The 119490-nt window shown below is 36.8% G+C and overlaps 2 protein-coding genes across 5 annotated transcripts in view; one reads left to right on the forward strand and one right to left on the reverse strand.

Moving 5' to 3' along the window:
• ERICH6B (glutamate rich 6B) overlaps positions 1–16868 on the forward strand; it is an 83372-nt gene extending 66504 nt beyond the window's left edge. The window contains exons 9-13 of one of the 3 annotated variants that reach the window (XM_056807354.1): positions 512–663; positions 6382–6491; positions 6705–6860; positions 13778–14003; positions 14994–16868. In XM_056807354.1, coding sequence (XP_056663332.1) covers positions 512–663; positions 6382–6491; positions 6705–6860; positions 13778–14003; positions 14994–15224 — 875 coding nt within the window. In that variant the 3' untranslated portion in view covers positions 15225–16868. Of the gene's footprint in view, positions 1–511; positions 664–6381; positions 6492–6696; positions 6861–13777; positions 14004–14993 lie in introns of those variants that run through there. The other 2 variants (XR_008913982.1, XM_056807355.1) reach the window with 2 other exon arrangements.
• Positions 16869–21958: 5090 nt separating this feature from the next.
• COG3 (component of oligomeric golgi complex 3) lies at positions 21959–89630 on the reverse strand. 2 transcript variants are annotated; one of them, XM_003341839.4, is made up of 23 exons: positions 89293–89630; positions 79152–79298; positions 76500–76561; positions 73413–73578; positions 72177–72251; positions 70456–70548; positions 69569–69694; positions 69170–69250; positions 69007–69050; positions 68236–68362; positions 67627–67718; positions 64886–65025; positions 58717–58877; positions 53249–53354; positions 50821–50945; positions 48880–48969; positions 45576–45696; positions 41198–41286; positions 40950–41084; positions 35114–35189; positions 26545–26672; positions 25649–25747; positions 21959–23820 (listed from the first exon to the last, which is right to left on the reverse strand). In XM_003341839.4, the coding sequence occupies exons 1-23, from the start codon at positions 89461–89463 to the stop codon at positions 23791–23793; spliced, it is 2484 nt and encodes an 827-aa protein (XP_003341887.2). In that variant the 5' UTR covers positions 89464–89630; the 3' UTR covers positions 21959–23790. The 2 variants fall into 2 exon arrangements, with proteins under 2 accessions (XP_003341887.2, XP_056663330.1); XM_056807352.1 differs by lacking the exons at positions 76500–76561; positions 89293–89630 and having other exon boundaries at positions 79152–79276.
• Between the last annotated feature and the right edge of the window lie 29860 nt (positions 89631–119490).

Consider the following 119490-nt stretch of genomic DNA (forward strand, 5'->3'; position numbering starts at 1 on the left):
TAGAGAATTTTCAAAGCCTAAGAGTGAATCTTATATTTGGATAGTATCAAAAAAAAAAAAAAGAAAACCTCCACAAAATATTAAAGTTATAACAATTGTTCTGTTGGGGTATTTTTTGCCTTGAAAACAAGTGCCAAGTAATTGCAGCAAATAAATTCAAAACGACCCAAAAAAACAAATAAGGCACTTTCGAAAAGGCAGATAACTCTCTGTAAGCTTCAAACTATCAGAGATTAGGATCTCAGATAGGTACATCTGAAGAAATATAGTACATAGACAAGTTTTCAGGAGTCAGGGGACATGTGATCAATTTTTACCTTAGGATAAGCAAGCCACTTGATCTAAGCCTCAGTTTCCTCAGCTACAAGATGATGAGATGGAACTAGATGACCTCTGAAGTCCATTCTAGATCCAAATCAATAAGCCTATAAAGTTCTGGCTGAGAGATTCTACTCCTTTTTCTAAATCCGTGAAAGCTTCATTAAGTCTTGTTCTTCCTCTATCTTTACAGAAACCACCATAACAATCAACTCAGACATAGCAAATTGGAAATACATGGCCAAGTACCTTATAATACCCACTCCATCAGAGACATCTTCTTCTATTCCCTCTATCGAGGACCTCTTGATAATAGATGAAGGGTGGCTAGAAGAGATTGCTAAGGTAGGCAATAATATTGGAATGACTTCATTGTTTTGCACAGGTTAATCTCCTAAGGCAGAACTCTGTGTCCATACTTTTCAGGGGTGGTAAAAACCAGCCCAAGTTTAGGGTTGAATTTGGATGAATTATCAATACAAGGATATACAAAGATGATTTACTGGTACAACAAAGCACAGTATAGGGCTGTATGGGCAACTGCGGTAAAAAATATTTATAGCAGCTCTTTTTTTGTGGTAGCAAAGAATTGGAAATTGAGAAGATATCCATTAGTTGGGGAATGGCTAAACAAGTAATGGTATATGATTGTAATGGAATACTATTGTGCTATAAGAAATGATGAGCAGAAGGATTTCAGAAAAACCTAGAAAGACTTACATGAAGTGATGCAAAGTGAAGTGAGCAGAACCAGAAGAATATTGTACATAGTTACAATACTGTATGTTGAACAACTGTGAATGACTTAGCTTTTCTCAGTGATACAGCGATTCAAGACAATCCTCAAGGATTCATGATGAAAAATGCCACTTGCCTCAAGAATTAGAACTGATGAAATCTGAATACAAAGCAAAACATACTATATTTCATTTTCTTTCTTCATGTTGTTATTTGTTTGTTTTTTGTTGTTGTTGTTTCTGTTGGAATTCTCTCACACAAAATGACTAAGATAGAAAAATGTTTCACACAACTGCACATATAAAATCTATATCAAATTGCTTACCATTTCAGGGAAGGCAGGGAGGGAAAGGGGAAAAAATTGGAACTCAAAATCTTTTTCAAACCCCAGAGCAGTATATAACGAAAGTCATCTGGAATAATCTGCTTTCCTTAATGACACCTGGGAAAGGTCAGAAGTCAATTCTCCTTCTCTCCTATCTCTCCCATATTTGCCATCCTTTGTTTTCCCCCAAAGTAAACTGGAATGAGTTTGGTTTCTTTTCTGTCAAGGAAACAGCCCCAAATGGCAAGTCAACCCTGAAGGAAATAAACACTTGATATAAAACAGACATTCAATTTGAAAATTAGCTTTTGGTATCAATACTTAACTTGGAATTCAGTTCAAGTCAGCAAATGTTTATCAAATGAATGAAGAAAGCATGTATTAAGCATTTACTACATACAAAAGAGCTGTGCTGTATGCTGCTGATAATAAAAAAGTAAACCAGCCCCTGCCCTCAAGCAGCTCACATTCTCTTTTTTCCCTCCAGTAATATTTTGGTTTTTTCCCAATTACATGTAGAAACAATTTTAACATGTTTTTCTGATGTTTTATGATCCAAACTCCTTACTGCCCTCCTTTGCCCTTCCCTCCCTAAGAGAGTAAGCACTCTGAAACAGGTTATACATGTACTATCATGCAATACATATTTCCATATTCATCATATTGTGAAAGAAGACACGTCATACATATAAGGAAAACTCCTGAAGGAAATAAAATGAAAAAATAGTATGCCTCAATCTGCATTCAGATTCTATCAGTTCCTTCTCTGGCCATGTATAGCATTTTTCATCATGAGCCCCTTGGTGTTGTCCTGAATCATTGCATTGCTGATAATAGTTCATTCAAAATTGATCATTGTACAATATTGATGTTACTACATACAATGTTCTCCCGATTCTGCTTACTTCACGTTGCATCAGTTCACAGAAGCCCCTCTAGGTTTTTCTGAAATAGTCTTATTCATCATTTCTTATGACATAATAGCGTTCCAGAACACAATATTCCACAACTGTGTTCATCCATTCCCCAACTAATGGATATCTCTTCAACTTCTAATTATTTGCCACCAAAAAGAGAGCTGCTATAAATATTTTTGCACAAATAGGTCACTTTCTCCTTTCTTGGATCTCTAGGATACAAACCTAGACGTGATATTGCTGGATCAAAGTTTTATAGTCCTTTATAGCACAATTTTATAGTCTTTTGGGCATGGTTCCAAATTGCTCTCCAAAATGGCTGGATCACTTTACAACTCTACTAACAGGCAATTTTCCTACATCCCCTACAACATTTATCATCTTCCCTTTTTTGTCATATTAACCAATCTCATAGAAGAGTGAAGGAAATGCCTCCTCTTAATGTCATTTCCATTATATCCCTTTCTAATATTGAACTGTCTGACAACTCCAATGACTTTGGTAGTAAGAACTTTATTTTATGAGTCTTCAATAGCTAAGGCTGCTGAGCATGTCAGAGAATACAATAACTGCAGGGGCAGGGGGCAGGATGAACTTCAATTGGCTGCACAGGTAAGGCTAGGAGTGGGGAGGAGGTGGGGTACTATAATTTCTAGGGTTCTTGGTCTCAAAGTCCTGGGATTATCTTCACTGAGGTCTGAGGGGAAATGTAGTCAAGGTGCTAGGATGAGCTAAGCTATCTCATCTTCCCTTCAGACAATTTTGCTATTAGTTAGGCTAACTTACTGCCCTCCTTTGGAACATGGTTGGCAATTGGTGCTAGTGTTGCAGAGAGATAGAAAGTCCCTTCTCCACAGTGGCTTTCCACAAGATTATGGTTTCTGGGACTAGATGGGTCATCAAGGGGGTAATGCTATTCCAGAGATTCAGTTCATTTATTGGGGGTCATTGGTAGGTGCTTGGTATCATTGGTGCCAAGATGGTGGACCTCTTCTCCAGAAAGGATACTCACCAGGATGATGGCTGTCTTGACTAGGCAAGGTTCCTACAAGAATATGAGGCATTTCCCCCACTGTGGCTTTCCTGAAATGTTGCACAATACACCAGGTAGAATCAAGCATTTCCTACCCATTGTGGCTTTACATACATTTCTGTACAATTACTAATGGTCAGTATCCCAATGATGTCAAGAATTGTCCTTCAGGCCTGTTTTTTCCCTAGTCCCATTTTCAGCTATTATAGAAAGAAAAGTCTCAGGAGCTCACATTCTAATAGGAGACAACACTGATGGGAAATTTTAGCTGTAAGTCAGATGGAAGGGTTCCATGATCCTTAGGGTGCAATGGCAAACTAGATAGTTAATGCCTCTTTTTAAATGTAATTTCTGCTGATAAAATCTTATCATAGTCTAATGTGGAATTACCTAACATTGGACTAAAATATTTCTATCCAATTATCAAGTGCCCACTATGTACGAAGGATTATCTTAGATGCTGGAGATACAAAGGGGAAAAATTAAATACTACCTACCCTTAAGCTACTTATTTGGGTTGGAGGCAGGAAAAGTATTTCATGTAAACAGATAACTAAATGCAAAATATATTCAACATTATCCAGTGATTTCATGAGGAAAGAAGTAATACTAACAACGAGGGAAGGGTTGGAGTGAAGAGAACCAACAATCAAAAGCTCAATAAGCATTTATAATGTGCCTACTCCAGGGGTGTCGTATTGCCTCCAGGATCAAATGATATAAAATTCTTTGTTTGGTGTTCAAAGTTCTTCATTACCTATCCCCCTCCTACCCTTTGAGCTTTTATACAACTTACTCCCTGGCATGTATAAAAAGGAGGTAAAAACAAAACAAAACAAACAAACAAAAACTTTTTTTTTAAGAGACCCAATAAGTTAAGAAAGAGGTATAAGAAAAGTATAAGAAAAGAGGTCATTGGTAACTCTTAAAAATTGTTATTATCACCTGGGTAGCTAGAAGAATTATACTTAGAGGGAACAGTGATAAACTGTATAGAATGAAATGCCAAGACATAAATATGTATATACATATATATGCATAAATACATTTATATGTTTATATAATATATGTATTACATATACACACACACACACACACACACACACACAACTAGAGCTTAAAAAAGAGGTTAATGCTAAAAGAAATGGGAAAAGAAACAAAATGGGGTAAGTTTATATGTCACAAAGAAGCACATGGCAGAAGGAGGGGAGAACATCAATGCACTGGAAGGGTAAAGAAGTTGGAGATAGGAAATACTCAATTCTTACGCGCATTAAAATTGATTCAAAGAGGGAAGAACAATAGAATACATTGGGGCAGAGAATTGATTTGCTCCCTATAGGGAAGTAGAAGGGTAACAAATGGACTGGTGGGGAGGGAAGCAGTACAAGGGAGGGGGGGTAGTTTAAAAGGATTATAAAGAAAATAAGAGGAGAATAAGAAGGGGGGATAGAAAGGGAAGTAAAATAAGGATGTGAACTATGGGGATTGATTAAAAACAAAACATTGGTGAAGAAGGAAATAGTGAAAGAAGAAAAGGCAGGATTAGGAGTGGAAATAAAAATGCTGGGAAATACACAGCTGGTAATCATAACTCCGAATGTGAATGGAATGAATTCACCCATAAAATGCAAGCAAATAGCAGAGTGGATTAGAAACCAAAACCCTACCATACGCTGTCTACAAGAAACACACATGAGGAATGTAGACACACATAGGGTAAAAGTAAGGGGATGGAGCCAAATCTATTGGGCATCAACAGATAAAAAGAAGGCAGGAGTCACAATCATGATATCTGATAGAACCAAAGTAAAAATAGATCTAATCAAAAGAGATAGGGAAGGTAATTACATCCTGATAAAAGATGAAGATGAAGAGTGTATTCCAGACATAAGGGATGACCAGTGTAAGGTGAGAGAAGGACAGTGTTGGACAACCAGCATGAAGGTGAGTATGACCAGACTACTGAGTATGTAAAGGGCAGCTGATTCCAGAAAGGTCTCCTAGTCGAGGTGTCCTGGAGCTGTGTCTTGAATAAAATTAAATATTCTAAGCCACTCAAAGAGAAGCAGGGAATGCCATATACAGGGAATAGCTAGCAGGATGGACTGACTAAAACCCAGAGTGCATGATGGAGAATATTATGAAATCAGTCTGGAAAGGTAAATGGGAACCCGTTTGTCAAATGTTTTAAATGCCAGAATGAAAATGTTGCATTTTCTTCTAGAGACAATAAAGATTCTCTGAAGATCTTTGAGAAAGAGAACAACAAACTTGTGCTTTAAGAATAGAAGTGGGCATCTCTATAGAGGGTTGTTTAAAGATAAGAAAACCCAAAGCTAGAGAGACTAACCATGACCAAGATAGACGATAATCTAAAAGAAAATGATAAAGGGTATCTACTAGAGAAAATGATGGGGTAGTCATTGTTCATTTGAGGGCAGGCTGGATCTGATCAATAAGAAGCTTTTGGAGAAAAATCTAGCCCTGGCTTTAAAGAGCCTCCTTCATCACAGAAAACCAAACATTTCTCTTTTTCCCACCCACCACCCCTCATCTCACCAACAAAAAAAGGTGGAATATTTCATACAAAGTGATCACCTCTGCTGAGCTGAGACATAAATCCACAGGGCACACAGTCTTATGGTATCACCCTTTATTTCTAAATCATGTATCCATTTTTACTTTATCTTGGTATTTGGCATAAGATGTTGGTTTATGCCTAGTTTCTGCCATACTTATTTTCCAATTTTCCTAGCAGTTTTTGTCAAAGAGTGAATTCTTCTTTCAAAAGCTTAGAACTTTGGGTTGAAGTTACACAATAAGTGTCTGAGACAGGATTTGAACCCAATTCTTCCCGATTCCTAATCTAGTGCATAGGTCACCCTGAACATTCATAGCAGAGCCAGCTGTTGTGTGCGGTGGGTGTTTAGTGATCATTTAGAGAATGAAAACTGGGTCATAGCTTAAACACCTTGAGGCCAGCCTTGAAGCACTTCGGTTCAGCCTAGTGTCCTCATCTCCTAACTGATTTCTCCTTTTCTCTCCAGGTTCACCGAGGGATAGGTCTCCCAACATTTTACAAAGATATTGAGGGTAAAGAGAAACCTGAGTCTCAGCCATTCTCCATTTTCTTTCCAGATGGGTCAGGTCAGATTTTGTATCTGCTTGGGCAGAGGGATGCTTAAATTTGACATATACTGGCGAGTAGAGTTATTACCTGGGGCTGAACGCTAGCCCGGGACAGTGAGCCTTGTTTTACTACATTTGTGTTTTTTGCTGAACCCTCGCTTCCTCATAGGAATATTTGGGGAGTAGGCTTATTTTCTAAGTAGATCCCAAATTACCTGATTGTGCCTTAACAGCTTCTCAGTTACCCATCAGGGAACATAGCACTGATTATCTTTAGCAAGGAAAAGTCTGATGTCTACACCTACATAATTTTCAAAGACCAAAGAGTAATGACCATGCAGGCCCTCATTAACAGCTTGGGACACGCCACCTTCCACAAAAACAACGAGGAAATCTGGTAAGCATGGGTGCTATGACTCTATGGGGCCTACAGAGAGGCACCAGCCTCTCTAGATAGGTTCTTTTACCTTACTGCCTTTCCTTTTTTTATGGACAAAACAGGAATCCTAAATCTCACAGCCTGGGGGTCATCTTGGGGAGTCAAACTTTAGAAGAATTGGTTTAGAAAATCAATTTCTGGCAAAACCTCTAATTGGCTCCAAGAACTGGGCTGATTGAGTTAGGGAAGGAAGGACTTCCTTCCTAGAACCATAGAATGATAAGATCTGGAAATTTCTGCTCTCACAGAGGGGAAGAGGACACACATACAATACAAATAATAATAACACTGAACCAACTTTGTATCCTGCAGCTTCATATCACAGTGTTAGAGCTAAAAGGGGAGCCCATTTCGCCTAACCCTACTCATTTTATAGGGGAGGATCTTGTCATGGGCAAGGTTGCAAGGAACCTTATCCCAGTTAAAATGTAAAAAAATCTAATGTATCCCTGTTAAAAAAAAAAAAAGAGGAAGCCTTTCAATCTTCCTGTTAAAAAAAAGAGGAAGCCTTTCAATCTTCCTGTTAAAAAAAAGAGGAAGCCTTTCAATCTTCTTGTTAAAAAAAAGAGGAAGCCTTTCAATCTTCCTGTTAAAAAAAAGAGGAAGTCTTTCAATCTTCCTGTTAAAAAAAAAAGAGGAAGACTTTCAATCTTCCTGTTAAAAAAAGAAAAGAGGAAGACATTCAATCTTCCTATCCTGTGGGATTGCTAGCTAAACAGATGCTACAGACTCCCTGCTCTGGTTTCTGATGGGACTTAATTTTTTAGAGGATGAGATGGCTTCTCATGAATGAATGAAAAAAGAAATGGTTGGATGAAAGGTAGTATGACAGTGTTGGACTTAAGAGTAAGGAAGATTTTGGTTCAGATGCTACTTCAGACACTTACTAGCTATGTGATCCTAGGGAAGTTGCCTTCTCTAAAAAATGTGATAATGATAGCATCAACCTCAAAGGGTCATTTTATTGTTGTTCACTTATTTTCAGTCATGTCTGACTCTTTGTGACTCCATTTGGGCATATTCTTGGCAGAGATACTGGAATGGTTTGCCATTTCCTTCTCCAGTTCATTTTTTATTAAACCTTACCTTCCAACTTAGGATCGATACTATGTATTGGATCTAAGGCAGAAGAATGGAAAGGGCTAGACAATGAGAGTGAAGTAATCTCTTCAGGGTCACATAGGTAGGAAGTATATGAGGTCACATTTGAAGCCAGGATCTCTCATCTCTAGACTGGGCTACCTATCCACTAAGTCACCTAACTGCCTGCCCCCCAACTCATTGCACAGATGAAGAAACTGAGGCAAACAAGGTGAAGTGACTTGCCCACGGTCACACAACTAGTAAGTGCTTAGTAAATGACTAGTCTGTGGCCATATTTGAACTTGGGTTTCTTCACTTCAGAGCTATAGTATATCAATATATTTATAAATAAGTAGATCAAATGACATAATAGATATAAAATCAATTTGAAAACTTTAACATTTATAGAAATGATTCACATTCATGAATGGCAAAATCTCTTGTGGTAGTTTATTACTAAATAATAAAAAAATTAAAATTAAAAATTTTTTAATTTTTTAAAATTAAAATTTTTTAAATTTTAAAAAATATGAATAATAAAAGACTTGTCTACCTATGGTTCAACAGTTACAATATTGGGGTATATTTTCTTCTGTGGTCTAGTAACTGGCCACACATCACCATAAACTGTTTCTACTTGGATCCTTGGCCATATTGCCTTTTGAACTATTTTCCTAAATCCAGAACAAACTAACCCACTCAGAACTCATCAAGAGTTCATCCTAGTTGAGAAAAGTACTGGCGACTTCCCAGATTTCATGACAGGAATATTAGCTAATTGGAATCTACAAGTTCCTCCTTCCCCCATGTTTAAATCTTAGCAAGAACCCCATTAAGCTAAGAGCTGGCTATTGTAAATCATGGTGGCACCTTCAACACCAGTGCGGCCCCTTACCCTTACTGTATTCATCAGCTTCCTCAAAATATTTCACCTTTCCAGACCTCTGTGAATTACTCAATAGTGCCCTAGCTGCCCATCTCTGCTTGGCTGGCCTCTGCTCTCCACTGTAGCATAAAAGATCTCTTCCCAAAGGCATATTCATTTTAAGAAGCCTAAAAGGTCCACATTTAACTGCAATTAAAGGAATAAAGCTTTAAGGACAGAATTGGATCATAGAAAACCAGCTGAGGGGAAACCCGGGTGCCTAGGTGCCCTACCACCATTTTTGAAACCACATTGTAAACAACTTCATGATCCCAAGTCAAGTCTGGTCCTTCATCCCTATAGGGAACACCCATGTCTCTCATTTCCCTGTACCTGCCAGAAGATACAAGACCCCACAGAACCTGGACCATTTCCCATTGGTGGCTAGTCCAAAGTACTAGTGGTCATTGATATTTTTAAAAATTCATCTTGTATGACAAAAAAGGGGCAGCTGTTGGCATGGTGGATTGAGAACCAGACCTAGAGATGGGAAGTCTTGGGTTGAAATATGGTGTCAGCTGGGTGAGGCAAGTCACTTAACTCCCAATTCCCTCATCTTTACCACTCTTCTACCCTGGACTAATTTCTAAGATGGAAGGAGAGGATTAAAAAAAAGCCTGCATATTATACAATAATTTTAAAATACAAATCCCCTTTAAGTCCTAGGCACTGAACAAATTTTTTCAATAAGTACACTCCATTCATTTGTAATAACAGTAATAACAATAGCATGACTACCTCATTATAACAGTGCACTGAAATGGCTTTTTTAAGCAGCCAGGTGACAGTTTGTTTTCACCACTCTCCTTTGGCTGTGGTTGAGTTTATTAAGCAGCAATAAAGTATATTGAAATAAATGTGGCATGAAATAATATGAATATCCTTTTCCACTTTTTTAAATTAATCCCTCCCTACATTGAGCCCCCCCCCCATTTTTAATGAAATATAAAACAATTATAACTACATAGTCTGGAAAAACAAATTCCAACCATGACTCTATTCAAAAATATCCAAAAATCTCATTTTCACTTTAAGTTTATCAACTCTTTAAAAAGAAGTAAATGGTTTATTTCATTTGCATTGACCAAAGTTCTAAACATGTTATTGTCATACAGGTTGTTCTCCTAGTTCTGCTCATACCCCTTCCCATGCCCTACTGACAAGATTTTGATCTCAGCCTTCTCCTAAACCATAGTTCCTGCCCTTGACACTTGCTTACAGGTCAGAGTTCTGATGCAGAGTTAGGAAGATGCTCCATTGGGGATCTTCCATAGATTTATCAACCCTCCTTGACCAGGTGATCTTAGATCTTTGTTGAAGTTGTAAAGGGAAACTGAGCTCTCTAGTCTCCTTCTATTCTCATCATGGCTGGTCTCAGGCAAATAGTCCTCAAACTATTAACAAATATGAAAGGAAGTTCCAAATAATAAGAAATAAAATGTTATTATTTCTCATTAAAATTTGCATTTAAAATAATATTTTAAAATAAAATAAATTTTAAAGAGATATTCCTAATAATAAGATATTTAAGTATTTTATTATTTCATTTTTATTCACAATAATTTTTAAAATAAGATAAATTTTAAAGGATACTCCTAATAAGATATTTAAATATTGTACAATTATTTATTGTTTTTAAAGTATTTTATTTAAAATAACTTTAAAAATAAAATAAATATTTAAAAGGATGATCCTAATAATAAGAGCAAGTCAAATAAAATAAACCCAAAAGGGGACACTTAGGTAGCCCAGTAGACTAAGAGCTAGGCCTAGAGGTAGTAAATTTTGGGTTCAAATCTGATCTCAGATGCTTCCTCTCCATATAACCCTAGTCACTTAACCCCCACTGCCTAGCTCTTACCACTCTTTCACCTTGAAACCAATACCCAATTGATTCTAAGACAGAAGAAAAGAGTATTTAAAAAATAACCCCAAGGCTTCACATCATACCCAACAAACTCACAAAGAGGACAAAATCTGGGAAGTATCGGTGTTGGATAAGTAGTGAAAAGTCAAACACATCAACACTGCTGGTGGATTTATGGATTTCTTTGACCATTCTGTAAAAGCAGTTCAGAATTACACAGACTGACTCAGAGATGTCAGTGTTAGACCTACATCCCCAAAAAAGGTTTTTACAAAAAGAAAGGCTCCATGTACACCAAAATATTTATAGCAGCCCTTTTTGTGGCAGCAAAAAAATAATAATAAAATAAAATAAAAACAAAAACAAACAAAAATTGATGCCCACAGATCAGGAAATAGTTAAACAAATTCTATAGTAAATGAATGTAGCAGAATGAATACCGAGTAAGAAATTACAAAGGCAACTTGAACTTCAAAAAGCCAAGAAAATATACACAATGACTACAATGTAAAGAAAAAACACAGCTCTGAGGGGTTTTACTGCCTGCAACCTCCACCTCTACCTGGAATGCATCATCTCCACCTCTTAGCCTCCCTGGCTTCAAATCTCCACTAAAGCCCCACATTCTGTTCTGAATTGATTATGCCAATCATAGGGTGGCATACCCTTCAGAGAATATCAAATACCAAGGAAAGAGGGGCTGTGCCAGCTTCCATATTAATAGATTTTAGATTAATAGATTTTATTAGGGTTAATTAGGTCCACTGGAGAGCTTATATTTATGAGAGACCAATCCTTGGTAATAGGTGAACAAAAAAAACATGGTGGACCCCTGCTCCAACTGCAGACCAGACCAGATATTATATAGAAACAGAAAAAAAGCCATAGTGCAAAGGATGGGCCAGAGTCATATGCCATGGGAAACATGGCATAGCTGGAGCTTTTATTTTATTTAATTTATTATTATTTTTTTTTTTGCTATTTACATTTACCCAAGGTAATTTTAATTCTCTGTGGAATTATATGTCATGTTCTTCCTCTGGCTACTACCAGATAGCATTCACACCTCAGAAATCCACCACACTGCAAATCAGGGATTAATTTATAGTTTTGTTGAGTGTCTAGGGTTTTAAAAAGTGATTGAGAAACTTAATAATGAAGATGATGCTTAATAGTTTGCATTTTTTGTTTTTTTGGAGAGCTAGTTATTGGTCAACAGTTGGATAAAGTTAAATAAAGTGCCAGGCCAAAAGTCAAGAAGACTCAACTTTCTGAGTTCAAATCTGGCCTCGGACGCTTACCAGCTATGTGGCCCAAGTTTGCCTCAGTTTCTCATCTATAAAATAAGGTGGAAAAGGAAATAGCAAACCACACCCATATCTTTGCCAAGACTGATGTGACGACAACAACAAACGTTGTTAAATGTTTACCAGCACACTCTTGAGCCCATTAAAGTGTTAGCTCCTTGAGAGTGGGTATTGGTTGATGATTGGGTCAATACTGAGTAGAGGTTCCATGGCAGAAGAGCAGCAAGGCCTAGGCAACTGGAGAGTCACACAGCTAGGAAGAATCTGAGGTCACATTTGAACCCAGGACCTCCCATCTCTTTGCCTGGCTCTCAATCCATTGAGCCACCCAGCTGCTCCTCCCTCTGGTCCTTTGCAAACACTAGGGTCCACAGGTGTGGAACACTGTAGGTAATACCAAACTTTTCCATTATGTTGTTCACTTTTGATCTACTTCTTTTTTATTCTTTTTTTTAATCCTTTGTTCTAAAGTATGGCTCTCTGGCGAGGGGTTGAATAAAGAAGGAAACTGGGGCAATAGAACAACAAAAGATAAAAATAAAAATCTGTTTAAAAAAAGAATAGCACCAATCTCCTTGATTCAAACAAATCTTCCTGAGGCATTGTAATCCTCTAACAAAGAAGGAAACTGAGACAATAGAACAAAAGATAAAAATAAAAATCTATTTAACAAAGAAGGAAACTGAGGCAATAAAACAAAAGATAAAAATTAAAATCTATTTAAAAAAAGAATAGCACCAATGTCCTTGATTCAAACAATTTTTCCTGAGGCATTGTAATCCTCTAACAAAGAAGGAAACTGAGGCAATAAAACAAAAGATAAAAATTAAAATCTATTAAAAAAAAGAATAGCACCAATGTCCTTGATTCAAACAAATCTTCCTGAGGCATTGTAATCCTCTAACAAAGAAGGAAACTGAGGCAATAAAACAAAAGATAAAAATTAAAATCTATTAAAAAAAAGAATAGCACCAATGTCCTTGATTTAAACAAATCTTCCTGAGGCATTGTAATCCTCTAACAAAGAAGGAAACTGAGGCAATAAAACAAAAGATAAAAATAAAAATCTATTAAAAAAAAGAATAGCACCAATGTCCTTGATTCAAACAAATCTTCCTGAGGCATTGTAATCCTCTAACAAAGAAGGAAACTGAGGCAATAAAACAAAAGATAAAAATTAAAATCTATTAAAAAAAAGAATAGCACCAATGTCCTTGATTTAAACAAATCTTCCTGAGGCATTGTAATCCTCTAACAAAGAAGGAAACTGAGGCAATAAAACAAAAGATAAAAATAAAAATCTATTAAAAAAAAGAATAGCACCAATGTCCTTGATTCAAACAAATCTTCCTGAGGCATTGTAATCCTCTACATTAGGACAACTTTAAAGCATATGTCCTCTTAGAAGGAATGGGTAAGGTGCCTGAATGTTAAAATAGGTGTGTCATTTGTTTTTGGTACTATTGTCGTCAGCTTCATCTTGTGACATGTCTTAGTAAGAGAGAAAAATGGGTCTCACCTATCTGATTTTTTTCCCCTCGAGAAATCAAAACAACTTTAATAGGCAAACTCCAAAGTTTTACACTGTGGATATTTCTTTAGAGGTGGGATGGGGAATTAGATGACAATTATAATCATATCTTTAAAAGAACTTGAATGTGCTGGCTGCCTGACTATGGGCTTCTTGGTCTAGGGTATGTCTGAGTTTCAATCTTGGCTTCTACTTTTATGGAAAAAGAAAGCAGAAGACTTGGAACTGGTGGGATGATTCACAGCACGTTCATGCACCCCCTTACAAATCTATTAATCTCAACCTTAATCCAAGTTGTAAGGTCAACATCAAAACTCAGGATAACTTGCTTCTCACCTTCAGTTCCCACACCAACAAAATCCGCCTAAATGTGGGCACCAAGGCCAAGGTAAGGCTTCTTCTCTCATCTCTCTGCATCACTCCTCTAGGGTTGCCGACCATCCCACATCCTTTGGCAATAATCCAATGCTCATTCCTGGGAGGTACCAGTTATTCCAATAGCTATTCTGAGATGGTCACAGGAGTGGGAAGGAGGGGAAGTAACTGACCATCATCAAAACTAATCTGTGTGTTGCTATAATCATTTTCCCCTTAAACACAGGAATCCTTACTCCAAGGCCCCTGAATTCCCATGGAGTCCACAGATAGTTTTCATGGGAACTTGAGTGGGGGAAAATATTTTTATTTGTATTAACCTCTGGCTGAAATTTAGTATTTCCTTCAGCTGTGAAAGTGGGCAACAATAATAATTATTCTCAGAAGGGTTCCGTTGGCTTCAACAGACTGCCAGAAGGGTCTATGTCACAGACAAGAAAACAAACAAGCAATCTTTTCCCCTAGCTGTCTTATTCTATAAGGAGACAAAAAGTATTTTTACATAAACTCTACCCCTCTTCTCTTACTTGTAACTGTGGATGAGAGTCCAGGTAGAATATACTTTCACTTTCTCTAGGGCCCTTAAAGACCAAGGCAGAATGGGAGATAAGCAAAAGCAGAAAACAGATTTCTGGTGCCTGTTCCCTGTGGAAATCTGGTTGTGAGACGGCAGGGGGCAGAAGTACCTGAAAGGTCTGATATCCCTCATGGAGAGCAAACTCCAGAGGATGCGGCACCAGGCAGAGGGGGCCAGGGGATGGAGGAAGGACTTGGGGGGCAGAGAGCAGAAGAGATGCTAAGGAGTCAGAAACTTTCTTCCTTCTCATTCCCTCAGGAAAAGCATGACACTGATATTTTCTCCCCATCCCTCCCTACCCCACACGCTGGGGACGGCTCCTACCTTATCTATCCCAGGCCAGAGAACCCCCCTAGAAAAGGAAACCCTGAGGGTCTCGGGCAGAGTTGAACCTAAAAGAGCTTTCTGGGACTCCACTCCCTGCAGGTCAAAGACCAGCAATGCGGGATCAAACTGAAAAGCAAGGAAATCCTGGAAACCTCCAGAATCCAGAAAGAAGTCCAAATGATAAACGAGCTCCTGAAGAAAATGAAAAAGATTCTGAATAGATTGACTAAAACTGATCTGGAGTACTTCATAAAAGGCAGCCCATTCATGTCCGAGCTGGAACAACATATTCGCAAGGGAAGGCTCAGCAAAATACTTTTAAACCGTTAACTTCTGTGATAGAGCAGGCTTTCTCCATGATGCCACCATGCCAAAGGCACTCATTGGTGCTCAGGAATTTGGGGACCATTTAAGGCCCGGTCATAGACTCTTAAAGATAGAGTGTTTGGTAAAGGCATTTGGGGGATTAATTTATTTCTTTTAAATGTTGAAGGACTTCCATCTACTCTAACACACAAATCTTAACACTCTGCCCTCTTTGCATAAGATCCAAAGTTAATCATAATGAGAATCTGGGCAGCAAGCTGGTAAAGTGTTTAGAACTCCAGGGCTGGAAGTTGGGAAGACTCAATTTCAAATCTAGCCTCAAGCCTGTGCAAGTCATTTAATCCTGTTTGCCTCAGTTACCTCATCTGTAAAATGAGCTAGAAAAGGAAATGGCAAACCATTCCAGTATCTTTGCCAAGAAAAACCTAAATGGGGTCATGACTGAATATAATTAAATAAGGAAATACTAGTAGCTAGCTTTTCTATAACATCTTAGTTTGCCAAATTCTTTACAAGTATTATTTCCTTTTATTCTCACAACAGTCTTGTGGTGTATAGGTCGTTATTATAATAAGACCCATTTTATGAAGTATGAAACTGAAGCTAAACGGTTAAGTGATTTGCCCAGTCACACTATCAAAGGCAGCATTTGAACTCCAGCAAGACAAATTCCCTTCTTCAGGATCTAGTTTTGGTCAGCTTTGACGCGGTGATTACCTCTCTGCATTAGCCCTTACTCACCCAGTTTCTGAGGCCTTTTTTTTAGGTGTTTTTGAGTATGAACAGCCTTTCCTGGGACCAGCTCTGATCAGCATCCTTTGTGATAAGATCTATTTATGAGAATCCCTTGATTGGGAAAATAGCAAACAACAATCACCAGCTCTCAGAGGGCTACCTAAGGGCTGTGTAGTTTCTGAAAGGATGTTTTTTGGAAGCATGCATTACAGAAAGCCCCCTGAGCTCTTTGTGAAGTAGCAAAGAACTGGAAACAATGTAAATTGAAAGATCACAGAGGAGCCAGAAGGGACCTCTCATCCAACCTCTTTGTTTTACCAATTAGGAAACTCAAGCCCAGAATGGTGAGGTGACTTGTGGGCAGTAAAAGCATCAGAAGATTAGGCTTGGAAATCCCAGACCCAGAGCTACTGTTTGCTCCTTTAAATCATGCTACTTTTCCCTAGAGGCCCATTGACTGGGGAATGGCTAAACAAATGATGGTATGTGAATATAATAGAACATTCTTGTATAATAAGAAATATGGATCGAGAAGCATTGAATTATTTCTAAGACCTGCTGCAATATGAAGGAAGCAGAACCAGGAAGCCAACGTGCACAATGACCACAATGATATAAGTAGAAAGATCAAGAATCCCAAACTAAATTCTGTGTAATAATGGCCAACCTTGTCCAGAAGGGATGAGAAAATGGACCTCTCTCTCCTTTCCTTACAAAGGCACAGGAGTAGTTAATATTGCCTACTTGGAAATGTCAATTCGTTTTGTTGAAGAGCTTTGGGTTCTTATTTTTTACTAGAAGGGATGGTCTTTTGAAGAGGGGTGTATTTAGAAATTAAGTGCTGTAAAAACAAAAGATGTATACATTGAGATTTTCCCAAGAGTTCTAGGGAAAATAAAAGCGGGGGGGGGGGGGGGGGAGAAGCAGAGAATTCCAAGGACTATAGAGAAGTTTATGGATTTTGATATTTTCCTTCCCAAGTTACTAAGACCAGAAGTTAATGGAGTAATAGATCTAGGAACTTTTATGAAGCCCCTGATTGTTTAGCATTCTGATGGTAATCAAGGAGGACAACATGGACATCAAAGTTATAATACTATCGGTGTTCACATGTAGCAAATCCTTTCACATTAACCTGTAATTCTCTAGACCCAGGAACTCAAGCAGAGAACCTGGGAATCATAGCATGAGTTGCTTTAGATAGAAGTTTTTCCATGCTTCTCTGACATATTTATCCTTTCTTACAACACAGTAATAATTCATTGGAATCTCTGGGTCAAAGAGGATGGACATTTTCATCACATTGTTTTCTTAAATCCAAACTGCTTCCCAGAATGACTGTACTAATTCACAGATTCTCCAAAAGTACATTAATGTATATCTTTCCATAATCTCTTCAATATTAACCATTCACACCTTTTGTGATTTGTAAATTTGCTGAGTGTGATATAAAAGCCTCAGAGTCATTTTGATTAGGGATTTAGGGCATCCTTTCAAATGATTGTGTGAACTGTTTGCAATTCTACTTTTAAGATTTCTTTCATATCCTTTGGCTACTTCTATTAAAAATGGCTTTTGGTGTATAGATATGTAGTTGAGGCAGAACCATAATGGTTAAAGCCCTCCTCTTCTCCCTGCTTGGGTTGCATAGTCAAGGTCGTGGGTTGAACTGTGTACGACCTGCCCAGCTGCATGTTCAAGGTTGGAGTAGCAGTAAAGGGAGGACTGATAAGATTTGTGAGAAAGAAACTGCAAGGTTGGAATAGTCAGCAAAGGGAGGATTGATAAGGTTTGTGAGAAATTGTGAGAGACTGTGGGAAAGTTGCTTGTTTGGAATCCTCTCGGTTCTTCCTTGTGCCTAGCAGGTAACGTCATGAATTCCTATGAATCTGCCCAATTATTGGTTCCTGCTGTTTCTGGGCGGTAACATCATATCTTCCTGTGTGTCTTAACCTATATAAGCTTTGTTTGAACCCAATAAATCTTTGTCGCTATGCATTTCATAGCGTCCATTCGTTACTCTTCATTTCGTTACCCCATGTAAGGTCACACAGGGCTGGCCAACCTTGGCGCTGAGCCTTACATAGATACATGCATACATATATGTATCTATATATAGTTATCTGCATATGTTGGACATCAAAACCCATAGGTAATTTATACAAAGCTCTTTTCTCCCCATTCCTCTTCTTAAAGGCATTAATTTTATTTTGCAGAAGATCTCTAGTTCCACAAAATCATTTAATTTTTTGCAATTGCCTCTATTCCTTATTTAATTGAAAATTTAAGATCATGTCTTGTTAGATTTTATCTCAATAAATCAAACCAGTGCTAAGCACATAAGTATGATATCAATGCTAAATAATGTTGTTATTATAGATATCCTTCCACATCACAGGAGTTGGAGATGTGAATGCCCCTACCCCACTCCATATGTAAAATCTACTTAAATTACTATAAATGTGCTCAGCATCCACAAACCAGTACTTAGAACCATAGTTCTTTTGCTACACATTTAATTTTTTTAACTTTATTTAATTAGATGATTTAGAATATTTTTCCATGGTTACAAGACTCGTGTTCTTTCCCTCCCCTCCCCCCGCCCCCTTTCCGTATCTGACACATGATTCCACTGGGTTTAACATGTGTCATTGATCAAGACTCATTTCCATATTATTAATATTTGCACTGAGGTGATTGTGTAGAGTCTACTTTCCCAGTCTTAGCCCCATCAACCCATGTGATCAGTCAGTTGTTTTTCTTCTTTCTGCTCCCACAATTCTTTCTCTGGATGTGGATAGTGTTCTTTCTCATATGTCCCTCAATAGTTCTGGATCATTGCATTGCTACTAGTAGAGAAGTCCATTACATTCAATTGTACCACAGTGTATCAGTCTCTGTGTATAATGTTTTCCTAGTTCTACTCCTCTCATTCTGCATCAATTCCTGGAGGTCGTTCCAGTTCACATAGAATCCCTCCAGTTCATTATTCCTTTGAGCACAATAGTACTCCGTCACCAACATATACCACAATTTGTTCAGCCATTCCCCAACAAAATGAGGCATCCCCTCATTTTCCAGTTACAAATTTAAGAAAAAAATATTGTGTAGCTGTTTTCATGTTACTAAACAGTGAAATACATGCATTACAGGTAATATTATGTTTGTGCACTTATGAGTTATAGAACTTAAGATATCTCCATATCTAGCTTTTGTGTATTATCTGCTGGCTTTCCCATTCTTTTCAAACTTTTTTCTTATTTTAACTTTAAAAAAGAAATTGTGTATATGGTATTAACAGATAAAATATGTTCACATTATATAATACTTGCTGGCCTTCACATGTTGTCTGAAGCTTTAACAAAACTCCCCCAAAAAAATTTCCATTTATGTCAACCCCATGATATTTTGAAACCATGATGGGGAAAGAAAAGATATCTGTATTAAGGCATTGGTCTAAGCCTAATTTCTGCCAGAATGCTTTCTAGTTTTTCTAAACATTCTTATCATAAAGGCAGTTCTTTCTTATGCCCTTTATGTTTGGGAGTCTACTGAAATGCTGGATTGAGTGCCATTATTTGTTTCTTCCTTGTCCAGTCTGTTCCATTTATCTACTATATTTCTTAACCCACACTAAATGGTTTTGATGACTTCTACTTTATAATAATATATTAAAGTTGAATAACTATAATTATGTATAACTTGTATACTAGAGATGCTAATTCCTTTTCATTTCCCCCCTTTTTCATTATTTCCCTTAATATTTTAGATATCCTGTTGCTCCAAATGAATTTTGTTATTTTATCTAGCTCTATAAAGTGATCCTGGGAACCAAGATGGCAGAGTAAGACAGAAGCTCACCTGAGCTCTCCCAAATTACCCTCCAAACAACATTAAAATAATGCCTCAAAACTAAATGTAATGGGATAGAACCAACAAAATGATGGAATGAAGCAACTTTCTATCCCAAGGCAACTTAGGTGTATAGGAGAGGTCTGTCACACTAAGGGGACAGTGGAGTATAGTTTAGGGCAGGCAGCCTAAGCAAGCTACCAACAAGGTCCCACGATCAAGCAATGTGCCAGACTGGGAGGTTTGGGGGGGGGGGGGGCAGAGTGGAGAGGAGGGGAGAGCACTGAATCAGCAGCAGCAAGCAACTACTGAAGCCCTCTGCCCACAGAGAGTAAGGGGACTGGACAACTGCCAGAAAGAGACTATAGGGGACACTGTGCTGGCACAAGGGGCAGGACTCCTACATTATCCAAATGAGGATCTGGGTCACAGACCCAGGATTGCAGCAGTCCCAGGGTGAGAAAAAGCATTAGCATACTAGAATGCACTGCTGCAAGGAGCAAGGACTCTCATCACAGTTCCATTGAAGAAGAGTGCCTGTGGTCACTCACAGATCAGAACTGAGGCCAGAAGAGCAGTGACTATATCTCTCCTTAGATCATACTACTATGGCAAAACTGAAAACTTGCAGATCCCCAGAATTAATACTGAAAAGAGCAACATGAATGTCCCCTCTCCACTCAGAAGCAAAGCCCAACTTTAACATAAAGCTAAAAACCAGACTAGAAAAAAAGAGAAAAAAACAAGAACCTGTCCATAGAAAGTTACCATTGTAACAGGAATGATGAAAACCCAAATTCATAAGAGGACAACAATATCAAATGGTTACATGTGAAGTCTCCAAGAAAATGTAAAATGGTGCAAGGCCCAAAAAGAACTCCTGAAAGAGCTCAAAAATTTTTTTGAAAAGTAAATAAGAGGTAGAAGAAAAAAATTGGAAAAGTCATGCAAGAGAAACATGAAAAAAAGAGCCAAGAGGTTGCTTAAAGGAAGCATAAAAAAATAAGAAAAGATGCACAAAAAATTCACTGAAGAAAACAACTTCTTAAAAAGTAGAGTTGGTCAAATGGAAAGAGGCACAAAAGTTCACTGAAGAAAATAAAAATTAGAATTGGACAAGTGGAAACTATTGACTCCATGAGATATCAATAAACAATCAAAACAATCAAAAGAATGAAAAAGTAGTTCTGAAAAGCATTCCTCAGGGAATTTAAATGATATAATTATTGAATCTATAAATTACCTTTGGCAATATCTTCTGCACTGACATATTATGAACACTGAATATTCCTCTAGCTATTTAAGCTGTTCATTATTTCTTTAAAGAATATTTTGGAATTACATATAAGTACTATGTACATTTTAATAGACTGACTTCCCAAATACTTCCTGTATTTTATAGTTGTTTTGAAGATGTTATTTCCCATTCCCATTTTACAGATGAGGGAAATGAGCCTCAAAGAGGTTGTGAGGCCTCCAAGGACACAGAGCTAGTAGGCAACAGGGCCAGGACTTTAACTCCAAAGCTGCCTTTCCAGCCACTACAGCATACTGCCCAGAGGTATGTAGCCTACTGAGAATGGAAAATGAGTTCTGTGAGGATTGTTTCTATCAAATTTTTACCTTTCATTTCTTTACTTTGAGCTCCAGTATCTTTATTCAAGTTCCCTTCGTGTCACCTTCATATACATATGGCACACTGGTACAAAAGCTAAGACACACGACTCCTCCACAGCTGCATCTCTATTCGTCTCAAGTTCCAAAACTAGAACTCATCAGACACCATCCAGGGCTCTCATCCCTGAACAGCAAGTTCAGATTCTTTCTGCTTCCAACTAAGCCCATACACCTTTCTATCCACTAAGCCCCTGCTGATGTTTGTGAAACAATTACAGAAGATGTAGTTTCACAGACTTATAATATCAAGAGAATAAAATAAAACTTTGCTTTTATTGCTACTATTAAAAAAAAAAGCTGAATTTCAATGCAATTAGCTATACTACCACTACTTGAAAAGATGACTGTCCTGCTAACAAAGAAAAAAGTAAACTGCATTAATTAAGGCTGCAGATATCTCTAGTACTGCTATCTTTCCATTACAATCATCTTGTCAGAAGAATTTGAAGACACAAATAAAGGAGCTGGACAAATTAGGAAGCAAAATCTTTATTTTTTAGAAAATCCACATTTATTAAAAACTGCAAGTGACTAGCCAGATAATATAAAGCATTTTAAATTAATCATTTAAAAGTATATACACTATCTGTATAAGTAAACACTTGAAACTGTACAGATTTAAACAAATATTCATTTAGCAAATGTGATCACTACTATTCAAGCACTTTGTGAGGTGTTTTGAGTATTTCAGAAATGAAAACTTCAAAACACAAAAATGAGTGCTGCTAAACATTTTGACCCTTTCTTCTGTACAAGTAATTAAAATCAGTCATAGTACACTATACAGCAATCATGCCCTCATTTCTCTTGGAAAAGGCTATTCAAAAAAAAAAACACAAATATACATATATTGTACAAAATAGATATTTTACAGTCTATGTTCTTAACATATATTTATAACAAGTGGAAGAAAAAAATACATCTTCCCCATAGTACATTTCAGAGAACAAGCCTGAGCAACTCTCAACCTCCCTTCTTAAAAGTCAGTTAATCAAGCAAACCCTACAACAAATGTAAACTGACTTGAAAAACAGATGACCTGCTGTAGATAACCAACATCAGGATGTGTAACATCTCTACACAATGAGCAGGAGCCACTAAAGGCGTGCAAAATGCCGTGCTTAAATCACTGTACAAAGAGGAACAGCGATCAGCCGCACATCAGAGTCTACTCACATGCCAGAGACCTGTTCAATGCTTCGTCTCTGGACAAAAGCTTCTTTTTGTATCTTCCTCCAAACAGGCCGGATCTGCTATCCAACTCTGGTTACAAACACAAACTAAATCACCAGCTATGCTCTTGTAAGAATTCGTAGATATGCATCTTTTCTTTTATGATCCCTGATATACAGCAGTGAGTTTTAAAGTGTTCATCATCCATCTCCATCTTCCTTATCTCCTTTAACAAGATTTATTCCATTGAAAGAGAGCTGCAGATTCAAGTCATGTGACTCTAGAGCCCATGAAAGCCTTCCCTCCTCAAGGGGCTGCTCAGCCTGAAGTTGGTGTGTGCTGGGATGCGGAACCCTGAGCGCTCCCAGAGAAGAGCCTCCCCAAGCACAAGACGCTTTAATTGGTACTTGCTGCTCACAAACACCTGCAATTGTACCCTACAGATTTTCATTAGAGATACTTCCCATGCCCATTATGAGATAGCAGCAGTCGTCTCTTCTCTCTCAGCTCTCCACTAAGGCAATCCAAAGAGCAGAGATCCCAGAGTCTAGTTGCAGGACCTGATTGATTAAACTATTTTACATTAAACATAGAAAGAGAAGTCCCTGAATTCTAAGGAAAGCCGACTGTGCTCCCAGAAACATCCCATCTTTGCTACAAAGTGGCATAAGAAACATGACATTAACACAGCGTATGAACAGCATTTCTGGGAGCTTGTTCAACAACGTCTAACACTTTAGACAACCACACTCCAAGAAGCTTCCTAATTAACTCCATACTACTCCTAACTAGTAACTACTTTCATTGCACATATTTTCTCCAGGAATCACTTCATTGCATGTCCACAGATTAACTTCTAATAGTTACATGTCTCAGAGCCATTTTAATAACATTAGGCCATGTCCAATGTTCACAAGTCAGTCTTTGGCATGTTAGGTATTTTTTTATCCTTTGCTTAGATTAATTCTGTAATGCTAAGAATCATAGAGGACTTTTAAGTCGTCTGTGGACCCTGAGGGATCTCCCCACAAAACCTCTCGATATCCTGCAGGCCGCATGGGTGACTCCTTAGCCCTGCTCCGGCCTCCTGGAATACCTTCTACATCTGTTTTCAATAGTCTCAGAGACTTGGTTATTTGGACACCGACAGCAGTAAATTCACCTGAAAAGCAAAGTGAGAGGACATATGAGCTGCTATACAATGGTGGTGATTCTTTAGGATGCAGAAATGGTACAAAAGAAAATCTTGTCAAGACTGAGGAAGAATACTGGCATTCACAGTGACCACAGAAGCAGTGGCAATGTGCAATACCACAGACAATTATGCAGTGTGGAGACTTGGCCCCTGGTTCAAAAAGCTTAATGAAAAGGTACAGAAAAAAAAAATGCATAGACATAACTGACAGAATCCAAGAATACAGAACTAATTATCTTGTTTCATACAACAAACAGGTTCTTGAAAAACTGGATGTAAATTGAATTTTACAAACACACAAAAAATTTATTTTTTTAAACCTGCTATGAATTATTCTATAAAAGCAAAGAATTCTTTTATTATTGAGTTGTTTTCAATCATGTCTGATTCTTCATGACCCCATTTGGAGATCTCTTGACAAACAAATTTAGTTTCCCATTTTCTTCTCCAGTTCATTTTACAATGAGGAAACTGAGGCAAATAGGGTTAAGTGACTAGCCTAGGGTCCCACAGCTAGTAACTGTCTGAGGCCAGGTTTGGAACTCATTAAACAAGTCCAAAACTTCTTCAGTGAACCACCTTACTGCTCAAATCACATTCTAACAGATTAGCATCTTTCATATAAAGTTCTCATTTAAAATAAGGCACAGATGTTCAGCTAGATGGGGACTGAGGAATATGGGAAATGAGAAAGATGGTAGCAAAGTCAATTTTAAAAGATTATAGATCAGGGGAAACTGACATTTCCAAAAAAAAAAGGGAAGGAAAGCTCAGACAGCTCAGGGAGACATTGAATAAATGTGGCCTGCTATTGCTCTCAAATGGCTCCTTCCCCAACAACCTCCCTTGTTCCTCCAGTTACTACAGCGTTTTTTAGCCACACAGATCATTCGATATTTAACATCTATTTTCTGGTAGCTTTACCTTTGGCATATTTCACAGAGAGCACTGAGGTTAATTCAGTGGATCAAATGTTGGACCAGAAATCAAAAAGACCCCATGGCAAGTCACTTAGCCTCTGTCTGTCTCAATTTTCTCATCAATAAAATGGGACAATAATACCTTTTTTGTGTGAAGTTCCATGAAATGGGTTTCACAAAATTCTCTGCAAAAATTAAAGCACTACAAAATGCTGAGCTATTGTTATTGTTATTCCTAATTATGTTATGCTACTAATTAGAGCTCCAAAGATTGAAAACTTCACATAAAGAGATAGAATAAGAGATCAAGAGACCCATACACATAAACACAGAGCGTGCGTGCGTGCGTGTGTGGAGAGAGAGAGAGAAAGAGAGAGAGAGAAAGAGAGAGAATGACAGAGAGACAGAGGCAGAGATGGAGAGACATATAGGCATGGATATAGCTATATACATATGTAACTACTAGAATTTATAATAGTGACAAAAGGAAACACATTCTAAAGTAACTGGTTTGCTTTCAGTCTAATCACTGAAATCAGAGGCTTCTAGCATCCATGATTCAAGAGAGTTAGTTCAGCTCCTTGGCTCATTCTAGCTGGCATTTCCAAAGACAGATGGGTTTCATCCAGAACACAGTTGTCATTTTAATTGGATCCCTGCCCCATTTAAAACTTATCCAGATCTCAAATAAGCAAATAAGCAAAGATCATCCAAAATTTTAATTTTCTCTTCATCAGAATAGAGAAAATGACCAAATATAACAAAAATAAAACCTAGATTATTCAAAACAAATAAAAACATGATCAACTCAAGTGAAATAAAATCTACTCTAAAATAGTATTCTGACGACCACGTATCATCATCTCAAAGCTTACCTGTTCCATGGAAGGGCAAGCTATGATCTGGATATCTTCACTGCTGAATTCTTCTTTTAACAAAGCATGGAGTTTCTGGAATACTTGCTGAATATTATTCTTAGAAAGAAGGAAATATCATATTAAATGAGGCACCAAAAAATACAAGCAATTGTCTTAAACATGAAGCAATTAGAATGTCAAATCTAAATGAAATTTGCCATTACATGTAGGGATAGCATATCTTCCCTCACAGGATCATTACACAAGATATCTAATGTGCACTCAACATTTCAGGTGATATGTTAGCACAAGCCTAGACAAGGTTGTCAAGTTACGTTTATTGCAAAAACTAAATTACGGCAAGCCCTGCAATCTCAGAAAATATTATAGAGTTCAGTAGCAATTCCTTACCTAAAATGCAATATCCAGACATATAAAATATTTTGGAAGTCAACCAAAGTCTTAGAGAAAGATATGAGCCTGGTACTGAACTAGGAGAAATGAGTTTTAGTTTTGTGCTGACATATAATCCTTCTGTGGTCACAGCAAGCAATCTGATGATACTATTCACCAGTAAAACAAGGAGATAACTCATACTATTGTATTGTCATCTCTTTTCTTGTTTAGTTTTTTTTTTTAATTTCCATTTTCAAAGTCCACAGATAAGAACCTAAAAAATGGGTGAGAAAAGGAAGGATGTGTGGTCAATTGGCCTAGAGAATGTGGCTTGATAGAAGTTGGCTAAACAAATGTTCCGAGCATCACAGTCTTTTAGTAATCAACTTTACTAAGGTACCAATCATATTAATGTTTTATAGTACTTTAAAGTGGGAAAATGATACATATTTAAAATGATACATATTGATACTACCAAGAAACTAGACTATATTCATGCAAAACATGGTAATACTTACCCTCACCGGTTTAAACAGGATGAATTCTGTATCTTTATTGGATAAGTACAGTGACATACTTCTCAACGTCAATGGTAGCTTTGTTTTTATTGTTTTGTAGGCACCAGACACTAGGTCATTGACTTTGACTAGAAAGAAGTTAACTTTTGATTATTAATCCAAAGAAAAAATTAAAACATAAGCATTTCACTTCAAAAGGAAAAAACACCAAAAGAAGAGTCTTGCATGGCTCAGATCTGCTTCTCTTGATTATTTTCTCTTGTAATTTTCAATCAGAAGTCTCACATCACTCTAACTACAACTTTGATAAAACAAACAAGGAAGCAAAATAAGACCAAAGGTGGCAAAATTGCTGGCTGACCAAAAAGGAGACACAGAATCAAAGTACTTCTTTTGCATGTTCAAAACTTGTTAATTGTTTTATTCTGCCTTCTTAAACTATGGATTCCAGTTATGCTTTTTAGGTCTCACTGGACTATATTTATAATTTTTTTACAATTTTTAAAGAAGTGCCATATACACAGTCAGCAGCAGCAATAGAGGAATGAATAAGGCTAATGGCAAAAAAATTCTCAGAGCTTGTATATCTCACAATTCTATAATTAGGTTAAGCTCCTCTCTAATGATAGGGTCAGAACTTTTTTTTTAAATTGATGCCAAGGTATGCTTTGTTGGCACTGTTTTATCCAAAAAAATGTCCTTAAAAAGAAATGTAACTTGCTAGAATGAGAAGAGATCTAGCTAAGCCTCTGTAATGACATCACACTGATACTGTCACAAAGTTCACTATGTTTTTATTCTAAGGCAAGATCACCTCTGCTTTGATAGTAGAATCTTATCACAGTGAAAAGAACATTAATTCAATAATGCATCAAGCCTTTGGATACAGTTATACTAACTATGGCTATTTACCAGTTTCTAACTGATTTTAAAGAGAAAGTGTTTACTACACTTACGTTACATGTACTTTCATAGAATTCAGCTCACAAATCAAACAGCTAAAAAACTAATTTGACTAAACACCATGGTTAAAAGCAGCAATTCATTCAAAGATTGCTAGACTTGTTTTATGAAGGTCAACACTGAATTATGTATAAATAACACAGATTCTTGATTATGAGAAGTCAGTGCAATCAGTTTAACACTATAGCCATGGATATCTTAGAACCCCTAGTTCTCCCAGCAAAGAAACCCATTGTTGCTAAACTTCTGGCCAACAACTTAACTAAATAGCCAAAGACTCCAATTGTTTTTGTTTCTGTTTTTTAACATTTAACTTAAGAACTACTTCAGCTTTTCAACAGAATATGCCAACTAAAATATTTGAAACATTACAAATGATACCAGTTACATAAATAGCTCCATTACAATAAGAAAAAGACCTACATCTTGGCACAAAGCTCTTGATTCCAGATAAAACCAATCAATTTAAGGCCTTTTTGGCTTCTTCTTGTTGTTATTTCAGTTGTGTTTGATTATTCCTAACATCATTTAGGGTTTTCCTGGCAGAGATACTGGAGTGCTTTGCCATCTCCTTCTCCAGGTCATTTTAGCAATGAGCAAACAGAGTTAAGTAACTCTTCCAGGTCACCAAGCTAATAAGTGTCTGATTTAGGCTCAGGAAGATAAGTCCTTCTCAGACTCAGCATTCTATCACTGCACCACCTAGCTGCCCTAGTTCCTATTGGCAACATCATCTAATTTGTCCCCTCTTTTAAAAAATATTGATAATTCTCTAAAGTCACAGTTACCTTAAAATATATTCATTTATCTACTAATCCAAACATTCTAGAAGGCAATTCAGAACTATGGCCAAAGGGCTATAAAGCTTATCCAGTAAAACCACTACTAGGTCTACATCCCAAAGTGATTTTTTTAAAAGGGGAGAGCACCTACTTATTAAAAAAAAGTATAGCTGCTCTTCTTGTGATGGCAAAAAATTAGAAATTGAAGGGATGTCCATCCATTGGGAAATGACTGAACAAATTGTGGTATATGATAGCTATGGAATACTATTGTAAGGTAAGAAATAATGAACAAGATGATTTCAGAAAAGTCTTGAAAGACCTACATGAACCTGATGCAGAGTAAAATAAGTAGAACCACAAAAACATCATACACAGCAATATTGTATGATGATTGACTATGAAACACTTAGCTACTCTCAGCAATACAATGATCCAGGACAATTCTGAAGGACTTATGACAAAAAATGCTACCCACCTCCAGAGAAAGAACTGTCAGAGTTGAAATGCAGATCAAAGCAGACTATTTTTCACTTTAGTTTGTGTTTTTATTTTGGAGTTTGTGGTTTAAATGAGTATTCTCTTACAATAATGGCCAATATGGAAAAGCATTACATGATAATCTATAATCCCTCCCCCCAAAAAATATATACATTCACTTGCTTCAACGATGCAAAGCTAAACATGGGGATGCATATCTTCAAAGACAAAAAGAAATTCTTATGGCTCCAATCTCTTTTCCCCAGGCTTACTTTTTTTTTTAAACCTTTACCTTCCCATCTTGGAATCAATACTGTGTATTGGTTCCAAGGCAGAAGAGTGGTAAGGGCTAGGCAATGGGGGTTAAGTGACTTGTCCCCAGGCTTACTTTTAAATAAAACTAAGGCAGACAAGTATATCACCTTTTGGACATGGACAATCAACTCTGAGATAAAGATTTGTAACCAGCTGTGTGAATTAAAAAAAAAATACTCTGATAATTATATTTAATATAATTGGTTTCCTTTTAATTTCATGGGTTTAAAAACAGTAATCTTAGAAGGAGTCCTGACACAAAGGTCCATGACACACAAAAAAGATTTAAGAACCTCTGTGCTAATGCATGAGGAAATCAAATGGAAAGCATCCTCAAGAGATTGAACCAATGTGAAAGCACTTCATATATGATAAAACTAGGATAAACCAGTTTGGTTAAGTTGTTTCCAGCAACTGACAGGAGCCTTATTTCTACTGCCACAATTCCCATCTGAATTCCAGGACACCCTATCTGGGATGTTCCTTTGCTTCTCTAGTCCCCAAGTCAATGACTCAGCCAAGTCACAAGAGGATCCTGCTCTGACAACATGAAATTTATTTGTATCCAAAAGTCATTAAAGGGAAAGAATCAATAGAAGTAAAGATCAGTTTAAAATAAAAATATAGGATTTTAATCAAAAGAATGGGGCAAGTTCATATTATATGATTTAGAACTCAAAAGCACTTTAGAGATCATATAATCTAGTCCTTTTATACTTTACAAATGAGGAAACTGGGTCCCAGAGAGGTTTAAGTGCCCATGATCACAAAAAGTCAATGGCAGAATCAGAATTCACAGGTCCTTTGACTCCAAATCTAAGGTTTAGATATGGTTTGGAATAGGGTTTGGATATCATGAAGATCTGAGTTCAAAAATAGCCTCAGGTATTTATTCAGATGCTGGGCAGGTCTCAACTTCTGTTTGCCTGAGTTCCTCATCTGTAAAATGGGGACACACTGGAGAAAAAAATGGCAAATTCCTCCAGTAGCTTTGCCAAGAAAACCCATGGACCAAAGTCAATTAGATCATATAAAAGTCAGACACTAGTGAACAACTGAATAACAATAACCACTAGCTCACAATATCTGAATACTTCATATACATCTAAGTTCCCTTCAAACTCTTAATGGTCTATATCACCCAAATTGCTTCAACTCTACTCCCTAAATTGGTGGCAAATCGGTTAGACAAGTAGAACAACCTATAATAGTAAACAAACACATATATTCTCTTCTTTATTCAGTAACCAAAACTAACCAACAAAAATAATTGGTACTAGTCCATTCTCCCATAAATGAATCATGCAAGCCTAAAATACTTAAGTCTTACTGCCTCTGAGCAGAACAATCACAATTTTTCCCTAACTAAACTCTAATTCATTCTAAACACTGTGGCCAAAATAATCATCCCTAAAACTTTCTCACTGACTACCAAATAAAGTCTAGCATCCTTAACTTAGTATTTCAATACCTTCAAAATCTGTTTGAAATTACCTTTCATGTCTTATCATTCATTTTTCTTTTTCATTCTATTCTCTGAGTCATTCTCTCTGCATTTCCTAAACATGGCCTGTGTTTTCCTTCCTTTAAATTCTTTGCTCACACTTCTTCTCTAGGCTTAGAATAATTCTCTAACATGTGGTCTTCCTTGAGTCCTCCAGTTAAAAGTCCCCTCCTTTCAATTACCATAGTATTTCATTTGTTCCTTTCATAATATTCACATTTTTTTCAGTCATGTCCAATTCTTGATGACTCCTTTTGGGGTTTTCTTCGCAAAGATCCTGGAGTGGTTTGCCATTTCCTTCCCCAGCTCCTTTTCCAGAGAAGGAAACTGAGGCAAATAGGGTTTACTGACTTGCCCAGAGTCACATAGCTAATGAGTGTCTGAGGATGGATTTGAAGTCAGGAAGAAGTCTTCCTGAATCTAGGCCCAGTACTCTATCCACTGCACCATTTAGTTGCCATATTTGCATTAAATTTGTTACTTCACATCTTAGTCCTATGAAGTCCCCTTTACTTCTACAATAATAGGATTGACATGATGAAAAAGGGGTAGAGGGGACTAAAAGTAAACATTAGCTCAGCTATTAGTAGTCTATACTTGAAATGCTCATCCAATGACCAACGTATAGAGACTAATAATAATGGCTAACCTTTATATAGTGCCTTTAGGTTGACAAAGAAGTTAACAAATATTATTTCATCTGATCCTCACAAAAAACCTAGGAGACAGGTGCTAACATTCCCATTTTAGAGAAAAGGAAACTGAGGCAGACAGGTGAAGTGAGTGCCTACAGTCACACAGCTAGTGTCTGAGGCTATATTGGAACACAGATCTTTCTGATTCCAGTTCCCACACTATTCATTTCACCCCCTCTCTGTCTCCAGGTCTAGAGGAACTATAATATCAATCATAACAGTTTTGCCATGAAGGAAATCAGAAGACAGAAATTATAGTTAAATAGAAGAATAGCAAATAATAAAGAAATTGGCAGAGGTGGTTCTATTGTACATCCAAAGGCAACAACTTTTCCTGATTTATTTGGTCAAAATAAGAGCTAGCATTTATATAGCATTTTAAGGTTGCCAAACACTTTATATGTCTTGTGACATCTGATCATCTGACACTGCCATGCTCATAACTTCACTAAAAGCCTACCACAAAAATAACTGCAGCTTATGGGCCAACATCTGTTACAGAGTATGAAAAAAAGAAATCCCAGGAAGAAATTCATAGAGAAATTCTATGAATAAGTTAACAATATCTTGCAAGTTAGATCAGTGCATGCTGTGATAATTATTTATTTCCATACAATGATGAGTATAAAGAGAACTGATGGAAAACACCTGAAAATGTGGTTTAGAAGAAAAGAAAGGCTAAAGACCTGGAGACTACAGAGTAGCCTTAAACCAATATATTTAAAATACTCTCTCAATCAGTCACTAAGTATTTATTAAGCAGCATGCTAAGCACTACAGACACAAGGGGCAAAAACAGCCCTTGCTCTAAAGTTTACTTTCCATTGAGGGTGACAGAAGACACATAAATAGGTATATACAAAATACATCCAGAGGAGGCAGAAGTCAGCCTTTGAGGAGAGGTGGTAGAAGCTGGGTAGAGGTGTACAGGAGTATGTTGAGAGAGGTCTTCCTGCAGAAGATAGTGTTTGAGCTGAATCTTGAAGGAAGGAAAGCATTTAGGAGCAAGAGGTAGGCTGGTATGGCTCAGTCATAGAATGAAGGGAAAAGAGTCATGTCTAAGAAGATGGGGAAAAAAGGCAAGGGCCAGGTTGTAGAAAGAAATGCCAAACAGAGGATTTTATATGGAAGATAATACTAAACTTGATTAAGGAGGAAGACATGCAGACCTATAGTTATTCCTTAACTAAATATTTTTCCATCATTTCTGGTCTGTAAGCTTACCTTTCCCTACTTCTGAGTACATGAAGGTTTTTTAAAGCAGATATTACAAATAATAGCTTGCTGTACCTTGTTCACTATTATTATACCTAGACTGTAACAAAAAGAGATTGTCGCACTACCCTTCAGTCTTGGGAAGTCCATCAGCTCCTCTGCCTGTAAGGCTCTACTCCAACAGAACAGCAATCAAAGAAAGAAATATATGATTAAGCTTGCAGGCAACACCCAAGAAGGAAAAGTTTAACTGAAAGCAGCATCAGGAGTTGGAGTAGACAGGAAGAATACTGGAGAGATAATAACTGGATAATATAGATCAATGTCAAGGAATAGAGACATGGCCAAAGTCCTAAAGAAGAGGACTTGCCTAGTGAGCTTAGACTCTACAGAGCCTTAGAATCTGGATGGATATACCCAAGAAGTCTATTAGTGGTCCCCCAGAGGATACTGATGATTGGCATTCAACCACTGAAGTCTAAGTATAAAAAAAAAAGTAAAGCTATAATAAACCACTTTAGGAAAAGGCAAAAAAACCCAGGCCTAAAGGGTAACATTATGGTTTACAGCAGTTGGTACCCACTACTCATCCAAATCTCTCCCAGTTTACTACTACATTCAAAAAAGCAAAGCCTGAACAAGGTATGCATGGAACAAAGGCATCAGCAAAAAGCCACCAGAAAAGAAAGATCAAAATAAAATAGAAAATCCAAAGAAGACTGTAGCTGAAACCCAAATGGCAAATATTTATGATGACTTTGCATTCAATGGCCCATAAGTAATATTTCTAAATTCCAGAAGCAGAGATATCTATTTTTTTCCTTTGTATCTCCAATGCCCAACACAGGGCCTTACACATAGTAGTCAAGTCAGAAAGCATTTATTAAGCTTGTGCAAGGAACTTAAATATTTTAATTAAATTGATCTGAAATGAGGGTACTGATGATGAGTCTCTGGGGCATCCTGCAATTCATGCTGTTCTCTCCCACCAGCAAAAAGAAACTCTGTTCCTTCTGCTAAGAGGCAAAAAGATGGGATGGGGGAAAAAAAAACCAAGGCTTCTATTTCAAACTATTAGGTAGATAAGCTTTTTAAGAATTGTACTGTTGAGTTTCAGACCCTGCCACCTCCATCCAACTTCCCCTCTAATTGCCCCTTAATCCCACTTAGTCAGTTTAACCACTGAAGTTCCAAGTGGCATGTCCATAATGCTTCCTTCCAAACTGACAGCCCATTTTTAATTGGCCTTCCTCTTCTACAAGTCTATCCCAGCCTATTTCTGTCTCTATGGCCATTCTGTCTTTAGGACCCATTCACTGGGTCCTCTAGAACAATATCCCCTATTCTCTAAATTCCCTAAAAGCTCAAACTTGTCAAGCAACCTGACTTATACGACTTTCTTTTTTCATGTATAGTTTAGTCTGAAGAGGGCACGCTGAGGTCTCTACCAACTCTAAAATTCTGTAATAGCTCATGATAAATGAAACTTCAATCTCTCCTGAAGATACCATATTCATGGTAACCATCTCTTCTAGCAGTCAACCTCTTCACAATTCAGAGGGGCAGAAGGAGAGATGAACATACTTTTTATTTCTTACTCTCCCTTCTAAACCACTCTCTCCATAACAATTCTTTTTTATTGTCTATTCAGTTCATTTATTCCAGCCTCTCCCTATCTATTTTTTTTTTGTCATCTATCAAGTTCTATATTTCCCAATTCTTTTGATGACTTTAGTAAAAGGTTTATAGTTTTCTGTTCTATTTCACCTCCTGTCATCATTATCAGGTCCATCCAATATTCCCTGTGATAACATCTCTCAAAATCCAACTACTTATTCTTATTCATTCTGCTTTACCATCTCTCATAATTGTTTCCTCTCCTTTCTACTCCCACCATCCATTATAACATCCCACCTGGATTACCAAGATAGCCTCCTAGAAATGCTTCTCTACTGCATACCAAGTATAATGAGAGCTCCTTTGCTTGGCATCCAAGCCCTTCCATAATCTCGCCCACCCTGTCTTTCCAGCCTTATCACAAATTCACCTCCCCATCTCCAGTTGATGAATTCCTTCTATCTGAAGTGTATAATTCAGCTGGAAGTACCTTTTTAAAGGAATTATCTTTTTTTAAAAAACTGCTAAAGTGATAAAAAGCATGTCGAATATTTAAGGTACTCCCAAAATAATGCAACAGTGCTTAGGAGGTGGTACAGCATTTTTTTAAACGTAATTTTTTAGAAAATAAATGTTAAATATTTATGTATTTTAAAATGATGTCAGTTATATGAACTGATGATATACATTTTAGATATAGTATTTAACTAAATTAGAACCATCCTATCCAATAGTCTATAATTTTTTTCACCCAAACTATTTTCCATTTTTATTTTACTTTTGTAGTAAAGTTGTCATTCTTTATTTCTTGGGATGCTTGCTAAAATTAAAAGACTATTCTCAAATAACTTGCATTAGGGGAAAACAGAATCATAAATATATTATTTCATAGAGTAGTGCCTTAGAGCAGGCAGGAAAACTACATGCATAGAAGTGCCATATAAATGCAAATTAATCCACAGACTCCAAGGAAAATCCAAGTGGTAAAATCTGAATACCTGGTTGTGCCCAGGGCTGCTGAGACAGAGTATACTTGGGACCTCCCTGATTGGCCATTGTTTTTAATGCTGAAACCTAGTGAAGGAGACAAAAAAGAAGAAAGTTTTTATTTCACTGATAACCAATTAAACCAGTATTGTTCTCAAAGGATGGATAATACAAGACAACACCATTAAAACATAACAAGAAACAAATATGTAGCTCTAAAAAATGGTATCTTGTTTTCTATCCCTTTATAGCTTAATAAAATTCTTAGCAAAACTTCTTTTGTGATATTTTGAGGGAATTTTTTTTAACACACAGTTGTTACATGGTGTTATTTTAACAATGCCAAAGTCCTAAAGAAATTTATCTGAATCATAAACAATTCAGGAAAAGAGCAAAATGAAGTAAAATAGAGACATAAAAAGAGCAACAGAATAAAGAGGAGAGGCAGCATGTTCTGTCAAGTTGTCATTATTCCCTGTCATCAGAAAGCTTCATCCCAAGAAGCCAGAGGGCAGTAAGGATGCTTCTGCGCACAGAAGCAAATTTCCCTAGCAAGACTTGCAAGACATTCGAGCAGCCTAAAAAAGGATATTTGATTAGATTCAGTCAGAGGTTTAAAATGGATAAGCATTAACATCTGTGATAATTTTTATTGTATTAAGCCAATATATGCTAATAAATGTTTCTTTAATGGCACAGAGAAAGTAAACAAAGAAAGTATAGTTGGCTTCTGGGAAAACCTTACCCTTAACAATGAACGACAGTTAAACTTTAGATAACAGGCAAAAATAAAGCTAACCCTAAACCACTGAATGCCTGAGAACCATTGCCATGATCTCAAAGTGTCAAATATAAAGTTTATAAATATCAATTCTAAAAGAGTACATTTGAAGAAAGGTAGTTCTTCAACTATAGTTTTTACCAATCAGTTCCTTCTTCTATTTGATAAGTTTCAGAAGGAAGGCTTACTAGAAAAATATTTTTACAAAACCATCTCATTAATTCAGATTGTATTCATTTAGAATCTGTCATCTGGAACAAGATGAAATTTATTTAGGGAAAAAAGCTTATAAAACAAATAATATTTCAGAGGATCGAATATATCAGAAACAAGTCAGTAGAGACAAGCTAGATAGTTGATTAAAAATGAATCCTGTTAAAGGCAAGATTATTCAATCTACTAAGCAGCTCCAACGGAAGGAACTCTTCCTTAACTTGGTGACTCAAACTCTGAAATGGTTTGGTCTTTTTTTTTTAATCCAACCATTTCAAACATTTCACTAATTCATACTAGCCTTCCCTACAAAAGTTCTAAATTACTGAAATTTCACTACAATTCAATGGGCATGTATTAATAAGCACTGCCAAGCACTGGGAACACAAAAAAAAAGTTTTTAAAAACTGTTCCTATCAGCTCTCTTGTGAATCTAATGGGGAGACAACATGCAAATAAGCAGATGCAAACAAAATACACACAAGAGAAATTATAGGCAATCTCAGAGGTAAAGCACTAAGTTTAAGGAGGACAAGGAAAAGCTTCTTACAGAAGATGGGACTTTGGCTGAGACTTGAAGAAAGCCCAGAAAGTCAGAAAGTAAAGATGAAGAGGAAGAAATCTCCAGGTACGGAGAGCAGCCAGTGAAAATTATGCCCAGAGTCAATGGATGGGAATATTGAAGTCCAGAAAGTGCAAAGAGGGTCATTAAACTAAAAATATTCAGGGGTGAGTGAGGCATAAGAAGACTGGAAAGGTAAGAATGAAGAGCTTTAATAGTTACACAGAAACTTTTATATTTGATCCTGAAGACAATATGAAGCCAATGAAGTTGACTGAATGAGTAACATGGTTACACTTGGGCTTTAGAAAGATCAATTTAATAGATAGATAGTAGTACAGAATAGTAGAGAATGGACTTGTGTGAGGAAAAGACTTGAGGTAGGGAAACCAACCAGCAGGTTACTACCAACAGTTCGATAATGAGGTAATGGGGGCCTGAACCAGGAGAGAGTCAACCAGAAGAGAGAAGAAGGTATATATAAGAAATGCTAGGAAGGTAGAGAAGACAACTCTTGGCAATAAACTAGATACAGGGAGGGTACGAGTGAGAAAGTCAGGATTACATCTATTACAAGTCCAGTGATTAGGACAAAAATTTCCCAGGCTTGGCTTATTTCAAACTATAAAAAGAAAAAAAATGTCTGTATGATAACAAATTTTAGGCAATTCTTGGAGTCTATTTACAAGAGAAGTGAATTACCATAATACCCAGTATAGCATTATCCAGTAAGTACTCAAACTTCTTGGGAGTCAGGATGAGGGAAAATTCCAAAGGCATAAAATAATTAATTCTGATAGCCCTTATTTTATTTTTCCAAGAAAACTAGCAAGAGTATTCATTAAATAAAATGAAAAACAAGAGTTAAATCAGAGATTCTCTTCTTCAGTCAAATGGGTCACTATGTAGTACAGAATAAGCATTAGTTTCTCCATCTGTGAAAAGCATACCTGCCATCTGATAGTGAATGTAAGGGCTAAGAATCACAACAAAGGTTCCTAAGCCACACTATGTCTCTAACATTCCAGTACTATACTATATACATTAAACTATGCTGGTTCACACTAAGCAAACTTCTACTTAACAGAAAATCAATCTGAACTTAAGGTGGCAAGAATACTTATGTCCAGTATTATCTGATATTTTTAATGCACACTCAAATAAGTAATGAAAGTTTCTTCTTCCTTCTTTTACTTACCAGAACCTAGCTCAGGACTCTAATACTCTTGAAATCAATTATAACAAAAGTAAAACACGGTTCTTATAAAATATCAGTTGTGTCAGAAGAGACACAAGACTTTCATTCTTGCAAATAAAATTTTTAAAAAGCTTTTTGGTTCACATTTATGGGAAGTTCTTTGAAAGATGGATAACTTTGCTGACATTTGGAAACAAATGCTCTCACTATCGGGAAAATGTGAAAGTTGATTTTAAATCTTTCACTATTTTCCTCTGCCATACATTACTTTCACATGCCATGTAGAAATAAAATATGTAGGGAAAAAAGTACAAAGAAGTATAACCTTAAGGGATCAGAAATATCACACAAACTTGAATGGTGAGTTATATATATCATAACTATATTTTATTAAGTAAATTTGCTTCTCTTTGTCAACAGCAAATATTTTTAATCTACATAACCAAATACAACATAGAATAAAGCAGTAACACTTTGTAATAAAAATTATAGTATTGCCTAAATATTATAAGAGTGTTTAGGGGACAGGGCTAAGGGAAAATTATCTGGGGCAAAAGCAGCAACAAATAGGTATGGTCAAATGAAAAAGTGTCCAAATGCTAAAAAAAAACATGCCTCCATGTTTTCATGATCCCAATCTACAGTGGGTGAAAGAGACATTGAAATAGGATTATGTAAGCACTGCTGAGGTTCAATTGAGGTACAAGGTAGTCCACAGAGAAATAGATTTTAAAAAACTACCTAATTAAAGATTCCCTACACAACTCTGGTTTACTCTAAAATTTTTAGGTATCCATTTCCTTCCAAAATATCTATAATGCCTAAAGCTTCATTCAATTGTTTATGCTAAAGCTTCTTTCTCAACTAAATGAATCAATGAATTTTGACTTTTAAATCTATTCATTTCTAAAATGCATCATCCTTGAATCTTAGATTTCAGTAATATCAACAAATACTTGTTCCAGAAGATTTATGTTATTCCATAAGACACCTAATGATTTTTTCCTCTATAAAGCCAAAATTAAAACTAAAGCTAAAATTCTGGAATGAATGCTACTCAATAACACTGGCTACCAGTTAGGATTAACAAGAGGTACTATCAAAACTGTGTCAAATATTGTTCTATGTTAACTCAATATGAAATATCTCCAGTGAAAATTATATTTCACACATGTCAGAGTTTTAAAATACTGCTGATATCACTTTATCATTAAGTGACACAAAACAATAGTTGGAAACTCTTAATTTTTCCCCCAGAAAAAAAAAAGGATTTCCTCTCACTTGGTAACCCAAAATCTAAGTGTTGAAATCAACTACTAACTGGGTAAAGTGCCACCAAAGGTCAGCAACTCATTTGATTGTGACTCCTCTGACACTTCTGTCTCTCATCTACTGCCTTGATTTTTAAAACTGGCTATGGGTTCATAGATGTTGTATAAATATGGTACCAGTCACATACAGTCATCCACAGGCTTATATGATGCATCTGTTCTCTAGCTGTTTCACGTGTTAATATCTTAGCTCTCCAATCAGTTTGAAAATTCTTTGGCAACAGGACCTTGTCTCACTTCATCCATTACCCCCATATTACCTAGTATGATTCTATGTATAATACACTACATTCATATGGTGCTGTAAGGTTTATACAGCACTTCTGAAACATCCTTTCATTTGATCCTGAAGACAACCTACTCTGTATTTAATAATTACTTAATAAATGTCTACGGAATAGAGGTTAACACAAAAGCTCCAAATGGGATTTTAAAAAACTACCTAAGTATAAAACACATCAAACTAGCTATAATCTAACAGTGTACTGTCTGACAACATGTTAATTTTAAATACATATACTTAATGTATTGGTGGAGTTGTTAGTATATAGCAGTGATGGCAAACCTATGGCTGGCACCTCTCTCACACTAGAAAGGCAGAGGGACTCAGGCAGAGCTGCTCCCTTCACCCTACATGCACCTGATGATACTTTTTCACATCACCCATCCTTCTGCCCAACAGCCCAATGGGAGTGCTTTCTCCCTCCCCTATGTATGTGTGTTTGGGGATGGGGGGACTGGCACTGTCTCTACAAGATTTGCCATCACTGATATTTAGAATATTTGCATTTTGGTATAAGGTCTTCAACTCTCAATTATCCAAACCAAATGGAAAAGAATAATGGCAATGTCTATCAGTGCCCCAAAGTAGGATGAGAAGAGCTAAGCTGAATTGTTGCTTGTCAAGAATGTTATATAGAGAATTCCTAGTCAGGTATGGGTTAGATTAAATGGCTTCCAAAGTCCTTTCCTATCCACTTTTGTGAATCTGCAATGTATAAGAGAATTTACAAACAGACTACCTCATTAAAGGTTTTAAGAAGCTCTATCCTTAAAGTAAAAGCTGATATCTTGCTCCAAATCACTTTACTATAGAATTATGTAGTAAAAAGAAAAAAAGTCAAATTACACAGGATTTGGTTCTACAATATCCCTGATGAATGATGGTCCAACCTCCATCTTAAGACCTCCTTTCAGTGACAGGAAATGTACTACCTCCTTCCTGAGGTAACCCATTCCACTTTGGGGCAAGTTTTTCTTTACATGGATTTTAAGTATGTCTCTCTGCAACTACCACCTAGAGCTCTTACTTTGGTCCTCTGAAGCTAAGCAGAACAAAGCTAATCCTTTTTCCCCATAGCAGCCCTTCAAATACTCCTGTCTCCCCTAAGTCTTCTCTTCTCCATGCTAAACATTCCCAATTCCCTCAATCAATCTTCATGAAAAATAGTCAACAATAATAGATTCCAATGAGTCCAAAACTACAATATGGATAATTATTGCATGCATAATCATGAAACCGATTATAATTAGCACAACTAATTAATATTTGCACTTTCCTTTAAAATCCTGAAATATCCAAAACTTTTCAAGACTAAATGCTCTGATAATAGTATACTATTATCTAGAAGATGGACATCAAAAACTTCTGGTTCATGATATCTGACTGCTAAAGATGTCACAAAAGGATGATTAAATAAAAGGGGATATGTGGGAAACTAAGGATTATTTTTCAATGACAAAAAGGCAGCAATATTTATACCTTTGACATGAATTCCTCCAGCTGCTCTATAAACAGCTTGGTCTGCTGCTGAATAAACTGCTCACAAGCTGACTTCAGATGTCGGTCTACATCTTTTTTAGAGTCAAGATAGTGTTCTCTTATCTCAGGAGTACCCTTAAAAAGAAGACAACAATTTCCTTCTATTTTTATGTACCTAGAAATCACACACATTTAAATGAATGTAGTTCCTCCCCTCCCCAACCCCCCAAAGTAAACAGACTCCTCACCTCCAACAAGAACTCTATTAAGGCATTGTTGCTATTCAGTCTAAAAAATCTTGGAACGGTCATAGGGTTCAGGATTTTAAATGCTGCATCTGTGAAACAAAATTACCCATGCTATAAACATTTAAGTTTTAGCTAACAGTTCCTAAACAAAGATCTGTTTTGCTGTTTTGATGGACAACAAATACTACTTATTCCTTAATATCAACCACAAAGTTTTTTAAAAAGCCAAGTTCAATTAACTCCTCTCAAAAAATAAGGAAAACATGGACATGAATAATGATTGTCTTTGTGTATTTTTTGTCAGAATTTTAAAATGACTTCCAATTGCAATTTCATAATTTCCAAATGAAGAAAATGGGATAAATGCAGTGTATCTCATTAAAAATTTCATTAACGACACATAAACTACATAGCCGCCATACTATGACCTTTAGAAGAATTAATCTGTAAAGCAAGAATTGGTTTTTGTATAATGGTGAAGAAAAAACTACTTACCCAACTTCACAGCTACAGACTCTGGCTGGCACAAAAATTTATTCATTTGAAATTGGAGAGAATAAAATTATATGTCAGCCAGGGAAAAACACCATAAGGACATATTTAACCCTTAACCTCCAGGCTAACTAGAATCTACTCAAAATACTAAGGTCTCATTGATGTTCAAATGCAATAAGCTGTGAGAGTTAGTTATGAGAAGCCAGAAGCTTAAACAGCAAGATAGCAGCATATAAAGAGCTAGAAAGAAAAGACTATTTCTTAACAGCTTTGCTTCTGAAAAAAGCAAAGTTTCACACACTTCCAGCTGTGTTTTTTTTTTTTCAGGCACACAATAGTATACAGCACTGTGCCTTTGACTCTTCCCTTAATAAAAAAAAACTCACACTCTGTCTCTCTGTCTCTCTCTGTCTCTCTCTCTGTCTCTGTCTCTGTCTCTCTCCTGGAAAAAAGCACTCACAACAAAATATTAGTAAGTGGCTCCTTGGTGCTATTTTTTCCTTTTTATATCTTTCAATAATTTCCTGAAAGAATTCTTTCCATAGTAAATGAAGTCCTACCAACTTATGCTTTGAATGGATAGATTTTGTGAAAACTAAGCTCCAAGTCAAATTCTGACAAATTTAGGCCTATGTAATGTTTGTTATTCCTCAACATTAATTACAGTTAATAATTTATCATGCAAAGAACTAGAATAAAATAGCAATAATTTATAGGCTAAAAAGGAGAGATTAAACAGAATAATTAATGTTAATCTTATGCTTTATAATCCCATCTAGTTAAAAACCTTCACAGTAAAAGCATTGCTAAAACACCTAATATTGAAAAGAAATTTTATCATGTAAAATGATCAGTTGTTAGGTTATAGGGTGCAATCTGGCTATCTGAGAGAAATCTATATATAGTAGGTAAGGAGAATCCAGTACAACAGACTATAAGGCACTGTTCTAGATGCTGGGAATCCAAAGACAAAATAAAAAGCAGTCCCTCCCCTAAAAAAGTTTCTTTCTACTGAGATGATACAATACAAAGAGATACTTGAGAAGGGAGAAGTGGAAAGTGAGCACCAACAACCTAGGGCAGTGATGACAAACCTTTTAGAGAACATGTGTTCCACCCCTCTAAACCCCCTCCCCAATACCAAGTGCAATGCCCTGCCCCACTCTTACCCATGCCAACTCTGGCACTCATGCCTTGGATTCATCATCACTGTCCTAGGGTCTAAGGAAAGAATTCTGATTCCAAAAGACAGAGGGGAAAAGGGAATGCACACCAGGAATAAGAGATATCCTGTGCAAAAACACAGAGTGATGACTTTAAAAAACACCAGGGGAATGAAGGGATATAAAGTATAATCAACAGAAAGGCTGATTGAAGTCAGATTAAGAAGGGCTTTAAATGATGAGCTAATGAGTTTGTGTAATATGCTCTAGACAAGAGGAGCCAGTGAAGTTTCTTCTGGCACAGACAAACCTGGGCATGGTTAGGACATGGTTAGATCTGTATTTTAGGAAGATTATTTTGACAGCAGTCTGGAGGATGGACTGGAGAGAGTGGAAACAAAAAAGTTTGAGTAAGAGGCTATTGCAATGGTCTATTCAAACATAATTAAGGCCTGTCCTAGAGTGGTGAGTGTTCATGTGAGCAGAGAGACACACTGAGAAATATACAAGAGCAAGAGACAAACAGAGATGGAGAGATTTTAAGGTTGGAAAATCAACAAAACTTGCCAAGTGCTTAGATATTGAAGGTAAGACAGAAGGCAAAGGCAAGGATGCCTCCAAAGCTACAAACTTAGGTGAACGGAAGAACAATATGCTTAAGAGAAGTAGGCAAACTTAAGGAAAAGGATGTGGTTTGGGAGAGTTCCTTTCCAGACACACTGAGTCCAAAGGATATGAATGTGAGTGTGCTTCTCCCATACACATTAAGGATACTTGAACCAAAGGGCACCCACTGTATTAGAAAGCAAGCCATTTTGGAACAAAAGGAAGCATAATACAACCCTTAGTAAATAGTATTCTGTAATAACAAAGATTTAGCTAAACAACAGATCAAATCATATACCACAAATATTAAGTAGAAAATCCATATTGGGATTTCACTCCTTAACCCCAACCTCCCTCTTTTCCCATCAGTCCTACCTTCTCTTAACTAAAATGAAAGCTAGCCAATGTTAACTTCTTCAAAATTTATTTAGATTTCTAATGAGTGTAAGACACTAGCTATGAACTATGAATATAAAAAGAAAAACAAAATAGTCCTTGTTCTCAAGGAGTTTTTATGCTCCAATAGAGACACACAGAACTTTCAGACTTCTGTTCATTCCATCAAAAATGTCAAACTTGGGAAGCCTTGTATCAGATCAGAATATAATCTGTAAATGTTTAACAAAATAAAAACACAATGAAACATTGATAATGTTAATTTGTGGTTTTCTAAGTCAATGTGAAGTCTATAAGGATCCATTTCTATTTGAGTTTTGAAACTCTAAATATCCTATACTCTAAGCCAGTAATTCTACATACTTTTCATAAAACCCCACTTGCATGCCTTCATTCATAACCAATTCCTCACACTTCTGCTCATTTAAAATTTTTACTTTTTGACATCTTATCCCATCCTTCAACACCTACTTCCTTTGCCTTCTCATCCTGAATTGCCCTCTCAAATCTTTGAGTTACAAGTAATCTCTTTCCTCTGATCTCTCATAGCACTTTTTCACAGGCCCATCATATTTATGTAATTATTGTATATATATTATACCAGTATTGCATACTCATGCATGTGCTGTACCTCTCTGCTAGATTTCAGCTGAGGAAAGGAATCTTATCAAAATTATCTTTGTGGATCTGCCCTCAGGCCTAGAGCAATGTATGGGAGTTGAATGAATGAATTATTGAATGTATGAATGAACAACTAATTCTCTGAGAAAAGAATTAGAGATATCCACAAAATGTCGTGCAATGTCTCTCTTGTTCTCTTTTTTTTTAAACCCTTACTTTCCATCTTGAAATCAATACTGTGTATTGGTTCCAAGGCAGAAGAGTGTTTGTAAGGGCTAGGCAATGGGAGTTAAGTGACTTGCCCAGGGTCACACAGCTGGGAAGTGTCTGAGGCCAAATTTAAAGGACCTCCCATATCTAGGCCTGGCTCTCAATCCACTGAACTACCCAGCTGCCCCCTCATGCAATGTCTCTTAAGACTTCAAGTCCCCAAATACTGCCGCTTTTTAAACAGAAGCTGGATGACCCTTTTCAGGAATGCTGTAGAAGATATTCTTAGACATATCAAATTAAGAGTTCTTGGGTTTTTCCAATTAAGCTTCCTTAACACTCTTCACTCCGTACCTTAAAATTCTATATCTTTACATAGTAGTGCTCCTTCTTTCTCATCTCAGAGGAAGGACTAGTCTTCTTCCTTCCTTAAACTATTATACCCTTAAACTTTATACCCTTAAACTTCCTTAAACTATTATACCCATGCTGAGGGATAGCTTCCTAAATTTCTACTAAAATGATTAGCTGATTAACTCAATCAAAGCACTAATCAATTCAGTGAAATGAAAATCAATTAAACAATCTCTGTTATTATACAGAAAAATGAAATGAAAGTGTCATATCCCACCCATCCCCTTCATTTTTCTATAGGATGTGCTGACATTAAATAAACAGACATGTTCTAATGTGGTTCCCTTTGAAGCAGATTTTATAGAATATGAGAAACAATTAAGAGTATCTGCAACCCAATAAGAACAAGCAAGTAAAATGTTCAGCAAGCATGCGAAAACATTGCAGATGAACATAAAATAAACCTATACCCTAAGCTGACATATCTGGACAGGTTAAATCTGCCCAATTATGCAGCCAGGACAATGAAGTACCTCTAGTTTTCTTAAGGTCCAGGGAAATTTCCTTAATGGTGAATTCAGTGTGGAATGGAGCAATTTGTTCACGAAGAATCAAAAGATGCTTAATTAAGAAAAGCTGTCCATCAACCTGGGTCTAAATTGAAATGGGGAAAATGCATAGTAACATAAATATTATTGTGTCAGGTTAAGTAGAAACACAAAAGCAGAGATAATATGTAGGTGACTATGGTGAAAGTAACATATTTCAATAAATAGTATTCCCACCTAGATGTGGAATCCTTAGTCTAAACCACATAGTTTTGTAGTACCTCTCTGGGTCCCCAAACTCTTTCCCTGTTGAAAATTATATGGGAAAATTTCGCCCTCAAACTCTTTATTGAAATCTACATTTAAGACCTTTTTATCCAATAGAGCAGGAAAAGAAATCTGGTAAAAACAAGGCAATTACTTTCCTGCCCAGAAAAAGTATGAAAAAATAAATCTGAAGAGAGCCATCAGCTTTGTTTTAGTCATACTATAAATGCAGCTGAGACTTAGCATGCATACATATATATATGTATGTATACAGGTGAGTATATATAATATATATTTATATTCCTCCCACCAAGCATAGATCTGAAAACAGAGGAGATAAACAGGGAGACAGGACATCCTGTCAATTTCTCTCAAGTCAGACCTCTGCAATGTGTTTTTCTTTATTTTGTTTGAATTGTCTATTTCCACACAGATACAGCTCTGGAACTAGGAAGAGAAACACTCTAACAATAAAGAGTGTTTAACACTTTAGATTATCTATCCATGGCTCTGAACTTTTCCACATAACTAAAATCTTCCTTGAAAGTTCTTTCCATTCTTTCCTTCATCTATTTATGGAGTTTTATAATTCAATTTTTTTCTTTCAAAACACATAACAGATTCTGCAGCAAAACATAATTGCTGTCTGCTTTTTGTGTAAAGGGAGTCTATGTACTATTGGTGCTAATCAAATTGGAATGTGAAATTTGAGGGGTAATCTCTTGTGAAACAACAGAAAAAGTTTATTATCCATTCTTTATAAAGCAATTTTTTAGCTTTTAGCACTTAGAATCATCAAAAAAACTTACCCACTTTTACTCCCCCATTCCACACACACTTTCAGTACAAAACAAAGTAGTTGTGTGTTTTCTTTTATGCAATGTCAGGTAAACAGGAACTCAGCCCAACAACAACAAGCATTCATTTGTTAAGTTTGCTACATGCAAGATACTGTACTAGGCACCAGCGTAAAAATTAAATTAGCTTCTAGTAATAAAAGTATTATATTTTATGAGGTTTATTAAAGATTATTAGAAATCAAGGATACAAAAATAATAAACCACGTGCCTAGAGCTGATTAGCCCATTCATAGCTTACTCACTACATCTTGCAATGTCCGAGTAGAGGAAGAGGCTCCTGGGAGGCAGAGAGCCCGTTAAATACTAATTGTGATCTTGTCCAGGTGGAGACTCAGGTGTGATTATAGGGAATTCTGGGGATTGAAGTCTGGGGTTCAAATCTCCATTTTTACACCAGGAAAAGTAATTTTTTTTTAATTTTTAAAAGTAATCCTTAAGATGAAACTAATGAAATTTAAAAGTATATTTTACAAAGCTGATGTGGTCCAATGTATAGTGGCATATTTGCTTTCTTAGACTCTGAGAGTTACTTCAGGAGGCAAAAAAAATATACAAGGGCAAGACTACTTTTATAAGACATCTTTTGAAAGGCTGAAATACCAAAAAGCATATGACATATTTCAGCCATGATAATAAATTAAAAAGTAAGTGCTTATCAAACTGATTGTCTGCTCATCCACTTAAGCCCCTCATAGAGCTGTATGGCGATGAGTGTCTAAAGATAATCACAAGCTTAAAATGTGGAAAAAAGAAAATCCAGGGTCCTTCTTCTGTCTCCAGCAATAGGGAAGTAAAATGGGAGACCAGTATCATTTGTACCCCACTAATATGGGTAGAAAATATATATCAGTGGTTCCAATGTAGATGTAAATTGATTAAATCTTAGCTGTGTCTAAAAACTTATCCTCTCTGGTACACCTATCAAAATCTCAACCCCCTGGCTCCCTAAGATATAAAATTGGAAAAAGAATATGCATGGAAAATGATAGAGCTGGTCCAAAATGTCTAATGTTTTGGGAGAGGAGCAATACTACTTTTTGCTGACATGAAACCTTGAAAATGTCAGGCCTGGAATTAAGGTAGAATGAGACACTCATGAGGCATGAAAAGGGGTTGTGAAAGGAGCCACAATCACAGAGAGAGAAGAATCCTATAGTTCTCTCCACACTTGAAATAACTGCCATCTACAGGGATGGGACACAGTGGCAATCAAGTATCTCTTTCTTCCTGGAAATGTCCAAGGTAAAAAAAAAAAAGAGGGGGGGAGAAATGGTAGTAGAAAAACTGTCTGGTTGAAACCTTAGTAGGAAGGACAACTCCAATATTGTTTGGAGAATAATCTTTTTTTCTAACCCTTACTTTCTATATCAGTAAAAAATCTTAAGATAAAAAAAGGCAAGAACTAGGCAAATGGGGTTAAGTGACTTGCCCTGGGTCACATGGCTAGAAGTGTCTGAGGTCAGACTGGAACAAAGGTCCTCCTGACTCCAGTCGTAGAGCTCTATCCATGTGCCACCTAGCTGCTCATGAGAACAATCCTTAACTAACCCTATTAGAAAACCCAGAATAAACCCTAAAAAAGTTTAAATTAAATTCCCCATTCTGTTTTCTAAAATAGCTGCTGCCCCATGAAAGCTACAGACATGGAACAAATAAAGAATCATTCAGTCTAATTTCCCTAATGGCTAGGAATATAAACACAGTTTCAATACTATGGGATTTATAACATTCAAAGAAAGTAGGCAAATGATTAGTGCTCAAACTAATTACATTTTGTAAGATAGACATCCTTGGAGAAAAAAGGGCAGCTACAGCTAAAATATACTATTATCAATACCCAATTATATCTGAATTTTTAAAAATGATATGTGAATTCACTCCACTGCATTAGCCAAGAAAATTCTAATCATTTTCTATAAGTGTTGTGCAGGTTCTTTTAATCCTGTTCTTTAATACCAAGGTTATATACATTTTATCACACTGGCTTTATGGCAGTATTACAAGAAAATGCCCATTCTTCTCACAGGGCATACAGGCAGCAGAGCCCAACAAGGAACTACATTCTGAAGTCAGATAACTTGTAGCTTTTGTCCCTGCATGTGAATGTGTATCCACAATACCACTAAGAATCACAAATTTCCATCTAACACTTTTTGTCAAACCTTATTTTTGGTGATCGAATCTGAAGCTCCTAGTAAGGACTGAATGCAAGCCGACAATGCTTCCTGGGATAATCCTTGGAACACTGCCCTCTGGTGGAGTAAAATAAAGTCTGTTAAGTATTGATCCAACATTAAACAAAACAATGAAATATAAGATGGTATTTATAAAGTAAAAAACAAAAAACAAAAACATCTTTCCTTTCATACCTGATTTTTTAAATGAGTGACAAGGATCAAACATACAAGTACAATGACTAAAATATCTTAGGTTCCATGCTGGCTAGTTTCTAAGAGCTATGAGATTTGAGGCAACCTATTTTCCATTTCTGGGTTTACTTTTTATTTTCTATTAATATCTGATTAATTTTTATTAATTATCTGATCTAAATCCCTTCCAACTCTGACAGCACAGTGTTTTTTTTCTTCCAATTAACAAAGAGCATACATATTTATCTTGGAATAAAGTCCTTGAAACTGATTAAATACTCAAATCAAATTTAACTTAAGGAAAAGACTTAAGTAATTATTTAAGTAGAAAATCATTAAAAAGTTCAAAAGAAAGCATTTTTCCTCATTGGCTGCCTTTTGTAGGCACTCAGTTAGAAAGAAGGAGTACTGGGTATTATGGGGAGAAAGAAATTAGTGCTACTCAGTACAAAGATACAAGTTTTTGATCCACTCCTAAAAGCAAAATTTTCTATACATCCCTCAAAAGCAAAGATTTCTACCACTTGGCTACCCTCGGGAGGCATCTTTTATTTCCACGAATACTTAAATGCAGTTATATGGACCAAAATGCAAAATACCTGCTATTCAATTTCATCATTAATCACACCTAATATTCCTTTTCTGGTTTCTCTATCTCACAGCCAAGCTTCTCAGTAGAAAGGATCCTCAGCAAGAAGCCTAGGCATCTCTAACAAAGTAGATATGATCTAATTCCAGTAAAAGATGCTGGGAAAAAGACATTTCTGACAGTTCCAAAACTACCAATAATAGGTAATTCTAGTTATATAGGTGAAAAGAAATGTAACCACAGTGTATTTTTCCATTTTACTCTTATAGAACAAATCTGCGCTTTCCCCAGTTTCTAGGATTCTAAGACCTCAGACATTTCCAAGGCATAAGGAAAATCATAGGAAGTCAGGAAATTACTCTTTGTTCTTACATATTGTTCTTAACTAATGGAATTTGCACAACTGCTTCTTTCTCTAACTAGTTCATTATCTAAGTCTTTTCATTTTAAGTGTGACTGAGGTTGATATCAATACATGAAATTATAAATTTAAATAGATAATATGTAAAAATGATATTAAAATATTTTACATTTTTATTGCTATTTTGTAGATTATAGCATTAAGTAAAATAAATCTTGAAGAAAATTGTAATCATGTCATTAAACAGGATGTTAAAAAAATTACATCCTTTACCTACAAAAATATACAACTAAACCTATCACTCTTTTCTGAATCCTGAGCAATTTGGAGTTTAAAGAGCTACCTGTTGAAAATGCTGATTCAAGGTGAGTATCATTTGGATCTAAATTATTAGCATTGTTTCTAATGATTTAATTCAGATACATGAGTGTAAAAAAGTAATTCTCTTTTACATGGGTTTCTTTTACTGTAGATATGTGGGGCTGAAAGGAAATGGAAGTGATAGAAAGAATACTGGACATAGATTCAAAAGACAAATTCTAACCTTAATTCAATTAACTAGTTATGTGACAATGGATAGATTTCAACATGTCTTGCTTTCTTTGTTTCTAAATGAAAAAGCTGAGAAGAAAACTTCTAATGGCCCTCTTAATCCCAATACTCCTGGATGTTACTTATGGTTCTAACAAAATATTGCTCTCAATTCTGAGAATAAATTTAAATTTAGGTATTTCAAATGGCAGAAAAAAATGAAATATAAAGAGTTTAAAGTTCACATACGTACATCTATGCATCTGTATAATTTGGAGAGACATACAAGAGTTCTTCGAACAGTGGGATACCACATTCCATGAAGATCTGCTGGTGAAATTGTGGTCTGTGGCCTAGGATTAAGAGGTTCTCCTGGGCCTAGGGACCAAATATAAAAGAGCCACTCAAATTTCTTAATTCTGGGTGTCCGTCATGGAAGAATCACATCATAAACCCTTAAGAGATCTTCACTTGCTCTTATATTAACAAGAAATTGTTACAAATTGTAACAAAGTTTCACTTTTAATCAGCAACTCTACTAAGGAATGACAAATCATGTCAGTATTAGTATTTTAAAATTAAATGTTCATATAAACACAAGACTTGTGATAAATACAATGCCCACAAAGTGTACCCCATCCTGAACACCTTTTCTACCCAAAAGTACACTGATAATTAATGAGTTCAACAGTCTTAGAGAGTCATTCTTCATATCATCTGCCATAGGCAAATACCTATCCTTCAAAGCTGCATGAAGAGGCAGGAGGGGTCCCGAAAGGCAAATGGGAGCAAGGAGTGGTACAATAAGGGGCACTTTTTAGTGCCACAAAATTCAGCTTTCCTAGATACAAAGGTAACATTACTTTTGTCTAAGTGGCTTGTTACTAGCTGGTTGCAATGAAGTCACTAAGAAGCTTGCAGCTGGCAATAATACAGAGGCAATCCAATTTTATGTACATATATATATTATTATTTATACTATATATATTGTAAAAATAGACTCGAATCCAGGACTTCAATCCCCAGAAATCCTTGCTCCACTTCCCCAGAATGCCCTCTAATCTCACTGAATTCTCACCTGGGCCGAGAGCGAGATGGAGTATTTAAACCTGGTTGTGAATAGGCTCGGCCTCTTTTGGATTTCCATTTTGGAGCAGACACGTCTCTTTCATGATGTGAGGTTATCTTGTCTAGGCCTCTCTGGCCTAGGCATGTGCTTTCTTATTTTGTATTTTCTTTAAACCTTAACTTTTAATAAACCTCATAAAAATATAATACTCCTTGCAGAGAGAAACTAATTTCTACCTGCCTTAGTCTCCCCTAAATTTTAATCTTTACAATATATAAACAAATAAATGAATAAGCAATAGATGATTTTTTTAAAAGAAAAAAGTACTAAGCAATGATGGAGACAATGATATGAAATATAAGATTAAAATTAGTAATTAAAATTAATATCCTATATCTCTAATATCTAATAACTGCAAGTATTATATTTTATAAGATGTATTAATAATCACTTGAAGTAGAGAAAATAGAAAGAATCTGAGTAAAGAGAAGCTTTCCTGACTGCCATAGTGGGAGAGGAGAGAAGGGGCAGGTTACAGAAACTTTATCTCCCAACGAGAGGATGAAAGGGGGATTCTGGGAAACAGAGTCCTAGGGTACAAAATTCTAATTACACAACATTATGGGAATACAATTTTGTGTTATAATATTGAATATTCATTCAATAGCATTTATTAGACATCCATTCTGGCCATATACTATGTTAAGCAATGGAGATAGAAAGAAAAAACAAAAATAGACCCTGCACTGACCTTCCATGGGGGAACATAAACAACCTATGTACAGATAAGTAAACACAAAATATGTATGAAGTAGCATGAGGACAACTGGGGGAATGAGGAAAGGCCTCTCAAACTGAGCCTTGCAGGCAGCTAAGGATCCTGTGAGAAAACACTGAGGAAGTTGGATTTCTTAGGAAGTATCTTTCCTATTGCTAACCTCACAGAATTATTCATTTCACAAATTCATCACAGAGCCACAGGCTTTTCTTTGGCTCCTGGGAGATCTGACAGTTTTGAACAAACACTGCATATAAGTAATAACAATTACTTCAAAATTTATAGCTCTTGTTAAAGTCATTCTGAAATATAATTTTCCACAATTCTCAAACTGAAAAAAAGCTACTGAAAAGCTAGAAAAGTTCTGGGAAAGTTTTAGAGTAGGCAATGTTTAGAATATCATGCACTATAAGTAATTTTTACATGTGATTTTGATCTATCCAGAATCACTTCTTCAAAACAAAGCACAGGAAAGAAAACTGACCCTGAAATCAAGGTTTAATGAAGTGACTATATAAATGTTTTCAGTTAGGCATCAATCTTACTGTGTATTGATGTGCTCCTCAGCTTAGTGTGAGGTTAATGGGGCTGGGCACTGCAGAATAGTCAAAGGATGATAGCTAACTGCTCACTTCCCTTCTTCCCCCAGCATGTCTCTCTGACACATCCAAGCTATAACAGTAATAAAGACACTGAGGTCCAAAACCAGGGCTCTTCCTTCGACATCACACTGCTTCTCACCCACTGATCTTCCTCACTCTACTGCTGACAGAGAAGCTGCTGTTCCTAGTGCATATAAGACACCAGACTTAACAAATATCTTTCTAGACATACCAGATTTATTTAGGATATTAGACTGCGTGTCTTCTAATCGGACATCTGAAAATGAGGCTTCTGAGGGTAACTTCTTTTGTTCATCTTTTAAACTCTGTGCAATTTGCTGTAGAAAGAAAAAGCATACCATTAAAATGGTGCTTTTAGCAAGACACAGCACATAGGATGGTCTAGTTTTTCACTATATAAAAAAGCATGCTAATAAAATAAACTGTACTAAATAAGAGAATCTATTTTGCCCAACCCACCTGGCTTAGAGAAAATAGGAAATAAAAAAAAGAAAAAGCTAATCAAAACAAATGTCATCAATATTCTCTCCAAAAAATCTATAGGCATTACATTTACTTTCAAAATCCAAATACACGGACTCAATTTGCTAAAGTTTCATAACATCTAAAAAGTACAGATTCCAATTTTAAGTTTGTAAATTGAACATCTGAAATTGAAAGATGGTAAAGCATAAAGATTGTACTGTGTAAGCTTAAATTTAAACTGGTCAATCCAAAAGCTGATTTCTCCCTCCATTCTGAAAGTAGCTTTATTGTGCAAAAGTTTTAACAGTTCTGATGTGAAGCAAAAATAAAGCAACCATTTTTCTTTAAAGTTAAACTGCTATTAATAATATGGAAATAGGTTTTGAACAATGATACACATATAACCCAGTGGAATTGCTCGCCAGTTCAGGGAGGGGGGAGGGAAGAAGGGAGGAAAAGAATATGAATCGTGTAACCATGGAAAAATATTCTAATTTAATTAATTGATATTTATTTAAACAGCTATGAATGTGCTTATATTTACAGTTTTCCAAAAACCATAAAGGTCAATGAATGATTACTGTACCTTTTCCTCTAACATCTAAAAAGAATAAATTCCAGAATTAACTAGTAGGTTAATAGTGATGATTCCAGCAAACAATTGAACATGACTTAGGGAAGCTGAGTGACTGGCACACAGTAAGTATTTAATGAATGCTTTTTTACTCATTCATGCTCTTTCATTCCATAATGGATAGCAAATCAGAACAGAAAGTTGTTGATCCACTGCCAAGAAACACAAGAAAACTGCCTGACCCACACCTTTACCTCTATTCTTGGGTTAGCTCTCTTAGAAATAGCTGTTTTTCACAAAGGCATTAAGAGAAAAAGTAAGGGATAATAAAATCTGACCTAAAGCCAAAAGTTAGCATTACCTACAATGAAGCAACACTATAAACCTTCCCAGCACAAATAGCAGTAAAACAAAGATGACTATTCTCCCCACTATTATTAGATATAATTCTGGAAATGCTATCTATAAGAGATTAATTAAATATAAATAAAAAATAGTCAAATTAAGTACACACATTTTGGCAAAAAGGAGTCAATCTTTATACAAGTGTCATGATAAAATACTTTTAAAAACCCAGAAAAACAAGTTTCTTCTCCAATTATTTCTGTTTCACAATTATAAGGAAGGGAGATTTTTATCCAATTATTTCAAGTGATCAGAAAAAAGACACAATTTTAAATTTGATGGAATAATAAAACATAAATTGGTACTGCTGGATGGGAAAAATATTTGCATCAAATATCACTATTTCAAGTTGGATAGCTAAGATAGATCAACCCAAATGGAAAAATAAAACCAAAAAACATTAAGGTTTAAAAAGAATTACAAATCACTGATAACTAATGATATTGAAAAGCTGCTCCAAATAATGAATAACAAGAGACATGCAAATCAAAACAATTCTGAAGTTACCAACAAATTGGTAAAGATGAAAAGCTGATATTGGAGAGGCTGTGGGAGGGAAAAGGCACACTAACAATATACTGTTGGTAAAACTGTAAATTGATCCAACACATTCTAGACAGGAAAGTGGAATAACACAAGAAAAGTGACCATATATTTAAACTTATTTATTTATACTCATATATTTATATATTTTTATTTATTTATTTATATATCATTATTTATACTCATTGCTCAGCAATCTTATTCAAGGCCACACACCCTATTGAGGAAAAGGTAGGAATAATGATACAATTATGTACCAAAATATTCATAACAAAACTATCACTGATAGCAAAGAACTGGGAAAAAAAAGTGGGCACATGATAATTGGAGAACAAATGCAAGAAAAACTGTGGCACCTGAATGAAATGGAATATTAGTGTCATAAGAAATAATACATATGAAAAATATGAGAAGATTTGCATAGATTGAAGTAGAGGGAAGTAGAACCAAAAGAACAATATATATATATATATATATATATATATATACACACACACACTGACTACAATAAGCAAGCTGGCTTATTGCTTCCTCCATTCCCTTGAAATAAGAAGTACTTCTCAAAATCAGACAACCTTCTTAACTCCTTCCTAACCATCAAATACTTCTCTATAGTTTCACCTCCAAGTGTCTTTAAATTAATGCTAGTTAACAGCTGATTTTCACAAGGATTCTAGAGTGAAATCACCAATTCTGAATGATCCTTTCCTATCCCAATCTAGTTCTGACTTTTGTAATTCTTTTTACAGGACTCAACTGTTGCCTTCCTACTCTGCAAATTATCTCTACTATTTTGGCCTTCTCAACTCCAAGATCCCTTTGTCCCTTCAGGCGCCCTCCCTGGTTGTCAAGTTCATCCAGGAACATCCATTTTTAGGGAGGGCCCAAGCCTGCCATCAATCATTCCTCTCCCAGCTCTACTTTTAATTCTTCAGACTTCTGCAAACACTAATCCCATATCTCAATTCCCTTTTATGCTTAGTCTTCCCTCATTAAAATTTAAGCTCCTTGAGGGCATGTACTGTCTTTCCTTTCATTTGTATTTTTATCTCCAGTGCAAAGCATAGAACATAGCACATAATCTCTATAAATAACAGAAAAAACACCAAAGAAATAGTTACCTTTGAATCATACTCCAGGCCAATTTAAAATCAGCAAAACCTCATTAAGGATTTTTAATGGCTGTCTTTGTAATAAATTTTCAAAAAGTTTAGCAGAAATCACACTAAATTTAATAATGAAAAGAAATAAATTGCTCACTTAGTAAAATTTACATTTATCAAAAATTATCTTACTTTCTAAACAAAATTGTTTGAATGATATTGCCTTTGATAACTATGTTTATTTTTTGTTTAAATAAGCTTAATTTTCATTTAATTTGTTTAAATTGTTTAACAAATCTACAAAAAGGCTTATAAGAAAATGACCATAAAAGGTTCATTTCCCTTCAAGTTACACTCTATCATTGAAAAATATCTTGATTCTAACCCACTATATTCCCAAACTCTGTGGGTCAGTGTTGGTGGGAGGTAATTTGTCAAGAAGGCAAGTCAAGTCAAACCCCTCTTTTGTCATACTTATACAGTGTCACATTCTGGGGGAGGAATTAAGTTGCTAAGACTAGTAAAGAGTCATCGGTATGGAAGTGGGGAGGAGAGATAGTGTTGGCAGAGTGGGTACAAGGGGAGAGAACTGGCCAAGGAAGCTATGGAGACTTTAAGTCCAGATAGACCTTTAGAAGACATGCATTTAATGCTGGATACAGTGACTCCAGAGGTGGGAAAGGAGGGTAGGAGCAAGGATTTTATTAAGGACTCAGCCATCCATCTCTTCCCCACTGCCTTTCCCACCTATCCCTCCTTTCTTCTCCCCTTTTCCCTTCTCCACCTTCCACAAACAGGACATCATTTGATTCACTTAAAATGAGAAATTTACAAAAAAAAATTTTTTTAACCAAGCAAGAGAAATGTTTTTAATGCTATTCAGAACAATTCATTATGCTAGTTTTGTGGTCTGCATTGTTTGGATATTTTCTATATGTAACTGTATTTTAAATAAAACTGCCAAACCCCCCCCCCCAAAAAAAAGATTCTCTATATTTACCAGTGGCTCTTTATTGCTGATGGGAATCAATCAAAATTTGTCCATTTCATGATGAAAATTTTGTTATAAAAAGCTGAAACCCTGAAATCCAGACTGATCTCCAGTGAGACAAGCCCATCAACAGACTTTTAATAAACTTTTAATTTCTTACTCTGAGTTTACCTCATTAATCCAAGTAAAAAGGAAAGAATTCTTCTTTCAATCGTATGACTAAATGGCACAATGAAATTTATGTGACGAGCCAAATATCTTACAAAAATGCTGGTCAACCTAACATATTAGTAGGGATTAAATAAAGCCTTTTTATAGTTGGTTTCATAGTTTTAAAAATACTTCAAAAAGCAACTTTCTATGAACCAAAATTGTTGTCTGGATGGATACTGTACTGAGGAATCTACAGCACTGGCTGAAAATTAGAAGTACTGGTTTCTAGCATTATTTCTTACTGACTTACTAATCCTTCTAAGACCAGTCACTTAAACTCTTCCATGCCTGATTAACTTCTAATTGAGATACTACTACCTTTCCCAAAGGGATCCAATGAATCTTGGTTCTAGAGACCACAAACTCTCAACCAGCCAATCTTTATTAAGCACTTACCATGCACTTGGTACTGCACCTGAGAATACAAAGAAAGGAAACACTCCATAGCCTCAAGAAGCTCATAATCTATTGGAGGACATATCTACACCATCAATAACTCCATACATACAAAGCATAGAGAGAAGGCACTCTAAGAGAGGAAGGCATTAGAAGCTGGAGTCACTGGGAAAGATTACCTGCAGAAGGTAGGTAAGTCTTGAAGCTTGAGCTAAGTCTTGAAGGAAGCCAAGAAAGTTGAGAGGTAACAGGAGGGGCAAAACCTTCCAGACATAGGGGTGAGGGGAGCCAGTGTAAACAGAGACTCTATTCCAGTACTATAGGCAGGCCAGTGATGCAGGACCACAAGAGTGAGTGGGAAGAAGTAAAGCATGATAAAACTAGAGGTAGGAAGAGACTTAAAGGCCAAAAACAGGAGTTTAAAGCTAACTATTAAGTTAATAGGGTGCCATGAGAGCCTGGGAGTGGAGGGTTGAGAAAAGTCAGGCTTCTATAAACACAAGTGATCTACAAGGAGAGAATGTCCCTTTCTCCCTGTACGAGGACAGAATGGCATTATGCTGCTATCCATGTTCCTTGTGGCCATGCATACCTACAAGAATTTCTCTTTAGAAAAGTGGTAATTCCTACAGATCCACAAGACTGCTTCTCTACTGTTGCCACCTACTGAATAACCCAGACAATTTATAGAGCCAAACATCACACAAGTCACTGAACTGTTTGGGGATAACATGTATGTCCCCTGATATGAAGAGAAGAACTGAGCAAGAAATGTATAAAAACTTGTTGGAAGGAAAACAATTTAGCATAGAGTATTTCTACTGAGTTCATTACAGCCCAATATTATTTTTTAGAATCTCAATTCAGATACTTCGTATCAGGTTTATCTCGCATGACAGTACATCTGAGTGACAACTAAAAGGAAAAAGCCTGTCTCGTGGTAAGCTACTACTTTAAAAATGAAACAAAGGATAAATTAAAAGTCTTACCTCCATCATGACTAACTTATCAGGATAAGCCAGGTCTCCCGGGGCTGGTTTATATCCAGCAATGTCTGTCTGAATATAAATGTGAGTCCGATAGACCAGTCGTTCTTGTACATCTTCCAACATCTGTTTTACTCCAGCTGCAAATGCCCCAAGCTGTTCAGCTGATAAAGACAAACAAAAAATTCAGTTTTTAAGATTTATAGGAATTTATTTTTTAAAACAATTTACTACACCATCCAGATAAATGGTGTAGTGGCTTAGCAGAAAACCTACTTCAAAAGACTATGGTTTTCATTATGACTCACTTCAATAACCCCAAGGAAAGTCAATGGTCAATACCCTTAACTATTTTAAAAATCAACTAAAATGGCCCATAAACCTCCTTATGAAAACTTAATAAAAAGTCATTCTACTAGTAAAACTGCACCCTTATGCCTGAATAGCATTTTATTCCTTTTCATGGCCCTCTTATTTCCCATTTGATCATCACACCAACTCTTTAGAAAAGGTGCTGCTTTCTTCATTTTGTAGAAGATCAAAAAGGAGACCAAGAGCCTCAGTGACCTAGTTAATGACCAAGCAGGGACTCAAACTCAGGTTCTTCTGACTCCTAATCAACACTGTTTATGCTTTTAACTCCTTAAAAAGAAGCAAGTAAGCAACATTTTTTATTTAGTAACGACTAGGTGCCAGGCACCAGACTAGTCACTTGGGATGCAAATATTATGAGTGAAATAACCTCTACACCCAAAGAACTTATATTCTAATAGGGAAGGCAAAAAAATCAAATAGAAATATATACAGAATACAAAATGCAGTGTGTCCCAAAAGTCTTAGTGCAGTTTTAAGCTTCAAGAACTTCAGAAGTATAATGCTGCAAACTGACAAAAGTTTTGAAAGATTACTTACATATATTAAATACTGATCTTTCTTTTTAATATTCAATGTGACCACTATGAAGATAGAATTAACTCTCCCTTTGTCTATTTTTAGTTAATCAAATCAAGAACTTAAGTACCCCTACTTAGTAGCTAGCTAACCACTAGGTAAGAGAGCTCACCAGTCACTTACTAGTCCAAACCCCCAAAGGCCACAAGCACTGTCCCCCCCTTGAATTCTATCTTCACACCACCATTTATTGATTTTCTAAGTTTGTAAAAACTTTCAGCAACAGCTAAAGTTTTGAAGTGATACCACATGAAGAAGTACAATTAATGGAACTAAATCAAGAGGCCAAACAAACTATGGATCCATTGCTTTGAGAAAACTTCATCTAGAAATTGTCATATGTACTATGTAAAAGAAGGTACCTGCCTTGTTAAAAATGAAAACAACAAAAAAAAGACCAACTCTTACTCAAAATTCACAAAATTAAATAAATTAAATTTCATTAACTTTCAAAATGATGTGCTTTTTTAAAAGTTTAAAGTGTTTATACTTCTGAAGTTGTAAAAGTATAACTACTATAAGATTTTTGGGACACTTTACTTAAATTCAAGATAGTTTGAAGGGTAGACCACTAGCAATTGAGGAATTGGGTTTGAGTAGAAGCCCCATCTAGAACAGTGATGTCAGGTTCTAAACATAACAGGACTCTGCAGGCCCCATAATGACTTAGGAAACCACACAGTAACAATGTGTCATTCTGTGTTTTAATTTATTTTGTTAAACATTGCCCTATTACATTTTAGTCTGATCAGATGCCCACTTGCCCTTTGACAATTTGATATCTCTGTAGTAGATGGTATTTGGACTGCATCTTGAAGGAGGCAGAAGGAAGTACATTGCAAGTAGCAAGAACAGCTGAGAAGCAGATAAGCACTGAGACAAGAGAGGGAGTGTGGTGGGTGAGAAATAGAAAAGCAGACCAGTGTGCCTGGACTGAAGAATGTGGGAAGTGGAGTAACATACAAAGAAGTTATAAAGATAGTTGAAGCAAGGCAGTGAAGAGTTTTTATATTTTAGAAAAACAGAGTTTATATATGATCCTAGAGAAATAGGAAGCCACTGAAGTTGATCAAGAATATTACATGAGTGTAACTATGCTTAAAGAAAATCACTTTAGCATGAAGGCAGAAAAGGGCTGGAGTGGTATGAGACTTGAGACATAGAGACCAATTAGGAATCCACTGCAATAATATGAGCAAGAGTACCTGAAATAAGGGAGTAACTGTATCAGTAGACAGAAAGGGGATGGTGAAAGACAAGAGATGCTGTGGAGGTAAGAACACAAGATTTGGCAATTGATTGGATATGTGAAATCAATCAGAAGAATGATTGATCAAGGATATGCCAAGGTTTTGATCCTATAAGAATGGAAGAAATAGTTGTGCCTTAGAGAGAAAACAGGGAAATTTGGAAAAAAGTAGGTTTGAAGGAAGGATAACAAATAATTGTAGACATAGATACTGAGCTTAAGATGTCTCCTTGAGAAAGGAATAAAGTCAAAATGCAAAACAAGACAGAGAATAAGGAAGCTTTAAAGGACAATATATGTATCGTGTCTCCTAAGGACAACTTGGGTGGGGGTGGGAAACCTCCAGAAATAAAACAATTGCTTGTGAGGTATTCATCCAAAATGCCAGGGCAAGATTAGTAAAATCAGCTCTTCTAAGCCACAACAATATGCAGTACTCTCAAAATCTGTCACTTGGATGTGTACTTCAAATCCAAAATGTGACTTTCCCTTTTTCATAATTTGAAAAAAGAGGTATTGTGTGTAATGTTTTAAAAGAATTCTCTATTCAGGCAGCTTCTTAGCAATAAAGTGTTATACCAAAATGTTCAAGATCTATCTAAGAAGTCTTGACTTAAAAGTATTTAAAACGTAAAATAAATTTTTCCTTTACATCATTATTCACCTAATTTTTTAATCCATGTTACAGAGACTCAAAAAAGAAATCATTCATATTTAATTCCAAATTTGCCCAGAAGAGAAATAAACTTTTTATGCAATCAAGATATTACTACCCTCTCTTGCCAATACCTTAAAATACAAATTTGGATCCACCTAGATTTCCTCAGAGTCAAGGGTCTTACCCCTAGGGTTTCAAAATCAGATAATATCTAACCAATGTGGTAGAGGCATGGAGAGAGAGGACTTGTAAGCCAAGATGCAAGAACCAACGCTGGGGACCTGCCTGTCAATCAAGAAGGTTCCAAATGGAATGTTCCCAGGAGTTGACAGTTGAGCTGACCAGGGGGAGAGGACTTGGAGTCACTCTCGCTGGAGGTTGAACCTGGCTGAAAGACCCTTGTGGGGCTGACTTGGTTTTGGGGTACTCTGATCAAGGGGAAACCTCTGTTCTCTCTGAGATTTGACTGATCAAAAGTTGGAGGAAAGCCAGGCTGAAGGAGATTTTGAACTTTGTTTTCTCTCTGGGGTTAAGCTGAGAGACCTTGCTGATTTTGTGAAGAAGAAGAAAGAAGATTTAAAAGCTGTTGTCTTCCATCTCTCTAACTATCTTAGAGTCACAGTTTGTGACTAGACTACCTTCTCAAACCCTAAATTCTCCCTCATTTTAGATTAGGGACATCCTCATCCCTATAACCTCAGTTTCCCATCCTGTTATCCCAATAAACCCCTTGACTTGAAAAAGGAAAAGAAAGAGTATCTTTATAGTTCACTCAGGGGGGAGGGAAGAAGTCAAAGGCCTCAAGAAGAACTGGGAGGTGAGGGAGACAGGAAGGAGAGGGTAGGAAAAGGGAGGGAGTGAAAAAGGGAGATTAGGGAAGAGACTGATCCATCTGCCATCAATAGGGATCAGTAGGCAGAACCCCAGAGCATTCCCCAGAGCAGTTCCCCTGTCTATCAGCATCTCTGTGTGGCAACAGTCCCCTGTAGCAGCATCCCTCTACTAGCATCCCTCAGCATTTCTCATTCCTACCTCCATTACAACCAAGCAGCTTCAGGTTCCCTTAGCAGCTCTCTCTAGTCATAAGCCAGAGGAGAGCAGTCATTGCAAAAGAAACGCTTTCCCCTCAGTTTACATTCTCTATTTCTAGTGGCACCCTTAGTCTGACTGTACCCAACAATCCCACAGGCAGGAAAGAAAAGAGAGACAAAGATGTTTAAACAAGTCGTTTTTGGTGTGGTGGTGGTCATCGCAGCCATTGCTTGCTTTAGGGTTTACCACATTCTATACAGCAAACTGACTCAAATGACAGTGGAAACTGTGGATTATGTAGGCAACTTGACAATGACTGTGTTACAAATGCCTTTTCAAAATGAATTGGTTCTCTGGCAAGTCCTGGAACAAGTATATATAATTTTTATGGCTGTGTTGCAGACTCTAACCCAAGTGAAGAAAGTTTTCAGATTTGTAGTACCCCATAAGGCAAAGAAGATAATGGCCATTGACAACAACTTAGACAAGATGATTAAGGCAGTATTTGAACAACTCATTAAGGAAAAAGGTCTAGATCTAGTTATGGGCAAGAACAATGGGCAATCAGAGAATGCACCTCAGGAAACTGAAGGTGGCAGTGGAAATGAAAATCAGGATGCTAGTGATCCAGAGAAAATATGTCCATTGAAGGAGGTCACCAAGCTAACAACTAATGCTGGTGTGATACATTCAAAAGTCCATAGACAATTCACTCCTCAGGACCTTGAGGCCATTAAATGCCGTTTTCCAAAGTTTGTGGACAATCCTTTTAAATCCCACAAGGAACTTAAACAGGCATTTAGGATCTTTGATCCAGATTTTGAGGATGTTGAATTCCTTTGATCAGAACTGTTCATCCCCCATGAACAAAGGCAGTTTTTAGAGATAACTAGATCTGATCAAAATTTGACCATCTGGCCTACTGTAGATCAAAGAGGGGACATGGACTTTGTCAATCCAACCAGCATGTCTTATCTGAAAAGGTGCAGGGAGGACTTACTGCAAGCCATCAAGCAATGCTGTTCCAAACCTAGTGCATGGTCCAAGTTTGATAAGATCAGGCAGGATAAAGGGGAACATCCTGCCACATATATAGACCATCTGTCAGAGGGCAGAGGCAATCTTAGGTTTAGAAGCAGATAATGAAGAGACAGCTGGCCACATTCGTAGACGATTTCTTAGGGGATGCACACCCAATTTGAGAATATTCAAGAACTATTTCTCTAAATATAACTCAGTTTCCCTAATTGAATTGAGAGGTTGCAGGTTACCTATATGAAAACAATTCAGATCAGAGTAAGGAAGTTCAAGACCTGAAAGATAAGTTAGAGAGGATTGAAAAGGATTTGAAACAGAAGGAAATTGAAGAAATTAAAAATCTGAACATGGTTATAACATACACAAAACCTGTTTCCCAGAAACCTAGTTACCAGGCAAGATCAGTGCAAAAAGAATCTAGGGAGTGTTTCTTTTGTCACCGGAATGGGCACCTGATTAGAAACTGCTTTTTAAAGAAAAAACATGAGAGTCCTAACAAACATAATGCAGAAACTAGGTACAAGAAATCCACTTGCTGTTCACACTGCAAGTTAAAAGTCCTCACAACAAGCTCCTGATCTGAGTGAAATGCAAAATGCTATAAAAACTGGAGCAAAGCCAAAGTATTCAGATATGGTTAGAAGGTAATTATGAAGCCAGGCCCATAGTGTGATACTTGGAGGTAGAAGGAATTGTGAGGAAGAGGCTGCAGATAAAAATAGTAGAAAAAACTTGGGAAATAGTGCAAAATTAGTGCAAGAAAGTGATTCTGTGAATGATAGCCATTGCAATAAAGCAAGAGAAAGGCTGAGACAGATTAAAGAAAATGAGGCAGAAATTAATGAAATAACATCTCAAATTGCAAATTTCACCCAAAAAAAAATACTGAACAAGACCTTAGAAATTATCTAACTTCTTATTTTATAGATATATATCAATTGAAATCCAGACAATGTGACTTCTTCCTGGTCACAAAATTAGTTAGTGGCAAGGCTGAAATTAGGATTCAGGTCTCTTAATTCATGGTCAGTATTCCACTAATTCATTTGTAAAATAAACTCAGAATTAGCCTAAATATTATATATAGTTGCATTTCAAATTGGCAATTAAAAAAAATTCAACAAAATTTTAGTTAGAAGAGCAACTCAAAAAATTCATCATCTATACTGTGGAGAAGACTTCTTGTTTCACTTATTCATCCAAGGGAAAAAACTTTGAAAATTTGATTTTTACTTGTAAATTACCATTGTTCTGTACATGATCCTCAAGCACCTCATTTTTAAGAATTCCACAAAGTTCAGACAGGGTCTCCAAGTGAATAACATGAATGATCAGTGGCCTGAAGACATCATACAAGGACACACACAGTTTCTCCAAAAGTTCACTACAATAAAAAAGAAAGATATTATTAAAAACAACATTTCCAAGATCCCTTACTAGCACAAAACCACAAGAAGCTTAATCCTTAATCTAAGCATGAACAAAAATGCTCTCTCCATTTGTAATATATTTTCTTATCAATGATCTAAAATGACATATGAAAGTTTTGAGGAATCTTAAATAAGTTATAACAGCTCAGAACCAATTTGCACTGCTTAGAAGCTATTAAAATTTACTACCATTAAAAACCACAATCTCATTAAAAAATGGAATTTATTTTATTCTACATTTTTTGCATTTTCTTTTCCATACAATGAAAATATTTTCAAAAGAATAATATTAACCTCCTAATATTCTACTTCACAGTGAAAAAGTCATTTTTACACTGTAGAATTTTTAATAATAATTAAAAGAGAGGAGAAAGAAAAAAAGGTTCTTTCAGTCAAGTGAGCAGAGCAAAGAGAGACTGAGACTCACACCTGCAGCATCTTACCAAAAGCATAAGCAGGGGGAAGAGCCCCACAGTGTGGGTATCAGCCAGATTTATCTCCTAAACATCCTTATGTAAAATGAGAACATAACTTAAAAGGGTTCTGGGAATGTAGCTCAGGTATTGCAAATTTTCCATCTGCACATTTCCTCCTATGATCCTTTGGGGAGACCAATCTCCCCAATGGATCATTTTAAACATAATTAAGGTACATACAATTTTACACAGGGAAAATACAACTTGGAGATAAGGAAACAAAAGGGAAGCAAGAACAAAACCAATTAGGGGGCAGTCTCCTTTCGTACAACAAAGTACATATAAACAAATATATTTAACCCCCCCCAAAGTTCAGTTCTGCACATTCAGTTTTGCTCAGAAACTCCTGCAGCAGCATGCAGTCTCCACAGGCATCTCCATGACATCTTCTGCAAGAAAATCAGTCTCTGGATACCGGGAGGCAGCAAATTTCTTATCCTTACAAATTTTTTTTTTCTCAAAAGGAACTTAAAACTTTTCATTACAAAATAAAAGCACATTCTTCCCCTGAGGAGGATACAGAGATACATATAGGAACCACACAGGGATGCATGGTCAAATCATAAGGCATATGGATCAATTATCAAAAACATGAAAGAATTCAAAGGAATTAAAAAATAACCTCTGAGTGAAATATAGACTATCAAAAACGTGAAAAAATTCTAGGAAAAAGAGGGGGGGGAAAATTCACAAATCACAACAGGCTCTTGTAGTGATCCATGTCCCATAAGCCTACAACGACAATCATTCACTAACCCAATTTAGCATTTTGAACTAGTTAGTTGTCACATTATGAAAGAAAAAAGAAGAGGAAAAAAAAACTTGGGTTTCAAAACAAATGGGAAATAGCATTCCCTGGTTTGACCTTTTTTTCTGCTTTCAAAGATAATGGAGTTGGAGCCAGAACAATCAATGTTATATGCTTTTAATAGTGTGGTACAAGGAAGTTCTACATTCAACACGTGTTAAACAGCCACAACCTCAAGGCTCACACATGATCAAGTTCTTGCGCTCTTTGCACAAAATGTCATCAATCCCCATAGGATTGGTTTGGTTTTTAACTTTTTGTGCTTGTGTGGCACTTTGCAAGTCAACTTCTGTGCTCCTTTGTGGTCCGTTTTTTCCTTGATTCAGACAGTCACTGAGCAAAAGTCTCATAAGTTAATGGCAGGTTGAAAGTCCAAAGCTTTTTGGGTACACATCTATATGCTAGGCCAATGGACATCTTAGCTTATTCTATTGCAAAAAGTAAAACAGTTTAAAAAAAATCTTTTCAATATTGGTGACATGTGCTTTAAATATAAAAAAATGAGAGAAAAAGCTCAAATACTGTATTGCACATGCAGGAAGAAAAACAATAATGAAAAAAATATAAAAATTGTATATATTTCATAATTACAGAGGTAAAATATAGAGGCTACTTCCAAAAAATAAAATTCATTTCCTCCTTAACTTGTCATTATACGCAGTATGAGTGCAAATGAGGTAGATAAAGTTTTTAAGAGGGAATATAGGAAGCTGGGTGAGGTGTTTTTTGGAACAGGATTTAGTTAGGAGAGAGGACCAGTACTCCCCTTAAGTCTTACATCACTACAATGTTGAAGGAACTTCTGAGACCATCTAACTACATTCCACAATTTGCAGGGGAGTTGGAGAAATTAAAAGTCAGCTCTTTAATGGCAGAGCTAAGACCAAAACCAGTCTCCTCATCCCCAGTAGTTCTCTTTCTTTGGCCAATATTATACCTAAGTAGTCAATGAGTCAACCATAAAGCATTTGAATACAATAAATAGCCTACTAACAAGGTTTTTTTTGTTGTTGTTGTTGTTTTTTTTTAATTAATCACTTGTCTCTGGAAGAAAATGGTCCCAGGCATCTTCTTCTCAATCCACCTCCAAATGTTTGTTTAGTCACAGAAAGAAAACAAAAACTTTCTGTAGTTTAAAAATGTAATACTCCTTTGCTATTTTACTCAATTATGAGCATCGGCAAAGATAGATAGTTCCCAACTTATGTGAGGTTACTGTGGAGCCCTACACTGAAACCTGTAAGCCAAATGTAAATCCATTTGCCACCTACTCTAATTTTGACGTTGGTTTTGTGAAAAATTCATTGTAAAGTTGGTGTTCATCTTGACACACGTGAACCATGAAGGCACAGCCACTACGAACCTATAATCAACAAAGGGGACAAATTACTAAAGAACATTTCCAGTATTATAATCAAAGTTTTTATCAAACTCAAATTTGATCTTTATCAGAAACTTGTTCATGAAATTTTTCATTTCTTCATTTAAAATTACAGCAAGCAGAAACATACTGCTGTAACAAAAGGAAGAAAATCTGGTTTAATTGTCAGCTAAAAGGTTTAGACATTCACCTAAAAGGTTTAGAAAATACAACCTAGAAAAGGTCAATATTTATTTACCTATTTCTATTTCCATAAAACTAGTTTAGTGTAATGACTTTGCTTTCTTCAACATACTTTCCCTCATAATCCCCCCCCCCCCAACCAAATACATCTCTACTTTTTGAGAAAGTTCTGCTTTCTCAATGAAATTTAGTAAATATGTCTAGATTGGAAAGGGGAAAAGAAGCCTGACATAATTTTACATACAAGAACAAAAATAATCTCATAAGCAAATATAACTTTTGGGGGTTTCACTAACAAGAAAGTTAAGAGTCTTACCAAGGCACAATGATCTCTGTTGTTCTGACTTGTTAACTCAGTTACAGTACTAGTAATACTAGGACCCAGCAGAAGTTCCCTCTGATCAAGGTAGCACTGATGGATTTCATTTAAAAGCTGTTGGTATCTGATGGAGAGAAAAAAAAAATCTCAATTTAATGTTTTTACTTTAGGTATTAAACTTCATTTAAAATTTAGGAGTATTTGCTTCAATTCCAGTTTTTACTAAGTGCCTACTATGTGCAAAGAAGGCACTATGCTAGTGCTGAAAGACAATAAACATAAAACAAAGTTTTGAGTTGGGACATTAAGTTTGGATTCAATACCCAAATAAACATATCTCCCCTTTTATGGAATATGATGATAAATTTCTAAAATATGTTTGAAAAGTTACAAAGTCAGAGCTCAGTTTTCTACACTAATAACCAGGAATATTTACATGAATAGTCAAAAAAACCACAAGTAATCTGCCAAAATGATTGAGGATGACAATCCTACTCTTTGGAGAAGGAAGGAAAACTCACTCAAGGCTTTGTTCACTAACTATGGATAATGACTGCAAGAGACAGCCCATTTTCCACATTAACTGACTAACTAAATCTTCAATGCGGCCCTATTTACTTAAAGTAAGTTTCCACAATTCAGGAAACAGAGCTATGGCTCTCATTCAGGTTCCCATAAGTAAACGACCAGAAAGGAAACAGTGTTTAAAAATACGACATTCCCAGATTGACAAGTACTCAGAAAACTAAATGATTTCTATTTACTTACTCTGGTATTTTTTCAGATCGTTGCTCTACTTGTTCAATGAGAGTCTACAGTTAAAAGAAAAAAGAGAAACATAAATACCAATATCATGATTCAGTTGTCTTGTTCTTATACAGATGTAATGGTTACAGTGAATATTCTTGTAAATAACTGTCAGCAAACTTACTCTGACTTTGGGAGCAGCAGCTCGAAATTTTACATAAAATAGAGTGAAGGCATTGTCTGAATTTGGCACAGATGAAGGATCCTAAGGAAATCCATGGAATGGAAAGGAAGAGAGAAATTAAAGTAATTAGCAAAAAAATAATGTAATAATCCTTTCTATTGATACCATTCTGCTTACATGCCCACATAAAGCATCAAAAATGACTTCCCAAAAAGAATAAAATGTTTTAACTAGAAGAGCTTTCAAACTCCAAATTAAAGCTTAATTCTATTATGTAAAGTTGTCACCTGATACTTTGAAAATTCATAATATGAACAAATCATATATTAAATTCACACATGTAATGCATATGAAATAAACAGTTCAAGATAAAAGATGTATGGAGATAAACTGACTCACCCGTTTGATTAATTGACTTGTGAGGTTTTGCAGTGTGTTCACAGTGTAAGTTTTCATAAGGTGCATAGCTTTAGAAAGGCATTGCTTAAACTTGAGTAAATAAACAGGATAGTCTTTGAAATTAGGCTGAAAATAAGAGAGAACTTGTTTTTTAAAAAAATAAAGACTAAAAATAATGGCAAAAAATTGGTAAGAACAGAAGTATTACTACAGAAAATTGTAAGAGCCAAAACAGTAAATGTTATATAGCATTAGATATTTTTACACAGTATTGCTTCTGTGTAAATATCCAGAGAAACAGCAAGGGACTTGATGATATGTAGGTTAGAAAGGGAAAATGGTAAATGAGGACTTAAATCAAAAGAGGAACTGCTCTCCAATTCCCCAGATCCTGAATGCTTCCTAATTTCCAGAGAAATAGGACCAAACATTATAATGTTAGCACTCTTTTTTTAAAAAAGGCACATTTGAAAGCAGTGTGAATCTTTATGACAGTCTCATCCCTAGAGTGGCATCCTTAAAAAAATGAATGCATTCTCTTCACTGTTAATAGCCATTAAAGGTTTGGGGAAAAATATATACACAAGACTCTTTTTTCCCTTTTGCACGAAATAAAAAAATACATAGATGAGAAATCATAAAACAGTGCCTATAAAAAGCATCAGTGGAATGGCACGTATCTTGAAAGTTATTCATTATACCTGGCTTCAAACCACAGCTTTGTCATTCATAAGCTGCATGACAACAACCTAACTTCACATGTTAAAGCCTTCACTTCCCCATCATTAAAGTGAAAGGAGTGGATTAAATGATCTCTAAAGTTTGGGTTTTTTCAGCTCTAACAGTCTATTATTTTTTTTAAAGCATATGAAAATTAAGTAACTTACATGAGAAGAAATGTATGTTATACAATCATCTAACTTAGCCAGCATTGGTATAAATCCTTCACTGTTCACAGACAACGTTGGGGAATTCAATTTCTTTAAAAAGAAAATGGAAAAAAAAATACATCAGTCATACTATACAAAAATAAGCAAGGGGAAAAGTTTTAAGTTACATCATAGTAATGTAGTAGTAATAAATAAATCTCATTTATACTGTACTTTAAAGTTTGCTCAGATGTAATATTACTATTTCCCATCAGAATAAATCCTATTTGACTGCACAAGTCTTTACAGCAGATTTTTAGTCAATAAGGCAGGCTTCTAAATCTGTAATGTACATTTATATTGAGAAATTTAAGAAAGATAATTTAACTCAGTTTACTCCAACTGAATTTTATATAGGATAATATGACCTTTAAAATTCGAAGTCTTTTTTCGGAAGGGGGGGCCCTCAAGGACAACAGAGCATAGCAGAATGGTTCTTAAACTTTTTGGTCTCAGGACCCCTTAACAGTTTTAAAAATTATCGAGGACCAAAGAGAACTTTGGTTTATGTGGTTTATATCTATCGATAGTCACCATATTAGAAATTAAAACTGACAAAATGTTTACATTTTTATTTAAATTCATTTTTTAAAAAATAAACCTTTTTATATGTTAACATAAATAACATGTTTATAAAAAGGAAAAATATATAGGTGAAGAGTTTCCTTGTTTTATTTCTCCAAATCTCTGATGTTTAGCATAATAGAAGACAGCTATATTCTCATATCTGTTTCTCCATTTAATCTGTTGCAATACATCGTTTTGGTTGAATGTATGTGAAGAAAATATGGCCTCATACAGATAGGTAGTTGGAAAAGGAAGTATTTTAATATGCAAATAACATCTTAGTATTATTAGTTTTGACTCCTCCCTCACAACACGGTCTCAAGAGAACCCCAGTGGCATGGTGGATACAGAGCTATCCTTAAAGCCAAGATGTCCTGGGTTCAAATTCCACTTCTGGCATGACCTGCCTATGTGACTGTAGGCAATTTGCTCTACCTTTCAGTGCTAGAGGCAACTGTTTAAAAATGTAAGTTGCAGAGAAGGTGCCACCAGGAATTAGTAAGAGGAGTTTGCTCATAGAAGTTCCCTATATCAATGAAATCCCAAGTCCAATCCCTATCCCCATCCCTGTTTACATTCCTATATTAAAATGCTACCCCTTAAAAGTTTTTTTAAATACTTCAATATTACTTAGAATTACATGGAAAATATTAACTAATATTCAGTAGTAACATCTAAAATTACTATTTAGTATTTCCTCTTTTAGTATCTTCAGTTGTGTCTCAAGCTATTTCCCTAGATACTTCTTTTGTCAATTAAGTTCTTGTTAGGCTCTCAACCAAGAAGCTTATGTTTATCTTGTAATTTTTATTCTGTTAATGTGTATAACTCATTAAATATACATGTAAGAATATACACATATGTAAAAAGACATTGTTTATACATTATACATGTGTGTGCATACACATAATCCTCATCTAAAAAACTCTAACTTCTTAAATAATATTCAGCAGTACTTAATTTTGAAAAAAATATTTTTCAAAATCAAGATGATTTTTCAATCAGAATATCATAAGCAAATTATGCTAATCAATAAGCATTTAGTACTTCAAACATCTGAGATAAGCTTTTAAGACTAAAAATATATACCGTACTAATACATTAATACATACCGTATTAATAGTTTCCAATTCATTAAAATAAGAGAGCTTTTGTTGAATATTTTCAGCCAGGTCAACCAGTTCTGACTATTTACAAAAGAGAAAAAACATTACAGGAATCTCACAACAAATACTGAAAGAGATGTCAAATGAACAGTTAATTCAAATTATACTCATGATTCAGAAAACAGATACAATCACTTAAAATAAGTTTAATTTGGTTCCTAAGTGGAAAATTGCAAATTATTCATGAGATTCTAGAGAACTAATTTAAAACTGAAAGGAACCTTCATTCTATAAATATCAAAACTGAGGTCCAGAGAAGTCAGGTGAGTTATCCAAGGTCACCAGGTAGTACTTGGCAGAACCAGACATCAAACCCAAAGCCTCTGATTCTAAATCCAGAGCTCTTTCCACTGTACCCTAAAGCTTCTTTCTATTCTATCTGAAGGAAAACCAAAAACTAAAAAATGTGTCTGACATTTTGTTAGCCAAACTTTCACTAAGGTCAGTAAAAGCAAGTTACATTTTCATTCTTATTGTATAGAGAAATAGCATTTGTGTAGCACTTTAAGGTTTGCAAAGTGCTTCACAAAGTATCATCTCATGTTAAGTTCATAACTCTAAAGAGCAAACTGAGGTAGACAATGATTAAGAGATTTGTCCAGGGATCCATGGCTAGAGTTTGAGGCTAGATTTGAACTCAGGTCTTCCTGACTCCAGACCCAGTGCACTATAATCATCATTCTTGTTAACAGAAAGATTTTAAGCATTAAAAACAGCAAACAAATATCCTTTAATCTCTAACCTGGGAAAAAAAATATAGGTGAACTGGCTCAGGATTCAGGAAAGCCAACTGCTTTCCTTATGTACAAGATTTTATTCAACACACAAAAGATTGCTGTCAACATAAGCCATGCACCATGCACATCACACACAAGGGTTCAATGAATATTTACCAAACTAAAGAAATAACATGGGGCAGCTAGAAAGCTCAGTGGATAGAACCAGGCCTGGAGTAAAGAGGTTCAAATTTGGCCTTAGACACTTCCTATCTGTGTGACCTTGGGCTACTCACTTAAACTCAATTGCCTAACCCATGGCATTCTTCTGTCTTAGAAATGTTACTAAGACAAAAAGTAAGAGTTTAAAAAAGGGGAAAAAAGAATGTAAAACAATTCCATTTAGCCACTCAACAACCAAAACATTAAACAGTACCCCTGACCTTCCTTCCCATGACTAAATTACCTGCTCTTTCAGGAGCTGTTCACAGGCTTCATGCAGAGTACCTGTCTTTGTGGACACAAAAAGATACTGTTTCTGCAAAGATTCGAGATGCTGAAGAGCTCTGTTAACATCATTCAGTATGGCATCGCACTGTTCCTGAAACCCAGACAAGTAATCTCTCATCTGTCTAGAAAACAGAACCAAAAGGGGATTGGCAGAAATGATACCAGCAAGCACAGTCAACAAATAGAGCTGTATTACATGCTTCCCAGAACCCTTGAATTTCAGGAGAGAAAACTCAATATTGCTCATGAAAAAAATGATTGTCCTCAACAAACATAAAGCTTTAAGTTTATAAACTGATTCAGTACTTAAGAAAGCAGGACACTGATTTTGTAAGCAACAGGCTTAAGCCATAAAACCATAAACAATAAATTGACTTTTAAAATCTAGTGTAAGATCACCAATTTAGTTTTCAGAAGATTAAGACATCAATCACTATAACAAAAAGAGCTGCATGTGCACATAGACACACATAGACCTTTCTACTCAGCCAATATTAAATGTTTTTTTAATTTTATTAAATTAATTTATTAAATTAAATTTAAAAAAATAAAGTAAATATTAAATGTTAAATGATTTATTAAAGCAAAATACACCTAAAAATTAAATTCATCTTTTAGCTTGTTAGTGTTTTTGAACACTGCTAAAGTGGCAATAACTCACATTTGTATATGCTTTGGAAACAACAAAAAAAGAGCACTAGGCTTAGAGTTAGGAAGATTCGAGTTCAAATTTGACCTCAGACATCCTGGGCTAGTCACTTCACTGTTTGCCTCAGTTTCATCAACTATAAAATGGGAAAGATAACAGCATCTATCTCCAGGGTTGTTTTGAGGAGTAAATAAGTTACTATATATAAAGTATCTAAAGATACAATGCCTAGCACATAGTAGGTACTTAACAAATGCTTCTTTCCTTCCTTCCATAAAACTCACATTTATTTAGATAATTCCAAACAACAAAAATTACAAATTTAATTTCTATTAGTCTTTCAACTTATATATGTATATATATATTTTTTTTAATATAATAATGCTTATCTTCTTTGTGTTTCACTTGGGATAATAGTCAGTTGAGTTTCTATTTCCTAAATGCACATCAACTAATCCAGGTAGCTAGCTGCTAAGAAAAAGAATGCTTAACTTTGAGCCAGAAACTTGATTTCAAATCCCAGTTCTGTTACTATACTATCTTTTACTATATAACCTTGTATAAGTCACAAGCTCTTTCTCTGTAAAAATACTACTTGCAAAATGCTTTATAAGCCTTACTAAAAATAACCAAAACATATTTATGTAATGCTTATGGTTCACAGAGTGCTAAATAAATATATAATTATTAAAGCAGAATAAATGTGATTGGTGGCGGTAGGTAGCTGGTAAAAAACTAAAATTTATAAAAATCTACATAGGGAAAAAACTTTTGTAACGATCTACATGAGAATAACTAAGAGATGAGTGACTATTTTTAACAGTCAATCTCAACAACCACCCTATAAATGTCTCTACACAAAGAGGTACCTAAAATAATTATCCTACTTGTTCATCATTAAGCATGCAATTCACCATAAGCTTGGAAAATTTTGGTTTTACCATTGCACAAAATAATATTTAGTAGTGGTAAAGGGAGCATAATATAGTTAGAAGAATACAAGTTAAAGCATAATTATCTTTATAACTTTATTCTTTAAATTTGTAATACTTAAAAACCTCTAAAGAATTATAAAATCCAAAGCTTGTCAAAGTGACTGTAAACTATATTTATATTTATCTCTATCACTTCCAGGGAGAAAATACTGCTGAAGGAAGATAAAAATTCAATCTGTAAATTATACAAATCATTTTAATGTCCTGTGCTCAGGGAACTTAGATTCACTTATTAACACATGAACTATAGAAATTCATACCTAGCAAAAAAACTAGGAAGTTTTTTTCATTATGAAGTCCACATCATCTCCAAGAAATTTTTGAGAACATCAATGCTTCTAACTCAGAGACTAAGAAAAAAAACTACATTGTCCTACAGATGCTAAGTTATTACAAGATAAGAATGCATGTCATAGTCACTTGTGTCTTATTTTTCTACTACACTATACCCTCCATTAAGGCAGAATTCCCCAGCATCTAGCAGAAAGGTCTACACAGTATAGGCGCTCCCTAACTGTTTGCTGAATGAATCACCAATGAACACCATTCAGTTACAAACTAGGCAACACAGAAGGTCATCATTGCCAAGCCTTCAGCCCAGCTGCTACTTATACCAAATTGAAAGAATCATTCTCCCTTCCAATGGACCCTACCCAAACAGACAAGTCAAATGCCCAGAGGCAATGTGTTTTTATGAACAAGGGTTCACATTCCAGTTGAATCATTTATGTGTCTCTGAACCTGAAAGTCATAAGTTTGAATCTTCCATAGTCAACTTAATTCATTTTTTAGAATTTCCCCAACTGTAAAAGAGAGATAATAATACAGATCTTCCAAAACTGTGATGAAGATCAAATAAACACCCACACAATGGCAGAAATAAAAGCTAGGATTACTATCACTTACACTGGAGATATCTACACCTGTCACAGGATCATAGTATCAGGAACCTACAGCTGGAAAGGACCTGAGATGCTCTGGTCTAACCCCTTCATTTTACAGAAGAAGAAATTGAGCTCCAACCCTAGCTGGGAAACATAAGTAGTGGGATTTGAACCCAGAATTCTCTGACTCCAGAAGCCATTTTCTGTCCCCCCTAGTACAACTGCCTAATCTGGGCTTCCTCTATTATCTCCATCAAACTCCCCATTTCCCCTCACACTTGTCTTTTTTTTAAGTTGTAGAAATATTATTCCACTGTCTACCTTCTGATGCTAGTCATTAAGAAGCTACAAATGAGTTAACTTCAATCTGTGTTTTTGTTATCAAATAAGTGCTGCAGTTAGAATTTTCCTTGTGTTGATCCTGGACGAAGAAGCCTTTTTCCTCAGAAAGCTACAGGAGGTAGTGACCATAAACTTCAAAGGAATAGCATGCCACAAACAAGAGAGCTGCATACCTATATTTCGTTCCTTCATCTTGCTCCATCTGGGTTTGTAGCTGTGCAAACCATGAGAAGAACTAGAAAGATAAGAGTCAAACTGTCAATTCTACAAAAATATACAGAATGAAGTGGACTAACACACTACAATAAGTCCTTATGGCCCAAAGGCACTATCTCTATTTTGATATTTAGGGACTCGTACAGAAAGCATTAAATATGTGTTAAGGTCGAAAATTAGAATGGGGAAGAATTCAAAAGAATAGTCAACAAATAATTAAAAATTCAAGAGAAAAAAGCAAAAGATATCAAAAAGTACTAACTCCAAAGGATATCAAGTTTTCATCCCTAAATAAGAGAGGTTTGAAGTGAGAGAAAACAAAAAGTATTATTAGAGAAACAGTAGATAAAGAATAAACTCTTTGTGATATGAAAAGAATAAAATAATAGCTAATGTTGGCTAGTCTTTCAAATTTAACTGTCTCATAGTGTAGTGCATAAATGAATGTTTAATATTAATTAGCAAGAAATCAAGATAAGTTATCCAACTGAAATTCTAAAAAATAGACTACTACTACCCAAATACAAAGTGAAAGTAGTGAAAATGCCCTAACCAACAAACTCATAGACATACTAAAAGGCTATTTTCTTCTAGAATATTCAAGAGATGATGTCACAGGTTCACAGGATTTTGACTTAGAAGAGAAGTTAAAGATCATGTCCAACCCTTCTTTTTGCAGCTGAGGAAAAATTGAGATTCAGAAAAACTGACTCTACGGAAGTCACTCAGGTAGCAGAACCAAGATCTGAAAGCAAATTCTTAAGCTGAATTATATGCTCTTTCCCATGAAGCCAGGCTGGTTTTATTAAAGTACTGCCAAGAGACCAGACCAAAGGTTATAAAGGCAGTGACAATGAAAAGAGAGGGACAGATCTGAAAAACGTTGCACAGGAAAATTTTACACAATGTGATGACTGACCAAATGTGGAGGGTGGACAAGGGAGAAAGTTTAAGCCAAAGTTAAATAGGTCGTTTTAAGCCTGGCTGACTAAAAGTACAGCATTTCTGACAAAAATTAAAAAGTAAGCCAAGAGAGAAGATACGGAAAGGCAAGGAGAGTGGAAGATAATAAGGGAAGACTATTTTCCTCTCAATGCACAAGGTTTATCATAACATGAAATATTAAATTCAGTAATCTTACTTTTCAACATAATTACTAACTAGACTTTCATTATTAACAGAATATTTAAGATAGAAAAAGTGGCCCAAGAAACTGTCTAAACCCTTAGGTTTTGTTATATACAAAGTAAAATTGAAAGGAAAAAACTAGGAATAAATAATATATGAAAAGCAAATGTGTTCATCCAAAATATATATAGAAAAACTAAAGGCAAAAATAAAAAGAGGAAGAGTTCCAAAAGACTAGGAATTATTATCCTATCTGGCAACAAACTCATATTTTACAAGTGTTAGGTTTATTTGTATTTAACTATTTGGCATATTATACTTATTTACTTTATATTCATGTTATAAAGATTATTATGTGTACTTGTTGTATTCCATTAAAGTATAAATTCTTGAGAATAGATGGTTCTCTTTTTATATTTGTATCCCCAGCACCCAGCCAAGCACCTGGCATGTGGCTGGCACTTACTAACTTTTAGGTTGGCATTTATAGCTAGCACTTTAAGGTTTACAAACTGCTTTACAAATTAACTTATTTGATCCTCACAATAACTCAGTGAAGTAGAGATTATTATTATCCTCATTTTACAGATGAAGCCACTGCGGGATTAGCCATGGAAGGTTGGTGATGTGAATAATGAATAGAATGATAATGAATAGAACACCTGACCTATAGTCAGAAAAACCTGAGATCAAATCTAGACTCAAACCTGTCCCTAGCCAGGTGACATGTCATTTAATCTCTGTTTGCCTCAGGTTGTGAAGATCAAATGAAAAATATTTATAAAGCGCTTTGCAAACCTTAAAATAGAGTCTAAATACCAGCAACAGCAGCAGCTGGAGGAAATGACTTGCCCAGGGTCACACAGCCAAGAAGCATTTGAAGTAGGATTCTAAATCACATCTTCTGACATCAAGTCCTGCACTGTATCCATTGTACCACCTAGCTGACAATGGTTGACTTTAAGTATTTGTTTCATGAACAATGGGGGAGAAGGAGTAGTTAAGTAATACAGTGGATAAGAATGCCAGCCCGAAGTTGGGAGGACCTGGATTCAAATCTGGTCCCACGCTTCCCCTAGGCAAGTCACTTAAACTCTGCTTTCCTAGCCCTTATCCTTCTGTCTTAGAATTACTACTAAGGCAGAAGAAAGTAAGGGCTAAAAAACTCAAGAGGTGATAAAAAATGCATCAAATAAAACTTAATAAGACAAATGCTATAAATTCACCAACCAAATCCAGACTAATAAAGGTTTTATTGATAGAATGACATATAGCTCTAGGTATCTAGCAAGATGACAGATAAAGTTTTATATCTTTAGAAATCAATTGCTACTGACATAAAACCATTTTCTCTAAATATTTTCAAATAACAGTGATTTCAAAGCACATTTTTTGTTGTTTTGTCTGTTAAAGTTGGGGTCCTTTTGACTTATAATGTCTAAAATATATCAAAACTCTTTATTAAAGCGGCTACCAATTACCTGCTGTGCAGTTTCAATTCTTTCTTCTTCCATGCCTAAAGAGGCAAATCCCTTCAAAAGAATATCCTCTGTAGATTCTGGCACCGTGGAAGTTAAAGAGATGGACAATGATCGGGAAGTTAAACTGCACAAATCTTCAATAGGGAGCTGTAAAGAAAGGGCCACAAAGATATTTAAATAACTTTCAAAATCTCTAAATATAACTGAGTCAGGCCAACTAATTCCCTACCATCTAAAATGACTTTTAAGACCCAAAAATATATTCATTAGTAGAAAGCATCTTATAACATTATTGACTACGTTTAATAAAACAGAACTATAAACTGGGAAGAACTATAAACTGGGGATGGTTACACTTCATCTCTTCCTTTGACATACATTGTATTTCATATATAAAAATGACACAACGTTACCACGAATAGTCAGCAATAATTTTAAGTTATCTTCCTAATAGAATCATGGATTTAGAGCTATATGGGACCTTGAAGGTCATCTAGTCCAAACTCCCTCATTTGATAAATGAGGAAACTGATCCTCAAAAACTATGAAGGTGACTTTGTGCTCCTCCATACATACTCTCCCACCAAAATCCCCTTGAAGTAAGTGATATGCTTTCGCAAGACTTTTAAGTTAGGGGTATTGTCTACAGTCATTAAACTTTTGGAAGCTCACCTTCACAGCTCTTCTAAATCTTTGTATCCAACCTTGAGCCTCCTATAGTCCCCTCTCCCCTCACCTCTCATTTCAAAACCTCAGTGAGAGCTCCTTCTCGTCCCCTCTTTCTCAACTCACCTACATGCCTTTCTGGCCCTCTCTCTCCCTGTCTCCCATGAAGAGGTCAACTTTCCAAATCAAAACCCTCTATAAGCACAAGTGATCCCATTCCATGCCATCTTTTCTAGAAGATTGCTTCCTCTATAACTTCCACTAACTTATTTTCAATACCTCCTTGTCTCCTGGCTGCTTCCTTACTGCCTATAAGTGTCCACGTCTCTCCCATTCTCAAAAAATCTTCACATGATCCATCCATCCCCACTGGCTATCATCCCATCCCTCTGCTCCCTTTGATGGATAAACTTGAGAACACTAGGCTATGTACCATATTCACCTCTATTTCCTTTCCTCTCATTCTCTCATTCTACCTTCTAATGTCATCTTTTAACAGAAACTGTTCTCTCCAAAATTAGTGACAATCTCTTAAATTGCCAAATAATTTTTAATGGCCTTTTGAAATTATCATTCTTAACCTCAGTGTAATCTGTCAGCCTTGTAAGAAGGGCTGGGTCCAAATCCTAACAATGATTGACCAGTTAATATGATCAGGGGAAAGGAAAGGGAAAGGAACAAGTGTGTATATTGTGTCAAGTACTGTGCTAAGAGCTTAATGATTATTATCTCATTTTTTTCTCACAACTCTGGGATGTGACACTATTGTTATTCCCATTTTAAAGGAGAGGAACCCTCTGTTTTCTTATCTATAAAAGAGATAATAATACTTGAATCAAATTGTTGTTCATATGGATACTTAATATTTTATAATGCTCTGGAGGAGAATTTTTTTAAGGCATGGTGTAGCCCTATGTCCCCTGGCACTTATTCCCTCTTTCTGGCAGACCCTATAGTTCACAGCATCCCAGGATCATAAGATCAAGCCATATTACTTGCTAGTTATCACAGGGCCATAGCTCAGGAACCAGAAAAGACCCTGAAGCCTATTTCATCCAATACTGGAATCCAAAAAGAAGCAGTGCCTTGTCAAAGCCAGAAGCAATAACTAAAAGAACCAGGATTAGAAATACAATTCCATGACTCCAAGTTCAGCACTTTTTCCAACTTCATTTAATTTCCAGAGATCTTTTTACTTCAAAGGTATCAAAAACACAGAACCCAACACTCCCAAAGATTAAAAATGTAACTGAGCAATATTTAATGAAATGAATAAAATATAATAGAGCAGAGATAAAGTTAAAACATGGTTTTCTAAGTCAACATGAAGCCTGCAGGGCTCCTTCTTTATGTATAGATTAGTGACCCCCTTTCTATTTTGAGTATGAAGGCTGTTTTTAGGTCCCAGGGTTCATACTCCCTTCCCATTCCTCCCCTAGGTATCCTGATGATGATGACCTGACAACTTCTTCTGCAAGTACTGCAGCAGACACTACTGAGGTCCCAAAAATGTCAACACCAAAGTCACTGTCAAATGGTTTGATATCAGAAACAGATGAGGTTTCAGCAATGGAAATATTATTAAATAAGCTACATTAGCCTCTGCTTTGACTCTTCATCTTAGGGACCAAGGGGTCTTTCCTCTGACTTGTAGTTGAAACCTCCTCTATAGATACTCTCTCCTCATTAGAGTGAGCTCCTTAAGAAACAGGAACTGTCTTGCTGATCTGTTTTCATCATCTGATCTTAGCACAATGTTTTTCACTTAGTAAGTGTTTAACAAGTGTTTTTATCATGCATCTGTTCATTCCTCTCTCCAGAAACTAGCCTATACTGAAGACTAGCACCATGACAGATTAAATCCACAATCAATTTTCTCACAACTGCCAACCACTTAAAACTCTTAAGTATGAGTCAAGGAATGGAATTCACAGCTACCTGTCCCCTCTAATGGGCAGGGAACAAATGAAACTAAATGACCTTCAAAAATCCCTTCTAGCCCACTCCACTCCCATGATTTTATTCCCAGATACAAGTGTTACCTAGAGACATCAGTTTAATCTCCCTCTCCAAGTCCAGAACCCAACAAAGTATCCCAAGGAATGCTACTCCAGGCAAAATAGAAAACATTTCTTCTCCTTTTGTACAAAGTCTTGTCTCCACACCAAGACCAGGTCCAGATCTGGATAACTAGTACTATGCCATTACTACTCCCTTTTCAAATAAGGAAAAAAAAGATTAAAAATAAGACTGAGAAATTTTAGCAGCTACACCTCAAAGAAAAACATAACCAAGCTAGAGAAGTCAGGGGGAAAAAACTAAAATATCAAATTGTATGTCATTATTGCCATATAAAAAGAGATTTCAAATGATCAAGTCTTTTAAGTATAGAAAGAGGAAAGATAAAAAGGAATATAATCAATGTATATATATCATAAAGGTATAGACAGCAGTGTATAGAATAGAGATACTCAGCAGAAAGTCTCCACAGTCCAAAGGGCTTTCCCCACAAGCTGCTTCTTTCAATTCAATTAAATTACACTTAACAAAGTATTTCTTCTCTTTCTCCTGCTACCATAAGCTTAAACTTCAACCCAAAAAATGTGAGAGAAGGTGGGGGAACACACAAAGATGTCCCTGGCATCAGAAACACATTCTCACAAGAGTGAACACAAGCTTGTTCATCAAATCATAGAATCTTGGAATTAGAGGGCACCAGTAAAACCTGAAAGACATTACCTTAGGTCAAATAAATAATGTTATTTTACATATCAAATTAGAAAATCAAAATTAGAAAACTTATTATGAATTCAAAACTAGTATAAACTGAAAATACAAATACGGTGAGTTAAAAATTTTTCTAAATAAATTCATGAGATAGGTTGTAAGGGAAACTAAGATTCAAAGGACTGATACAGCAAAATGGAAAGTTTATCACTAAAGTCCAAGGACCCGAGCTCAAGTCCTAGCTAAGATAGCTTCTAGACAACGATCTCTAATAAGTCACTTAACTTTTCCTAAGCCCTGGTTCCTCATCTATAAAATAATGATAACAAAAACTACCTCACATATTTTTTAAAGCATTCTATGAACTAAATATGAAATACTAAAAATAAAAATCTAAAAACTAAATATGAACTATTAAGATGAATCCAGGAAGGTTATTATAAGTCGGTTGAATGTGACAAATTACCTCCAATAAACCTATTTCCATAGAGCATCCAAAAAGTCAATAGAAGCAAATAAAGTATTAAAAATTTTTTAAATATTAAAAAAAATTTTCAATACATTTTTCATCAACATATTAAGGATTATAATACAATGAGGTCCTTTGGTATAACAAGAGCTAGCGATTCAAAATGTAGCATGACTCTAGATTCAAGAATATATCTTTGACAGTAATACCAGAGATTAAAATCTTCAGTTTTGCATTTTCACATTCTCCATGACACCCTGACCCATCCTTCTCCTTTTCTCCCAATAGGGCTCAAATTGACCTCTTTATCTCAAAAAAAAAAAAAATCCCCTACTCCTCCCAGTTTCCCCACTTGTATTTCTGATATCACTCTCTCCTCCTAGTCATCCAGACTCAAAATGTTCCAGGCTTTTTTCCCCCCTTTTTTCCCTTCTGAGATAATGGCCAAGACTTGTCCACTTTATTCCTTAACTTCTCCTATGTGTCCTCTTTTCTCTACTCATACTAGAAAAAAACTTAAGTTTAGGTCCTTGTTGCTCTTCTCCCCTCCCAATGTTTGGATAACCTTTTTCATGTCTTCTTCCCTACCCTCACTCTCATCTTTACAATCTTACTTTCACCAGCTACCAAAATAATCTCCTAATGCATAGAACTATCCAAGTCACAGCCCTACATAAAAGCTATCAATGCCTCTACTGCCTATAGAAGAAAATATATCCCAATTATTCTAGCTTTCCAAGTCATTCTTAATATGGTCCCCAACTATCTAGTCTTCAAAAAAAAAAAAAACCAACTTCCCTTCAAACACTCTAGAATTAATCCTGCTCTCTCTGGTCTCTGTACATTCCCAAAGGCGGCTATCCCCCTATTCCTGGAATGTACTCCCTCCACACCTTCTCTACCTACTGAAATCCTACTACAACTCCTTGAAATCCTACAAGGTCTAGCTCAGATTACAATCCTTTATGTAGTCTTCCCTGAATCCTGCTTTTCTCCTTTTCCTTACTTTCCCTGCTCCCATACCGCCTTAAATCCTCCCCACTATACCCCCAATCAAAGTGATCTCTCCATCCCCCAATTTTCTAAGAATATTTTGTCTGACTCTCTTCTTTGTCCCAATATTTATTTTGTGTTTATAATTTTACCTTTATCTTATCCCTCAAAATAAGTTTCATCTTGTTTCCCTAATATGTGGAAGTGGATAACCAAGGACAGAAAAGATGGACTAATCATGCAGCAAGACTGAAGGATGAAAGATACAGACACTTCATCTGTTACATCTGGACCACAGAAGAGTAAAAGAATCAAGAAAAGTCTTTTTAAAAAGCATAAAGATCACAAAGGGGGGGAAAGGCAGGAATGATGGTTTACAATCTGCCCTGATATAGGAAGAACACATAATGATAAGATCACAGATCCACAAACACCCTAGTGCTTTGCACAGTACCAGGCTTGAAAACAGGAGGCAGCTCTGAAGTGTCCTGAATTGAATTCAATAGTTTCAGGTGTGGTTTTTTAGCATTTTATTGAGAGCTATACTGAGAGATAACTGGAAAGAAAACTCACTTCTACGTCCCTATTGTGGCACTGGTATAAAGAACCGGTTTACATGAAGGAAATGATTATATAAAAAGTGTTAATGATTTTATGACAACTACAAATGGTTAGCTACTTTTTATACAGCTAGCTTCCCAGGTCAGAAACAATGTGTACTTTTTCTTATGAAAATTCTATTTTAAAATGGTATAAAGCCCATTGGGATACATTTGTTAATGACAGAAAAAATTACAATTATTCAGAAACCTATTTCTAGTATCCCTTCCTACTCACAAGAAAATAGCTTACATTTAATCAAAAGTCAGATTTAAAGAACTTTGCAAACTTTAAATTGCCCTATGTATATGCGAGTTATTTTTTATATAACATGACCTAAACTCTAAAGTCCTGCTACATACCTTCTCTCATTTGTTCCTCTCACAACAACCCTGTGAAGTAGGTGGTACAATTCTTTATTATAATTCAGAAAAGGTTCCTTATGCAGCTCTGGAGAGTACTTGACCAGTGCTTGAACCTCTTCCTCAGGCCACCAGTCTTTTTTGTTCCATGTGATAGTTTAAAAAAATTTTTTTCGAAGGTTTGCTTCTATATCCTGTTTCAGGAACACAAGCAAAACCATACAAAATGTAGGGGGACTTGAGCAAAAGGTCACTTTCTCAGACTTTCTGCCAGTTTGTGTCAGAAGGGCCAACCTGCTTCATCATTCATCATTTACTTGGTACCTACTCTACACCTGGAATCTTCTTTACCAGGGTACTGGAAGGTGGACAGAGGAAACAATATCACCTGCTTTCCCCTGACCCAGCCTGACAAGTAAACTGTGGAAGTTTTTTGTTTGGGGGGAGGGAAGGGATTTGCCACTAAAATTTGAAGATAGGTTCTAAGGAAGCAAAGGTACCAAACTCTCATTTACTAGCAGCATTCAATTTTTTTAAGTGACAAATGTTGCTTATACAATAATATTTTTTTATTTCTAAGTCACCATATAAAAGGTTAAAAAATTAATTTCGCCCTTTTCTTATTTTTTTTAAGCCCTTACCTTCCATCTTAGAATCAATACTATGTACTCGGTGCCAAGGCAGACAAACAGTAAGGGCTAGGCAATGGGGGTTAAGTGATTTGCCCAGGGTCACACAGCTTGGAAGTGTCTAGGGCCAGATTTGAACCTAGGATCTCCCATCTCTAGGTCTAGCTCTCAATCCACTTACAGACCCAGCTGCCCCCCCCCTTCCTTATTTTTATAAACTACAAAGATATGCTCACAGTCAATAATGTTAATAATGCAAAGCACCTGAGGTGATGCCCACATTAATGGTTTATCACAACAAATTTTTATTTGCTTTGCTTTGAGAAAAACTATGTGATAGGGCAACTAGGTAGCACAATGGAGAGGGGGCCAGGCCTGGAGTTGGAAAGCTCTGTACTCAAATTTGGCCCCTGATACTTCCTACCTGGGTAACCCTGGGCAAGTCACTTAACCTCTATTGCCTAGCCCTTGCCACTCCTCTGTCTTAAGAGTTGATACTAAAACAGAAGGAGTGGGTTTAAGGAAAAACAAAAGATTGTGACAATGATTTTCAGCACTACAGAATTACACTCTGCATAACTTGTATTCCAGCAAACTATCATATTAATTCAATATGTTCAATTTTTGTCTTGTCTATCACCACTCAACACTCACCACTTTCCAGGATCCTATGGAAAAATGAGTAACATTGATGAGAGAAGTATATGAAAACCTAAAAAGGGCTTTCCTACAGCAAGTACTCCACTCCACTACTTCAAGTAATCTTGCCAGCACTCTTAGAAGAAAAATGTAGGCAGAATTAACCTTTACTCTACCATCAGGAAATCTCAAAGCATGTAACCTCGGGAAATTAACCAAGGACAAAAAAAAAAGGATGATTCAGTGGCAAGAATATAATAGGCAGGAATCTAGCAGCAGTTCATTATCCAGAGCTCAAATGGTATATATAACAAATATCCTAAGGAAAACAGGGGACAAACTTCTCCCACTGGAGAGCTATATGCACAGGGCTTTAGGAGATATTATCTACCATAACTTGTATTTGTGCACAAGACGTTATCTTCACAACAATCTCGTTAAGTAGATTAATTCCTCATCATCATTCCAGTCAACCAAGTTCACAATCTTGTAGGTATCCTCAAGAGGATATTGATATACTCCCATACTCTCCATATCCAATTGATTGCCAAAGTCTCCTGCATTAAGACACCCTTTTCTACTCTCAAAGTACTTAACTTCAGACCTTTACTCTATTTTAATAGTTTCCTAATCTGCACTTCCCATCTTTCTCCAGTCCAACTTCAAAGAACTGTCAAACAGATATTTGTAAAGAACAGGTCTGATCACATTACTCCTTTACTCAAGAATTTCCAGTGTTGCTTGCCCTCTAGAATAGGATTAAAACTTCTTTATTTAGCTTTAAAATTTGGCTCTAAACTACATATTGTTCCCCTTCATCCATTTTGCATTATGGCCAAACTACACCATTTTTATAGTCTCTTTCTCCAAAATGCCCTATCCCACTCAGTGCTTTTGCAGAGGCAGTCCCTTCAAGGTCCAAAGGCATTCTCTCTCTCTTAGATCTTAGATCTTCCCACTCTTAGATCCTCCCACTTTCTTCATCACGCAGGCATTATTTAATTCCATCTCTATTAGATAGCTTACTTATCATCATAGTTGTTGGTGCCTTCTCTCTTGACAAAAGTTGCTTTGTATTTGTTTCATATATTTTTTATTTCCTCTTCTACATAAATTTTCCCCATTAAAATGTAACTTCACTAATTGCTGGGATTGCTTGGGAGTCTGTAACTCAACAGATTAGTATCAAGCCTGGCACATATGCACTTAACAATGATAATCAGTGAATTAATTTTACAGATAAGAAGCTTTAGAGAGGGTCAGTGACTTGTCCAAGGGTCCATCCCCCCCAGCCACTAGGATGGGGAAGAGATTCTAACCAAGATAAGCTCTTTCCACTACACCATACCACCAGGTATAACTTCTTGCACACTATTCTACATGTAATACTACATATTTCCTATATGTAGTTCCATAGTTCCCTAGTTTTGTGACTTATTGCTCCACCCTTATTCACAATATTAGACCCCAAACACAAATGCTATGACCTACTACACTTGTATGTTTCCAGTCAGTCAACAAACATTTATTAAGGTTATACTATATCATGTCAACAAAAATTTATTAAACACCTACTATGTGCCACACCCTGTGCTAATCTTGGTGGATACAAAAAAAAAAGGCAAAAAAAAGTCACTGTTCTCCTGGAGCTCAGTCTAATGGGGGAGACAAAAAAAAAGAAAACAATTACAAACAAGATTTACACAGGATAAGGGGGAAGAAGAGATGAGAGCTGGGAACAACAAGTATTTATTGAACACCTCTACTATGTGCCAGGTACTGTGCAAATACTAATTCATTTATCCTTAACAACAACTGGGAAGCAGGTGCTATTATTTCCATTTTATAATGGAGGTTAAATGACTTGCCCAGGGCCACAAAGGTAAACCCAGCTCTCTTTCCACTAGCAGACTTTTATTGTTTCCAAAAAACTACATAAATGTAAGTTATCATTTTTTATCTATCACACAGGTGAGTAGCAGATAGGTACCCTATAATAAGGAGGCAGTGTGCTGGAAATAATCTTAGTTGGAAAGCACTAAGATTAGGCTAGAAAAGGATTCTTACAGAGAATGGGACATTAGCAGACTTGAAGGAAGCAGAGGAAGGCAGGAGAGCAAGAGTTCCAGGAATGAGGAAGAGCCAGTGCAAATACTCAAAAAGAGTTATGAGATGAGGAGTGTAGTGTTCAAGTAACAGCAGGGAAGCCAAAATGTCACAGAACTATATGTTATAAAAAAAACCGGAAAGATAGAAAGAGGAGGAGTTACAGCGTCTGAAAAGTCAAACCGAAGATTTTCCAGCTTGATCCTGGACAGGAAATAGACTGAATGGATGGGTGGCTCGATCAAATCTGCACTCTACAAATATCAATAGAGAATGGGGTTGCAGATGGGAGGCAAGGAGCAGGCTACTACTGCAGAAATAGCACAGGTAATGAGGACCTGGGTAAGGAGTATCAGAAAAGGGGACATACGTGTGGCAAAGGCACAAATGACAGGACTTGGGAGCTGACTGTCGATAAGCAATGAGAGTTTTTAGGCAACACGAAGGTGACAAGTCAGAACCCTCGCCAGCAAGAGAGGGCTCAAGAGAAGGGAAGGGCTGGCGGGACGAGGTAATGAGGGCAGGTGGACCAGTTCTCAAGCAGCATCTGTACTAAGGGAGAAAGTGGCAGATGAAATCACTCCATCTGTGAGGTATCTGGAAGAAGTGGGAGATGTGGGGATTTGACCTGAGGCTTGGTTGAAGGCAGGCAGAAGGGGTGGCGGGCACGGAGCATGCAAAGAGCTGGCGGGTCGGAGGGTTTTTAGTATAGAAAGAAGGGAGTGTGGGAAGGGCCCTGCCCCAAATACAGACTCCCTCAGGGCAGGAGGGAGTGCCCAAGACCTTAGACCAGAGACGCTCCAGACCCCGGTATCCACGAAGAGCCCGGCCGGGGCCTAACTGCCCCGGCAGGAGCTGCCAACGTGGCCGAGGGAGGGTACCTAGGCTGCCGCCCCTCAAAGGAGCGAACGGGAGCCAACCACAATCCTGGCTGGCCCGACCGCTCTCACCTCGGCCGGCACCGGTAGGTTCTCCGCCGCCGCCTTCAGCTCCAGCACCGAGTCCGTTTGGCGGTCAGTAAGTGGAGCCGTGGGGTTGGGCCTCCGGTCCCAAAGAGCGAGCTTCTCGCGAGTGTCCCGGTCCCCCGCCGCCGCCTCCGGCAGCAGCAGCACCTCCGCCATCGCCGCCGCCGCCGGGGCTCAGAGCAGCAGCAGTAGCCGCAGCAGAAGCCGCGGGGAGGCGGGGAGCCGAGGGCACGAACTGGGGGGCGGGAACTTCCGGGAGTCAGGGGGCTTCCAGCACGACACCGGAGAGGCAGGGGGCGGGGAGGAACGCCCTGGCCCCGGAAACGCTTCTGAGCGAGAGGGGGCGGGGGGAGGAGAAAGGCAAACATGGACGTGGCTTTAAATCCGGGCAAAGCATTTCCGGTAGGGTCGGAAAGACGCGAATGTCCAGCCGAACCGGAAGTAATCTTGCCCTGACTGCCAGCCCCTTCTTCAATATCAACAACTTTATTGAGAGAAATTTCTGAAATCACTTAACACTAGAGATGATTGAGAGTTCTCGCCGGCAGGGGGCTTCCTGAACCCCCCAACACGCATCTAGAGCTCCACCATAGAGGGGTTGCAGGTTCGGTCCTTAATACCCACGCTCGAGCTAACCATTTCATAACACATAATGTCATAAATACATCTGTAATATGCTCAATATATCATAACATATATTGTCATAAATAGTATGCTTGACATCAACATATTGTCATAATACATGTATAATATGCTCAATAAATATCTATATGTATTATCATACTCACATATGTTTAATATATCATATATATGTAATAAATACATGAATTGTATTATTAATATAGTATACATTGTTAGAAATGCCTTTATAATATGCACAATATTGCATAATGTATATTGTTATAAATACGGGTATACTTTTTCTATGTCATGTATATTGTTATATATTTATAATATGCTTGATATATCCTAATGTATATTACTATAAATACATTTCTGGTACATTTAATACATCATAAAATATTGTTACAGATACATGTATAATATGTATATTCTTCCTGACTCCTGACCCTGGAACTCAATCCACTGCACCATCTACCTATGTTTAATGTATAGAGGGTGAGGTAGAAAACAACAGCTTGCAGTCTAGTCTATGATGGGTTAATTTATTTATTCATTCACTCATTAAATGTATTAAGTGTCTACTTTGGGCAAAATACTGTGCATAGTCATTGTGCCCTTGGAGCTTGAGGCATTTATATATGTTATAAATAACCAACAGGATTGACCAGTAATGTCTTTGAAATTTTGTGAAGTATTAAAAAAAATTTAATGGCCACTATTTAACTCCATCTAACCCAGGGAGACAAAAATTATTTTTGTTTTAAGCCAAACTAAATCCAAGCTTAGTCTATTTTCCTCTAAACACTCTTTTGCTAAATCTTTTAAAATATTTTCAACATCTGGTAAAACACAATGCTAATGGGATACAACTCCCCTACTGGGATGTTAGAAGAGTGTGTATAACAGCAGAATGTCTAATTGGTTTCTTTTTAGTGAACTACAGTGGGGGCTCCCTCACTCAAACTGTACATGAAAGGAAGGGGAGGGAAATGAATAAAGATCCTTTGGGGGTCTTTGAGTAAATAAAAAAGAGATGCATAACGAGCCATTTTTTGCACCCAATACTTTCAGCTTCCATTCCCAAGCTCAGCAGTTGTATCTGGCAGTAAGAGTGAAGAGTATCTCCAAGCTTTTACAAACAGTCCCCTTCACCAATACAACCTTTATACATTTTTTTTTTACTGCTTATATGCAAAAGCATCTCTCACTGAAGAAGGAACAGCAAACCACTCCAGCCAGAAAGTATGGTCCATGGTGTCACCAAGAATCACACACAACTGAACAACAATGCAAAAACATCCCAGAAATCTGATTTGAGTCTTTGTGTTGTTAGTTCTTGAGGTTAAAAAACAGTTCCTTTGACCTTCCATGACCTTTCATGATCTGCCTTTGTCCTCCACATCTGCCATGGGACATGAGCAACTGTGGAAAATACAATTGTGCTTAGAAATATGTTCCCTTCTATCCTTGTATTTCTCTAAGATTCTTCATTTGTAAAAGTGCAAATGATGTCCTCATTCTACATGCTCTAACACAATTATCCCAACTGCCACTTGCTTTAGCAAGTTGAATCCCCCAGAATTAGGCTACTAAAACCCCTCAGGGCTCTAGAAGTACCTCTGAGGGATTTTTCCAGTTCTATAAAATTCAAAAACCCCAACCAGTGTGCTTCCCCTCAAAATTATGGATAGATTAGAATTTAGTCAGCCAGACTTAAGAACCTTTTAGACAGAGATATTTATCAAGGCAGTATACCATAAAAGGTGGTCACAAAATATTTTTTCCAAAAGCCTGTGACACCCTCTCTTATCAATTTATATAGAGTCCAGGTGCAGGTGGGCTCAAAGTTAGAGAGCACATGTGGCAAAGAGATAACTTATACCTCCTATTTGCTGAAAGCCCTTTTTTCCCCTTCCAGGGAATGCTTAAGAAGCTTCCCTTAGGCATAATGCATCTTCTCTGCTGGACTTCTTGTAGAACCCTGAATCTGTATTCAATGTCCTCAGCTCCCAATACAGACGTTACAACCAAGATCCAAGGATGAATGGAGGAAGGATGGAAAAGTCCAGAATCTTTCATAGACTATGAAGTTCAGGAGATCTTCTTCAAAAGGGAGAAAGAGTGAAGACTTGGGAAAAAGCTAAAGCTGAGACTTTTCTTTACTTCCTTTTACTCCCATCAGACCTTTCAGGGGTTGTGCTGAATTGTCAGACTCACTCCAATCTCTAAACTAGTTTGACATTTTGTAGATAACCCGTAGGTCATTTTAGTCATTCTAGGGTGTGACTAAGTTTCCTCTCCTAACCAAATACCTTTCTAGTTCATCAAAGGGCATTAAGTATAGAACAGTTAATCTAAAGGGTTTGATTGGATGGCTGAAATTGATTTGTACTTCAATAAGATGACTTGATCTATTAACTCAATTAATCCCAACCTTACAATAAAGAAAATTAGCATATCCCTTTTTAAAAAAACTCTTACCTTCCATCTTGGAATCATTACTGTGTATTGGTTCCAAGGCAGAAGAATGGTAAGGGCTAGGCAATGGGGGTTAAGTGACTTGCCCAGGGTCACACTGCTGGGAAGTGTCTGAGGTCAGATTTTAACCTAGCACCTGGCTCTCAATCCACTGAGCTACCCAGCTGCCCCCAGCACATCCCTTTTTAAACTTGCACTTACTCAGACATCAACAATGTGCTGACAGGGTAAGAGAGAATCATTAAAACAAGGTTTTGCAGGAAATTAATATTAGCTAATCTTTTTACCAAACCAGAATAAGAAAAACATATATAATGTTCATAAGCTTCTTGCTACCCATTTCAGTCCTAGTACTCTGCCAAATTTAACAATATCAGTTTCAAATTCTTCAGCCATAGTTTTAAGCTTTGTTTGATTTTTATTAGATTGGTGATGAACATAATAAACTTTATCCAGAAATATTTTAAATGATTGGCATTTTTTTTCAGATATTGGCTCATCAACTAATCATTGTAATAGGTGATTTGTTGTTGTTCAGTCCTTTTCCATCAAATCTTCATGACCCTATTTGGAGTTTCCTTGGCAAAGATACTAGTGATTGGCCATTTCTTTCTCCAGCTCACTTTGCAGATGAGGAACTGAAGCAAAAAGGGTTAAATGACCTCCATAAGGTTACATTGCTGAGAAGAGTCTGAGATCAAATTTGAAATCAGGTCTTCCTGACCCCAGATCTGGCACTCTATCCACTATACCACCTAGCTGCCCCAAATAGATGATTTAAACAGTGCCAAATGACATTTATAGGAAAATTTCCTAACAATTTCATTGCTACTCCAGACTTTCTTCCCAGCATTGTAACAGCAGCTTCAAAATAAGATGCAATTAACTTCCTTTTCAAATATTCATTATTAAAGCCACAATCATTTAATGTAGACAATAATGTATTGAAACCAACCACTCTGCTGTGGTTGGCACCAATTATTTTAAAACAACAAATAACATTGTGTATGAAATGCAAACCCTGGTTGGGTCTAACAAGCAACTCAAAAAACTACGGAAAATGTAACAAACAGCTCTGCCATGCTATTATGAGCAGGCTCCAGCATACCACCACTCTTTGGACCCAAAGCAAAAAGCAGGACAATCCTGACTTAAGGATCTTACATTCTCCTGGAAATAAAAGATAGAAAATCTCAACTGCTCAAGCTCTCCCATTCTATTCTCCAAGCAACCTGGGACTTGATTCCAGCTCCCCACTATTTTTCTCTACCCTCCCACCTTGCTTGACTACTTGCTTGAAAGAAAAAGGAAGAAGGCTAGCCAGGTCAGTGTTTCAGTACTCAATGGCTCCCTTGTTCCTTTATAAAGCTGGTTAGCAAAGCTGAACTGGAAAATAGATAATGACTAGGCAAAAAAGTATTGCATGATGGGATAAAATTTAAAACATCAGATTATGTTTCAAAAGGCTTGTGTGGCAATAAAGAGTTGACCTCCTTGAGGTACATACAAATTTTGCACAACACTAGTGTAGAAGCTAATGTGAGGTGGAATCATGTGTCTTACAATTTAGTATAAGCATGTACTCTCAATCCAGTCTACTGGATTATTGTTCTGGGACAAACAAATGAAGCTAGTACTCCTTTCTTACAGTGATAAATGCTGGCTATTCCCCAAAGAAGGCACAAGCTTCCTATAATAGAGCTAATTATATAACATGTGCTACAGGGGAAATGTCTTCCTGGTCCCAGCTGGTGATTAGTTTCATCCCTGAAGCATCAGAAGGGATGAAAAATGCAACTGAAGTTTCCAACCTTCTGTATTACTCATGTTCCTGCAATATGTTTATTGGAATAAGGCACTGATTACAGTTTCCATAGATACCATTCAGGTTGACATAGTAAAATTGCATTGGTCTATTTGAGTGTATAAATACATGGATCTCTATTATAAATTCACTATAATATAATGGGCTATAGTAAATGTGTACATATATTTCTGTAATCAGAATTTGGATGATTCTCCTTCCCTTCCTCCTCCCTCTTTCACTTAAATAAGGGAGAAAAATAAATGTCGTCCACTTAAAGGCATTTACATTGATAGAGCCAAAAGGTGCTGATAACTAGTAGAGAATAACATATTAAAAAAAGGAAAGAACCAGAGAAAGAAACAGTGGAATGTTTTGCTGTCACCTTTCACAGAGAAGATGGAACAAAAATAACAGGGAAACCTATGCTTGTCTTGGTCAGAGAAAGGAGGCGACCTATAAGGCTGCAGAAAGTCATAAAGAATAGCATTAATGTAACAAGGCTGGGGAAAGGGGGGGGTGCATAAATATTAACCTCATCTTCCACCATCAGGGAGCAACAGACTAAGATACTGTACAGGTCAGCCTCAGTCAAATAAGCTCTTATATTCAGGATAGAAATAGAGGCTGCACAGGGACTCTGGGCATTTGCATATATTTTCACTATCAAAAGTCATCCATTCAGGGGTCTCTGTCTTCTTTTCATCCCTCTGAACTGTGTGCTTGCAAATGCTCTGGTCTCAATAAACTGGACAGCACCAGGCATCCTTTTTCTCAAGTTTCCTGGGTAGAGCCATGAGCCAAGAAAAGTGAAAATGTAATTTTCTTTCCTCAAAATTTCCTAGAAGAATATCTTGTTCAAGCTAAGGGAAGGAGAGATGCTTCTGAGAGCTTTTCTGACCTCAAGCCTTTGGTAGACAAAGGACAACCCTTCAATCATTCCCTGAGATTCCAGGTCAGCAGGAGAGCAGTCTTGGAGAAGATCTGGTTATCCCTACTGTCTGAGATTGTGTGCCAACCTGCCTGGGGATTTTATCTTAAACTAGGTTGGACTTTTGGGTCTAACCCAGGGTCAAACCGTGCTAGGTGAACTCAGTCATCTGAGTCGCTCTTACCAAACACCTGAAGACAACTTTGGGAGAATATCTGAGGATTATAGACAGGCGGTGTTTAGACAGATTTGGGGGTAACATCTAGGCAGCACGGGGAGTTGAAAAGGGAGCCAGAAGACCAGAAGAGCTTCATCTTGCAATGAGCTTAGGTGGTTTGGGTGGAACTTAGAGAATTAGATATAGGGAAATTCTTTTTCCTAATCCTCATTCCCTAACCTTAATTTGTAATTAATTATATATTTTTCCTATATAACATCATCTTCAGGGCCATTGTGTGCTACTGGCTCAATGAAAGGAAAGTGAAATCCACTATACTTTCACTAACAGGAAGCTGAAATACCCAGATACCATAGCTGGGTATTTAGGCAATTCCCTAGGTGGAACCAGACATCTATCCACCTTAGTTCCTTTTTTACTAACCTGTTTTTTTACCTAGAAGATAACCAAAAGCGCATGATAATAATAATGACAATAATAATAATAATGGATGTAATAAAGAACTCCCACAGATTTGCATAACTCTAGTGGGACAGGGAATATACATATCCTCAAAGCCCAATACTCTTGGTGTTGCATCCTTGGTGGAATGTCTTCCTGGCTTGGTAGCTCCTACTTGCTGCTACCCAGAAGTACTGCTGATAGCTACTGATCTACTTTCTTTCAGCTTCCAGTGCCATCTGCTGGGCTGTTTTATCTTCTGAGTTACAAGCAGTTTATGTCATCTGCTAGATGTCTGCCACAGCTGAAGTGTAAGCTGCTAGAATCATTTGTTGGGCTTCCTGGCCTGCTCAGCTATCATTTAATTTTCATCTGCTAAGTGGTTTCTGGCATCTATTGATTTTCTTCTGAATTCTGCCTTCTAGAAAGCCTCTTGCTGGAGACTATAACTCTTTTATAAAATAGCTCAAAGTCTCAGGGCTATCTAGTTCTTTTTTTAATCCGAGCAACCACACAAGTCTGTATAGCAAGAGCTCTGCACATAGAATGAGTTTTTCCAACTATTTTGCTTTCTTCTCAGTGATAGTGCCTCCAGACCCACCTAATATTTGTCTTGTCAGGCAGGAAATTGGCTTCAATTCCTATCATGCCTCAGAAGCTAACCTGAGTAGCATGTAGATTACCCTAGAGACATGTTGGTGAACTTGTGGCATGTGTGCTTGAGTAGGCTGCTTCCCTCTCCATCTCCACTGTGCCTGAGGACATTTCTTACTTCACTCACCCCTCTGCCCAGCAGTCCAGTGGGAGTGCTTCCTCCCTCTGCTGTCTGAAAAAAGTCTGGGGGTTCATATGCAGCATGAGGATCGCAGTTTAGGCATTCAGTCTCTAAAAGGTTTGCCATCACTGCCCTAGAGATTTACTAAGAAAAATTGAAAGGAGTTGGAGTTTGTACTGAATCACTATACCCAAATAACTTTTCTTCCAAAACCAAATAGTACTTATTAAGCACCTACTGTATGCTAAACATTATACAGTACTGGGAATACAATTATAAAGAATGAAACAATCCTTGCTTATAAAGAGTTTACATTCTAATGGGAGAAACAAGATGGTTATAAATGTATACTGTATAAACATTATATAAACAAATGCAAAGCTATTAAATACAAAATAGCTAAGGAGGGAATGGACTTGCAGAAAGAGGTATCAGAAAAGGCTTCATTCAGAAGATGATGCTTAAGTTGCATTTTTTAAAAAAGAGATTCTATGGGACAATTGCAGGCATGTGGGATAGCCAGTATAAAGACATAGAGATGGAATTATGGTGTGTGATATGTGAGGAACAGAGAGAAAACCATTTTGAGGGAAAATAATATCCAATGAGACTGGAAAAATAGATTGTGGACAAGTTCTGAAGAAGCTTTGAAAACTAAACAAAGGAAGATAGATCCCAGAGGCAATAGGAACCCACTGGATTTGAAAATGGAGTCAAGTGGTCAGATGTGCAAAAAGAGAGGGTTGAGGTGGGAGAGAGGGAAGAGACAGTAACAGACAGGGACAGAGAGTTCAGGTAGGGAGGGAGAAAGAATTGGGGGGGGGATTAGAGAGAAAGATAAGGATAGTAAGAAAGAAGCAGGATCAATGGAAATGGGAAAAGACTTGAGGTAAGGAGAATAGATAAGAGGCGGTGAAGGCATGAACATCAGTGACAGTAGGAGTTAGAGAAAAGATGGAATAGAAAAGATGTTTTAGAGATAGAGCCAACAAGATTTGACAACTGATCATATATGGGAAGCTGGGGAATAAGGAGTCCAGGATAATATTAAGGTTACAAACCTAGGAAATTTAAAAGGATGGTTATGTCTTTGACAAAAATAAGTGCATTTAAAAGAGGAGATGGGTTGAAAGGAAGGATAATTTAGTTCAGCTTTAAACAAATTGAGGTGGAAATGTTTCTACAACAATCAGTTTGAAATGTCTCATAGGCATTTCTTAATTTAAATTAAATTTTTTAATTTATTGATACTTTTTGAATTTTTATGTCACCAGTTTCCTTCAGTATCCCTCCTCTTCCTCTTTCAGAGAATCATCCCACATAACAAATACTTTCTAAGATTAAAAAAGGTAAATGAGAAGAATAATTAGTATAACTGATCAACACATTACATTGAAAAAAGTCTGAAAATATGTGCAATGTGTAACACTTGTGGACCTCCCAAAGTAGTTGAGAACCAAAGTGATTCAGGAAGATGGCAGTGTGCTGGTTAATGCTTAAAAACTAGCTTTCTAAAAATGCAAGACATACTTCCTCCATCATGTTCATAAATATAGAAAATTAACAACAAACAATTCAAACTCTGATTTGTAGCATTTTCTGATTACTGAGGTGTAAATGTTCATACTGCAATGAGAGAAAGGGGGGGGGCTTAAAGTAGGGAGAAGGAAAGAGTTAAGGGGATAGAGACAGACTGAAAAAGAGACAAGAGAAAGAGACAGAAAATGAGTCCTTCAAGATGGTTTCAACACAACTATGGGTAGAAATATCTTTTCATTTCTTCTTTCAATCCATTCAGCAACATTTGCTTTTTCAAAAAACCCTTACCTTCTGTCTTAGAATTGACACTAAGTATCAGTTCCAACGCAGAAGAACAGTAAAGGCTAGACAGTTGGGTTAAGTGACTTGCCTAGGGTCATACAGCTAGGAAATGTCTGAAGCCAGATCTGAACCTAGACCTTCCTTTCTTTAGGCCTAGCTCTCTGTCTACTGAGCTGCCTAGCTGTCCCAACATTTATTTTTAATTATGTGTTTGTAATTGCTTTTAATTTACATTGCTTTAGTCATTGTGTATATTGTTTTCATGGTTGTATTTGCTCACTCTGCATCAGTTCATGTAGGTCTTTTCATACTCCTCTAAATTCATCATGTCATTTCATACAGTATAATAATATCTCCCGTTACATTCATGTACCATGGTTGTTTAACTATTCCCCAAATGATGAGGTTCTACTTGTTTCCAATTCTTTGCTATCACAAAAAGCATTGCTACAAATATTTTGGTGTATATGGGGAATTTCTTCTTATCAATTGTAATTGTTAAAGGAATTGCTGAGGATTTTAAGAGGGGCAGGGGATAAGGAAGGGTTTATAACAAGGAATGGAGGAGGTGCAGGGACAGAGGGAATATGGCTGCTGCTGAGGTAAAAGGAGAGAGATGCCCCCTGCTGAGCAGCTGTCTTTGAAAAATTGGGTTCCTGAGAAATGGGCCAACTATGATAGCCTGAGGGGATGCCTTCTCTATTGATTGATGTTGAAGATACCCCAGGGCAGGTAAGCAAGGACCCTCCTGAGGGACCAAGGTCACCTGGCAGGGATCCAATAAGGATGTTTATGGTTGAATGACTATCCTTGGGTTCTGCTTCCTCTATGTCCTCCTGAAATGATTGTCCCCTTATCTGACTGCAGGTTATTTAAATAAAGATGAATTTAATAACAAGTTTCGATTGGGAAGGTATCAGGGAAGACAGAATAGGGAATTGCCCTATACTTTGCCCCAGATTGGGTTTGAGTCTCTCTCAGCTTTTGAGCTGATGCCAGGCCTTGCAGGCTGGTGGAAGGTTTCTTTTATTTCTGTCTATGCTAATCTATGCTAGCTTTAAGTTCAAAGTCTTTAGCAATAGACAGCAAGAGGAAGAAAAGGTTCTGACTTTCAGAGCTGTTTGGGCCTGTTTCTTCAGGCTAACGCCCTAAAGACCGGCCTTACAGTTCAAACCACTTCCCCTTAAGTCCTTTTGTTCAATGACACGATCACAGGAATCCAGGTAGAGCACATAGTTTGGGCTAAATCCAGGATTAGAGATACTTCTATCCCAAGATAAGGAAAGAGCACTTCTTCCAGTCCAAGGGCCAGGAAAGAGAGTGCCTCGAGAGCAACTGTCACTCTCTGAGTCTCACCACCACCACCACCAACTGTCATCTCTGTCCATCAATCTTCACTCTAACATTCCAACTGTTGACTGTTCCACTTGAGTGGCAGAAAGACCCAAAGCTTGATTCAGTTTTCCTTTCCACACAACATCCAAAAGGCAATTGGTGATGTGGGATTTAATCACAATGAAGAGATGCTGAGACTGAATATATCTCCTCAATATCATTGCTACCATTGATTATTATTCTATATTCATTTATAGAGGCATATATGAATAGATATGCATGTATATATGTGTGTGTGTATGAGTCATCTACAAAGTGATGGTGAACTCATGAAAGCTAATGATATTGTCAAGACAGTGTGGAGAAAAGAAAATAAGGTATTGTAGAGAACCCTAGGAAACACCCACAGTTAAAGAGTGTGATATAAATGATGAACCAGGAAAGGAAAGGAGTCTGAGAAGTCATCTGACAGGTAAAAGAAAATCAGGAGAGAATAGTGTCATGAAAAACTAGAGATGAGGAAATATCTATACAGGAAGAGAGTGGTAAGAGTGACAAATGCAGCACATAGATGAATGTCATGAATGAATGTGGCTTTTGACAGTCATTCAAATGGAATTACTTTAAAGATACCAATAATCTTCCTTAAAAAAAAATAAGCCTTGCCTTCTCTCTTAGAGTAAATACTAAGGTTTGGTTCTAAGACAGAAGACAATAGGGGTTAAGTGACTTGCCCAGAGTTACAGAACTAAGCTGTATCTGAGGCCAAATTTGAACCCAGGACTTCTCGTCTTTAGTCCTGACTCTTAAACTATGGAGCCACCTACCTACCTCCCACCTCACCCCAATATTCTCTTAATTGCCAAATCTGACAGTTTTCCTCAGTATTCAATGCTTCTTTACTTTTTCTTTTTCTCCCTTCATTTCCCAACAAGAGAATATTGGATAACTTTGAAGAAGACAGTTTCATTTGAGGAATAAGATTAGAAAACAAATGGCAAAGGATTGAGAAGTGAGTCAGAGGAAAGGATGTAGTAGCAAAGAATGTAGATAACTTTTCTGGGAAATTCAATTGAGAATGGAACTGAAACATAGGATAATAATTTGTGAGGGCGGGAGACTATAATGAAGATTTTTTTTTAAGGAAAGGGGAAATCCAGGTATCCTTTTGAAAAGAGTAAGGAAGAAACTAGTTGAGAGGAATAATTTGAAGAACTGAGAGAGATTTGATGACTCAGGGGGAAATCTAATCTGCTGGAGAAAATCAGAAAGGTGGTATCAAGCACCCATATAGAGGAGTTGTCCTTGGAAAGAAGTGCCATCTCTTAGTGACCGGGAACAAGGAGAGAGTATAATATCAGGAAGTTTTCAGAAAGAAAGAATTGAAGAAAAGAGAGTTCAAAATCAAGGAGTTTTGTTTTTGTTTTTGTTGTTTTTTGTTTTTTGGGTTTTTTTTTTTTTTTGAGAGGGGAGTGGGATTGTAAAATAAATGACCGTGTCCTAAACTAAGTGAAAGGGAGTTTGTGAAAGATTAAGGAGAGAAGATGTGGAATAATCTTGCAGGAATAAGATAAGAAGGGAAGAAATGCAAGCAATGAATTGCTGCAGGGGAGCCCCAGTGAGGTTGTATGACGTGAATTTGTAACATACCCGGTCAGCATTGTTGAGAGACTTCCTCCAAATGAGTTTAGGACCTCATGTGTAAGACCAGATGGTAGTAATCCAGTTCTGAAATTTGGCCAGAACTGAGCAGTGATAGGATGATGGGGAATGGAATTAGAAAGCAATGGAATTTGAAAAAAAATCTTGAAAATTTACATGCCAGTAAAACTAACAATCAAGTCAAATGGATGAATATTTTCTGAATAATGACAGAATGTCTTTAATTGGCTGCTTATCCAGAACTGATTATGTAATCCAGAAGCACTAAAAGTCCAAAGTAAGGCCTTTTTCCTAGTGGTAATTGAGGCAAGAACTAATACAAATCTATGAGTAGGAGAGAAGTACCAGCAGCCCATTCTCCCAACCTGGACCAGGATAAAGCCATGAGCTCATGGTAGAGTTATTTTCTGTCTCTAGTGTGTTTCATTCTTTCCTGTTCTTAGGTAAATGTATTGGGAATGAAGTCAACTAGGATATGACTTTATAAGCTTTGAAAGGTTAGAAGAGCCACCAGGGGCCTAGGAACTAATGTCCATCGCAGAATTTGCCAGCAGGCAGGCAGCAAAATGATCAGACTGAGGAGATTGTAGTATTTAGCAAAAGAAGGAGTCACTCAGTCCATTGATTATGCTTCATTTGGAAGTAACCTTGGTGACTTGAATGATCTATAGCAAACATAAGTTTTGAGCCAGTTCTCCCTGTGGACCAAGCTAATAGAGAGGAGAGTGTGCTCCAGTACAGGAGGATGTTTTGTATTTCTCTTATTATTATATGTATATCATCCTGAATTAGAGAGAACTACGAAAATTAACAATAATAAAGAGTTTTTAATTGAGGCAAGGAGATTGCAATCAGAGTTCCCAACAAAGTATCAGGGTGCCAGAAGGACCGGGGGTGGGGGCTTGGGGGGGAGTGTTAAATAGTCTTCCAGGAGGCACAGCCTCAAGAAGCTGTTACATAAGTTGTTTCACATAACTGAAAGTCCATAGAGGAGGCTAGGGATATTAGGAAGAGCAACAATAATCAGTCTGGGGATGAGGGAGTGATACCATGGCTTTTAGGCAATTTGAGGCTCTGGGAGGAACAAAATCAGCTCATAGTAACTGAATTCAGCATGTATATTCTCAATAAATATCTCTTTGTTTGCCTATAATAAATACCTCTCTGACCTTGGGTAAAATAATTAAATTTTTCTTGGACTTGGGTTCCTTATCTGTATAATGCAAAGAATGTATTAGATGGTCTTTGGGGTCCTTCCTGTCCTTAATTTATGATGTTGGGACATCTGATGATTAGAATCCACCCACAGATTAGGATCAAACCCTCCCACATTTTCCAAGAATCCTCTGAGAGCCATATTCCATCCACACTGACCTCCCTCCTCCAGCCTGAAGTGATCTCTCCCTTCTACAGCATCTCAGTGCAGCTTATTCAATCACTTTATTTACTTTATTTTGTATTCTAATCACTTGTTCAAGATCTCCTAAGAGATCAGAAGCTCTAGTTTAGATATATTTGTACTTAGCACAGTTGTTCACCCAGAGTAAATATGTAATGTATTTGTAGAATGATAGTCTATGCATGCATAGATACATACACACTTATGTTTGGGAGAAAGAGGGAGGGAAAGGAAGGAACTGTTCCCAATATATTGTTCTTTAATGGGGATTAGGAGAAAAATATATGGGTCACTTTCATCTCTAAAATCCTGGGATCTCTAAATAAGGTTGTACCTCAAGAGGATTCTATGAATGAATATTTCCTGATTTCTTGATTTGTAGCAAGAGTGTTGCTGGGAGGGCAGGCTTCTCTCAATTCCATTCTTCTGCTGTTCTGTAGGAAAGCTGAAGTTTACAACTAGCCTACCTAGGGAATAGCATTAAATTCTACATTTCTTCCCCTGTGCCTTATAACCATAAACAGATCTGAAACATTCATGAGGACAACTAAAGGCAAGCTTCCAAGTTTGTCAACTTTGAAAAAGTACTAACTGAAATGAAGCAAGGAATCATGCTTCAAAGGGTCACTTGTTGGCTGCATTAAGTATTTAGTCCAAAAAAGGTTCTGGATTTGAGCTTTTATTCTCTTCACAAGCACTCCACTAGTAATTATTTTTCTCTTTATTTTATGTAGAGAAATTGCAGGCACAAAGCAATTTACTGATTCATTGTCATACAGTGGAAAGATCAATGGCTCTAGAATCCAAGGACCTGATTTCAAGTCTTATCACTGACATGTAATAATTGTGTGATCTTAGACAAATCCTTTGAGCTCCCTAGGTCTCAGTTTCTTCAGTTTTTCTTTTTAAGTTGGGTTTGTGCTGGATGACCTTTGAAGTCCCTACTAGCTTTTGAGCAATGATCTTATTATCTCAGGAATGTAAAGGTTCTTTAGTCCTCATTCCTTCTATTCTCTCTACCCTGGGCCATGTCTCAGAGAGTGGTTGTAGTGCTGAATTTTAGATTGTCTAGCTATCTTCACAAACAGATGTACTTCTGGTTACCTAAAGGCAGCAAATGGCAAATATGTTTTAATAGCTTATCACAGAATTTGAGAATTTGAAAGGAGTCAAAGGTCATCTAGTCCTATCAATACAAAAATTGTCTTTGCAGGGGAAGCTAGGAAGCACAGGGGATAGAGCACCATTTATGCATTTATGAGTTACTAAACTTTTAAAGATATCTCTACATTTCTAGCCTTTGTGTGTCATCTGTTGACTTTCATGATCTTTTCACAAACTTTAACCTTTTTCCCCCTTTTTAAATTGAGAATATTTTTTTCATGGTTACATGATTCATGATTCTCCCGCCCCACCCTTTTCTTCCCCCCTCCCAAATCCGACAAGCAGTTCCACTGTGTCATACATGTATCATTGTTCAAAACTTATTTCCATATTATTCATATTTGCAGTAGAGTGATCTTTTAATGCCAAAACCCCAATCAGATCTCTATCACACTACGGGATCAATCATTTTTCTAATGCAGTTCTGGTTCACAGTTCATTCTCTGGATATGGACAGTGTTCTTTCTACTAAGTTCCTCTGGATTGTCCTGGGTCATTGCATTGCTGCTGGTAGAAAAGTCCATTACATTGGATTGTGTCACAGTGTATCAGTCTCTCTGTTCAATGTTCCCCTGGTTCTGCTCCTTTCACTCTGCATCAATTCCTGGAGGTCTTTCCAGTTCACATGGAATTCCTCCAGTTCATCATTCCTTTCAGCACAATAGTATTCCACCATCATCAGATACCACAATTTTATTTAGCCATTCCCCAATTTTGGACACCCCCCCCATTTTCCAATTTTTGGCTACCACAAAGAACGCGGCTATAAATATTTTTGTACGTCTTTTTCCTTATTGTCTCTTTGGGGTACAAACCCAGCAGTGATATGGCTGGGTCAAAGGGCAGGCAGTCTTTTAAAACCCTTTGGACATTGTTCCAAATTTAGCTCTAAAATAGTTGGACCAATTCACAACTCTACTAGCAATGCATTAGTGTCCCAATTTTGCCACACCCCCTCCAACATTTGTCACTTTCCTTTGCTGTCATATTAGCCAATCTCCTAGGTATGAGGTGGTACCTCAGAGTTGTTTTAATTTGCATTTCTCTAATCAGGAGGAATTTAGAACACTTTTTCATGTGCTTATTGATAGTTTTGATTTCATCATGTGAAAACTGCCTATTCATGTCCCTTGACCATTTGTTGAATGGGGAATGGCTTGCTTTTTTGTAAATTTTACTTAGTTCCTTATATATTTGGGAAATTAAACATTTGTCAGAGATTTGTTATAAAAATGTTATCCCAATTTGTTGCTTTCCCTCTAATTTTGGTTGCATTGGTTTTGTTTGTACAAAATGTTTTAATTTGATATAATCAAAGTCATTCATTTTATATTTTGCAATCAAACTTTAACTTTTTACTGAAGTAAAGGCGATTAGAAGGACCTGGGTTCAAATCACTTCCTAGTTATGTGGCATTGGTCAAGTCACTTAAACCCAATTGCCTAGCCCTTGTCACTTTTCCATCTTAGAATTGATACTTAGTATTAATTTTAAGAGAGAAGTTAAGGATTAATTTAAAAAAAAAAAGAAGGAACAATCTCTACAACATACCCAAAAAACATTCCAATCTTTGCTTTAAGACTTTGAGTGAGAAAGAAACTACTTCCTCCCAAAGCAACATATTCTGCTTTGGTTTAGCTCCAAATTTTGAAGTATTTCCTTATTTCAAGCCTAAATCAACCTCTGGAATGTCCACCTTGTTCCTATACCTATTGTTCCTATACCTACTAACTAGGTCCAATCAGAAAAGTTAAAATATGACAATTTCTTATCTGTTTGAAGACAACAACCATACCCCATTTGATCTTCTCTTCATCACAATAAATATCTCAATTCCTTCAACCAATGCTTGTCGGGCATCATTTCTAAGTCTATTACCATCCCAGACATGTTCTGTTCTGTCAGTGCTCTTTCTAAAAATGTATGTTGCCCCAAAGTGAATGTAATGCTCCAGTATATTCCAAACAGGGATGGCTACAAGAGTCAAACACACAGAACACAACACTCCAGAAATATTTAACCAAATAAATTAAAATATAATTGGTAATGCTATCATGGTTTTCTAAGTCAATATGTGGCCTACAGGCATCTTTATGTATGATTTAATAGCTCCTTTTTCTCTTTGAGTTTGATGCCATTAATTTTAAACCATACTATTAATGTAGCCCAAGATCTCATTAAGGATTTATATATGATATACATAGACACACACATATACAGATATAGACACACATGCAAATAAGTATCCCTTCTCTTTTTGTACATTATATATATATATATAATTATTTCTTCCACATCATGACTCTCCCCATTGCAAGTTTCAATATATGATGAGTTAGCATAAGAAATTAAATCAAAATTTGTTAAGCTACAGGTGAAACTCAAAGGCCAGTAGACAACACAGAAAAAATTTGGAAACCCAGAAATGCATAAAATATATGTAGAGTATTGTATAACATCAAGATATTTTATCTTTTAATACCATAAATACACAATTTCTTTTTTAAAGTTAAATGAAAAGATGAAAAGAACATGAAGGCCAACAGATGACACATAAAGGCTAGTGTAAAAAGGAATTCTTTAATTTCTTTAATTGAATGGGAGGACCTGGAGGTCCTCTTATGTGTAGGGATTAACTAGCCCACAGTGACAGGAAGTAGGAACAGGGGAACCCCCTGATGATTCAGCATCAGTTGCAGAGAGTCAGTTGCTGACAATTAGGGCTGGCAATTGCAGGGAAGTTGACTGTTGGATGTGAGTTGGTTGCTGATAGTGTGGGTTGGTGTTTAGTTGCTGGAATATAAAGGTGGGCCTGAGCTTACTGAGAGGGCTTTTGGCTTTAGCCTTTAAAGGGTTTTTTTTTGCCTCTGGGATCTCTAGAGAACAGGAGGTCTGTCTCATAGGCAAGGATCTGCTGTCAGTTGCTTACTAACAGTTGGGTGGCTATAGAAAATTGAAGGAGTGAGTGAGTGGTAGCTGTCTATTATTTTAGGGTGTTAGGTAGTTAGTGAATCATTTATAGGTAATATAGGTTAGATAGGCCTGGTGTTTTCCAGACAAGAAGAAGCTGTCTTCAGAAGACAGTTAGAGGTAGTTATTAGGAATTTTAGGTTGTATTAGGAGTTTTAGGTATATTTATAGGGTATAAGATTAGTAATCTCTTTTTCCTCTTTTCTATCTTTTCCTCCTTTACTATTTTCTTTTACTATCTCTATTTTAATTAAACTAAATTGTTAACAGTTAAAAGCTGCTAGAGGTTTTCTTTTTTCTGGCTTAAAGGGATAATATTAATTTACAACTCTACTATATTCTCATTAAAACTTGAATTATTAAAAGCTGCTTTCTTATTTTGTCAAGACCCCTATTTTAACCTTTACACTAGAAATGTAGAGATATCTTTAAAAGTTTAGTAATTCATAAATGCATAAAGCATAAATACTGTTATGTAAAATATTACCTATACCATATGCTTAGTGACATAAATGAATAGCTATGTGATTTTTTTATTTCTCTTGCATACAACATTTTTTTACTTAACATCGACCTATATACAACCTATAAACAAATACTTTACCCAAATTTTACAAAAAGATACTATAAATACCCCATAAAAGAAAAAGAAAAAAATTCAGATTTCTTATCTGGTATAAAGGAAGGGACAAAAAATTTTATGGGAATCTTCCAGATTGTAGGGGCACCACACCTCCTAACCCTCACAATGTGGAAGGGATACTTATGTGTATATATACGTGTACGTATGTGTGTATGCATGTATGTATATACAGACACATATACACATACATGTAAATATATATGTTTAGCTCAATTGAACATACAAACAAATTGATTTTATCAGATTCACCCTTTCAGCAACATAACTAGAAATTTGTGGACCAGGAATAAGCAATGTGAAATGTACCCTTAGTTTAGTTATGGGGAGGAATATGGTAGATACCATAGTACCGAGGAGCCTTTCACAGTCAGTTGAAGGACAACAGGGATGAGGAATGAGATAGGGAATAACTCATCAGGAGTGCAGTTATGAGGGGGAAGAAGCTTTTATCAGGTACCTTCCCATTCTAAGTAATTATTCTTACTAGGTTCAAAGTTCAGTTGTTTTTATTCTACCAAAAGATTGCTATTGAAACCACTTGAAATTTTAGTGCTATTGGGAACAAACTCAGTTGTTCAATTGTACATATGCTTCTCATATTCAAACCCCCCAAGCATTGTTGATTCTTCCTTCGAAATATCTCTCACATCTATCTCCTATTTTTCATTCCTATTAGCCCCTAAAATATTATAATTCAATCATTTTTTCACTCTCTGATTATTATAATAGCCTTCTAGTGGCATTACATTATTAAAGTGGTCTTCTAACTCCTCCCTCTAGTCAGTTTAGCGCACACCACTGCCAACCTGGTTGGCTGTTGTCCTTCTTACAGACATTATGAAAACGGCATCACTATCTTGGGATCAATGTACAGTGTGAACTACTGTTTAAACAGGAGCTTGGAAGGCTTTGCCACAGGTCAAGCACAAATAACCCGTGTGAACATTTTGGATGGAAAAGTGTCTAAATTTGAGCACATTTCTTTTGAGGTACTGTAATTCTGCTTTGCTCAAAGAGCACAACAGCTTCTTTGATGTTGGCATCATACTGGATGGTCCTGTGCCAGTGTCTCCCATATATCACAACTAATACCAGAGTTCTTCAGAGAGACCTTGTGGGTGTTCCTTATGTCCCTTCCTTGGACTTCCATGTGAGTCCTTGCCTTGTGTGGCATTTGCATTATTGTAGTCATTGTTTATATGTTCCTTTCCAGTTTCTTATTATTTCACTTTTTTGCTTTGATACATTTTCCTTTGCTTTTCTGTAATCATTACATTTATCATTTCTTACAATAGTCATATGCCATTCCACTCAAGTATCACACCTTGCTTAGCTATTCTCCAATCAATAGGCATCTACTTTGTTTCCAATTCTTTGCTACCATAAAAAGTGTTGCTAATAAGTGACTGACTTTTGCCTTTCTTTGTAGCCCCAAAGCTTAGCACAGGGTCTGGCACATAACAGGTACTTAATAAAAACTTGCTGACTCTTAGTATATAGGTTGATATAGGAGCACCTTTCCTTTTGTCCTTTACCTCCTTGGAGTATATACTTAGTGGTGAGTCAAAGAGTTGGGACTTTTTATTCACGTTCTTCAGATAATTCTAAATTGACTTCCAGAACATTTAAAATAATAATTAACTCCACCAAATGCTAGTATATCTGGGCGCTTCTATTTCCATAATCCCTCTTACACTAATTATTCTTGTCTTTTGATACTTTTGCCAATTTGTTGGGTATAAAATGACATCTCTAAGTTGCTTTAATTTTCATTTCTCTTATTAGTAGTGATTTGGAGGGTCCATTATAGTTAAATCTTGGAGTGCTTTCTATCTTCCAGTTCTATAGTTAGAGGTTGGGTTAGTTCATAATAAGTGAAAATAAGGCCCTGGAAATGGATTGTTACCTGGAAGTGGAAATGATAGAAGAAGACAGGAATATTAAAGAAAGGGGAGAGGAAGATGAAAAAAGAGTCATAATTGTGCCTGAACTGGCCCTACCTAGAAATTGATGGTTATGCTCTTAGTATTACCTTAGGAGGCAAAACATACAACTTTTTAAATTTTGTAATCAATTCCACAAAGTGACTTAATCAAAGATAGAAGAGCATGATGAAAAGAGTAGCATTACAGAAATGGCTCATAGATAATAAAAACTTTCAGGACATTTTTTTTTAATAATACAGCCTCTAGCCCTGTCCATGCTGAGTACTCAAATATTCAATTACTGGTGTTAAAGGGGCCCTTCCATTAAAGTTCTCTTTTGATACTTCATATAGTTTGGAAGTGATCTTGAATTCTTGAAGACTATACCAGTGGAATCCCAGTTGTAAACACAGGTTGGATAGCTATATTTTGTCAAAATACAAGCTTATCTAATTATGGAAAGCCTCATCCCTAAAGAGCCAATCATTGGAGAATATAATAATGACAATAGTAGTAGTAGCAGCAGCAGCAGCAGCAGCAGCAGCAGCAGCAGATAGGTGGCACAGTGTATAGTGTGCCAGCTCTGCAGTCAGGAAGACTCACCTTTGTGAGTTCAAATCTGGTCCCTAGCTGAGTAACCTTGGTTGAGTCACTTAGTCCAGTTTGCCTTAGTTTCCTCATCTATAAAATGACCTGGAGAAGGAAATGGCAAACCACTTCAGTATCTTTGCCTAAAAAAACCCCAAATGGGGTCAAAGTTGGACACGACTAAACAGTAACAACAACAAAAATAGCAGTAGTAGTAGTAGTAGTAGTAGTAGAAGCAGTTAGCAGCAGCTAACAGTGATATAGTACTTACTATTATAAAGGGTGAATCCCAAATAATAAAATACCCAAGTCAGCTGCCAAATTTTATGGTGATTTAATTGATATAGTAGAGAAGACTTTAAGAAGAAGGAGGAAAGAAGGGGCTAATACCAGGCAGTTAGATAGGAGATTTAGAAAGTAAGGGTCTGAGAGTTAAGGAGGAAAGAATCACCTTGACCTCCAAAGAGGTTTAGCTAAGATGCCAGAACCTAAAATCAGCTCCAGGGCAAACTCACCATCCAACACTCCAAGATGTCGGAATGCTTTGCATGCTGCCAGTCAGAGTCATCTCTCCAGGGAAAGAGAAAGAGGCAGAAACTGACATGCCTTATATGGACGTTTTTATATCACTTTTCTGCATCTCATCTGTACCAATGAGGACTTAGCTTGACTTAGGACAGCCCAAAGGTCTGTCCTTTTTTTGCACATGTCTGTTGAAGGCCATCTCCTCAGATAATTAAATCTTGAGTTTGATGCAGACCTTTCAAAATTTTGTTAAACTGAGTAGGGTGGAGAATGTGAGTTTTCCAAGACCTGATTCTATTATTCCAAGCATCTCCATTGTTATTGATCAGGAAGTAGCTAAATCAGATCTTCTAAAGAATGGTCTGATTAGGGTGGAGTAGTTTTAAAATTCGCACTATATGTCAGGTAGGTACTGTCCTAATAGATATGTATGTGTATATAATATGTGTATATACATACATGCACACATATGCTTATATTTTGATACTTGTAAAACATTCAAACAACAAATGCTGAACCATTTAAATAAAATGCTATTTTATAGTTATATGTTCTGCCTCATCTGTGCTCACACTCTGCCTCTGGAAATTGCAGGGCTTGCTGCACCAGTGGGTTGGTAATGAATGTTCCATCTGCTCAGCTGTTCTATGTAGAATTCATCAGAGCTGCTTTTCTTAGGTTTGGTATTTATGGCTTCATCAAATAAGAGAAATTTGTCCGTCTCTTCTAGTCATTTTCTATTTGACTCACTGCCTCAATTATCCACTCCTCCTTAAGCCTTATGAGCTATATCAAACTGAAGCACCTTACTTCATTAACTATTTGGGACTAACATTTTCTATCCTGAGAAGATTAGGAGTATTGGTCTACTGCAAGTCTTGTGTCAAGGTGCCATCTCACAGGCCATTAAGGACCCTGGTATTTAGAGAATTTCTCATCTCTCAGGCTCTTACCTCTACTCAGAAATTTTGGACAATTCATATATATATATATGGTATTACTAAGGGCATGGATACCAAGACCCCTGAAAGCACACAGGGTACAAAGTTCAAAGTAGAAAACATTTACTTAGAAGTTAAATAAAAGGAGGTAGAGTCAAGATGATGAAATACAAGCAGCGACCCAGCTGAACTCTTCCAAAATTCCCATACAAACAACTTTAAAATAATTTCTCAAGTCAAATTTTAGAACAATAGAGCTAACAAAAAGTCAGAATTTGACATTTTTCCAGCCTAAGACAACTTATAAAGTGAGCAGGAGCGGTCCATGACACTAGGATAGGTGCCTGCCCAGTGGTTGGTCTTAGCTTTAGCAGCTTTGGGAGCTCTGTGCCAAGAGAGATCGTAAGGGGATCAGTCAACTGGTCAGAAAGAGATTACAGAGAACTTTATTGGCACTGGGTACAGCTGAAGCCTATTGGCAACTCTGTTAACCATATACAGTTCTGGGTTGCTCTTCCAGGGCAAAGAGAGTATTTGTGGTTAGACACAAGGGAGCAGGGAACCTAGTCACAGTTCTAGAGCTAAGTTAAGTACTAGTGCTTGCGGCTACAGGAGAGGATCACCCTTTCTTGGGTACAGACCAGACTATAGACCAGGAGAATACTGGCCAGACCATTTGCCACATCACACCACCTTGGAAACTCAGAAAATTTTCAGACCCCCAAAACAGCAGAACAGAAAGGCCAGAAGTTTGGGGCAGTATCTTCTTATCTCAAGGTGAACAGTGCCCAATTCTAATATAGATTTCAAAATCAAGCAATAGACTGGAAAAATGAGCAAATTAAGCAAAAGACCATAAAAAGCCATTATGGTGGTATGGAATATCAAAACATAAACTCAAAAGGCAACTATGTGAAAACAGACAAAGCCTCAAAAAAAAATATGAATCGGACCCAAGACTAATAAGGATTCCTGGAAGGAAGGAAAGAGGAAGGGAGGGGGAGAGAAAGAGAGGGAGAGAGAGAGAGAGAGAGAGAGAGAGAGAGAGAGAGAGAGAGAGAGAGAGAGAGAGAGAGAGAGAGAGAGAGAGAAAGAAAGAAAGAAAGAAAGAAAGAAAGGAAGGAAGGAAGGAAGGAAGGAAGGAAGGAAGGAAGGAAGGAAGGAAGGAAGGAAGGAAGGAAGGAAGGAAGGAAGGAAGGAAGGAAGGAAGGAAGGAAGGAAGGAAGGAAGGAAGGAAGGAAGGAAGGAAGGAAAAAGAAAGCATAATAGAGGAAAATTTGAGAAAAGAAATGAGAGTGAAGCAAGAAAATTATGAAAAGAGAGTTGGGAAAACACACACAAAAATACAGACTTCAGAACCAACCATAGCAGCATAGTATTTAATAAAGCCAAAGACCCAAAATACAAAGGTGAGAGCTTATTTGATGAAAACCATTGGGAAAATTGGACAGCTATCTGTCAGAATCAGATATATACCAGCTTCTCACATTGTATACAAAAAAGCTTAAAATGAGCCCATGTTTTAGAAATAAAGGGAGGCATCATAAACAACTTAGAAGTGTAAGGAAGAAATTGCCTATCTGTGGCTTAGGACTAGAGTTGTGTAAGGATGGAAGGAGAGAAATGGGGTGCAAACAGGTAACAGAGAGGATTTTGCAAATAGAGAAGTGTGCTGGACCTGACTGCATACTGTGGGATTGATGAGGTAGAGTTCTGGAACATGGGAAACAGATAAAAGTGAGCACCAGCAGGGACTGGGGAGTCTCTGGGACTTCCTGTTGCTGAGATGGTCGGAAATAAAAACTTCCTGCCACTCTCTATCTCTGGGAGCTGAGAAGGGGTTTGGTTTTCCTATTCCCTGAGGCTGAAGCTACCAACTCTGGTGTTCCTGTCCGGAGAAATCCTACATTCCTTAAGATCTTACAGTGTTTCCTGCCTACTGAGAAAGTGTTCCCAACTGCTCTGAAAATCTGTGACCAGCAAGCCAGTGAACCTGTCTGTGGTGGGAAGGCCTGCAGTCATCTTAGGTCTAACTCTGAGAGGGTTGAACCCTGACATAAAGGGTTCACCCTGAAACTACTCTGAGGACCTGTTTATCTTACCAAAAGTTATCTGGGAGGATTAATAGAGTCAGGTAGTCAGATAGCCTGGGGAAATCTAGACAGAGTAAGGCCCTGGGAGGTTGGAAGAGAAACAAAGAAATCCCCTTGCAGGGTTGTAGAAGGTGGGAAAATGAGCGAGACCCCTTCGTTGTAGGGTATCTGAATTCCTTAATCCTCCCCTCCATCTTACCCTGTTTTAAAATAAACCCCTGTCTTGTTTTGAAATCTGTCTGAGACTTTGAGTAGTGCCCTGGCCCTGTGAAGAGGCTCACAGGTCCTTACCCTGTGGAGTACCAAGGAACCAACTAAACCTTGGTATCTTACCACTATCAATACTGCAAAAACTGCAAAGTGCACACCTAGGCTAGGTATGATTGACAGTGGCATGTGATCAAGGGTCACGTGGGAGCCTGAGCTGGAGGATGGGGAAGCCGCCATCTTGCCCCAGCAGACTTTTCTTCTGGTCTCCTGAGGAAGTCAAGAGGAAGGTATTAAGAGGGTTTTCCCTGTGTTGAACTGAGGCTGTAGGCAGCATTCAGTCTCACTTGGGCATCAGGACTTGCTTGGACATCCAACAACAACAGATTCGGGCTCTAACTGCTTTTGGACCCCTGCTGTGATATTTGGGTATTTTGTTAAGTTCTTGTAGTTTAGTAACCTAGTTAGCATAGTTAGTTAGTTTTTTAAATAAGAATAAGCATAAGTAAATCCCTAAGCCCTTATTCCTTTCCCTTCCAAAATGATAAAGTAGATTTTTATGTTTTTTCCTCTTGTATTTCCCTTACCCAGAAAATCCTATCATAACAACACCAACCATCAATAATATCTACAGATTTCAGTTCCTAACCAAGGAAAGTGATAGAGAAGATCAGAAAATATAAAATGGACAATTTTGATTATGTAAAATTAACAAATCCCCCCCTCCCCCATTAACAGAACCAATGCAACTAAATTAGAAGAGAAGCAGGTACTTAAGAAGAAATCTTTGCAGGAAGTTTCTCTCACAAAAATCTCATTTTCAAGGCATATAAGGAAGCAAATTCAAATTTATAGGAAGAAGAGCCATTCCCCAATAGGGATAAATGGCCGAAGGATATGAATGGATAGTTTTCAAAGGAGGAAATCTAAACTATAAATAGCTGGAAGAAAAAATACTCTAAATAATAGTAGAGATATAAATTAAATAGTAGGCGATCAAATGCCTTTGTGTATCTAAATTAAACAAACAGACAAAACTTGTCCAAGCTTGGAAGTGACCTTATAAAAGAATCTCCACCCTCCAAACCTTCCTTCTTCTTGCTGATATTGATCTGACCACTAGTGATCTTTATTTGGAATAGGACAACAAGAGTGGGGTTAGGGAAGAGGGCCAAACAGGGGTTCCCTAAAACACACACTGGTGGCAGGTCCTTTCAGCCCTCTGCTAACTGGCCTGACAGCCTTCTCCATCTTCTTGATTCACCTATGCTGGCTAAACTAAGAAGCAGCAATGTCTCTCAGTACAACTGGCACAAATGAAGACGTTCAGGCTTTGGGACTGACCCAGCCTGCCCTTCAGGGTAAGACCCTCTCAGGCAGCTGAATGTCCCATCCATCCACACAGGTCATGAATTCCCAGAGAGACAGGATCTGTAAACAGTCACGGCAGGCTTCAGATATGGCAGAGAAAATCCTCAGGAATGGGGCTGTGCCCATCCTGAAGTGCCTAGAGGAGCTGTAGTCTCTCCAGGGTTCAGAAACTGAACTGATTCAGTTTGTTGGTCTCCCAGAAACCTTTGCTCCCAAACATTCCAACTGCCCCTGTCTGTCATCTCTGTTTCTCCAGCATTCCGTCCCATATCTATGTAGATCATTTCCTTCATCGCTGAGCCTTAGTTTTGATTTTTGTGAAATGGGGATAATAAAAGTATTTACTATGAAGTGCTTCATAAATCTTAAATCCCTATATAAATGCTATTTTAATTAAACTCAAAGATTCCAGATATCAGTCTTCATCCCAGGCATATCGTTGAGCACATTTGGACTTTTCTAGGGTCACTGGTTTCTATACTGCTAAACTAAGAAAAGACAGTTGTCGGATTGTTTAAAAAATGAAACTGTATGGCCTCCGACATGTCCCAGCGGTGTGACCCTGGGCAAGTCACTTAACCCCCATTGCCTAGCCTTCACAGCTAATCTGCCTTGGAACCAATCCATAGTGTTGATTCTAAAATGGAAAGTAAGGGTTTTAAAAAAATGAAACTTTATCTGGACTTGGATGAAGAGATATGAGAAGAAACCCTCAGCCCAGCCCTCTGTGGAGATGGGAGGTCCACCGTTGTTATATACTCCAGATATCTTTGGATTTTTTTCAATGTCTTAATCAGTTGCATTGACTTTTTTTATTTTCTAAAAAATATGATTTGTTATATGGGATGGTCTAGGGTGAAGGAGAGGAGGAAGGGAATAAGCATTTCTGTGTGAAATAAGGAATTATTGGCACATTCGAAATATATCAAAAAATGGAATAAGTCATTCTGGCAGTGGCTTATGTGCATTTAATGGGTGCCAGGCACTTGCACTGAGCTCTACAGATATTCTCATTTGATCCTCATGATAACCTTTCAAGGCTGGTGTTGTTATTAGCTCTATTTTACAACTGAGGAAACAGGAGGCAGTTACAACCCTCAGGTCTTTCTGATCCTAGACCCAGTGTTCTAGCCACTGTGCCACCTAGTGGCCAAAGGACACTTGGGATAATGATGATGATGTAAAAAACAAGTTATCAAAAAATGATTGAAAACAAAAAAGGACCTGCATCCTAAATGAGCATCAATTCATAAGGGCTTCTCGTCTCTTTGGTCAATGGTCCTTTGTGTGCCTGGGAGAAAAAGCCTTTTGCTTTTTTCTCTCCTTTAGGTTTTACTATCTGCAATCTGCAAAACAAACATGTTTGCCTCTTACCAAACAAGAGTAATGGAAAGGGTAATTCATTATTTATATCAATTTCTTTTTTTGTTTTAGAACCCTTACCTTCTGTCTTAGAGTCAATACTATGTATTGGCTCCAAGGCAGAAGAGTGGTAAGGGCTAGGCAGTGGGGGTCAAGTGACTTGCCCAGGGTCACACAGCTGGGAAGTATCTGAGGCCAGATTATATCAATTTCTTATAGAAACTTGGATAAAAGTAATAGATTTCTCATAGAATTTTGGATAAAAGGAGAATTGCTTGATAAAGGACTTTTAATAAAGTCGGCCTACTCACAAGGATGTCTTGAATGTCTCTCCTACCCCAGGAATATATATTTTTGGATGACAGGAAGGTGCTTTACAAAACTAATGTCTTAACTCAATTTTTAGGGGCAGGTAATTCTAAGGGGACCTTCAGGCAACAGACTTACTTTGTGCACTGACTATAAAAGGGGAAGATTTGGGGATGCACGTTTCAACTTATTAGAAAGAAAAAAAAACCACAATAATCATCATGGACTAAATTGTCACTGGTTCTAGAGACTTTACAGACAAGATTTCTGCCTTTGTAAGGCTCTTTGGGATTTTTTCCAAATTAAAAAAAAAAAGTTCATTAAAGTGATCTTAACAATCTTTGTAAATCAAGGCCTTCTCCTTGTTAGTTAGGTCATATAGGTGTATGTGTGTACTATACATACACACATAGATTTCCACCCATATATTACCATGAAGGGTCTCTAATCACTAATAAATTTCTTTTCAAATCTATTGTTGAAAATACATTCCTTGAATTAAAAAGTTGCACTTCTCAGAAACATATAAAAGTATATTGTAAAGCTATGTATCACCAGATGGTCACAGCACACACCCTCGAAGAAGATCTTTCTTATTTCATGGGAGATTAGCTAATGATAAGTTAAGAGACATACCATGAAGTGTAAACTCCTAGAGCGCAGGAGCCTCATCAAAATAGTTCTCCTGTATAAGTTCTTGGGACTATCATGATTAGCAGTTGGGATGCAGAGGAAAGAGAACTGTATTTTTCAGTCATATATAACTTTTCCTGACCCTATTTGGGGTTTTCTTAGCAAAGATACTGGAGTGGTTTGCCATTTCCTTCTCCAGCTCATTTTACAGATGAGGAAACTGAGGTAAACAGGGAAGAATGACTTGCTTAGGGTTACAGAGAGTAAATCTTTCTGAGGCCAGATTTGAACCTACAAAGATGAGTCATCCTGACTCCAAGCCCAATGCTTTATCCACTGTGCCAACTAAATCTGGAGTCATAAGATCTGGGTTCAAGTTCAGACTCTTGTCAGTCACTTTACTATGGGAAGCAAATCACTTAAACTCCCAGGACCTATTTTCTTATCTGTAAAATGGACTCGATGGACTTTAAGATTCCTTCCAGGTCTAAACTGTGATCCTATGGTAGGGCAGAGGATAGGATGTTGGGCATGGGGGTGGGAAGACCTGAGTTCAAGGCTATTGAGTAACCTGAGGTACTAGCTATGTGACTCTGGGGAAGTCACATAACACCATTTGCCACAGTTTCCTCATTTGTAAAATGAGCATGAGAAGTAGGTGGCAAACCACTCCAGTATCTGCCAAAAAAATTAAAAAAACAAAAAACAAATGGAGTTACAAAAAGTTAGACATGGTTGAAAACGACTGAACAACAACAAATGTTCTTTCAAGTGGGAATTTAAGCCCATGCTCAGGACCATTAAAGAGGTTCACATGTCAGCTTACCAGCTGCTGTCATTGGTAAGTTTTTCTGTAAAATTGGCCTCCTTCTAACCCACCTAGGCTTCACCCCAATTAGTTGTACTTCTCCTGCTGCCAGATTTTAAAAATGGGATGCTGGGCTTGGGGCCAAATTCACTGAACAGCTGAAAGAATACAAGGAGACTCTTTTTACCATTCTGGAGCATTTGAGATTTCACCAGCGGCCACCTGTCATCACTAACCTTTGCATGATGCAAAAAGTTCATTTCATTCATCTCTTAGAACTGGCAGTACAATTCCAGCAAGTTTCCCTTCTGCCAGTTTAAAAATATGTTCTCTGAGTACCAAGAAAAGACACGGGTGAAATGCTTATCTCTACAACCACGGAATCTGCCAGCCATTTAGTTCAGCAAGTTGTAATCCAGAAACTGATTCCATTGCCAACGAGAACTGGGTCTGTCTTGCTCACTTCAGGACAATGACCCCAGCAACCAGTTGGCAGCAGCAGGATTAAACAGACAGACTGACCTGTCAATTTAGGACACTGCCACCATCCTGTTAATGCCAGTGCTGTTCCAGGACACGGATATCCCTGCTCACTGCTGAGCTATATAGTTGACTTAATGGCAGGAGGAAGAGGGAGGGCTCTGGAAGCAAAAACCAGAGCTCTACTCTAGCTACCTCCAATGGCTCTCTCTCCCTCTACAACTTTTATCCCATCAATGCAGTGATCAACCATGCTCATCAAGAATCAGATGAATGGCAGCAGCTGGGTGGCTCAGTGGATTGAGAGTCAGGTCCAGAGATGGGAGGTCCTGGGTTCAAAACTGACCTCAGATACTTCCTAGCTGTGTGACCCTGGGCAAGTCGCTTAATCCCCACTGCCTAGCCCTTACCACTCTTCTGCCTTGGAGCTGGTATTGATTCCAAGATGGAAGGTAAGGGTTTAAAAAAAAAAGGAATCAAAGATGAAGCATGCTATTACCTTCTGATATCCTAACAGAAAACTAGTGGACTAAAGATGCAGAGTGGTTTGGACATAGGTAACATGGGATTTTATTTTGTTTGACTATGCATATTTGTCATTAGTTTTTTGGAGGTTTTTCCCCTTAATAGGATAAGAAAGAAAAAAGTTGTTCATTGAAAGAAAAAGAAAGATTTCACTAAATAAAAGATCATGGATTTATTTTTTATTAAATATT

Source organism: Monodelphis domestica, chromosome 8 (genome assembly GCF_027887165.1).
Source record: "Monodelphis domestica isolate mMonDom1 chromosome 8, mMonDom1.pri, whole genome shotgun sequence".
NCBI lineage: Eukaryota > Metazoa > Chordata > Mammalia > Didelphimorphia > Didelphidae > Monodelphis > Monodelphis domestica.

What these genes read in the sequence shown, in the direction of transcription:
- COG3 (XM_003341839.4), bottom strand. Translation starts at nt 89,463, where the DNA reads ATGGCGGAGGTGCTGCTGCTGCCGGAGGCGGCGGCGGGGGACCGGGAC. An exon ending in AAACCAACGTCAAAATTAGA is followed by an intron (nt 65,026 to 67,626) that starts GTAGGTGGCAAA and finishes TTTTTATTGTAG; the next exon opens with TGAACTTTTGGAGAAACTGT. An exon ending in TCCTGTTTAAACCGGTGAGG is followed by an intron (nt 25,748 to 26,544) that starts GTAAGTATTACC and finishes CTTCTTTCTAAG; the next exon opens with AATAATATTCAGCAAGTATT.